Consider the following 144,179-nt stretch of genomic DNA (forward strand, 5'->3'; position numbering starts at 1 on the left):
GCTCGGCTGGGAGCTATCGAGAGTGGTCGATGGAGACTAATAGTGATAAATAAATCAATAACGGCTCTTTATGGCCAATAATAAGCAATAAATGATGAACTTTAAGTAGAACACAATAAATATGAGCAATAAATGAAGTAATGAGATTGAAAGAATATGTTAGAGAGGAGAGAGAATGTTCTTGTGTCTTTAGTAACGAGCAACATATGTTTACAACATGACAAGGATTCCCTTTATATATGAGAGGAAATCTCAACATAGTACAAGTGCATTTATTACAAAAATATGGAGACGGGATAGCTAGTTAATGCCACGATACGGGCTTAGACTAGCCTGACAGACTTTGTCGGCTCTAGCTTCATGCCTTGGGAATTCCCCACTTTCTTTCTGTAACCGTCGGTCTGTACCGTTCCGAGGTTGAGCGTTGATGGCCCTCGAGGGATGAACTCGATCGTGATTTTGAGCTTTCAAAATATCATAACGATGGAAAATTGGACCCTCCGATTTTACTGTATACAATGATTATGTGCAAAAACGAGTCGAGCCCCATACAAATGTGGGGATAGAAATATTTATAGTACTGTACAAGTGTAATGATCCCCCTAATTTATCAGGTAACCGTTATTGGTAGTATTTGCCTCAGGCTCATGCCTTGCTGATTACGGTTATATAGGGCATGGTAATCGGGTGCGATCAGCGGTGGAGCCAGAATTTTCGTTAAGGGGTGTTAAATAATATAAAAGTAAATATATCAAAAAATTAAGGGAAATCAATATATAGTATATATACATATAATTTATTTTTTTATTTACCTACACAGTATATTTGACTCGCGAAAAAATACCCATTCCTATAAGGTGGCTCCACCACTGGGTGCGGTTATGGGTAGAAATCGCCTATCTCGAAATTCAGTGTATCTGGAGTTAGCATCGGTCCAGGCACTTGCGGGTTCCCAGGAATTGATTCTGAGATATCTTCTATCGAGAATGAACTCGCGTAATCTCGGAGGTGATATCCCTATTTAGAGACTCCGGACCATATGATCCAAAATGACGAGACAGTCGAATGAGGAGAAACTGCAACGTGTCTTCTGAAATGCTTACTACGTGTCGTAGTTGCTTTCTATCAGTACATGATTAAATTTCAACCAACAATACTTTGTTAATAACATTAAAATATTGTTAATGCTTTTGTAAATTCACATAAATTCTATGCGTTTCTAATATATATAAAAATTCAATTATAGCTTCTTTTTAAATGTTTAATTTACTGTTAAGTAATAATTTTATTTACCCTAAAATCGAATAACAATTGAATTTATACGCGGTTTTAAGGACATGTGATATAACTAGGTACAAATTAAGAAGAATAAATTAATATCAATATTAGCTATGAAGGAATAAATACAAACCACACAAATTAAACAGTCTTGGTCCTGGAGTTTGTCACCCTTGAACCAAATATATTTCAACTGGCTTATGAACAGAATCGCAACATAATGGAATCTAGAAAATAATAGAATATTGCTTTGTATTGCGTGAATATGATCTGGTTTATAAATGATCAGACCCCCTCCCCCTTATATAATAGGGGAATCCTACTCTAGATACAATTCTATATGAGGTAAGAAATCCCATGATTGGCTAATTAATGGGACACTTCTTGATATGTGCTGGGATTCGCACCGTGGTCCTCGCCCGATTGCGGATATTTTGACTTTCCGTTATTTAGCTCGGTAAGCTTCCTTCGATCTCTATCTTGTTCGGTCTCGATCTTGGTCGATCTCGATCTTGATCGATCTCAAGGAAACAATTTCGGTAATCTAACTTTGCATCATGGTTCGATATAACTCGCTGAACCTCGGCCCATCATGTTCTGTTCTCGATTAGTCATTGATCATGTCCAAATGCACGCCTCTAACAAGGTATGACATGGTCGTTTGCAATAATAAACCCAATAAGGAGTCGAGATCGAATCCACAAGAAGCTGAGATGGGGATTAGTAGTATATATTTGGAGTGAGTATGTGAAGTATCTAGATTACACTTCCATAAATAGTGTTTTATTTTTTACTACTAAAAATTACGCTAAAGATTACAACTATAAATGTATAAAACTAGATAAGATTGTTTTTGAATGAATTTCAAAGATATAAAAAGGCCTAGAGATGTGACTATGACCTAGGTGTTTGCTTATTGGGATAAAGATTTTTATGCTCTTTTATTGACTGGGGTGTATTATAACTCACAACACTACGTTGCCCACTCAATACCTCTCGGTCAGAGAGTGGTTTTGCTCAATTTGGTTTTCCTAAAACCAAATGGGTATCTACCAAAAAGGTTGATAAAAGCGGAAGTCAGGTTATTACTATCTCTAGGTTGGACCATTTAATTGAGTTAATCATTCTCTCAATAGACTCAACCTTGTTAGCTAAGTTAACCTAGACTAGGTCTCTCTTTCTAAAGAAGAGACTAAGTCAAATAGGCATAAGTCAATGATTATAACCATTAATTTCACAATTGAAGCATAAATCTAGCTAAATAACAAACACTCATTCATAAACAAGCATAAAATTAATCACCCATAAGGTTTACACACTATGGTTGGGTCACAACCCTACTAAAAATCTAGCTACTCATATTGGGTATAGAAAAAAAATAAAGAAGAAAAGGTAATAAAACTCATATTGAAAGATTAAAATATAAAGCCCAATGTTAAATCACTAAAATAAGCTAATTTTGCCTAAAGAAGCAAGAAGAAACGGCTACAGCGCTTTGAATATTCAAAACTTGACCTAATTTCGTGAAACTATTCTATTTATATAAAGCTAGAATTGTCAGACAAAAATGCCCTTTCAGAGATTCTGCGGCTGCACAATTCATGTGCAGTCCGCACTTTGCTTCGATCTTGATAGGGTTTGAATCTGCGGCCGAACAATTCTGAACCGCGGCTGCATCTCTCATATTCTGCGGTTTGCACATTTCTGGGTGTGGCCGCGTAGGGCTATTCTGCGGACCGCACATTTTTGAGAGCGGCAGCGTAGCTGACTTCTGTGGTCGTACAATAATTGTGCGGTGCACACTTCCTTTTTGCTTGAGATGAGAACTCTTTGAACTTTTGATGTTGTTAGCTTCTGCGACCATACATTTCATGTGCAGACCATACTTTGCACTTGGTCTCTGATAAACTTTCCTTCACAATCTGCGGCCGCAAATGGAAATCTGCGGTTCGCACTTTGAGCTTTTGTGCTGATTTTGTCCTTGAGTTCAGATCACTCCTTCTTGAGTTGGATTTCATCTTTGTGACTCATTTTCCAATACTCCTGCAATTAATCATATTTTATTAGTTTTCAGAAATACAATTAAATGCTTTTGAACTAAAACGAATGCTAAAAGGCGCTAATAAGTAGTCAAAATCCCCACTTTTCAACTTCCTCAAACTTAAGCTTTTGCTTATCCTCAAGCAAATAAGGTAATTTCCACCTCCACAGGTTAAGAATTATTCCAACTAATCTAATATGGATCAATCACACATCAATTGGGACTAACAATTATCCACAACACTTATGAATTATCAACAAGGCAATGGTTTAAACTTTTAAACACAAATAGTTCTAATGTGACACTTGAGCATCAAGAATTGACTTTATTTATCAAGGAAGACCGCTCTTTCATGTAGGTCATTGTGGATCCCAAATTCCTCCTCCTCTACTCGCAGTTAGCATATCTCATTTAAGAATGTTGCACTCAATTCAAAGATTTGTGAAAAGTTCGCTCATCTCTCTCAAAAGAATGTCTCAAGTAAGGCTCTAAGTACCATATGCTTTCCCCTCATGTAAATCACCACTAATATAAGTTCACTCGGCTTGAAATCACGTAGTGATTTTTCGGCATGTAATGAAGGATTTTGGACTAAGGTTGGATATGTTGGAATAGAATGGGTTCATCTTTACTTAAGCACTCCATTTTCTCTTTTCGGCTCATGTTTTGCCGACTCTTTGAGGCATTTTCTTTTTTACTTAGGGGAACTAGAGAGACTTAACATCACTCTTTCTTGGTCATGATATTCATTTTCTCCTTCTTTGCTTTCTCCATGCTTTGCATCGTTGCTTTTCTTTGAATCCCTTCAACTCTTCAACTTATTCACTTTCTTTTGCATTTTTCTTTTTGTTCTTTCTTTATTTTTCTTGCCTTTCCTTTTCTTCATTTCTTTTCTCTTTTTGTGCCTTGATACCTTTTTCAAACTCCTCATCCCTCCCTAAAACTTATGTTTTAGCCAATTGTTTCTCAAGAGAGTTAAGGAAAGCTCGGGTGCCAAGAGAGGGTCACTACAAAATGGGTAAAGGCTTGTAACGTGGTTATCAAATGAGAATGGTTTTAGGATCTAATGGGTTGAGTAAGGATAGCAACATTAATGAGACATGGAAAATTTCAAGCGGGTAAAGGAGAGCCTATAATTACTTCTCAAGCCAAGCAAAACTTAAAATATCGCCTAGAAATACATTCGGGGCAAGTTCTAGACCATTCGCACAGGTACTTAGACTTGCAACAAAACATCTTGCCTTTCACACACCTGGATTGTTAAAGAGGATAGAATCGAGGGCGCACAACAACCATATTCAAGATTGAAAATCACTAATGGTTCGACTAAACCACTCGCTGAATGCTTAAGTCAACACAAGATTCAGAAGGTCACTAACTAGAGCTATTTCTTTCCAAGGACTTGTTTTTAATCATAAGCACATAGTTAAGTGTATTGGTACCAAGTGAAGCATGTTTGAATCTTCTAGTCTGACTCAATTAGGTCTTTTTATTCATTATTACTACTATTCTTGCCTAAACATCAAAAACGGACTCAATCCTTTAAGAAGGTTGTCACGCCATCCATCGATGGGAAGAGTCACTCGGTTCACACAAAAACTACCTTTGGAAAGAACCATGACATTAAGAAATCCAAAGGCTTATTGTTCACTTAAACATAAAAAGAAACTTACTAGATTAAAAAGAAACTATTAAAGTAAACAAGAAGCAATTAAATTAAACATCGACTACTAAGAAACCAAAATAAAGAAGCTACAAAACAGGCTACTGAAAGCATAAATGTATATACAAAATGAGAGAGAGAAAGAGAGAAAAATTATATACATCAATAGAGATAGGGAATAATATGTACATAATGAAAAGAAAAAAGAAAATGTTATCAGTTATTACAAACCAATATCAAATATTAAATCAAATAAACTTCACCCCTCGAATAAGAATAAGCATTGTCCGCAATGCTTAGCAAAATAAGAATAAGGAAGGGAAAGATTTTAAAGAGGACTCCCTATGTGGCCTTGGACATCTTTGTATACATAGTAGCGTCACCACCCTCAGGCTCCTCCAACTGGATCTCATCATCCTATGTTCGGGGAGTAGCTGGGTTGGCGAACATCTGTCACATCGCCTCAACAATGTCGGTAGCTAGGTCTGGCTCCTCAGACTGGCCAATTGGTGCCATTGGTGTTACTGGAGCTGTCTCCATCTGCAAATCAAATGGAAGGTCTCCAGTGGCTGCTATCTTGGTGACCTCTCTCCTAAATCTATCCACTGATTTCTTGGATGCCTAGGATTTCTCATCTTCTTTACCTTCTTCCTAAGCTCCTCAATTACTCCTCCATGTGCCACCAAAGTGTCCAAGATGGTATTCTAGTTCTCCAAAATCTTCTTCAAAGTTACTCCACTGTCGGAAGAATCTAGGGTGCAGAGGTAGATGTCTGTGCTACAATAGCACTGGATAGGTCAGACAACTTTGTCGTAGCTGTCTGCATCCAGTTGTTGAGGCTCGCCAGTGTCTTAGAGACTCGCAGAGCAGAAAGTGGATGAGCAGGAATAGGCACCGGCCTCAAAGTTGAAGTGGAGGGAAGTGATAGTGACGACCCTGAAGATGGAGGTGGAGGCATGCCGACTATACTGATGGAAGGCCAGGCTATAGTGGAATACATGTTTGATGAATCTGCAACTACCACAGAAGGCTCATTAGAATGGCCTACGGTAGTCGTCGACTGACCCTTATTCTTCGGGTTCCTCGGGTCCTTTAGAGAGTACCAAGTGAAGGGCTTCTTTGCCCGAACTTTCGTATCAAAACTCTTTGACTACACCCCCCGTATCCGTAAGATACTCCATAATAGAGTTGGAATATGGGTAGGAGCTGTCACCCTACCAATCAACCAGAGACATGTTGGAAGACATTACGGCACCCACATTGATAGGGTACCCGACCATGATAGAAGCAACTAGAACTGCCCTCGGGATTGGGAGATTTGTTTCATTCTGGCATGGATCTAGTCGACTGCACACAAAGGTCTGCCATCCTTTTGCTTCAAAGTTGAGGGTGTTCCACTGAATAGGAACCCCTGTTGTGATCCATGGTGGTGGTGGTCTTGGAGCCGCAAAAACCTCAGCTAGCTAAGGGCGACCTACATCACCCAGTGCGAACTTCTCTAGAAATTGCACCTACTCTACATCCTCAAACCCTAAATATGCATTCAGGGCGCTCTAATCGAATCTCACTTTTATGTTCTTCACTTTTGTCACCTTGGTCCCCTTCTTGATATGCACCACATTGGCATAAAATTCTCGGACGAAGTGCTCTTTGGCATCCACCACACTTTGAGTGAACCATGTCCACCCTTTTCTCTCCCGCAATTGTCTTGACACATTTAGGTTGTCCTAGACAAGTCTTTCAATACAAACTGACGCTCAAGAGTGAGCGATGTCTGCGGCCACCACTCTTAGAATCTGTTGAATGCAGTCAAGCTCGCAAACCTATCTTCCCAAACTTCTTTCTTCTTCGACCTCTCAAGGCCGACAACTCTGGTATCACCCAATCCACCATCATCTAGAATATCATCATCATCAACTGTAGTAGTTGGTGCATTGGGAACATGTGTAAATGAGGGCTCTGAGTCCAGACTCTCACCTTCCGAACCCTCAGAAGTGCTCTCTGAGGTGGAAGGCTCATCTCGGAGCTGATATCTCCCCTAAAGCTGTCGTGGCTATGATTGAGCATCAGGCTGCTTGCACAGAGTTGCCCTCCGATGCTTCCCTAGATGGGATATATGAGCTAGATTCAGCGGGCTCTGGAGCTCTCACGTCTATCACCTTTTTGGATATCAATCTTTGTAAGGCGAGTGGTAAGGTACTCTTGCCTTGGCCTCGGGAGGGTTCACCCTTCCCTATTGATGTATCACCACATTCCCGAGATCTAACCATTTTTTGCAATAAACAGCAACAAGAGTCAGTTATAGTTCAAGTGCACAATAGCAGACAATTGTAGAACAAAACAGTATGCAGGGTAAGGAAGTGCGGTCCGCACATTTTTGAGTGCAGCCATAGATGGGGTTGTGTGAACTGCACAATTTGAAAGTGTAGACGCACTGATGATTCTACGGTCCGCACAATATTTAGTGTGATCGCACATCAGATGTACGGTCCACATAATTATGGGTGCGGCACAAATTGGAACCTCAGAAATGACAACTCTCTGAAGACAGGCAATTGTTTGATCTGCGGCCACACACACTTTTCTGCGGCCATAGTTGAATTTCTTCGGACCGCACAATTTCAAGTGTGGTCCGCACAATCTAGCTACACCAATTGCCTTAACCTATAGATCTGCGGACTGCACAATTCCTTGTGTGGCCGTACAATTCAAAAATTCATCAGACAGAAAACTTAGGGTTTTGATTTTTGCACACAAATTTGACATGGTAGTAGCAATTAACAATATAAACTAAATACCCATGCCCCATATAGCAAATAGGAGTTTACCCAACACAAATTACAGCCCATATGGTTATGAATTTAACAATTGATCTAACAATAACTAAACAAATTGTAAACTAAATTAAGAAAATTGAAAAATTCTAAAGATGATTTGAACATACCAATGAAGTGTCAAAGATGATGAATTAAGTGTCACATGCATGAATAAGTTGAGTTCACTATTTTTGCTTTTGTTTTAATTTCTCAGAGTGTATAAAGTTTTAACAGAAGAAGGAGACTGACTATTTATAATTAACGATATGGCCAAAAGTTCAAGAGACGAGTGAGGCCGTAGCATTCCTTCTGCAGTCCGCACTCTTTTACCTGTTGTACATTTACCCTTTGATTATCTGCGGTCCGCAAAATTACGTGCGCGACTGTAGATTTTGGTGCGGACCGTACATTTGCTTGTGCCGCCATACTTTGACCATTTTTTTGACATGCAAACTTCAGAGAGTGCAATTTTGATTTCCAGTTGTGTGGTCCGCACAAGAATTGTGCAGCCACAGATCCCTTTTGCCGTGGCATTCCAAATTGTGTGGTCCGCACAATAAATGTGCGGTCCGCATTTTTTCCATACTTAGCCTATTTTTCTGAGCATAGTTCCTACAAAACACACTCATTCCTACAACACACTTCAAAACTAGTTAGCACAAAATAAGACCTATTTAACGAAGAAGAAAAAGAAATATGGGTTGCCTCCAAAGAAGCGCCTGATTTAATGTCGCGGCATGACGCAGATTACCATCACTTGAAATGAATTGCTGCCACGATGATGCCATCATAAATTTTTCCTAAATAATGCTTCACCCGGTGACCATTGTCACGAAACACCTCATCATTTTTATTCTTCAAGTCCAATGCACCGAAGGGTGTCACACTTATAACCTCAAACGGGCCACTCCATTTAGACTTTAACTTTCCCGAAAACATCTGTAACCGAGAATTGAACAACAAAACAAGATCACATTATTTAAACTCCTTGTTCCGAATGTACTTGTCATGGAGGTACTTCATCTTCTTCTTGTATAAGGACGAACTTGTGTATGCATTGTACCGGAATTCATCCAACTCATTCAATTGTGCCACCCTTAAGTTGGCGGCAACATCCCACTCAAGATTCATCTTCTTTAAAGCCCACATGGCTTTGTGCTCAAGTTCCACAGGAAGATGACAAGCTTTTTTAAACACCAACCGGTATGGAGACATCCTGATCGGTGTTTTGTAAACCATCCTATAAGCCCATAAAGCATCACCAAGTTATTTTGACCAATCAGTCTGGTTAGCATTCACTGTTGTGGACAAAATACTCTTTATCTCCCGGTTGGATGCTTCCACTTGATCACTTGCTTGAGGATGATAGGGGGTCGTGACTTAATGAGTGACACCATACTTGGTGAGAAGGTATCGAAGCTTTGTTGCAAAAATGTGATCCCGCATCACTTATAATAGCCTTTGGAGTACCAAATCTTGTAAAAGTATTCTTCTTCAAAAACGCCACCACACTTCTAGCTTCATTGTTGGGTAGAGAAATGGCCTCAACCCTTTTAGACACATAATTAACCGCGACCAAGATGTAGGTGTTTCCACAAGAACTCATAAAAGGACCCATGAAGTCAATACCCCACACATCAAAGATATCAATCTCCAGAATGGTATTGAGAGGCATTTCATTCTTCTTCGAGATTCCACCTGCCCGTTGACATTCATCACATCTTTTCACAAGATCACATGTATCCTTGTAAAGAGTGGGCCAATAGAAACCGCAACTTAACAGTTTGGCTGCCGTTCTTGCTCCACCATGGTGACCACTATATGGCGAAGAACGACAAGCCCCAAGAATTTCAACTTGTTACTCTTTCAGTACACATCTTCTAATCACTCCATCCGTACAAATCCAAAAAAGGTATGGTTATCCTAATAATAGTCTTGACAATCTCGTTTGAGCTTCTTTCTTTTGGTTTGAAGAGAACCCAACTGGAATGATACAACTCACAAGATAATTTGCTAGATCGGCGAACCGAGGCACCTCTTTTATTAAAATAGCCAAGAGTTGCTCATCAGGGAAGGAGTCATTGATTTCAAAGCCATCATGCAGCCTCCTCATCCTTCTCCAAATGAGACAAGTGGCCTGCCACTTGGTTTTCACGGCCTTTTTGATTTTGGATGTCTATATCAAACTCTTGCAACAAAAGTACCCATCTCATCAACCGAGCTTTGGAATATTTCTTGCTCATAAGATAGTGAAGCGCGGAATGATCCATATGGACAATTACTTTTGCACCCATCAAGTACAGGCGGAACTTTTCCATAGCAGACACAATGGCAAATAGCTCTTTCTCCGTAACGGTGTAGTTGACTTAGGCACTATTCATGGTCTTACTTGAATAATAGACCGTATGAAAAATCTTGTTGATGTATTGCCCCAGTACAACCCCTATCGCTACATCACTTGCATAGCACATGAGCTCAAAGGGAATACTCCAATTTGGAGCGGTGATGATGGGAGTAGTAGTCAACTTGAGCTTTAGAAATTCAAAGGCTCTCATGCAATCATCATTGGAATAAAATTTAGCATATTTCTCCAAATGTTTGCCCAATGGATCTACCACTTTAGAGAAATCCTTGATAAAATGCCGGTAAAATCTCGTGTGGCCGAAAAAACTCCGCACACCTTTCATTGAAGTTGGAGGTGGAAGTTTAGAAATCACATCAATCTTTGCCTTGTCAACTTCAATGCCATTCTTTGAGATCTTGTGGTAAAGGACAATACCTTCCTCAACCATGAAATGACATTTCTTCTGATTAAGCACCAAGTTTGCTTCTTCACATCTTGCCAATACTTTATCCAAGTTTTCCAGAGAATCATCAAAAGAATTCCCGACCACCCAAAAGTCATCCATGAAGACTTCAAGGAAATCCTCCACCATGTCCGTGAAGATAGCCATCATACACCTTTGAAAGTCACCGGTGCATTGCACAACCCAAATGGAATCCGTGAGAAAGAGAAAGTACCATAAGGACATGTGAAAGTAGTTTTCTCTTGATCCTCCGGAGCAATAAGAATTTGATTGTAGCTGGAATACCCATCAAGGAAACAATAGAAAGCATGGGCGGCCAATCTATCAAGAATTTGATCTAGGAAGGAAAGTGTAAAATGATCATTCCTTGTAACTTTGTTGAGCTTTCGATAGTCCATATACATACTCCACCCGATCACCGTTCTTGTAGGCATCAACTCATTCTTACCATTGGTGACCACCATCATGCGCCCTTTCTTTGGGACACATTGAACCGGAGAAGTCCACGAACTATCGGAAATGGGGTAAACAACTCCGGGATCCAACCACTTGACAATCTCCTATTTGAAAACCTCTTGCATGGCACCATTGAGTCTCCTTTGATGTTTAATAGATGGTTTGACATCTTCCTCCAAGTTAATTTTGTGCTTGCAAAATGCGAGGCTTATCTCCTGAATGTCCGCCAATGTCCATCCTGTTACATCCCGCATTTTCATATGTTAAAGTTTCATCGTAAGTCAATCGACGTAAGTTCGAAAATGGGATTATTTTGAGATTATAAGCATTATGCTATTTCAAACAAGTGATCAGTAAACTCATAAAGATGAGAGGGGAAGCAACAAAGAAAATGAATTTCGTCCAAGTTTGACATATTTGGATAAAATACGGGCCGAGCGATATTACCCGATATTGATGGACTAGTACCATACAAGGTACCATATGACCATGATAGCAGGATGTATAAAGTATATTAAAAATAAATAGAATTTAAGTAATTTGAGACAATTCTTAATTATGCGGGTAATTGATTAATTATCGGGTAGCAGGATATTATCTAATTAATTAATTGATAAAATTAAAATCTCCACCCTACCCTCCACGTGGCAGCAAGACAGTAAACCAAACAAATGACTCTTAGTCATTGTTGATTAGGTGACAACCTAGTATAATAATTAAAAGATAATTCATTTCTGAAATTTTGAATACAAAAACACTACATCAGACGTTGACAATTCCTATAAGCTTTCAAAAAAAAATTCTTGCAACAATTCCAATAAGCTTTCAACATCAGACATTAACAAATCCAACAAAAATTATTAGCACCTTAGCAACGTAAAATTTTGCGGTACTAAAGGAGTATGATGCAACCTTTTCCAAGAATATCATATGGATTTTTCCCTACTCCAGGTATGTTAAGGTTATCCCTTCTTTCTTTTTGGCATGATCTATGCGACACGAACAAAACGAGCTAATGCACAACTTCCGTAAATGACTCAATTCATATAAATACTAGAGATGCTTATGTTCTTGATTCCCCATGTATCATATTATTCTATCATCAATTCATGGGTCTCAAAATACGTAAGTTGGTAAAGTTTATTTCATGGTATTAATCAGAGGCATAATGGTCTTATGACGTACCGAGAGATTTTATTAACATATTTCATATGCATTTCATGCATATATACATGTACATTGACCATGACCAAATGGCATTATATACGCGTATATATATATATAGGTTATGGTATTATATGTGCACCACCACCTGATCAACTAGTATACGTTGATGATTTTGCCCACAGTGGACGAGATAATATGATGGGATCACTCATAGGCCTGATGATGTTATGAAACATGTACCTAAGAACGACATGACATTCATAGGCATATGCATGACACTATAATTATTTCATGATTTACAGAGTTATCCGGACTTACAGGTTGAGTCATTTACTCTATATTTCTTCCATATCTGTTATGCACTTATTTATGTGTCTTACATACTCGATAGATTATTCGTACTAATATCCCTTTTGTTTGGGGACGCTGTGTTTTATGGCCGCAGGTCTGGATAGATAGGTCAAGAGTCCTCCAAGTAGGCTATCAGCTCAGCGGAAGATGTTGGTGCACTCCATTCGCTCCAGAGTAGCTTGTTTGGTCAGTACGATATAGACGCATATTGTTTGGTATGGCGGGGCCCTGTCCTGGCCTTTATGTTAAGTTGTGTACTCTTAGAGTCTTGTAGACAGATGTCATGTATAAAAATGCTTGCATGGCCTTGCCGCCCTATGTTTTGTGTTTACAAATGATCATGTTGGCCTTATAGGCCTGTATATCACATGTATAAGTTTTTATATCAGGTTGGGTCATCCTATATTGAGTATTCCTCTATGTTTATTCTGGTCAACCTATGAAAGCCCGTTTGGCCCATTTGCCAACGAAAGTACAATAAGAAAGATATGTTATGTTGGTACTCGATTGAGTAAGGTACCAGGTGCCCGTTGCGGCCTATAGGTTTAGGTCGTGACAAAAGTGGTATAAGAGCATTTTTGTCCTAGGGGTCTACAAGCCATGTCTAGTAGAGTCTTGTTTATGGGTATGTCATGCACCACACTTAGAAGCAGAAGGCTGTAAGGCATGTAGGACTTCACTCTTTCTTCTTACTCTAGATCGTGTGGTAGAGCTGAGTTGTAAGAAATCAATTTCCTAAACTCTATCTTATTCGTAATACAACGATGCTTATATTCAGAAAGACAGTTGGTAAGATATATAACTGTGGAAGTATTGAGTCAGAGGAACTCGATTTTGCATCATGCTTATGATGAGTAAATGTGAGGTCTTCAGCAGACCATGCGTGTACTAAAGGTGTAAGGTTCTTGATAAAGATTTTTAAGGCAAGAATACTTATCCACTCTTACAGTAAAAAGGAATAACAAAATCGGAAGGTAGACACAAGTTTCAGCAAGTAAAAGAAGAAAGGTGAAGAAGGGTATGAAGTACCTAGTTAATAAAGATTTCATTATTTACCATTCAGGAAGGGAGATATAAGCATTTTGAGTTACCTTCAGTTGTAACAGAGGTACGTACAAATGGCCACACCGATCTTATTTATATCCTTTGGAAGTTAGCAGAAGTAGCATAAGAGAATGACAGGATAGTAGGATCCGGCTGGGGATAGAGTAACCTAGAATGGTGAATGGATTGTTTGCTTTAGTTGACATTTCCGAAGGATAGTGCAAATATGCTAATAGATCTCCTTGTGAAACACCAAGATTATGCACCCTAAAATACTATAGCTAGATATGAGTACTACAAAGATGGGCACTGGAAGCCTGGAAGGGATAAATATTATCTTAGTATGGCTCCCGTCCCTAGTAGATAGATAATGCTATGCAACCCAAAGAGCCAGTGGATGGAGCAAAGGGGAGCTAAAAGCAAAATAATATCTTGTTGAGGTTTTAGAATAAATTGATAGACAGAAATGTTAGTAAGAAGTAAGAAGAGAGCTAATAAAGTATTAAGAGTAAGATGTGATACATGGATTATAATGGTAGGTCAAAAAGATGACAGTATTACAGAGTCTTTAGTCAAGTGAAGGAAAAGACGAGAGGTGATAGGCCTTAAGACAACAAAAGAGTATAGGCTATACAGTCACATCCTCATTTCGAGAAATACGTTCGCAACTCAAACGTGATTAACAGAAGGAAAAGATAGACCCCGGAGTAATAGAAATCAATATGGATTGGTGAACAAGATAAACTAAACATGAATTAGGGACTAAGTGATTTGATAATGGTTGATATCATAAGAATTTCAGATTGTGTTCCGGCAATAATAGAATAGACAACAGAAGAGTATTCATGAGTAATTCAGAGAAAGTTCATTCAGCAATACGCTTCTCTAAAGCAAGCAATATGAGCAAAGTTAAGCTTAAGGGACTGTATATGCCAATTACACTAAGTGTCACCATCGCCAGTAAGGAATTTTGTTATCCTTGGTACAGAAGGGTTACCGCAAGGCGAGTAAAAGTCATTGATGATGTAAAAGAATGCCAAAGATGAAGAGGAAAAACATTTATAGGCAGGTCATCGTAGCTCCAACTCTTATTACTCCCCTAAAGGGGGAATATGGAATGGTGTGGCATTAAGTCAGAATTAAGTGGATCCAGTAATTATTGAATGATAAATGAAGAATGCGATAAAAATAAGAAAGATGTGAGATTGCACTTATTCAAATCCTATAGATATGCTGCGATTCTAGAACTTTATGCAAACACAACGTCAAGGAAAATAAGTAAGGGTTCCTGCCAGAGATGTTATTGATAAATAAGGAACCAACATGAGAGGTAAGATAAGACAAAGGAAATAACCCAAAAAAGAGTACACTGAATATTGATACGAGAATAGGCCAATGAATGGTTAGTAGTTGATTCAGGAAGAGCCTAGTTATGATTAGAAAAGAGGATACAGACAAATAAATAGATCGTGCAAGATAAACAGAGTGAACCCCAACATGGGGAATTCAGCCTCGCAGCTATGACATTATAATACTTGAGATATATTTATATGGGGGAGTTAAAAAGGTACCGTATGAGTATTACAGAAATAAAAGAGAATGCAACTAGGAAGACAGTAAAAATATCAAGTTCAGAAGCAATCCTACAATCACAAGGGTGTGGCGGTAAGTAACTACGAATAATTATAAGCGAGGAAAGACATCAAAATTTCGTCGGGTAAACAAAGTAATAAGCTCGCAGTATTGCAAGAATCAGGTGGCCCTCCCTAAGTACTACAATGGAAGACTAGTTGAGGAAATAAGGCAGAAGGCTCCAACCTAAGTATAGTAATTTGAAGAAGAAATGGTCATATAAAACATTGTATACACTCCATAAGAAAATGGCACCTACCGTGGCTAATGAACGAGAAGTAAAATCAGCAATGATATTCAAGGTCATATGAGTTGTATGGAATTTCAATATGCGTGGGCACTAAGATAAGCTAAGTATGCACGCAAAAATGGGGCAGAAGGACCAGGAAAAGTAATTGCTTATGTTTGAAAAAAGCTGAGATGGAACAAAAAGAATTATTCGATTAATGATCCAGGGTTAGTTACATTATGAACGCACTTAAGAATTTGGAGTTTTATACATGCAGCATATACAGCCGTAGAAAATTCTTATATACATTAAAAGAAAGAATTAAACCCAAGTCATAGATGAATGATTGAAATGTTAAAGGATTATATCATGAATATTCCTTAGCGCCCTTGAAAGGCTAAACAGAATAACTAATACCATAAACCGCAGATTGGGATATAACTTAAGCCTATATAAAGGCCGATCAGAAGAAGCAGGAAACTAAAGAGTTACATTAACGAAGTAAAACAAGAAGCCGATTATTGGGCCCAGAAGTTATAGGAATCATGATTGAGAACATATCAGAATCACTCTTAATATCAGAGGTGCAAGGGAGATAGTACAACAACCATATTCTATAACGGCTCTACGGTAAAGCTAGATAGGAAAATACCAGCCTCATAAGAATTCAGTATGGAGCTCCCACTAGATTGTATAGGCACCAGAGGTGCAAGTATTATAATAGAGCTTCAAATGGTGGATGTGATTTATACCTATTTGGGAGGGAGGTTATGAAAGAGATAGAAGAATGTGAGGTGATATTTTAAAATAAGTAAGGTAAAGGTGAACAACGTACGAAATACACAAGTGTAGAAGGATGTGAGTGGTCCATACTTTAGGTAAAAGATTAGAAGCATTGGGATTCAGTATCCAGGAATGATAGCAGCGTCGTCAGTGGCATATATTCCAACCTATGGTTTCTATGTACTAAGAGGTCTATGTAAGAGAATAAAGAAGAGCTAGAGATGATGTGGTATCTCGCTTGATGTTCCAGAATAACATAAGGAAATCTATGGTGCAAGAAAGTTGAAGGAAGGCCGCGAGTAGTATAAATGAATATGTATGGGTCACAAGCTAACGTATGGTATAGCGACAAGGTTGTAGGAAGACAGGAGTAAGGATAAGAAAGGGTGAGTGAGAAGGTGACAAGAATGGATAAGCCCTCAGGATTAAGCCCACGAAAATGAGAGAGGGCTGATGGGTTCTATAAATTATATAAAGCTCAGTATAGCCTAAATAAGATCAAAGAGGTCTAAGACTAGTAGCATTTAGAAGAAATGGAATGCTGACCTGGTAATAAAATGAAGGTGTAATTGTGACAGATAAAGGATGCCGTTTGGGCCTTTGTTTGAATAATGATTTGAAAAAAAAGAAGAGAACAGATTTCGCGAACAACACGAGATTAGAATACCCCCTATAAGGTGAATCGCATTAAGATACTATGAAATACGATTATGGAAATCACTTCAGATATTCCTCAATGCAACGTAAGACCTAATGGTAAGGTATTACGTGAGATGTTTCAATTTATCAGTGGTATATTATACATCAATATTAAGGAAAATCAACAATGGATGGACAAAAGCCACTAAGTATGATATAAAATCAGTCGCCATTCTTAAAATGAACAATAATGATGAAGCATTAAAGGACTTAGATTTATACATATGGGATAAGCAATAAGAGTAAGTTGGAATTTGATAGCAGACCTCAGCAACGATAAATCGAAGTAAGAGTTATAGTATAGTATGACCTACCTAGATATAGTAAAATCACGCGGTTAGAACCGATTCTATGAAATAAGACAACAAAATACCGAGAAAAGAACTTTAGTATACCTACAAATGCCCAAAGGGACATTTCATCAAGCTTTGTATATGGTTGCGAAGTGAGGCCTAGAGATTGGCTAAAAGCTAGAGGAAAAAGGGGAGAAGAGTCGCATAGGCGTACTTACAAGGTCAAAGTCGTACAGGCTACATGATAGAAGGTAGTATCAGTTACGAGATTGGAAAGATTCCGACCACAAGTCGTGGTATGAGGAAGAGGACTAAAGGGAGGAATGCCCTAGCCTTTGGACCTATTCACCGAACAGTTGCCTAGATGGCAAGAGGAGCACTAAAGTATTCGTAAGAGCTATGAGTTATGGGAATGATAAGTGCATCAGTCAACATTCGAGGACTAATGTTCCAAAGGGGGGAATGATGTTACATCCCGCATTTTTGTATGTTAAAGTTTCGTCGTAAGTTAATCGACGTAATTTTGGAAATGGGATTATTTTGAGATTATAAGAATTATGCTATTTCAAACAAGTGATGAGTAAATTCGTAAGATGAGAGGGGAAGCAAGTCAAAGAAAATGAATTTTTGTTCAAGTTTGACATATTAGGATAAAATACGGGCCGAGTGCTAATACCCAATATTTATGGACTAGTACCATACAAGGTACCATATGACTATGATAGTAGGATATATAAAGTGTATTAAAAATAAGTAGAATTTTAAGTAATTTGAGACAATTTTTTATTATGCCGGTAATTGGTTAATTACCGGGTAGCAGGATATAACCTAATTAATTAATTGATAAGATTAAAATCCCCACCCCACCCCCACGGGGCAGCAAGCCACTAAATCAAACAAATAACTCTTAGTCATTATTGATTAGGTGGCAACCTAGTATGATAATTAAAAGACACTTCATTTCTAAAATTTTGAATACAAAAACACTACATCAGGCGTTAACAATTCTTATAAGTTTTCAATAAAAATTTCTTGCAACAATTCCTATAAGCTTTCAACAAAAATTTCTTGCAACAATTCCTATAAACATTCAACATCAGACATTAACAATTCCAAATAAAATTATTAACACCTTAGCAACGTAAAATTTTGCGGTTCTAAAGGAGTACGATGCAACCTTTTCCAAGAATATCATACATATTTTTCCCCACTCTAGGTGTTAATAATTGGAGACTCTAGGGATCACTAGAGTCCCCAAGGAAATTGTGATCACTAGAGTCTCCAATATATCATCAACATTCATCACAACACTTGTTTCATCCACAATCACATCGGTCACCAAGTCCACGAAAGAGCACACCTCATTGCTATTGGGTTGCCTCATACACTTACACACATTGAAAGTCACTTTTTCATCACCAACCCGGAAAGTAAGTTCTCCGGCTTCAACATCAACTAGAGCCTTCCTCGTAGCAAAGAAAGGTCTACCAAGAATAATCGGCACCTCATAGTCAACCTCACAATCAAGAACGACAAAATCCGCCGGAAGAATGAATTTATAAACACGAACCAATACATCATCAATCACTCCCAACGGTCTCTTCATGGTACGATCAGCCATTTGTAATCTCATAGATGTGGGTCTTTGTTGCCCAATTCCCAAAATCTTGAAATTTGAATAGGACATCAAATTGATACTTGCCCCAAGATCACAAAGAGCTTTAGCAAACTTGGCACTTCCAATGGTACAAGGGATTGTAAAAGTGCCGGGATCTTCCAATTTAGGAGCCATTGAATGCACAATTGCACTCACTTGATGAGTCATCTTTATAGTTTCACAATTCATCGACCGCTTCTTTCTCACCAAATCCTTCATAAACTTTGGATAACCGGGCATTTGCTCCAAAGCCTCAACCAATGGCACATTAATAGATAGACTCTTCATCATGTCAATGAACTTTTTGAATTGATTCTTGCCATTTTGCTTGGAAAGCCTTTGGGGATATGGAGGAGGAGGCCTAGAGTTGGTGCCTTAGCCTTTTGCACTACCAGTTCTGGTATGTCAACAATGTGCTCCCTAGACGGGTTCACTTCCTCTTGAGCTTCCTCCACATTGTCATCAATATCAATCTGGACTTCATTATTTGCTTGCACCACATTATTCGGGATCTCATCTTCTTGTACCACTTGCTCATCATCAATAAGTTTCCTTTGACTTGAGGTGGGTGTATCCCGACCTTTTCCACTCCTTGTAGTAACGGACATGGCATGTACCGTGTTGTATCTACCCTTTGGGTTCACCATCGTGTAACTTGATAGTGCCCCCTTAGGACAAGTGTTTAGAGCTTGAGAGATTTTCCCTAATTGAACTTCCAAGTTGCGAATTGAAGTGTTGTGTGAGGCTAGTTGGGCATTGGAGTTGGAATTCTTCTCCATCATTTGTTTGAACATATTCTCAATTTGTCCCATTTCATTGTTGGAAGAACTTGGACCATGGGGGAGGCGGGTTGCTCTGTTGTTGATACATTGGGGGCTTTTGAAAGCCTGACCCCTGATTGCCTTGGTTATTGTTCCACCCCCCTTGGTTGTTGCCTCCCTAATATCCTTGGTTGTTGCCACTCCAATTGCCTTGGTTATTTTGACCACTCCAATTTCTTTGATTGTTGTTACTATTCCAATTCCCTTGATTATTACCACCATTCCAATTACCTTGGTTGTTAGAATTCCAATTCCCTTGATTACCTTGAGGCCGCCATTGTTGTTGATTCGGGCCTTGAGAGTTGTTTTTTTGCCCTTGGAAGTGGTTCACATATTGCACTTCCTCCTCTTGTTCATTGTAAGGTTCTTCTTGATCAAACACACTATCTTCTTGCACATAATTCTCCACATGATTTTGCACTTGTGGACCTTTTTTTTCCTTTTATTGTTTACCGTCATACTAACTCCCTCCATTGTATTGAATTTCCTAGAACCTTGCACTTGTTGAAGTTGAGACTTAGCTAATTGATTCACTGTGGTGGTCAACTCGGCGATGACTTGACCATGATCATGTAATTCTTTATGTATGTGAATCACGTTTGGATCACCTTGAGGAACATTTGCTCTACTTTTCCATGCCGATGCAGTATCCGCCATTTCATCTTAAATCTCTCAAGCTTCCGCATACGGAGTTGTTATGAAATATCCACCGGCAAGTTGGTTGACCACGCATTGATTGGTAGTATTGATCCCCCGATAGAAAGTTTGTTGAATCATAGCCTCCGTCATATCATTATTTGGGCACTCTTTCAGTATAGTTCGGTACCTCTCTCATATTTCATTCAACGACTCATTGGGCTCTTGTTTGAATGCTAGAATCTCGTCTCTAAGAGTATCCATATGCCTGGGAGAAAAGAACGTAGAAATATATTTCTCCGCCAATTCATCCCATGTATGGATGGAATGGTTTGGCAATTTGTTTTAACCAATCCAAGGCTTTCCCCCTAGAGAGAAAGGAAATAACCTCAACCTTAAAGTATCCCCGGAGGCGTTTTTATATTTACTCCCCCAACAAGAGTACACAAACCCCTTCAAGTGTTTGTATGCATTTTGACCTGGAGCCCCGTTGAAGAATCTCCGTTGCTCTAGCAATGTGAGCATTACATTCGTGATTTGAAAGTTGCTCACCTTAATGCGGGGCGGGACTATCACACTTTTATACCCTTCATTCGGCAACACCTGGTGTGGATACGCTCTTGGTGGAGGTGGGGGTGGAACTGGGACGTTGTCTTGACACGGTCGGCCTCTTCTATTTGCTTGAGGTTCAAGAGGAACCTCTTTAACTTGGTTGTCCTCAACGTCCACATCCCTCATAGTCATGTTTCTGAGTGGATCATTGTTGAGAGCCATTGTTGCACCTACAATTATTTCACAAAAAAGATTAGTTACACGAAAGGAAAAGAGGATAATTCACACACAAAACCAAATATATAGCTAAATCCAATTTTAGCTCCCTAGCAACAGCGCCAAAAATTGATCACGTCCAAATGCATGCCTCTAAGAAAAGCAAAGAGTCCTAGCCCACACTAAAAGAATCAAAATAGTTAACTAGCGAAAAAAAGAGAGAGCGTTGAGAGAATAAGTGTGGTCATAGCAAGATCTTTCTTATTACAGCACAACCCACAAAAAAAGAATTGTGTATAGAGAGGAAGTCGCAGCTAAGAAATAAAAAAGAACGATGAAGGGGGAGCTAGCTTTAGTAGAAGCAGGGACGGGAGATTCAATTAATCGAAATCTTGAAGGTGAAATTTAACCTCTACCTCAGAGGTAGATTAATAGCTTTGCCTTTCCTCATCCCATTTTTTTTTCTCTTTGATCCCACGCTCTTATCTTCCATTCGTTCTCTGATCGCCTCAGCCACTCTCCTAGTTATCATTTCCATGACTCTCTTTTTCCCATTCATCTCAAACTTCCTCATTGTGGCGAGACTATAATGTTGAATCTTTTTCCAGTAGCTGTTCTTGTAGTTGCAGTAGTAGTTGTAGTATCATCGAACTAATGGACGGACCGCAATGCAAGTACTAGAACTATGAATTTCTATCAATATCGGGATAGACAGAGGTCTAGGATAGTACGCTGTCGGAGTGAGACTGGGGTAGAGAATGAGGTATGACACAGTCGTTTGCAATAATAAAATCCAATAAGGAGTCGGGATCGAATCCATAGAGAGATGGGATGTGAATTAGTAGTATATATTTGGAGTGAGTGTGTGAAGTATCTAGGTTGCACTTCCACAAACAGAGTTTTGGTTTTACTTATAAAATTACGCTAAGGATTACAATTCTAAAGGTATAAAACTAGAGAAGATTGTTTTTGAATGTTTTCAAAGATATAAAAAGGCCTAGGGTTGTGACCATGACCTAGGTGTTTACCTAATGGGATAAATACTTTTATGTTGTTTTATTGATTGGCGTGTATTATAGCTCACAACACTACATTGCCACTCAATACCTCTCGGTCAGAGAGTGGTTTTGCCCAATTTGGCTTTCTCAAGACCAAATGGGTATCTACCAAAACAGTTGATAAGAGCTCAAGTCGGGTTGTTACTATTGTCACACCTCCTTTTTACATACCCGCTAGGGTACAAGGGAGTTTTTCCAATTAAAGGACAATCGAAACGGGATTTATTTATTTATTTCAGAGTCGCCACTTGGGAGATTTAGGGTGTCCCAAGTCACCAACTTTTATCCCGAATCGAGGAAAAGAATGACTCCATATTATAGTCTGCGTACCAGAAATCCGGATAAGGAATTCTGTTAACCCGGGAGAAAGTGTTAGGCATTCCCGGGTTCCGTGGTTCTAGCACGGTCGCACAACTGTTATATTCGGCTTGATTATCTGATTTTACACAAATGTGAACTTATGTGCCAATTTTATCTTTTTACCGCTTTTATCATTTACCGTTATTTTTATCAAGAATTGCAACATCGTGGAAAACATACCTCGAACCACGTCACAATCAATGTACCCGTGGTTAGAGGTACATTTCAACTCTGTTGAGATTGGGGTTTGGGTCACATAAATGTGCACCGAGTTTAGGAAGATAACATTATTAAATACGCGCCTAGTGCAACTAGCGTATTGTTGTTTTGGGAAGGGCCGTGAAATTCGCTAAACGGCCTGTCCCGAATTCTAAGTAATTTAATATATACATTTAGAGGGCCCCGCAGCTTGTGCATTTTTTGTTTGTCGAGGCTCGTCTCATTCATTATTTTTTTAAAAATTTGCAACGTCATGGAAATGCGTCTCAGACCACGTCACAATCAATGTACCCGTGATTAGAGACATATTTCAACTCTGCTGAGATTTGGATTTGGGTCACATAAATGTGCACCCGAGTTAAGGAAAATAAATTATTAAAGGCGCGCCTAAAGCGACTAGCGTCTTATTATTTTGGGTGAGGGCCGTGAAACTTGCTAAAGTCCCGGAATCTAAGTATTTATTATGATATATATCTATGAGGGCCCCACAATTTGTCTCTTTTATTTGGCGAGGCTCGTCTCATTTTTATTTATTTATTTTTCAAAAGAAAAAGGATAAGGCTAAAATAACTACATTTTGGCTACTTTGCGAGGTCATGGGTTGTAAATTGAACTTATTTGATGAAACGAGTATTTTTCCGCGGAATTAAAATTGCCACTATAATTTCAACATTACTACCACATGTATAAACAACTATTAAGACAAACTAAAATAATTAACACCTTTAAGAATGTGTACAAATCCCCTATTATGACAAATATTTGGATAACAACAATCTAAACATGAAGAAGCAAAAATGTCAAATAACTACTTAAAAAACAAAACAAAGGAAGAGACGTTCACGGCCAAATTTCAATACCATACGGAGTTAATTAACAAAAATAGCCATTCGCAAACATCATGTATATATGTCTCGCTCAATTCACGTACTATCCGCATGAACTAGGATGGTATTTCAAAACATCACATATACATATTACTAAAAGCAAATATGAAGGACACGGACAGAGATGACCTACTTGAGATTAACGTCCGATGCGTTGGACCTGCGACGAAACCTCGGACAACAACCTCGACGCGCCGGACCTCGACGAACAACGACGACCTCAATGGAAACTGAAAGCTCGGCCAAAACTGTTAACGCACGAGATGTTGGCTGCTGCTGGATTTTCTCGACGCGGCAGGTTGGTGCGAGAACATGTAACAGAAGGGGTCGTTTGGATGTGAGGAGTAGGTTGTTTGACGGGATGTTAGGTGGTGGCGTTTGGACAAGATGGTGATGGAGTCGATGGGGGAGTTGGTTGCGACAGTAGTGATGGGTTTCACGGAGGAAGAAGGCGATGGGGAAGGTGAGGGAGCTGGGGCGACGGTGGTTTTGGACGATGCAGCAGCAATAGCTGCTGCTTGACGGGTGGTTGGGTCTGTTTGGTAGTGGTTTTGGGATGTGAGGCTGGTGGTCGTATGCGAAGGTGACGGACTAGTGGATTGACAGTAGGGTCGAGGTTGGTGGACTGCTTGGTCGACAGGGCTGGACGTTACGGAGAGGTTCGCGGGTGGCGTGGAGCTGGTAGCGGCAGTAGGTCGACGGGCTGGTGGGTTGTTGCTGTTGGTCATGGTGTTTGGTGTAGGTTCCGGCGTCGGGGGGGGGAGGGCGACTGGTTTGGGTTTTGGAGTCGTAGGGTTTTCTGGTTTTTCGAAAGGAGGAGGAAGATGAACAGTGCTCCTATATTTTCAAAATCTGTCCATTCCAACCCTTGCCTTGTCCGTGCATTTGTAGCCAATGCCAAGAAGATGGACCCCACGTGTGTAGGGGTCCAAGATTTGTGTCCCCCATGCGCGGTGGGGTTCCTCGTGTACGGTGTTCCGTCCGTGTTCCCCACGCTTGTCCTCCTTGTGTGGTGGACTCGGATTATTATGGGCTAGGTCCGAAAATTAGGCCTAAAAACGGGTAGTTTGAACCCGAATATTATTCTTTTGCCCGGACCCGAGAAATAGGAACACGACGTTGCTCAACTGATTATGTAAGCAAAATAGCTACTAAAAATAAGCCTAATATTTAAAACAAAACTATATCCTTTTTTAATATTTTTTCAAGATTAAAATAGCTACAAAATATTAATAAAACTATTTTTTTTTGTAATTTTCGTTTTTATATAAAGTAATATTTTTGTATTTTTTCAAAATTAAAATGACTACAAAACATTAATAGAACTATATTTTTTGGTAATTTTTGAAATTATGTAAAGTACAAAATAAGGTACTATTTTTTGTATTTTTTCAAGTTTATGAGAAATACATAAACTAAAATTTATATATATATTTTTGGTAATTTTCTTTTGCGATGAAAATAAAGTAAAAATAGTTAAAATAACTATAATAGCTATATTAGACCTAAATTAAATATTTACGCTAAAAATGTGAAAATTCCCGGGGAGGGTCAAAAATCACGTGTCTACAACTGCCCTCTTTGACTGGAAACACGAAGAGTTTTCCGACAAAGAACGACTAGACATGTTCTTGACCCGACCATTACTTGGACGGACTACACTAAGGAAAGGAAGGGAATGTGACCGAGCGCTGGTATCTGAGCTGCCTACATATCCTTGGTTATACAGGAATCAGGCCACGTGTAGTTCGGAAATGAGAGATGGTAGATTGTACCGAGGTGAAGAGCCGATCGAGGTGTCGTTCCGTTGAGGTTCCGGTCCGCGGTCCTGTCATTACATTAAAAATGAAAACTGAAAAAGACTAACTAAGCCTATCAGCTACTAGTTACAAGGATTCCTATCTTTAAGTCTTCTGAAACTTGATCTTGAGTCTTGAATGGTGCTTCATACAGACTTCGGATTTGAACCTTGATACTTGCTAGTTGTAGGTGCTAGTTCTTGAGCAGACCACATCTGTTCTCCACTTCCGTGCTTTGGATTCGTTTTTTTCTCTTTTTTTTTTTCTTTTCTTGTTTTTTTTTTTTGTTTTTGTGACCAGCTTTTGTTGACCATCTCAGCCTGTTGACTCGCATTCTTGAGGCGAGCTTCTGCTATTTATAACTTGGTTGAATTCTGGGGATTTTTGTTGTAGCCTTCTGCTTCCCGGTGTTGGGGATTGTTTCCTGCTAGGGATTCCTGTTGTAACCTTCTACCTTCCGGTGGGGTTACTGATTTCCAAAATCTGCAGTATAAGACTAAAAAGTATTCCTCTTGTTATACAGGTGGGCGCCTGAAACATGAAATCTAAAGACTAAAATGTATTCCTCTCGTTATACAGGTGGGCGCCTGACATGAAATGTAAAGACTGAAAAGTATTCCTCTCGTTATACAGGTGGGCGCCTGGCATGAAATGTGAAGACTGAAATGTATGCCTCTGTTCTATGGGCGGGCTCCCAACTTCAACACTTGAAATGAAAAGACTGAAATGTATTCCTCTCGTTATACAGGTGGGCGCCTGGTTTTAAGAAAACTAAACATTGATAATCTTAAGAAAACTAAAAATGACTCTTTTTTTTTCTTTTTCTTTTTTAATTCAAACATTTTTTTTTTCAAATTATCCTAGGAGAAAATTCTTCAGACTAGGATTTTTTTTTTTTAGTATCTTAGGAGAAAGATTCATCAGACTAAGATTTTGATCCTAGGAGAAGGTTCGTCAGACTAGGTCTCTATCTTAGGAGAAAAATTCATCAGACTAAGATTTTGATCCTAGGAGAAGGTTCATCAGACTAGGTCTTGTTTTTTTGGTATCTTCGGAGAAAGATTCATCAGACTAAGATTTTGATTCTAGGAGAAGGTTCGTCAGACTAGGTCTCTATCTTAGGAGAAAAATTCATCAGACTAAGATTTTGATCCTAGGAGAAGGTTCGTCAGACTAGGTCTCTATCTTAGGAGAAAAATTCATCGGACTAAGATTTTGATCCTAGGAGAAGGTTCACCAGACTAGGTCTTGTTTTTTTTGGTATCTTAGGAGAAAGATTCATCACACTAAGATTTTGATCCTAGGAGAAGGTTCGTCAGACTAGGTCTCTATCTTAGGAGAAAAATTCATCAGACTAAGATTTTGATCCTAGGAGAAGGTTCATCAGACTAGGTCTCTATCTTAGGAGAAAAATTCATCAGACTAAGATTTTGATCCTAGGAGAAGGTTCATCAGACTAGGTCTTTTTGTTTTTTGGTTATCTTAGGAGAAAGATTCATCAGACTAAGATTTTGATCCTAGGAGAAGGTTCGTCAGACTAGGTCTCTATCTTAGGAGAAAAATTCATCAGACTAAGATTTTGATCCTAGGAGAAGGTTCGTCAGACTAGGTCTTTTTGTTTTTTGGTTATCTTAGGAGAAAGATTCATCAGACTAAGATTTTGATCCTAGGAGAAGGTTCGTCAGACTAGGTCTCTATCTTAGGAGAAAAATTCGTCAGACTAAGATTTTGATCCTAGGAGAAGGTTCATCAGACTAGGTCTTTTTGTTTTTTGGTTATCTTAGGAGAAAGATTCATCAGACTAAGATTTTGATCCTAGGAGAAGGTTCGTCAGACTAGGTCTCTATCTTAGGAGAAAAATTCATCAGACTAAGATTTTGATCCTAGGAGAAGGTTCATCAGACTAGGTCTTTTTTTTTTGGTTATCTTAGGAGAAAGATTCATCAGACTAAGATTTTGATCCTAGGAGCAGGTTCGTCAGACTAGGTCTCTATCTTGGGAGAAAAATTCATCAGACTAAGATTTTGATCCTAGGAGAAGGTTCATCAGACTAGGTCTTGTTTTGTTTTGGTATCTTAGGAGAAAGATTCATCAGACTAAGATTTGGATCCTAGGAGAAGGTTCATCAGACTAGGTCTCTATCTTAGGAGAAAAATTCGTCAGACTAAGATTTTGATCCTTGGAGAAGGTTCATCATACTAGGTCTTTTTTTTTTTGGGTATCTTAGGAGAAAGATTCATTAGACTAAGATTTTGATCCTAGGAGAAGGTTCATCAGACTAGGTCTCTATCTTAGGAGAAAAATTCATCAGACTAAGATTTTTATCCTAGGAGAAGGTTCGTCAGACTAGGTCTCTATCTTAGGAGAAAAATTCATCAGACTAAGATTTTGATCCCAGGAGAAGGTTCATCAGACTAGGCCTTGTTTTTTTTTGGTATCTTAGGAGAAAGATTCATCAGACTAAGATTTGGATCCTAGGAGAAGGTTCATCGTACTAGGTCTCTATCTTAGGAGAAAAATTCGTCAGACTAAGATTTTGATCCTAGGAGAAGGTTCATCAGACTAGGTCTTTTTTTTTAGGTATCTTAGGAGAAAGATTCATCAGACTAAGATTTTGATCCTAGGAGAAGGTTCATCAGACTAGGTCTCTATCTTAGGAGAAAAATTCATCAGACTAAGATTTTGATCCTAGGAGAAGGTTCGTCAGACTAGGTCTCTATCTTAGGAGAAAAATTCATCAGACTAAGTCTCTATCTTAGGAGAAAAATTCATTAGACTAAGATTTTGATCGTAGGAGAAGGTTCATCAGACTAGGTCTTGTTTTTTTGGTATCTTAGGAGAAAAATTCATCAGACTAAGATTTGGATCCTAGGAGAAGGTTCATCAGACTAGGTCTCTATCTTAGGAGAAAAATTCGTCAGACTAAGATTTTGATCCTAGGAGAAGGTTCATCAGACTAGGTCTTGTTTTTTTTATATATACTTTTTATTCTTTTTGCTTTCTTTTTTTTTTTGTTTTTTGCATAGCTTCTTCCTTCGAAGATTGCGTCCCTTGCGACTGGCCTTCTGCTTTTCTGAGCTCAAGTTTCATCCCTTTGCTGGGGAACAACTTCCTCCATTGAAACTTATTATGTTTGGGGCAACACTGGTTCTAAGACCACTTCCCTTGAGATTGGCGTTATCTTTATTCTTCCCCGAATGGGTACCTGACTTCCAGAAAATTTTCTAAATGAAAGGAAAATTTTCTGCCCCAGTTTGACAGTCTCCCTTATGGCATGCATTTCTGTTATCAATGCCATTTCCTTTACCTGTTTCAAATCAAACAAAATTTGTTAGTTTAAAACGCGGTGGTTGGTTGTGATACTCCTGCTGGGATGGTTTTTCCCTTTTCTTTCCTTGCTCTGCGCTCCACAACTTGTTGGGGATGATATTATTTGCTGGGGATAATCCCTTTCTGCTGGGGATATCCCTCTTCTTTTGTGACATAGCTCGGAAACTGGCATTTCCCCGACCTTTTAGTCTAGTATGAATTTCCCAAATCATGCTCATTGCTCTTCCTTGATTTGCCCACGGGCTTAGGCCTTGAGGTTTATAACCTTTGATTTCGACAAAGGTACCCTCTTAACACTCGTCAATCCTTTTGTCAATTCCCTTTGCTGGGGATATTTTTCTTGACACTGGCCTCGCGCTTGTTCCTTGCTGACTAAACCACTTGGATGTACTAGTCAGATCTCATCTGGCATAATTGGAAAGCTGATGGCATATTTTGAAGTCAATTCTCACTTGTTCTGACCGAACAGACTCTATTGGGGAATTCTTTTTCTATGAAAGGAAAAAGATAAAGGGAACAGAAAAAAGACAAAGGAAAAGATGACTCTTTAACAAAAGAAACTATAAATAAAAACCTATCAAACGCAGATACCGACTCTAATGGTCATGACATGCATATGTGGCCTATCCTCTACCGCCAATCATCTTTTAAGATCTTCAATTGGCACTTCCCCATCTGATTCTCAATCCTATTCGACTTGTAGTGCCCGAAGGGTTTTCACTATCAAGTCTCTCTCATTTTTGGTTTTTCTCTCAGCTTTCATCGCCTTACGGTGCCTGTGAAGGTTTTCACCGATAAGACTCTCTCATTTGTATCACTTTCCAGCTGGGGATTTGGAGTGTCGCCGGTATGACTCTTTCTGCTGGAGATTAGAGTCCTTTCTGCTGTGGAACAGAATGTTAGGTTCGCCGGTAAGTTTCTTCATATGTCTGACTTGGCATCTTTTGAAGACTGATCAAAAGGTATTTCTTTGGACCGTAATGTGGGTTTTGGATAGGGCTAGAAAGAAAAGGTATTAAAGGCTCAAAAATGCATCGATTTTGGGTTATTAATTACAACCTTCGGAACTAGATTTATTTACAACAAACGCAACCTTTGCCCTAGTTTCTTGCTTGGGGATTATTTTAATTGATTGTTTTTCATTTTTCAAAATTATGACCGAGCCGTGAAGCGCCTACGTATCCTCTTTGAGGAATCAGGTCAAACGTAGTTCCCAATTCCTCTTTTTCTTCGGACTTTCTTTTGTTTTTTTTTGTTATCTTTTTTCTTTTCTTTCTTCTCTTTTTTTTCTTTTCTTTTGTTTACTTGCCGCGCTTGCGTTTTCTATTCGTTGCTACTAATTCCGAACGAGGGGTATGAAAGAAAAACAATAAGGCTCAAAAGGGATAACGAAGGATAAAGTGTTTATGTTGAAGAACAAAATGCCTTCGTTATTCCAGTCTTCAAAACATGCCAAGTGCAAACAACACAATTTAAATTTGTAGTCTCTTCTGATGGTGCTGGACTTGACAATTATATTCAACATTTGATTTTTCATTTGTCCTTTCTAAGGCACCGTTGGGCGACACTCTCATTATCATGAACGACCCTCATGCCAATTTGGCGAATCTTGCTTTTAACGGTTTTCTTCATATTTTACTTGCCCCAGTTCCATATGACTCGAGCTCTGAATAATCTCAACCGTCCTTATTTCCTTTAAATGGTCTGATCACCTTTTCGGGGCTTTATGATTAACTTTTAAGTTTAGGCCCAAACTGTGTATGCATGTCATGTCACTAGAATCGGCGTTGAATAAAAATGATAAAAGGACTAAACAAAAGAAAACTGGAAATAATAGAAGACCGGATTTTGCATTAGATTACCGGTGAAATGGTTTGAAAAAACAAAAACAAACCGGAATAAAATCCTAAACAACCTGGACAAAACTTAAACAAACCGCTATGACAAAACGGAAAGATAAGCGGAAAGATATTGACACAAAACAATATCCGAATTACAATCTTAATAATCCGAACAACAGAAATGACAACAAAATAAGCCACCAAATGCCTCTTTCTTGCTAACCAAGGAACGGAGCGTCCTCCCACTTTATCAAAACTGGCATCTTAGCCACTGAGCTTTGCATTAGTATTGTCAAAGCCATTGCCAGCTTCAATATCATCAACCTCCGTCAACAAGTTCCCGATAGGATTTGAGTGCTACTGCTATCAGGCCCAATCCCTGCAGAGTGTGTATCATGAGATGCAAGTGAAGGACTCTGAGTGTCATTGTCCAGCTTACCACAAACCAACCACCTTAACTTTATTAGCGAAACAAACAGGTTAGAATGGACTCAGTCGGTCCTCATTATTAACAACATCTTTTTTCTTTTTCTCTTTTTTTTTTGATGTTTTTTTTCTTTTTTCTTTTTTTTTCTCTTTTTCCATTTTTTTCTTTTCTCCTTTTTCTCTTTTTTTCATTTTTCCTTTTTGATTTTTTTTGTTGTGGTCGAATCTTATGGAGATTGCCTACGTATCATGACCCCGCATGAATCAGACCTTGCGTAGTTCGTGACCCAATAAAAGATAAACAATGCTAAACATTTTTTTTTCAATTTTCATGTTAAAACAAACTGGGTTTCAAAAGTTTGAAGATGACCTACAAGCTGGAAAATCAAACAACCCACATATTCTAATTAAAAGATTTACAAACGGCCAGTTTCTTTCCCCGTTTTGACAAATGCAACCAAACGGTTATTTTTGCAAATGTGGCCCCTTCCAAATTTCACATGAATTTTGAGGCCGGGGAGGTTTATTTTATGACACTTTACACACTTGTCTATTCTTTTACGAAAATAGCCTTTCGACAACTGAAAGATACTCTAAGGCTATTTCGGCAAGAACGGTTTAAGACACTGCCGAAGCTGGCTCGGCTTATTTTGACTAAAAATCCAAGCGGTATTCACCTGACCGCTGACTCTTTTTTTTTTCTTTTTCCAATTACAATAAAAACCTAGTGTTGCAAACACGGCCCTTCAGCGCCTCGGGGACGAAGATTTATAGGGCTGTGTGGGTCAACTAGACCAAAAATCCTAAACATGACCCAAAAGGTGGCTGTTTATGCAAAGTCAGCCTTCCGGCGTCCCTTTCGGGAACATTCGGCTATTTATGACAAAACAACATCACCTGACTTATTTATGACTCTTTTTATCGTTTTTTGAATTTAGAAAAGTCAATATTGCAAACACGACCTTTCCTTTTCTCGGGGACGAGGATTTTTAAGACTGTGTGGGTCAACTGGACCAAACCTTAAAAATGACCCAAAGAGTGGCTATTTATGCAAGGTCAGCCTTCCGGCGTTCCTTTGGGAACGTTCGGCTATTTTTAACAAAACAGCATCACCCGACTTATTTACGACAAAATTAAAATTTTGACATATTTTTATTTATTTATTTGTTTTTGGAAATTTTAGCAAAAGGTGGGGTTGGACCCGATGAGGGTTGCCTACGTATCTCACATTCGGTGAGAATCAAACCCGCGTAGTTCGGGCAAATAAACTATTTTTGAGAAGACCATTTTCCATTTTCTATTTTTTTTATAACAATCAAATAGACTATTATTTTTCATTCATAACAAACGAACAAATTAACGAAAAACATAAAACATTCCTTCCTTTCTTTTCTCTTTTTTTTTTTCAAAATTTTGGCAGAGTTTCGACACTACTTGGACATTGGTTTTTTTTCTAAAAATAAGTAGTTGTATCTCTACACTGTTATTTTCTCCTCTTTTTCACGATTTTCTAATTTGTGGAAAATGATGACAACATACAAAATCTTTTTTTGAATTTTCCATGCTTTTTTTATATATATATATTTTTTTATATATATATTTATTTATTTTTTTATTTTTTATATTTATTATTATTTTTCAAAAATGTGGCATGGGAGGCATAAGGATTTCCAAGACTTCTTGGATTCCGCAAATGTTCCCCATGTGCTTTTTCCCAAAAATTGAAGCGTGGGGGACATAGGGAATTCCAAGACTTCTTGGATTCCACAAATGGTCCCTATGTGCTTTTCCCAAAAATGAAGCATGGGGGACATAGGGGATTCCAAGACTTCTTGGATTCCACAAATGTTCCCCATGTGCTTTTCCCAAAAAATGAAGCGTGGGGGACATGTGGAATACCAAGGCTTCTTGAATTCCACAATGTTCCACATGTGCTTAATTAACATAATAGCATGCTTATCTAAAAAAAATCGTGCAACTTTCTTATTTAATCAACATGATAAGGAGTGCCATTTGTCCTCAACTATCATTGGTCCGCCAAATGACCCATTCACCCTTGAATAAATACAACAGGTAGCACATAGGATGCCAAAAAATGGTCTATTATTTTCAGGTTGCTTGTCCTAGACGGACCCAACCCCTGTGTTGAGTCCCCTATGTCGAATGCAACATGATGCAGATAAGCGTTCCTACTAGGGATCCGGCATGAGGTTTCGTTATACTAGGTTTATAACCTGGGTATATGTTCTAGACTGTGTACCCGAACGGACAACTCGAGTCGAGGAGGGGGCAACTTACCGGGAACCAAAAGGCCATCCGGCTTCGTAACTTATCCGTCCTCTTTCTTATTTCGGGTATTGATACTAACAGAATAGGGAGCCTCGATCAGCGAGCTTCTCCCCGGAGGTAAGAAGAGAAGGGTTTCGGCACAGTTTATATACAGTTCAAATAATATCAAAGCGGTAAAAGCATCATTTAGCACATTAGACTCAAAACATGTAAAAATCAAATAAAGCCAAATATAACAATTTATCTAAGCTCGAATTTCTAACCCTGAACCAGTGGTTCTGGGTCTGTCCCCAGCAGAGTCGCCAGAGCTGTCACACCTCCTTTTTACATACCCTCTAGGGTACAAGGGAGTTTTTCCAATTAAAGGACAATCGAAACGGGATTTATTTATTTATTTCAGAGTCGCCAGTTGGGAGATTTAGGGTGTTCCAAGTCACCAATTTTTATCCCGAATCGAGGAAAAGAATGACTCCATATTACAGTCTGCGTACCAGAAATTCGGATAAAGAATTCTGTTAACCCGGGAGAAGGTGTTAGGCACTCCCGGGTTCCGTGGTTCTAGCACGGTCGCTCAACTGTTATATTCGGCTTGATTATCTGATTTTACACAAATGTGAACTTATGTGCCAATTTTATCTTTTTACCGCTTTTATCATTTACCGTTATTTTTATCAAGAATTGCAACATCGTGGAAAACATACCTCGAACCACGTCACAATCAATGTACCCGTGGTTAGAGCTACATTTCAACTCTGTTGAGATTGGGGTTTGGGTCACATAAATGTGCACCCGAGTTTAGGAAGATAACATTTTTAAATACACGCCTAGAGCAACTAGCGTATTGTTGTTTTGGGAAGGGCCGTGAAATTCGCTAAACGTCCTATCCCGAATTCTAAGTATTTTAATATATACATTTAGAGGGCCCCGCAGCTTGTGCATTTTTTGTTTGTCGAGGCTCGTCTCATTCATTATTTTTTTAAAAATTTGCAACGTCATGGAAATGCGTCTCAGACCACGTCACAATCAATGTACCCGTGATTAGAGACACATTTCAACTCCGCTGAGATTTGGATTTGGGTCACATAAATGTGCACCCGAGTTAAGGAAAATAAATTATTAAAGGCGCGCCTAAAGCGACTAGCGTCTTATTATTTTGGGTGAGGGCCGTGAAACTTGTTAACGGACCGTCCCGGAATCTAAGTATTTATTATGATATATATCTATGAGGGCCCCACAATTTGTCTCTTTTATTTGGCGAGGCTCGTCTCATTTTTATTTATTTATTTTTCAAAAGAAAAAGGATAAGGCTAAAATAACTACATTTTGGCTACTTTGCGAGGTCATGGGTTGTAAATTGAACTTATTTGATGAAACGAGTATTTTTCCGCGGAATTAAAATTGCCACTATAATTTCAACATTACTACCACATGTATAAACAACTATTAAGACAAACTAAAATAATTAACACCTTTCAGAATGTGTACAAATCCCCTATTATGACAAATATTTGGATAACAACAATCTAAACATGAAGAAGCAAAAATGTCAAATAACTACTTAAAAAACAAAACAAAGGAAGAGACGTTCACGGCCAAATTTCAATACCATACGGAGTTAATTAACAAAAATAGCCATTCGCAAACATCATGTATATATGTCTCGCTCAATTCGCGTACTATCCGCATGAACTAGGATGGTATTTCAAAACATCACATATACATATTACTAACAGCAAATATGAAGGACACGGACAGAGATGACCTACTTGAGATTAACGTCCAATGCGTTGGACCTGCGACGAAACCTCGGACAACAACCTCGACGCACCGGACCTCGACGAACAACGACGACCTCAATGGAAACTGAAAGCTCGGCCAAAACTGTCAATGCACGAGATGTTGCCTGCTGCTGGATTTTCTCGACGCGGCAGGTTGGTGCGAGAACATGTAACAGAAGGGGTCATTTGGATGTGAGGAGTAGGTTGTTTGACGGGATGTTAGGTGGTGGCGTTTGTACAAGATGGTGATGGAGTCGATGGGGGAGTTGGTTGCGACAGTAGTGATGGGTTTCACGGAGGAAGAAGGCGATGGGGAAGGTGAGGGAGCTGGGGCGACGGTGGTTTTGGACGATGCAGCAGCAATAGCTGCTGCTTGACGGGTGGTTGGGTCTGTTTGGTAGTGGTTTTGGGATGTGAGGCTGGTGGTCGTATGCGAAGGTGACAGACTAGTGGATTGACAGTAGGGTCGAGGTTGGTGGACTGCTTGGTCGACAGGGCTGGACGTTACGGAGAGGCTCGCGGGTGGCGGGGAGCTGGTGGTTTAGCTGGTAGCGGCAGTAGGTCGACGGGCTGGTGGGTTGTTGCTGTTGGTCATGGTGTTTGGTGTAGGTTCCGGCGTCGGGGGGGGGAGGGCGACTGGTTTGGGTTTTGGAGTCGTAGGGTTTTCTGGTTTTTCGAAAGGAGGAGGAAGATGAACAGTGCTCCTATATTTTCAAAATCTGTCCGTTCCAACCCTTGCCTTGTCCGTGCATTTGTAGCCAATGCCAAGAAGATGGACCCCACGTGTGTAGGGGTCCAAGATTTGTGTCCCCCATGCGCGGTGGGGTTCCCCGTGTACGGTGTTCCGTCCGTGTTCCCCACGCTTGTCCTCCTTGTGTGGTGGACTCGGATTATTATGGGCTAGGTCCGAAAATTAGGCCTAAAAACGGGTAGTTTGAACCCGAATATTATTCTTTTGCCCGGACCCGAGAAATAGGAACACGACGTTGCTCAACTGATTATGTAAGCAAAATAGCTACTAAAAATAAGCCTAATATTTAAAACAAAACTATATCCTTTATCCTTTTTTAATATTTTTTCAAGATTAAAATAGCTACAAAATATTAATAAAACTATTTTTTTTTGTAATTTTCGTTTTTATATAAAGTAATATTTTTGTATTTTTTCAAAATTAAAATGACTACAAAACATTAATAGAACTATATTTTTGGTAATTTTTGAAATTATGTAAAGTACAAAATAAGGTACTATTTTTTGTATTTTTTCAAGTTTATGAGAAATACATAAACTAAAATTTATATATATATTTTTGGTAATTTTCTTTTGCGATGAAAATAAAGTAAAAATAGTTAAAATAACTATAATAGCTATATTAGACCTAAATTAAATATTTACGCAAAAAATGTGAAAATTCCCGGGGAGGGTCAAAAATCACGTGTCTACAACTATCTCTAGGTTGAAACCTCAAACAGGGTTAATCAATCTCTCAATTGACCCAATTCCTTGTTAGCTAAGTTAACCTAGACTAGGCCTCTATTTCTCAAGAAGGGACTAAGTCAAATAGGCATAAATTAATTTTTGCAATCATTAATTTCACAATTGAGGCATAAACCTAGCTAAATAACAAACACACATTCATAAACAAGCATAAAATTAATCACCCATAAGGTTTAGACACTTGGGTTGGGTCACAACCCTAGTAAAAATCTAGCTACTCATAGTGGGTATAGAAGAAAATAAAGAAGAAAAGATATCATATTGAAAGATTAAAATATATAAACCCAATGTTAAATCACTAAAGTAAGCTAAAGTTACCTAAAGAATCAAGAACAAACGGCTACAACACTTTGAATATTCAAAACTTGACCTAATTTCGTGAAAATATTCTATTTGTACAAAGCTGAAATTTTCGGACAAAAATACTCTATCGGAGATTCTACGGCCGCACAATTTCATGTGCGGTCCACACTTTATTTCAGTCTTTACAGGGTTTGAATTTGCGACCACACAATTCTGAACCACGGCCGCATCTCTCATATTCTGCGGTCCGCACATTTCTGGGTGCGGCCGCATATGGCTCTTCTACAGATCGCACATTTCTGAGTGCGGCCACGTAGCTGACTTTTGCGGCCGCACAATAATTGTGCGGTCCGCACAATAATTGTGCGGTCCGCACTTCCTTTTCTGTTGAAATGAGAACTCTCTGAACTTCTGATCTTGCTTAGCTTTTACGGCCACACTTTGCACTTGGTCTCTGATAAACTTTCCTTCATAATATGCGGTCGCAGATGGAAATCTATTATCCGCACTTTGAGCTTTTATGGTGATTTTGTCCTTGAATTCAGATCACTCCTTCTTGAGTTAGATTTCATCATAGTGGCTCATTTTTCAATACTCCTGCCATTAAGCATATTTCATCAGTTTTTGGGAATACAATTAAGCACTTTTGGACTAAAACGAAAGCTAAACGACGCTAATAAGTAGTCAAAATCCCCATTTATCAGTCATACAAAAGGACAAACCCGATTTTTACCGTATACATAACAAAATTCTTTTATTTGAGGAGGCAAGACATTAACATGTGAGTGTACGTGTTCTTTGTTAGATAATGACAATAGATATTTCCTATGGATAATCAATACAATATATTTAAAAAAAATTATACACCGTCAAATAAATGCTATTATGCAAAGTAAACGTAAAATACAATTTCTGGTAGGCAGCCATCATCAATTGTTTGAGTGGTGCTGTCCCCTGGTAGCAGATCCACTTCTTCCATCTTCCATGTGCCAAATCGAATAATTTTTCTTATGGTTACTTAAAAATATAACATCTCTTTCAACAGCATCTCGTTCTTTACCCATTTTATCCTTCTTTGTCCCCTTCAATCTAAAATTTAATTTTTAAATAGTGAATGAGAAAATATTATTTATAACTTTGAGGTTAATTTAAAGATATATAAAAATCAACCACTTTGATTTAGTTAACCGGTCCTGCTTGAATGTAGACTTGTGAGTACTAGACACTATGCCCTCTCGTGCTATGTATAAAAAAATTAGAGTTCTTAGCGAAAAATAGGTCGTTAAAATAGATGAAACATTTTCTTCTACTCTTTAATACTCCCTCTGTTCCAATTTATGTGAATCTATTTTCTTTTTGGTCCGTTCCAAAAAGAATGAACTCTTTCTAAATTTGGTAACAATTTAGCTTAAAGTTACAACTTTACCCTTAATGGGAAGCTTTTATAACCACACAAATACTCTGGGCCCCATTTAAACTTGTTTAGGACTACAAATTCCAAAAGTCTTCATTTTTTACTTAAACTCCATGCCCAGTCAAACAGGTTCACATAAATTGAAACGGACGAAGTAATCATAAAACAATGAATGAATCAATGTTTACGTCTAATTAATTAGCACTTTTAGTTATCTTAAGTTAAAATTATGATTTTCCTTAAGGTGCACCCCCCCCCCCCCCCCAAATTTTGGTCCCGTAAAAATAACTGGAGAAGACAAAATAATGGACCTCCATTCTTCCCAACAAACTAAATTCCTTCTTGTATTTATCCTATTCCTTGCTTTGAAATAACAAGAACAAAGTACACAGTAAGAAGCATAAATAAAGTCTTACCAACTAAATAACACGCATCACTTTTGTCCTTGATTTGTTACTTTAACATTTATTTTGCTCTACATCTTCACTCTTCAGTGTAAACACATCCAAGATTTTGCAGATTCGTTAATATTCTGTTGGGGGTGTGTTTTACCGCTAAAAATGAAAGCAGTTACAAGTTTCTTGTTATCATTATATAGCTGCGTAGTTGAGCTTGAGTACAAAATTTGTACTGATAATGGAAAAGTATCATAAATTATATTAGTGAAATATAGATATACTGTGAGTGTGGCAATGGGATCTGTAAATGAGTTGTATTCAAGGGAAGAGTTTAATGTGGAAAGCAAGTGGTTGATTGATCCAAAGCTTCTTTTAGTTGGTCCAAAGATTGGTGAAGGTGCTCATGCCAAAGTGTATGAGGTAAAGTAAGTTGACTTTCTGTTCAATGATCTGTTTTCTTGCTTTAATTTGGACCTTTCAATGGAAAATGTTTAACATTTCAAATGTTAATGCGGATCCTGGATTTAAAACTTGATTTAGTCCAGCTTAACATATTGTACTTTTCAAAATTGTAGGTTCAAAATGTCGTATTTGTTGAAAAAAATTGGGGTCAGTTGAATCCATTAAGTATAAGCTGCATCCGCCTCTGTTCAAAAGCTAGACGAGTTAGTAAATAAAAGAAAAACTATATTGATATATTATGGATTGTTATACAATGCTTATTCCTCTGGGGACATGATGGATATAAAGATTGGTTTTTCACTGCTTATCGGAGAGGAAAAAAAGGAAAGCTTTGTTTTTACTGATTTGCAGAAACAGTCTGTTAATTCTAAATGTTTTGTGAGCATTGGTGATTGGATTTTAATTCCATAGCGTGATCTCAAACTGGCACATGACTATAGTTCCAATTTTTATTTCTCGTATTCTATTCGGAAATTGTCATCCCGAGGAGGGGTAGTTTCAAGTATCTCGGGTCTATAATTCAGGGTAACGGAGAGATTGATGATGAGGTCTGGGATGGATGAAATGGAGGCTCGCATCCGGTGTTTTGTATGATAAGAAGGTGCCACCAAGACTTAAGAGTAAGTTGTACAGAGTGGTGCTTAGACCTACTATGTTGTATGGGGCTGAGTGTTGGCCAATCAAGAACTCCCATGTTCAGAGGATGAAAATAGTAGAAATGAGGATGCTGAGATAGATGCGTGGCCATACCAGGAAAGATAAGATCATGAACGAAGTTATTCGGGACAAAGTGGGAGTGGCCCCCATGGAGGATAAGATGCGGGAGTTGGGGCTAAGATGGTTCGGGCACATGCATAGGAGGAGTACGGATGCTCCTGTTAGGAGGTCTGAGAGCCTGGCCGCGGCGGGGCTAAGAAGGGGTAGAGGAAGGCCGAAGAAGTATTGGGGAGAGGTGATTAGGCATGATATGGCGCTACTTTAGCTCACTGAGGACATGACCCAGGATAGAAAGGTGTTGGGGTCGAAGATTAGGATAGTTGGCTAGTAGGTAGTTGAGAGTTCCCCGTTCTTTTTTAGTAGTATTAGTAGCTCCCTTGTTTTTTCGTTCGCTCTTTGTATCGTATTTTCCAGTTTGTTAATAGTTGATGCTATTTTTATCTTTTACTTGTTATTTCGTTGTTGTTGTTGTTGTTGTTGTTGTTGTTGTTGTTGTTGTTGTTGTTGTTGTTGTTGTTGTTGTTGTTGTTGTTGTTGTTGTTGTTGTTGTTGTTGTTGTTGTTGTTAATGTAGTTGTCTTTTCCACTTTTCCTTATCGTCCCTTGTCCCCCTATTCTTTCTTTCTTCTTCCTCTTTCTTCTTCGTCTTCTTCCTTTCTCTCTTTTCACCTTTTCTTGAGCCGAGGGTCTATTGGAAATAGCCTCTATACCTCACCAGGCAGGGGTAAGGTCTGCGTACACACTAACCTCCTCATACCCTTCTTGTGGGATTATACTGAGTATGTTGTTATTGTTGTTATTGTATGCTATTTGGAAATTGTCACTATTTTGAGTACTATGGTCTGGCAATGTTTGTTACATCTTGATTTCTAGTTTTTATGCAGTTTGGCTTTCTTTATTTACATGTGTTTGTCTTCAGATACAAAAACCAGAATGTAGCAATAAAGGTGGTCCATAAAGGGGAGACACCGGAGGAGATTGTCAAGAGGGAAGCTCATTTTGGAAGAGAGGTTGCGATGTTATCCAGAGTTCAACACAAGAACTTAGTGAAGGTTGCATTTGATTTCCAAAACTGAAATTTGCAGGCAATTAATTAATTACTCATATATAGCAGTTTTCTCATTTACAGTTCATGGGAGCTTGCATGGAGCCTATCATGGTAATCGTGACTGAACTTCTAGGTGGGACGTTAAGGAAGTACTTGGTGAACACGAGGCCAAGATGCTTGGATATGCGTGTTGCTATTGGATATGCCTTTGATATAGCTCGTGGAATCGAATGTTTGCATTCCCATGGAATCATCCATCGTGACCTAAAACCTGGTAACTTCTTATAGATTTGTAGTCTCCTGTCTTCGGGTTGCACGCCTCTTCCTAACAAAAATTGCTATAGATGTTCCTATTTATGTGAATGAGTGGTGACAATAGGTAACTTACTACAAGGATAGAAAACCGTAGATGACGTTGGCTTACAAAGATGGACTTTTGACAATAATACTAGTAGTTCTGGTAGCTAAATCACATATCAACATTCAGATGATATGCAATTCACAGGCCATAAAAATGTTGCTTTCTGATTTGTATTGCGTTCGCAGAAAACTTGCTTCTGACAGCAGACTACAAAAGTGTGAAACTTGCTGATTTTGGTTTGGCAAGGGAAGAGTCAGTGACAGAGATGATGACAGCTGAAACTGGAACATATCGTTTGATGGCCCCAGAGGTAGATTCTTGAACCACTCTGCTCGTAATTTACAACCGACAAATTATGCTTATTTTTGTTGGCAGCTTTACAGCATGGTCACTTTAAGGCAAGGAGAGAAGAAGCATTATAACCACAAAGTGGATGCCTATAGCTTTGCAATTGTTTTATGGGAGCTCATACATAACAAATTACCCTTCGAGGGCATGTCTAACCTGCAGGCTGCCTATGCTGCTGCTTTTAAGGTATATAATTATCCTCTCTTTTTCTAGTAAGAATGGTAGGATAATCACTTTAGAATTTGCTTTTTCTATGTATTTCAGAATACCAGGCCAAACGCCGATGATCTTCCTCAGGATTTGGCCTTAATAGTGACTTCCTGTTGGAAAGAGGATCCAAATGCTCGTCCCAACTTCACTCAGATAATACAGATGCTTCTTTCGACAATTTCACCACCACAACCTCCCAGGATTTTCACTTCACAAGCTGCTGTCTTGCCACCAGCATCTCCAGGTATGAGAACCTTAATGGCCAAGCGTGATGACTCATGTGAGACCCCTACAACACCCATGGAGAACCCGTCAAGTCGTTTCTTCTTTGTTTTAGCCAATGTTACTGATCCCAATGGTTAACTACTCTCTTCTAGGAAGCTTATAAAATGTTCAGCCGCACTGTGGGGGCATTTGCACGAACGGCCTTCTCTGAGGCAACTATTTAAATTCTATCCCCGTTAGCCCAGTAAGCTAAATTTGTTCAAACTACCTTTTTATGTGAAATTTAGTCCAACTGGGCAAGAATTTAAAGAATGGCCACAAAGGACATATATATGGTGCAAATAGTCCGAGAATTAGTTGTTGTAGTAATTAGTAGACCATGTAATGTTGAACGTGAAGGTGGTTGCAGGGAGGTGCTTGATTAGACTCCATTGATATGATTCTGAGCATCTTGATGCTGGAGGTGGGGTTGCTGCGATGTACGGGTTTGGCAGTAGCTTTGGTTCAAATTATGTATTTATCTTATTATTTTTATTAAATACAACAACAACAACAACAATAACTACCCAGTAAAATCCCACATAGTGGGGTCTGGGGAGGGTAGTGTGTACGAAGACCTTACCCCTACCCTGGTAGGACAGAGAGACTGTTTCCGATGGACCCTCGGCTCAGAATGACAGAAATAGAAAAAAACAAGGAAAACAAGAAAAGAAAAAAGAATTCATTAGTAACTCCAGTAAAAATTATTATAGTAACAGAAGCATAAAAATCAAAAGATGAATGACATGCAATAACAGTAGCCAGAGTCTAGGGAATCTAAGATAAACAACAAGAATAGTGTGGGTTCAACATAAACTGCAAACCATCTAAGATCAACCCCAATCCAACCCCGCCTCGCCCCCGGCATGCAGAAAGGCAAGCTCTACTACCCCTATCCTACAACTCTAATGCTAGTCCTCCAGGCCTTCCTATCAAGGGTAATGTCCTCGGAAATCTGTAGACGAACCATGTCCTGCCTGATCACCTCTCCCCAATACTTCTTAGGTCTCCCTCTACCTCTTCTCGTGCCCACCACGGCCAACCGCTCACACCTCCTCACCGGCGCATTGATGCTTCTCCCCTGCATGTGCCCGAACCATCTGAGCCTTGCTTCCCGCATCTTGTCATCCACAGGGGCGACTCCCACCTTCATCCGAATATCTTCATTCCTGATCTTGTCTATCCTAGTGTGCCCGCACATCCACCTCAGCATCCGCATCTCTGCTACTTTCAACCTCTAGATATGAGAGTTCTTAACTGGCTAACACTCTGCCCCATACAACATTGCCGGTCTAACCACCGCTCTATAAAACTTACCTTTGAGTATCGGTGGCACTTTCTTGTCACACAAGACTCCAGATGCAAGCCTCCATTTCATCCAGCCCGCCCCTATGCGGTGAGTGACGTCCTCTTCGGTCTCTCCATCCCTCTGAATCACCGACCCAAGGTACTTGAAGCTATCTCTCTTGGGGATGACCTGTGACCCAAGCCTCACGTCCCCGCCTACATCCCTCGACTCAGTGCTAAACTTGCACTCCAGGTACTCTGTCTTAGACCTGCTCAATTTGAAACCCTTAGACTCGAGAGTCTGTCTCCAAACCTCCAATCTCTCGTTAACACCTGCCCTCGTCTCGTCAATTAGAACAATGTCATCAGCAAATAGCATACACCATGACACCTCCCCTTGAATATGATGTGTCAAAGCATCCATCACCAAGGCAAATAAGAATGGGCTAAGCGCAGAGCCTTGGTGTAATCCCATAACAACCGTGAAATGCTCCGAGTTGCCTCCCACATTCCTAACCTTAGTCTTAGCTCCATCATACATATCCTTGATCGCTCTTTTATAGGCTACCGGCACGCCCTTCGCCTCAAGACATCTCCAGAGCACCTCCCTAGGAACCTTGTCATACGCTTTCTCCAAGTCAATAAACACCATATGCAGATCCTTCTTCTTATCCCTGTACTGTTCCACCAACCTCCTAATAAGGTGGATAGCTTCCGTAGTAGAGCGGCCCGACATGAATCCAAACTGATGGTTGGATATAGACGTCGTCTTCCTCACCCTCACCTCCACCACCCTCTCCTAGATTTTCATGGTATGACTAAGTAACTTGATACCCCTATAATTGTTACAACACTGGATATCACCTTTGTTCTTGTACAACGGTACCACTGTACTTGACCTCCATTCCTCCGGCATCCTTTTCGTCCTAAAAATTACATTGAACAACCCAGTCATCCATTCCAATCCTGCTCTACCCACATACTTCCAAAACTCAACCGGAATTTCATCTGGCCCGGTCGCTCTACCCCTACTCATCTTACGCAAAGCCCCCATGACCTCGTCAACCCTAATGCGCCTGCAATACCTAAAATCTCGGAGATTCTCCGAATGCCCCAAATCCCCTAGCGCTATATCCCGGTCCCCCTCCTCATTTAGAAGACCATAGAAGTACATCTGCCATCTCTGCTTAATCTGGGGATCTCCCATCAATACTCTACCATCCTCATCTTTGATGCACCTCACTTGATCCAGGTCCCGGGCCTTCCTCTCCCTCGCTTTAGCCAGCCGAAACAACTTCATGTCCCCTCCATTCTCCCCTAATTCCTCATATATACGGCTAAACGCTGCATTCTTAGCCTCCGTGACCGCCAGCTTCGCCTCCTTCCTAGCCACTTTGTACCTCTCTCTATTCGCTCTCCTCTCCTCCTCACTTGAGCTCCCTGCCAACTTCGTGTACGCCACCTTCTTCGCCTCCACTTTACATTGGACTATGTCATTCCACCACCAGTCTCATTAGTGCCTGCCAGAAAAACCCTTCGATACACCTAGCACCTCTCTCGCCGCCTTCCTCACATAGTTCACCGTAGTTGACCACATAGTGTTCGCGTCTCCACTACTCCTCCAAGCTCCCATAGTAGATAACCGCCCCTCCAATTCCTGGGCTTTATCCTTGGTTAAAGCTCCCCATCTAATCCTTGGTCGGCCACGAGCATACCTATTCTTCCTCTTCATCATAATGCCGATGTCCATCACTAAGAGCCTATGCTGAGTCGCGAGGGTCTCTCCCGGGATAACCTTGCAATCCTTGCACAACCCTCTATCACACCTTCTGAGGAGAAGGTAATCGATCTGAGTCTTCGCCGCCGAACTTCAGAAAGTAACTAGATGCTCCTCCCTCTTCGGAAAAGTTGAGTTCGCAATCACCAGCTCGAAAGCCTTAGCGAAGTCTAACAGCGAAGTACCTCCTCCGTTCCTATCCCCATGGCCAAAGCCACCATGCACCTCGCCATAACTGCCAGCAGCTGCCCCGATATGGCCATTAAAATCCCCTCCAATAAATAACCTTTCAGTAGGAGGAATACTACACACAATCTCATCCAGACCCTCCCAAAAGCGCCTCTTAACCTCCTCATCCAAGCCCGCTTGCGGCGCGTAAGCGCTAACTACATTGAGGGTGCACTCACCAATGAACAACTTAATACAGATTAGCCTATCATTCACTCGCCTAACCTCAACCACAGACTCTCTAAGATCCCTATCCACCAAGATACCCACTCCATTCTTACCCCCCACGACTCCAGAGTACCACAACTTATACCCGTCCGCATTCCTCGCATTCGACCCTGCCCACCTAGTCTCCTGGACATAAGCTATATTAACCTTTCTCTTCTGGAGAATCTTTGCCAACTCAATAGACTTACCCGTCAGCGTACCTATGTTCCACGACCAATCCTCAATCTACAGCCTCCTTCTTTCCCCTTACCCTCCTTTCCTCTCGACCCAACCCCTGACCCCCTCCCCACCCCCCTTCTCACCCCCGACACCCCTCGAGGACATGACATTACTCTACCATCCCACACAGCGGCCACTATACCTACGACAGACTTCGGGAGGAACTAACCCGGGCCCAAACTAGAAAATAACCGGTTGCAACTACAAGTATACTAAAATACTAAAAATATGCTTAAAATGGTGCTAACTAGATAACCACAAATTATCTAACACAGAGAAAGAGACAAGAAAATGGGAGGTACCAACTCCCGATCGAAAGAACCTGGGAATATGACTTGATGCACCCGGAGATGCTCCGCTCTACTCGCCCGTATGCCTCGCGCTTGCCTAGGCAGCTGCAGCAATTCCCGCAAATATAACCTAGGTGCTTTAGAACCCGACGTCCAGCCCTTTGTGACTGTCAAATGGCCTGCTCCGCTATGCTTGTCCGTGCACCTCCCACCCGTCACCAAACAGCCGCCAGCAGTGCTACCTGCAATACACATAACAAACCCTGAGGCCAATAAAAAGGTGGAGGATTGTCACCGGAACGGTCGCCGAAAAACAGTGCCTGCCCGAGAACTAGAGGAACGCCGAGGCAAGGTTTGAAGAAAGGGGAAACATAGGGGAGGGTGGTATGGTTGGGCCGGAAAAGCAGAAGATAGCTTGCGCCGGTGGGTCGCCGGCTTAGCTGCTACTAGGGTTAAAAGAAAGGGAAAGGAAGAGAGAGACCCGAGAGAGAGAAAGGAGAAAGAAAGGAGAGAGAAAGGTGAGGAGAGGAGAGGGAAAGAGAGGGTCGAACTTACCTGGTTCACCTGGACGAATCGCCGACGCTGAGATTTGTCGGTGGAAATTTGCCAGTGGAAATGGCAGTGTTACCGTTAGAGAGACAAACATGCGTTAAAGCATTAAGATCTCAAATTAACTTAAATATGTACAAATTATTAATTTAGAACTCATTAACTTAAAAGCATTAAGATCTCAAACCCATAATCCTGGTTCCGTTTCTGCTCATAGTCAACGTCTTTGGTTTTTGGGACTCGTTGGCCCATGTAATTTTCATTGAAGGGAAAACTGGCTGACTGAGTGTTTGCAACACAACTATGTATAGCGCAACCTCTACTTCGATTTGAATCTGGTTTTATTCAATATTCTTATTGACCCAATACCTCGCGAGGTGAAAGCCTATGAATACTGACCATGATCATTGCTTGTGATGCTGTAATAAACCCAATTTTTCAACACAAACATAGACTTGTATATTATAATCAACTAAACTGAATTACACTGGAAACAAAAATACTAATGGAATTAAAGGAACAAGGAAAGCATAGCCAGAAGGGAATGAGAAGCCATATAAACAGAAATAGAAAGGGGGTGAGAAGATAGACTTAGAGAAAGGGGGAGGGAACTTCACAATACAATCACCTATCTTATTTTACTAACCTACTGATTGTTGATACCCAATTTTTCCCTATGTATTTTTATACTCAAAATAATTTCAAAATAGCATATGTATGCATATACAAGCACGCCCAAAGGCTTTGGTATTTTCCCAAATTTTAAAGATTTTTAAAACCAATTTATGGCCTATTTTGCACTATAAAAACCAATAATTATTCCCAAAACTTGTCATTTTGGCGAATAATTTATTTTATTCTCGCATTTACACAAAATATAATTTAAATGATTTTTGCATAATTTTACAAGTCCATTTGGTATTTTTAAACTAAAATTGCATGAAATTGCAATTTTAGCCTATTTCTCGATTTAATAGCATTCGTACTCACAAAATCATTTCTAATATTTTTAAATTAATACTTATGCATTGCTTATTAACTCGGTATTTTTAATTTGATTTTTAAACACTATTTACTATTTTTATAAAATCAAAACGGGGAAAATTGGCTATTTAAATTGCAGTCCTTTTTTATTTCAATTGTAGCCCAAATTTCACCCTCAATTTCAACCCCAATCCAACCCAATTTCGTTAATTACCCGACCCACACCCTATTAATATAACCCGACCGGATCCCCATTTTAAATCGTGGTCGTTGATTATTTAGATTAACGGTCCATGTTAGCCCCTTCCTTAATTAAACCCACAAGACCCCTAACCCTAAATCATTTACACAAATGAGCCGCCCTTGTATCCCCTCGTCTCTCAAAATGCTCTCAACCACCCTCTGAAACCCTATCCCTCTCCGCTGATCTCCGACCTCGTTCTACCGGAAATCATGGCTTCCCAGGCCCTGTGTAACCTATATCTACCCCCACGTACCTCTATACCCCTTTTGCTCGAGGTTTCAGAGTCCGACCTTGAAGATCTTGACTCAAAATCTCTCAGATTCAGTTTCTATGGCCATTCCCGGCTCATCTCCGGCGAGTCCTAGCCCTGTGAGTCCATCTCCGACTCAGGACCAGCCCGTTCCAGGCCTTTCTCATTTTTCTAGGGTTTTCTCTGAAACCCTAAGCCTTCGAGGTTTTCTTTGTTTCTCTCTAAGATCTACTTCAGATCCGTGCTATTTTCTAGGATTTTTAAGAATTTTTCACATCTTTTCGATTTTTTGTTTTCAAAACTGTTCATCTTCTCAAAACTTAGGGTTTCTGTGATTTCTACTTGTTCTACTGTGATTTCTCGCATTATTTGGCTTTGCTGTAATTCCTAAATATTTTCACTATGATTTCTACGTATTTTTCTTTCTTGTAATTCCTCCTAGGGTTTCCGAGTAATTTCTTTACTGTATTTTTCTTTACTTAGGTTTCCATGAATGTTTGTGTTCTCTGGACCTCCTGAGTTTATTTTTTGCCTGATTTTATATGCTTTTGACTCTACACTTGACTTGTCGAAGAAACCCTAGATTTTGGAGAATTTTTTCAAACTACTTTTGTGCGATTGTTTGCTGCCTGCCTGATTTCAAAACCCTAATTCTCCAAACCCATCTCATGTTTCTGATTCTTGCTAAGCTTTGCAAGACCTTTTTATTCCTCGCATATCTATGTTCTTCTATTTTGATCACATGACTATACTGTTTGTTTAATCTTAGCCCTGCATGTTTAAGTCTATACATCTTTTATAGTCAAACATTTTCCTTTCAAAATAACCCTAATTTTGGGGGTTGATTTCCTATGAATCTATTTTGATTCTTTCTTTTTGACTGATTTGGACCTATTCTCTGACTGAATTCAATACTAAGCTCGAATCCCTAATTTCTTGATTTACTATGTGATTAGTGATTATATTCTTGCCTTATTTGCTTAAAACCGTGTATCTTTCAAAACTTTATATGTATTTACCCTTTATTTTACAATTTATTTTTGATTCTTCTTTCCATAAATGAAACTCTGTTTTATTACCTTAAGTCCAATTCCTTAATTAAAGGAAGCCCTTTCCCTAATTGATTATGACTTGATACTAAGTTATTTTCTTGCCTTACTTACTACTTACTTTCAAACTATAAAAACCCCCATCCCTTTTATTTCAAAAAAAGAAAAGGAGGAACAATTGCAAGTTCACACTCACTAAACTCTTTCTTCTCTTCTCTGCTCTTCTCTGCTACTTGTTCTGATTGGGTTTAGCCGGCTGAAAGCCAAGGCTAAGCTATAGGATTCTATCTGCCCTACTTGCTTTACTGTTTGAGTTTGCAACTGGTATGTCCATGATTTAAATACCATCTCCAAACTACGTGTTTATTTACCCTTTTCATATGTCTGTTTATGTTCGACTTTCTTACATTATGCAGTTAAACTTCAGCATGTTACATCCCTACCCCATATTCCCATGTCTTTGATTCTGTTAAGCTTGTATAAGTACTTTCCTGTACATCCCTTTCCCCAAGTCCCCGTGGCTTAACTCTGTTTGTTGGTACAAATATTTTCATATCAATCCCTTTCCCTGAACCCCCTTTGTGTGTGAGTACTGTTTAGACTAGGGTGGCACCCTATTGCCATCCCTAGTTTAGAACCAGGTTGCTTTAAACCTATACTCAAATCAGTCCCATTCCCTTAACCCTGTTATGTGTTGAGCTTGACTCAAGTCTGGTGGTGTCCTAATCACCATACAGGCCTAAGTCTGACTTTCTAAAGTTTGCTCTCTTATTTGCTTGAACCAAGTAAAGGATTAGGGGTGTGCCAGTCCCATCCATGGCTAGGTATGACCACCCTTTGCTTTGGTCTCCTCTAATCCCCTCACTTTTACACTTATTCTTAGTTCTTCAAGTCCTACCCCCCTATGGTAAGCCATGCTTTGGGACCCTAGAGTTCCCTCTGAACTTGGATGCCTAAGGGCTGGTAATTCCACACATTGCACTATTCTACTCAATCTTTAGGGTGTAAGCATTGCCTGGGCTTCCTGAAAGCCCTTGGAACTTTGAAACACTCTAAGAGAAGGCCTTGGAATCTGGAGCCCGGATTTGGTAAGATACATGTGTTGGACATTAAGGTTGCTTTGGGCTTCCTCGGGTCCGTTTTAGTTTTGATGTATTTATTTTTTAGTCTTCCCCTTCCACTTTTGTAATAACTTTGTAATATTAGTAAAAGGGTGTGGGAGGGGTTTATGTTGTTTGCATCAGTCAATGAGTAGAAATCATGCCTATAGGACTTCAATATTGCAAATCATCTAGAAATCATGCCTATAGGACCTTAACGTTGCAAATCACTTAGAAATCATGCCTATAGGGTTTAATATTGCATACCATTCAGAAATCATGCCTATAGGATTTTGTATTGCAAGCATGATAGAAATCATGTCTATAGGAACTGCATATGCGTTAGGCAAACTGTAGGATAATTACGCTCATCTTTTACCAATGCTTTAACAACCCCCTTTAAAATTGAAACGTAGATGTCATGCCTATAGGATTAATTGCAACTCGCTTGATCCGTTTAAGTAACAGCAGTTTGTCAATTGGTTCTTAACGTTATTTAAGTAATGTTTTCAACAAAACTCTTTTGTAAACCATGTGTGCTTTCAAACTCTACAAATCTGCATTCTTTTCCATGAACATTTTTTTTTCTTAAATAGTTCTGCCTAAGCATTTTAATCAGTCCCTGAAACTGCCTTTAAAACAATTCTGCAACCAAATCCTTTTCTCAAAAATATTCCTGCCTTCAAAATTCTTGCATAACTCTTTTGCTTTTTCACTCAAACAGTTTGATGCTTTCGAAATCTGTACTTTCCTTTAAAATTCTTCTGCATCTGATTACCTCTTCTGAAATCAGTATTTTCTAAATCATTCGCCTAAAATACTTTTGATTTCTAACAAACCGGACCCGAGGGGCTCAAAGTAGACTTATTATCCAACTCTATGTGTTAAACTAATCTGTCCACTGTCAGTTTTAATCTTAAGACCAAATCAGTAATTGTAAGACATGCTAAAATAATTGCTATGTGATTTATGGGGTTTGTGTGAGCCTTTTGAGTATTTGTTTTATTTTCCACTTATCTGCTATTTGTTTTGATTGACGCCTAGTATTTTATCCTTTTGAAACTCCATATATGCCTCTACCCCTTTCTTTCCTTTAGGATTAGAAGTCCAAACACCCCGGGACTAATAAGTCGGGACGGGTACTAGCATGCAATAAGCAAAACGAGACTAATCGCGTTTAATACCTTGACGGGGTAGGAAGGGTAGAATATGGAGATGATGACCGATGCGCTAATATCACGTGCGACCCCTCTTCTGAGGAGTGATTGCTGGATATTGCATTGAAGTGATCCATATTATATTTAAACGTAGGACCCCTTTTCTCCTTCTTTAGTTATTGATGTTTTCTTAAATTAACGTTTCTTCAACTAAGCTTTCTCCTTTTAAAATCACTTGTGTCTTTCTTCTTTCAAAAATTTTCAACTTGTTATGTGCAAACTTTGCTTGTTTATTCCTACTCTTCTTAAAGTCATAATTAAGCACGGTCGGGAACCACACTAGTGGATCTTGAGGGGTGCCTAACACCTTCCCCTCGAGATAATCTCAAGCCCTTACCCGAACTCTGGTTTATCTTTCAAAAAAATCTTATCTTCTTTAAAAGTGTCCTAATGCACTATAATCATTAGGTGACGACTTTTCAAATTCCATAACCCGATTCCTCGAAAGGGAATAAGAGTTGTTTTGTCCATAATGTCGTAAACCCGATTTCGCTCTTTAGGAAAAAGGGGGCGTCGACACTGATATTTAAATATTTTCCAACCAGGGTCCCATATATGACTTGCTAAAATTTCCAATATGCCATCTAGGAGGTTCTTGTCATTCATAATAATATCTCTATCCTCAATTAGAACCTGGTCCTCAAGGTTGGAATAAAGCAGTAGTGATATCATAGCGGTGACTATGTCAAGACTTGAACGTGGATCTGGTGTTACATCAACGAGAAATGGGTCTGAAAAACGGCTATCAAACAGATCCTATGAGAGTAATGTTGCAAAGCACAATGTTGGAATATGCAACACCTTTGAGTCAACTATTAGATATAGAGCAGCAGTTGGGATCTCACAGACTGACTCATGAAAAATCATATTGAACTTAGCCCCATCCATTGCAACACATTGTTCCATCATCCATCCAACCAAAACAAGACATAATCTCTTCAAAGCATCCTGGAAAACATGCTCTCTTAGGATAATGGAAACTAAAACAAGCCCAGAAACACTATTTTTAGCAACTGTAGCTCTTTTTCTAGAGACCAATATCTACAAGCATGAAGGTAGAGTCTAGAAAGGTGCCTGGCAGGTATGTGCAGCTGGTAGACATAATTGCCATGCTCGGATAAAATAGAGTAAAGAGAAATTTCAAGGGCAACCAATTTTCTCAACCCCTCCTTAAGTTTGTCAAGCCTTGAATCCATTTCTCCAATCTTTTGCTCTAAACCTGCTTTATCTTCATGCTCTCTGTTTACTATGAAAATGGTAATAGCAATTAAATTTGTTGATAGGACTCTAAAAATACGTGATCTATTTTATGCTAGTTTGTTAAGCAGTTGATGCTAAGTATATGAGATTCAGAGACGAAATAAATTTAGGGAGGGAGCTATAACCAAACCGATAGGCTAGCTACTCAGGGCCTGAGGCTTGTTGATTTCGGGCCTCGAGGTCGATCCCGGGGCTCAATCACGAGCTAGCAAGGGCAGTTGCTATGTGACTAACGATTATAATAAAATCAATGGAGGCTCTTTATGGCCAATGATAAGCAATAAATGAAGAACAAGTATGAAGACAATAAATGGAAGCAATGATATTGAGAGAATGTGTTAGAGATTGAGATAGAGAGTTCTTGTATATTTTCGTGTGGAATAGATGAAGCAACTAGAGTGATCAACCCTTGAAAAGTAATAGGGATCCCCTTTATATAGGAGGGGAATCTCTTCATAGTACAATAAGCATTAATTACAAGGGTACGGAGACGTGACAACTAGATGACACCCTGACTCGGGTCTTAGAGTAGCTCTCTAGGCTTCATCAGTCCTAGCCACATGCCTTGGGACCTACCCGTTTCCGCCGTGGCTGTGGTTGACGTTATCACAAGATCGAATGTCGACGAACCTCGAGGGAGGAGTCTCGATCGTAGCCTTGTATCCTCGGGACTTCGAGACGGTCTTCCGAGGTGCTTTGATAATGAGAAATTAGACCCTCCGATTTCACCGTATACAGATAGTCCTCGCGTTTCTTAGCGAGGAGTGATAAGAAATGATTTTGACACCAAACTTTTTGGACTTCCCGCAATGATGTCACGCTGACGATATCATACTTACGATGTAAGTCTCCACGATAACCGGTACATCTCATAGACTTGTCTTTTCTGTGTCATTCAATGTGTTGCCGATTCTCATTCTTCAAGGCGACCGTATCACCGTCGATCCAGTTTCCAATGGCGCATTGACTGTGCCTGTCGATACGTCTTCCAAAGGCATTAATGGCATTGTAGGCCACAATATTATCCCCTATAAATGGGGCCTTTCAATGCTAACTTTTATTGAAGTGTTTCTCAACATCTTCCCGTTACTTTCTTCTCATTCTCATCATCCTTCTCTTATTGCTACCCTCCATGTTTGGGGTTTCTGACCTTAAGATCTTACGGCGACATTCTTACCAGTCGCTCCATGGCCTCCTGCCTAGACTCCCCTATGCCGAGCAAGGCTATACTGTCTCGTTGTTGTTGTTTTTATTGTTACGGCTATCGATGTTGTCATCGTTGGACCGAGGTGACGAGGTAAAAGGGGTCGACCTGTTTCAACTTAGGAGGACATTCAGACTCTACACCACTGCTCGGGAAAGTGTTCGGATTCTACACCGCTACTCACTCTCCTACCCTGGACTGATGTGGCACTTCATCCCTAGGGTTTTTTCCCAAGGGATAAAATGGCGCAACCGACCATTAAGCTCGCACAGCACGATGTCCCGAAAGGTGGACTCGGAGCGGCCTTGCGAGTAGGGTTGAGGCCCATCGAGTCTTCAACCTTTGGCTTTGGCGGGTTATGTCTTTTTTTTCTGCTTCTTCCGCATCACCTTCCCCTTCTTTGCTTTCCTACTTTCCTCTTCTTCATCTTCGCCCTCGATGATATTGCTCCGTAGGATTGAGCTAGGAACCTAGAGGATGTGGCGGTCGAAGGTATCACCGTCGAGGGTGCATGCTCGAGGAACGGTGCTCAGAAATGAACCTTCGATAGTAGGCTTAGTTCTAGGATTTTACTACATATGTACCTTCTCGCTTCTTTGTTTCTGTGTAAGAACCCCTCATGGGATTTTTGTAATCATAGGGAAGGACCCCTCGCGGGCTTTTGTAACTAAATATTCATGAATACAGAGATATTTCCTCAATTTTTATCTTTGATGCTTGCTATATTCTATTGCGTTTGTGGAGATTCTACGTGCACGACTCTGTCTGTTATTGCTAATACCGAACCCGGGTGCGAGTATTCCTTCTGGCCTTTGGTTGATAAAAATGGCTTCCCATGGGATCTTTTGCCATTCCTTGGGCCAAACCTGGATTGATCCGATAACCTCGGGATGTCTGGACCCTTACTTTGAGTTGAAAAGAAGTAGGGCTTCAAACCCATAAACTGTGACTCAACCTTTAGACCTTTGAGAATAGTCCCCGAGTGAGGGTTGATCCGGGGCATTTGGAGACTTGTCTTGAACTTAATGTATGCAATCTTAAGGAATTGTAGATAGGTCCCGGATGAGGGACTGGCAGGTTTAGGATAATATCTGCAATGCTGTTTAAGGCTTCTTGGAGCCTAACTTCTTTTGGATGGAGACCCTCGAGGTTAGGTACTACCTCGAGATTGGAGAAGGCGTTATTGGCTTTATGGAGCCTAACCTTTTTTTGATGGAGGTCCTTGAGGTCGGGTACCACCTCGGGACTGGAAAGGGCGTTATTGGCTTCTTGAAGCCTAACCTTGTTTTGATGGAGGTCCTCGAGGTCGGATACCACCTCGGGACTGGAGAAGGCGTTATTGGCTTCCTGGAGCCTAACTTTGTTTTGATGGAGGTCCTCGAGGTCGGGTACCACCTCGGGACTGGAGAAGGCGTCATTGGCTTCCTGGAGCCTAACCTTGTTCTGATGGAGGTCCTCGAGGTCGGGTAACACCTTGGGACTGGAGAAGGTGTTATTGGCTTCTTGGAACTTAACCTTGTTCTGGTGGAGGTCCTCATGGTCGGGTACTACCTTGGGACTGGCTAAGGTGGCATCGGTTAGTGAGAAAAGACTGCAGATGGGGGAGAAAGTGATGTTACAGGCATTTTCCCTGGGTGAGGGCATGACAGATCGTACCGATGGGTTCTTGAATGTGTGCATCACATTGGTCCCCCTTGATAGGGTTGTGCTCGACTTCTGCTTAGAGTATCGGGTTACCTTGGCGAAGGTCCATCCATCATTTTGGCGAACGATGTTGATGGTGAGATTTTTTGCGGAGAAGGCGGGGCTTGAATTTTCTCTCAGTCATCTTATTAGGCTATACCGGCCCTTCACCATCGAGGTCTGCTAACCTTGCGATGTCGATCGATCATGCCCTTTGTTGTTGATGACGAGGAAGATAGAGATTGAGGATAGATGAGTCGTTTTATCCGAGTGCGGACCGCTGACATTATCCCCGTGGAGCTTATACCATTCCCTAAGGAATGGAATTATACACGTAAGTGGTGCATTTCACGCTTTCTCAATTTTGCTTATAGCGAGAACTGGTTTCATAACCGTGCCTTCCCTTTTTCTCTGCAGCGGTTTCATAGGCATTGGGTAACATTCCTGATCTACCGGATTGGGTCTGAGAATTGGTGACCCACTCGACTTGTGAGGAGCCCAAGTGGCGAGCTTTGTCCCGGGGCAGATGGAAGCAAAATACCATGGTGAGTTCTGTGCTATTCTTTTGTTTCCCTTCTTTCACATGGAGAAACATATCCCTTTTATGCGTATTAATCTTACTATGGTAGGCATTGGAGAGCCTTTCGAGGCGAGGCCATGCTCCTTCGGAGAGGGGGAAGGGTTGCCAACTTCCGAGCTGAAGAACAGTAACAATGAATGAGAGGTGCTTTCACAGGGCGATAACGCTCAAAGTAAGGCAGAGCGGGACCGGGGCTTCGGAGCGGAAGCATCATCTGAGCCTATCGTGTTCGCGGCTCCCGGTTCTGGAAAGAGGGTTTCTTTGTTGTTGTCACCTTCTTTTTCCGTCGATAGCATTTCGGGAGATACTAAAAACACGGGGTCGCATACACCGAGCAACCGTACTTCGAAGGCTCTTTCAGGGTCGAAGGGACTGGATTGGCAAGTGTGCGTTCGGCCTTCGAGGAAGCCCAGTAGCTTCACTTTGCGGTGAGTTTCGCTACAGGTTTTTCGAGCTTTGCGCCTTCCTTTCCTTATTGAGTTTTATTTTGCCGGCATTCGACAAGCTTAAGTCCGGGCTGCTTCATTGTGAAGCCAGGCTACGGAAAGCTCTAGATGAGGAGAGATCCCTGAGGCTCCTTTGTAATGAAAAAGAAGCCGAGTTGGTTTGCATTATGAGGCGGGCCGGAGCTTGAATTGCGAAAACCACCTGAATGAGCAGGTAGTTTTCTGTCCCGGGTGGGCGTGCATTTCGCCTCCTGACTCCTAGGGCTAATACTTAGTTTATTTCAGTTGTAGAAAAAGATGGAGGCCCTGGAGAACCTTCAAGATGAAGTTGGTCGGGTAGGCGTGAGCGTGATGAATTGAAAGCTCAGGTGGAGGCTCAGGCTTTAGGGGGGAAGGATGCGCTGGCCAAAGTTTCTGCTTTTGAAGCTCAAGTTCGCCTAGCTCGTGACAATGCTTTGGTTCAGACAGAAATGATTGCTAAGCTCGAGTCCGAGCTTTTGAAGGTCAGGGCTGAGATCGTTGATGCCCAGGCAGAAGCCACAATGAGCCGGACTAAGGCTGACCAGGAGATGGCGATCTATTCAAAGGATGCTGCCGATGCTCAAGCCGAGCTAAGAAGGATCCTCGACCACGAAGGGAGGATTGAAGAATATGCTCGTTGCAAGTCTCGAAGAAAGATCCTCGAGGAGATTCGTGATAGGGGTTTCGTCCTCTCGAAAGAATTGGCGCTAGCAAGGGAGAATGAGCGTGATGCTCAGTTGCTTTTGCCCAATATCAAGGAAAGTGAGGATGAGACCGGTAGGCCGTAACCACTTGGGGGGCATAGATTTTGTCATCTGTATGTAGTATTTTCAAAGCATGTTTGTAGCTGGAGGTTGCGTTTCTTGCATGTGTATGAAACAAAACCTTGCGGCTTTACTCCTTTTGTATCTTTTTCTGTCTTGATTTTGACCAGGCGAGCCGGTTTTTGCGTTGGTAGGAATCCTCAGAGTAGTGATGTGGTCCCGGGGCTCATTGGACTGGCCCGGGGGGCTCTTATGCGCTTGGTCGATGCGACCTTTAGTATAAGCTAGCGTTTGAGATCTTATGCTTTTGTTCAACCATTTCGGGTTTAGTCTCCTAGCCGGGTTTCGACTTGAGCTCATTTGACCCCCAAGCTTTTACATTTGCGTAGACTGGCAACAATGGCTCTTACGCCTCGGGCCGAAGTGGCCTTTTAATGTAAGCTAGCGACAATGGCTCTCACACTTTGGGTCGAAGCGACCTTTTAATGTAAGCTGGAGACAATAGCTCTCACGCTTTGCCCTTAGACATATATAGTTAACTATTTTGGGTCCAGTCGCCGAACGGGTTACGACTCGCGCTCATTTTGACCCTCAAGTTTTCAGATTTTAGGCTAGCAACAGTGGCTTTCGATCGATGTGACCTATTATATGTGTGGCCCTAAGGCTCATTAGGCTGCGACTATGGCTCTTACGCACTTGGTCGATGCGACCTTTTATGTAGGCTTTATTTTCCTCTCGTTAAGGACTTTTGAAGTAATTTTTGCCTGGCTCGTCGTCAGTTCGAGAATAACCTCGATTTTGAGCAACTTGCGGTGATGTTCGAGCACCTCGGGAGGTTTGGCTCAGAGGTTGAGTAGCTCAAAGCCTGTGATTTGGAGCTGACATGGTCGAAGCTCTTTTGCCTATGTCGAGGGTAGCCTATTTAACCGGTTCTTTCCAAAGTAGATTCGGAGTAATTTGAAGGCCTGTGTGGGCAGGCGACATTGGCTCTTATGCCTTGTAGCGACGGTAGGGCGTCCCCGAGTCGTATTAGTGTGGTTGGTACAACCGTGTGACCGGAGTCACTTGTGTTTGGATGGAGCCTTTGAGTCCCGAGTGAAGTATTTTCGGCATCTATATCGAGGGTATGCCTTTTTAGGGGTCTTACAAGTTCGATATATAGCCGAAACTTTGGGATCGGGTCTATGCCTTTAGTGAGGTCTTACAAGTTTTACATGCTGTTGAGGTCTTACAATTTTACATGTTGTTGAGGTCTTACAGGTTTTACATGTCATTGAGGTCTTATAGTTTTACATATTGTTGAGGTCTTACAGGTTTTACATGTCGTTGAGGTCCTATAGTTTTGCAAACATTGCATTGCCTCGTCGAGGGCTTACGATTTTGGAGATCCCAAACCTGCGATCTTGCATTTTTCTTGAGATTTTGACGTCAGTCCCTGAGTATTCGGGGTACTTTCGGCATTGGAGATGTTTCGCGATTTTTGCGTTTCCTTATCTGAGGGCTTATGATTTTGGAGTCCCGACCCGGAGGTCGTTTAGGTGTAGAATTGTTGACGCCAGTCCCCGAGTGTTCGAGATATTTTCGGCGGAGGGGTTGTTTTTGCGAAGGTGTTGAGCCTCTTTTGGATTGTAAGATGCTTTGATAAAAAATATCCTTCAATTATATGGTATAAGTGTACACGTTTTCGGCATCGGGGGCCCGACTGTACGGACATGGTTCGTTTGACCGTTTGGCCTGGTACATCATTTTCCTACAAGGACCCGATTCAGTGTCTCTTGGCTTTACTGAGCAGATGACTTTGGGGGGGGGGGAGGGGGATACCCCTCAGTGTTCGAGGTTGATTGTAAAAGAAGCCTTGAACACTTTTTGAGTCTCCTTTAGGTAGCATGCAGATGTTGCCTCGTTAAAAACCTTGCTGGTAAAACCCATTTCGGAATAAAAACTTGGTCGAAGGAAAAGAGTTCAATGGATGCTTTAAAACCTCAAAGTCTTCGAACTGGGTTATCGTTCTGACTGATTCGATCGGGTTCCTGTATAAGGGTTAGTCTGAAATACGAAATGAAAAGGAAGATGGTTATACCTTAGTGTGAGATGCACCGCCGACGTTTTGAGGATCGATATGTTCCAATCACTCGAGATAAGGACATAGTACGATCCTTTATTTCGTTTAATTGGTCTTAATCAGGGGTGTGGCTTGATTACCCTTTGGCTCTTTTGCGAGCAGAGGTATGGGTACCGGTGCCACGTCGTGCACCGCAAACATTTCCCTTGCCGCATGTTGTTCCCCCTAGACGGTTTTAATCACATCCTTTGTCGGGAATTTCATCATTTGGTGCAGAGTGGATGGTTCTGCCCTCATGCAGTGTATCCACGGCCGTCCGAATAAGGCGTTATACCTCATGTCTCCTTCGATGACATGGAATTTGGTGTTTTGGGTCGTCCCGGCCACGATGTCTGGGAGGGTGATTTCTTCTTTTGTTGTTTCACTTGCCATGTTGAATCCATTGAAGACTCGAGTGGCGGGCATAATTTTGTCAAGCAGTCTGAGCTACTCTATCACCCTCAACCTGATAGTGTTGGCCGAACTACCTGGATCCACGAGTACGCGTTTTATTTGAAAAGAATTCACAAGGAAAGAGATTACCAGTGCATTATTGTGATGTTGAGACAAGGTCTCGGTGTCCTCTTCGCTGAATGTCTGGGCGTCCTGGGGAATATATCCTCGTGTTTGCTTTTCTCTGGTGATGGATATTTTTGTCCTTCTCATTACGGGTTCCTAAGGGGCATCGATGCCTCCCAAAATCATGTGGATGACATGTTGTGGCTCGTTTGCTTCGTTCTTCTTGGCCGCCTCTCTTTCCCGGAACTGATTTTTGGCTCGATCGCTAAGGAATTCTTGGAGATGACCTTTGTTAAGTAGTCAAGCTACCTCTTCTCAGAGTTGGTAGCAATCCTCGGTCTTGTGGCCGTGCATGTTGTGAAACTCACACACTAAGTTTTGATTCCTTTATGAAGGGTCCGATTGTACAGGCCTGGGACATCTAGCTTCTCTGATTTTACTGATGGAGAACATGATGTCCGATATATCAATGTAGAAGTTGTATTCTGACAAGTGAGGTGCCCTCGTTGCCCCTGCTTTTCTATCGAATCTGGCTCTGCTGGTGAGTCCTTGAGGATCCTGTCATTTGTCTATCCTTCGATCATTGCGAGGTGGGTTGTGCCTCAGAGCGTTTCTCCTGTCTTCGATGTACGGCTGATATCTTTCTTTGTTTGGTTTTGGCTCCTTTGCCAGGATCCTACTTGGGTATACTGAGCCCGAGGGGGCTCCCAACTAGTCATGATGGGCCCTAATTTTTGACTAGACCGGTTGTGGACGTCTGACCAGGTCACAGCTGCACTTCCCAGTCGTCGGAGACTAGCGGTAGCTCCATCTGTTCCATTTGAAAGCAAGATACAAATTCTCGCAACATCTCGTTCTCCCTTTGCTTAATTTTTAAAACGTTAGATTTCCTCATAGCTACTTTTATGGCACCGGCATGTGCCTTTATGAAGGAGTCTTCTAGCATGACGAATGAGTCTATGGAGTTAGGAGCTAAGTTGTGATACCACATCATGGTCCCCTTCGAAAGTGTTTCGCCAAACTTTTCAGCAATACGGACTCGATCTCGTCGCTCTTTATATCGTTGCCCTTTACTGCGCAAGTGTACGCAGTAACGTGTTCATTGGGGTCTGAGGTCCCATTGTACTTTGGGAGCTCCGACATTCTGAACTTTTTTGGAATGGGTTTCGGGGTCGCTACCTCGGCGAACGACCTTTGTATGAACTTCTTCGAATCCACACCTTCCAGGATCGGGGGAGCACCCGGAATCTGGTCGACCCTGGAGTTGTAGGTCTCAACCTTTTTGTCGTTGGCTTCTATCATTTTCTCCCCTGATTTGATTCTTTTGGTGAGGTCCTCGAGCATTTTTACGATGACAGGGTCGGCTATCGATTCGTTATTGCTCGATCTTTCAAGTACCTGTTCGACTAGGGGAGTTGTCCCTGGTGCTACCATGCTAGGAGTTTTCTGGTGACTTTGCAGCTGAGCAATAGCTAGCTGTCGTGCCTGCAATATTTCAAAAATAACATGAAGGCTAACCTCCGTTCTTCCCTAGTTGGGGTGTTTTTCTGTGCTTCTTTTTGATCCCCTTGGTGCACGCTCCTGTCAGTGTGGGAGTTTATGTCGATGCGCTAGGCATCACGTGAGACCGCGTCCACGGGGACTTGCTCTAGTGCATTCCTAGGGTTTTGCGGTGGCGCAACAACACCTGGAACAACCACACTGTTTTCCCTATGGTCCTCAAGATTGTTGTTTCCTTCTCCGTTTACCGAGTTAGACATTTCGACCTGAAATCGAAGATCTTGGAATAGAAAAAGCGTGAAAGATAACTTGCGTTATGTAGTAAAACCAGCAAAAAAATAATCACTATTATTTTTAGCCCCACGGTGGGCGCCAAACTATTTACCGTGAAATTGGTAATAACAATTAAATTTGTTAATGAGACTCTGATAATATGTGATCTATTTTTATGCTAGTTTGTTAAGCAGTTGATGCTAAGTATATGAGATTTAGAGACGAAATAAAGTTAGGGATGGAGCTATAACCAAACCGATAGGCTAGCTACTCGGGGCCTGAGGCTTGTCGATTCCGGGACTTGAGGTCGATCCCGGGCTCGATCACGAGCTAGCAAAGGCAGTTGCTATGTGACTAACGATTATAATAAAATCAATGGAGGCTCTTTAAGGCCAATGATAAGCAATAAATGAAGAACAAGTATGAAAACAATAAATGAAAGCAATGATATTGAGAGATGTGTTAGAGATTGAGATAGAGAGTTCTTGTATATTTTCGTGTGGAATAGATGAAGCAACTAGAGTGACCAACCCTTGCAAAGTAATAGGGTTCCCCTTTATATAGGAGGGGAATCCCTTCATAGCAACTAGTATTAATTACAAGGGTACGAAGACGTGACAACTAGATGACACCCTGACTCGGGTCACCGTATGCACTCTCTTTCCTCTGTATTGCTTATTTCATAACTACGACCAACAAAATTGCAATTTCCACCAAGTGCATCCCCATTCCTTCCTTTGTATTCAAGTAAAAGTGATTGTTTGATGTTTTATATCACAATTCATATTTAGCACGTATACCATCTCTAGTGCTGTTACAAACAAAATTCTAAACAAGAACCACCAATATCGACTATTTGCCATATGTCGACCCAAAGGCAGACTTGTATGCCAAATTCATAATAAAGCCATAGAACACCTCTAGAAGCACAATCGATTCTCTCAGTTGCTCTAAGAACTCTAGCAAGTTGCTGGAAGTCATTGAGCTCAACCCTTGACTGTTTGTTAGTTGTCAATATAAGTTTATCACTCATAGTCCATGTGCCAATTCTTACAAACCTTGTGTCAGCGTTTTGTAAATTTTGATGGAACAACTTCTTGTTTAGTAAAATTTCACCACATGCTTCTGTTATAATCTTGAGTACGTACTTTACTGAAATATCCTTATCCAAGTATCGCACCATAGTTTCATCATTCAAGGCAAACAAAAACAAAGAAGATTCTGTCTCCAAGGTAATTCCACCGCTCTTTGTCCAAACTTTGTCAAGTTGGATGAAGGGTCTTTTTCCGCATTAGAACAGTGATGAAAAGATAAAGACATTCTTGTAAAATATTGGTATGCAAACACCATTCTTGTCCGGGATCCCACACTGTAGTCATATAATTATAATACGCAAATAAGAAAAACATGCTAGTAGATCCCAATAGTAGTAGTGCTTGCATGTATTTGGTATGAACCCTTAGAGTCAAGATCTTGAAATTTATGGCTAGAACAATAGCAGGTCCACCAAGGTTCACAATGAATAGATTCGCTGCTGGATTGAATGGAAATCGAGTCACATAATCCTTAACTAATAACAATTGACAGGCATTTATCATTATACATAATTGATCGTCAAAAGCAAAATAAAGCTTACTTATCGTGGTCTATAAATTCTCCACATCCGTTGTTAAAGTCAGTATACCACTAGGATCCAAAATATACTTAAATACCTTCCTGGTGGCAGCAAGCTGAAGGCTAATCAGTGAGCCAATTTTGTCCCATCAATGAATTCTTTCAAACACTTGGCCATTGCTGATTTTCGGTCCGACCACTTCGGGATGAGCAACACCATTGTGTACCGGAGTCATGTTGTTGTCCATCTTGATTGAGTTTTCAAGCTGGAATAAAATTAAAATTCTCTCTCTATATGCTAGCACCAAAGAAGTAGTAGAAAAGTCATTTGCACCTTCCAGCATTGATTTAGCTTCATGGTCAAGCTCCTCTGTTGTGTCTACTAAGTCCCTATGCACATTCAAGGATTAAAAATCTGGCTCTTCATGAAAATAATAGTAGCAACAATAACAAATCCAGTACTGTCCCACAAGTGGGGTCTGGGGAGGGTAGTGCGTATGAAAATCTTACCCCTACCTGGTGAAGGTAGAGAGGTTATTTTCGATAGATTCTCGGCTTAAGAAAAGGTAAAAAAGAAGAGAGAGGAGGAAGAAGAAGAAGAAGAAGTAGAAAGAAAAAAGAGGAAGGAGAATAACCAAAAAGAAGGAAAAAAAAGGAGAGAAAAGGAGAAGCCACGAAAAAAAGAAAAAGTAGCATCAAACAATAACAACAGGGAAATAAGGTAAATAAATATCACGACATAAATACCACATTAACCTTCAAGACTAGGTAAGATAGATCACATTATCAATATTAAATCATCGAAACATGATATATAACACTCACATAAACAACGAAAATAGTGATAACATGAGCCAAAACTAGCAATACACAATACAATTCCTCAAAATCAGGTAGTACAGAATCATGAGCTCTGAGTTGTATACATAAGAAAGTCTCAAATACAATATTTTTTGAATGTGAAAATAACAGTATCAACATAAAGGATGGGACTTAAAGGTCTGTAATAGCCATGCAACACTACCTTGAATCCTCGCGAACAACATATACACTCACTCTCGAAGTCCACTGCCTCCCACACCCTGATCTGCACAAAAATATGCAGAAGCATAGTATGAGTACATCACAATCGGTACCCAGAAAGTATTAAGACTAACATAGTAAGGTAGTGACGAGGTTCAAGTCATGTGATGCTCACTAGTCAAAGAACCTCTACAATATATCAATAACGGGCTATGACAGAGTACAATACCATTAATGTCATTAAAGCATGTGATAATAACTCAACGTAAGAAAATCTATTTGTTTTACAAACAATCATCAAATAGAAACAAAGGCATATGATAGCATATTACATACAGCTTAAAAACTTGCTGAAATACACGACAAAGTTTCAAGAATATATGTCATGATCATGAATGCCACCCTGATGCTCCATATTTTATCACAATAACAATATTTACCCTTATGCTCTATATCCGACACAATAATAATATTTACCCTTATGATCCATACCACGATACGATAACAATATCCACCCTTATGCTTCATACCCCGATATAATAACAATATAAATCACAATCACATGGCAAAACCTCACGCCAACACCCAATCAATTTGCCTAACACGTTCACATGTACCATAATCATAATACTGTGATATGCCAAATCATCACCGGAAAGACATACACTCATAATTTGTCAACAAACAACACAAGTACATGATAATAATAAAATGCGGATGTGGGTTCAATTTTTAAAGCATGACTATGGCTAAATCAATTTAGCAGTGATTCTACAAATATCCATCTTGGCCGATCAGGACATTATAATCCTAACACATGTTCTTGAGCATGCAAAAGTAAGCTCGCATAGCCATACAATAATTATACATGTATAATAGGGAGTATATAATTAAATCAAGGCATAGTAAAAGCCTAGAGTCAAATCTGGCCATAAATAACTCATAGCACTCGTGTACGCGCTCATCACCTTGCATACATGTTGCTTTACACATAACACAATTAGGCAAATAAGGTCAAATCCTAAGGGATATTCCCCTACACAAGGTTAGACAAGATACTTACCTCAATAAACCCAAATCAATCCTCTAAAATTGATTTTCTTTAAAAAAATCACCTTCGTTCGACTCAAATCTAGCAAAAAATAACTCGATAACATCAAATAAAATGCTAAATGAACCAATTCCAAATAATCAAGGGGTAGATCCTGACTACCCATAACTCTACGAGTCCAAATATGTGATTAGAATTCAAAACCGAGTCTAAATCGACTCTCAAATCCCAATTTTTATTTTCAAAACATAGAAAAAACCCCCCAAAACAATTCTCTTTCACATTTCATGATTTAGGTATAAAAATCTACGGAAAATCAAGATATAACATTAAAATCAAGTAAAAATCATTTACCCTCTTGCCTTGTGGGAAAATCCTCTTCAAATGTCACTCATCTCCAAGCCTATGGTTGAAAATATAAGAAAATGAGTCTAAGTCCAAAAGGTCCCTTCTAAATAATAAGATGCAGGAGTTGCAATCATGACCAGGAGTTTGCAATTGCGAGCCTCGCAAATGCGAACTGGATCCCTCTGCCTCAGTTATCGCAATTGCAACCAGGAAGCTCGCCAATGCGTCCAAGTGTTGCAAATTTAGACTCCCCTTCGTAATTGTGGATATCACATTACGACATCAGCTTCGCAAATGCGAAGCTAGACTTCACTTCCCAACATTGCAAATGTGATACTCACTCCGCTAATGCAAGAAAACCATCATAATTGTAAGGCTGCAACACTAGCAAAATCTGACCCTTCCCCTAACTAATCCGAAACCAATTCGAAACTCATTTGAGCCCCTCGGGCTCTACATAAAACATCCATATAAGTATATAAACTCCATACAAACTTGCTGGCATGCTCGAATATCAAAATAACATCCACAACAACAAATCAAACACCAAAATGCATCATGTAAGCCTTCAAATTTAAGAGCTTCAATATTCACAATCAAGTGTTACAAACAAACTCGGAAAGAGATCAAAATTTGTACACCAGTTTCATATGACAAAACAAACCTATTTCAAGTTCTGTAACAACAATCTGAACCTGATAGCCTCAATTTCAACTCATGGTCAAACTTATAGAATTTCTAAACTTTCAAATTGCCAACTTTTAGCAAAAGGGACAAATCACCCTAGGAACCTCCAAATCCAAATCTAGACATGCGCTTCAGTCTAAAATCACTGCAAGAACCTATTGGAACCATCCAAACACAAATCTGAGGTTGTTTACATAAAATTCAAACTTTGGCCAACTCTTATAAGTTAATCTTCCAAAAATGGAACCTAGTGTTCCAATTCACTCTAAAGCCTTCTCGAAACCAAGCCAACCTTCCAGACAAGTCACAAAACAACAAACAAACATACATGAAGCATCAAATGGGAAAACATGGCTCAAATACACAAAACGACTAGACTTGTCATTAAATTCTCCCCCTCTTAAACAAATATTCATTATTGAATGAGTTTAGAATCATACCTAGAGTGCCAAATATGTGAGGATATTTTCTCCACATATCATGCTCTGTATCCTAAGTGTCTCATCGACTGGAGGACTTCTCTATTAGACCTTCGTCGATGCAATATATTTTGACCTCAGCTTCCGATCTTGCCTATCCAAAAAGGCCACCAGCTCCTCCTCATAAGCCAGATTCCCATCCAAATGCACCGTGCTGAAATCCAAGACATGTGACTTATCTTTATGATATTTTCGAAGCATGGAAACACTGAACACCGAATGAACTCCTGGAAGATTATGAGGCAAGGAAAATCTCTAAGCAACCTCGACGACTCTCTCCAACACCTCAAAAGGACCAATGAAACTATGGGTCAAATTTCCCTTATTCCCAAACTTCATCACACAATTCATAGATGAAACTCGAAGAAAAACCTTCTCACCCTCCACGAAAGCCACATCACGAACCTTCTAGTCCATATAACTCTTCTGCCTAGATTGAGCCGTGTGAAGTCAACTTCACCTTCTCCAAAGCATCATGGACCAAGTTTGTGCCCAATAGCCTAGCCTCACTAGGATCGAACTAACCAACAGGAGAACGATATCGCCTCCTCATATGGAGCCATCTGGATACTCGACTGGTAGTTGTTGTTGTAGGCAATCTGCCAAAGGTAGAAAGTTTCTACTAGAAACTAGTCCCAGTAACCTCCCAAATAAATAGTGCATGCTCTCAACATATCCTCTAATATCTAAATGGTCCGCTCTGACTGCCAGTCCACCTGAGGGTGAAATGCAGTACTCGACTCAACTCGCACGCCCAACTTATGCTGCACCACTCTCTAAAATTGTGAAGTAAATTGAGTTCCGCAGTTTGATATTATATAAACAAGTATAGCATGCAGGCGAACAATATCGTTGATGTAGATCCTAGCCAACTACTCCGAAGTGTAGGAAGTCATGACTAAAATGGAATCAAACTTTCTCAAGGTCCATGGCAACCCTACCACAAAGTCCATAGTAATGCGCTCCCACTTCCATCCGGTATATCAATCACTGAACTGAACCACCTGGTTTCTATTATTCATGTTTGACTTGTTGATAATTCAAACACCAAGAAATGGCTTTCTTCATCCTCTTCCATCAATAATGTTGCTTAAGTCAAGATACAATCTTCGTGGAACTTAGATGAATGGAATATCATGAACTATGAGCCTCTTCAAGTATCAACTCTCTTAAGCCATTAACATTAGAAACACAAACTCGACCCGAAAGTCGCAACACACCATCATCACCAATAATCATCTCCTTAACATGACCGTGCAGCACCGTGTCCTTAAGTAAAATCAAGTGGGGATCGTTATACTGGCGAGCCTTGATGAGCTAAAACTAGGACGAGTAAGATACAACATAAGAAATGACTCTGCTCGACACCGAAATATCTCAGCTCACAAACATGTTAGCCAATGCCTAAACATCCATAACTAAAGGCCTCTCCCCACTTGGAATGAATGCTACACTCCCCATGCTCTCTTCATTCCTTCTCAAGGCGTCTTCCACCATAGTGGCCTTCCCCAAATGATAGATGTTAATAATATCATAATCCTTCAACAACTCCAACCATCTCTATTGCTTCAAGTTCAAAACTATATGTTTAAACAGATACTAGAGACTCTAATGATCCGTACACACCTCACAAGATATGTCATACAAGTAATGCCTCCAAATCTTGAGCGCATGTACAATAGCTGCTAACTTCAAATCATGCACCAGATAGTTCTTCTCATAGGGTTTCAACTGACGTGAAGCACAAGGAATCACACTAAAACTATAAATCAAGACACACCCGACCAATATGAGAAGCATCACAATAAAATGTATATGATCCTGATCCTAATGAAAAAACCAAAACCAGAGCTATAGTCAAGGAAGTCTTGAGCTTCTGAAAGCTCTTCTTAGACTCGCCTAACTACCTGAATGGAGCACCCTTTTGAGTCAACTTATTCAATAGGGCTCCAATGGATGAAAACCCCTCCACAGTGGCGGCAATAATACCTGGCTAAACCTAGAAAACTTCGGATCTCCCTGGCAGTAGAAGGTCTGGGCCAACTCTGAACTACTTCAATCTTCTTGAATCCACTGTAATCGCCTTACTCGATGTCACGTGGCCTAAGGATTCCAACGAATCCAACCAGAACTCACACTTAGAGAACTTAGCATATAAATTCTTCTCCCTCAGAACCTAGAGCACCGTCCTCAATGCTGCTTGTGCTCCTCCTTACTATAGGAATAAACCAAGATATCATCAATGAACACAATAACAAAGGAGTCGAAATAAGGCTGGAACACACTGTTCATCAAATGCATGAATGCTGCTGGGACATTAGTCAAGCCAAAGGATATCACCAAAAACACATAATGCCCATAACGAGTCCTGAAAACTGTCTTAGGAATATCCGAAGCCCTAATCTTCAACTGTCGGTACCCCAATCTCAAATTCATCTTAGAGAAGACCCTAGCTCCCTGAAGCTGATCAAATATATCCCTGCGTGGTAGTGGATACTTATTTTTGATGGTAACCTTGTTCAATTTCCTGTAGTCAATGAAGATTCTCATAGAACGATCTTTCTTCTTTACAAACAGTACTAGTGTACCCCAAGGTAAAACACTTAGCTTGATGAAACCTTTATCCAACAATTCTTGCAATTGTTCATTCAATTCCTTTAACTCTACTTGAGCCATGCAATATAGTAAAAATGATATGGGCTGAGTGCCCGGTAAATCAATACAAAAATCAATATCCCTATCAGGTGGTATTCCCAGTTGGTCTACAGGGAACACATCTGGAAACTCTCTCACTACGGGGACTGAACAACCATAGGAATATCAATGCTGACATCTTTAACAAATGCTAAGTACACCAAACACCCCTTCTCAGTCATCTATTGAGCCTTCAAAAAGGAAACCACAATACTAGGAATATGACCCAATGAACCTCTATATTCCAACCTCGGCAACCCTGGTATATCCAACCTCATGGCATTAGCATGACAATCAATAATAACATGGTACGGGGATAACCAATCCATACCCAAAATCACATTAAAATCCACCTTATTAACCAACCATAGATCAAACCTAGTCTCATAGCCCCTAATAGAAACCACACAAGAACGATAGACATGATCCACCATAATAGAATCCCCAATGGGTGTAGACATATAAACATGAATAACCAGAGAACCGGGAGACATATTCAAATATGAAGCAAAGTAGGATGACACATACGAATAAATAGAACCCATATAAAATAAAACTGAGACAATACCAGTAATGACTGCATTCGATGTGATTGCCTCGATCCTACCAGGGAAAGCATAACAACGGGTCAGGCCTCCCCCTTTAGGATGACCATTACCTTTCTGTCCCCCACCTTTACCTTCCTGTCCCCGCCATGACCATCCAGAGCAAGAATCATAGCCTGAGTACCTTGTTGAGGTACACCCATCCAAGTCTAGGATAATCTCTCAAAATATGCTTAGTATCACCTCACTCAAAACAACCCCTATGTGAACGAGGCTGCCGAAACTGACTATGCCCCTTGACAATTGGAATATCCACTGTAGGAACCCCGTGCAAAAGGTGCACTGAAGGATGACTGTTTGGTACGAGTGCTTTGAAATCTGTGGCTAGCTGGAGTACTACGTGAAAGCTAAATTGCAAACTACACTAGACGGTTGAAATGACCTCTATCATGTCGAGACTTGGTCGTAGAGTAGAAGCCACTAAATCCTCCAAAACGACGAGGCTTCTTAGACTCCCTATCCTTCTTCTCCATCCTATGGATAGGCTCTAACCTCCTAGCAATCTCCACAACTTGCTGAAATAAAGTCTTAGTCTCTATCTCCCATGCCATCCCAAATATGAGGCTGTAGGTGAGTCCATCAATAAATCTACTAACTTTCTCTCTCTCTCTCAGTGGAAACCAATGGAGTTGCATAGTAGGATAACTTTATAAGCCTCATAGCATACTGGTTCACAGTTATATCCTCCTGGTGCAAATGCTCAAACTTATTCCGCAACTCATTCCTGCGGGTTTGTAGGATAAACTCCACCAAGAAGAGATATAATAACTGGGACCGTGTAAGTGGTGTTACGCTAGTTGGACTACTCGCCTCAATAGTCTTCCACCACATGTGTGCTATCCCGGTCAACTGAAAGGTGGGAAAGTCTACCCTATTCGGCTCCACCTAATCCAAAGTATGCAATATTCTTTGACACTGATCTATGAAAACTCGTGCATCCTTAGAATCTCCTCCACTAAAATGCGGAGGACAAAGTTTCTGAAACCTCTCCAACCTCTTCTGCTTCTATGCAGACACGACTAGCCCTACCTCAGGATGAACTGCAACTACTGGTTGTATCGGTAATCACCCAGTGTCTGGTAAACATGATCTCTCTGCTATAGTAGGTAGGCGACTTGAGTGTGGTCGCCTTCCCAGCTTATGAAGTAGCTGGTGTAATCGAAATCAATCTTGTCTGGGCCAAACTCTCAGACATACCTATGAAGTGAGCTTGAGTTTCCTGATGTCCTGCGTAGTGGTAGGCCCCTAAGGTACATGCTCAACATGTCCGAGATCCTTCTTCTTAACTAGAGCTATTAGTGGCTTCATAGTGATTGCTTTTGCAGGGTCTCTAGCTACAACACATGCCTCGCCTTGGCCTTGGCCTCTCGTGGCTCTAACAAGGGGCCCGGTGCCTGCTTAGCTGAGCCCGCAGACTGTGTCCTCACCATCAGTAAGAGAATAGAAGAGTAAATATTTAAACTTCAGGAATAACAAATTTGCACGATAAAGAATGAAATGAAGTGAAGTTTTTGGTAGCCTCTCGAAGATCAGTACAAAGGCCTCTTTATCGATTTGTAAGACTCTACTAAACTTGCTCATGACTTATAGAACCGATGAATCTATGGCTCTGATACCAACTTGTCACGATCCAAATCCCACCAAAGGGGTCGTGATGGCACCCAACCTTCAATATTAGGTAAGCCAAAAAACATTAATAATATAAAGTCATCCAAACATGATATAATAAGACTGAATTAACATAAAGAGTGGAAATAGTGATAGCATGAGCCAAAATAGTAATACACAATACAACCCCCCAAAACCAGGTAGCACAAAGTCATGAGCTCTAAACCGTATACATAAGGAAGTCTCAAATACAATACTGTCTAAATGTGACAACAATATCAACATAAGGGATGGATTCCAAGGGTCTGTGATGGCCATGCAAGACTTCCGTGAATCCATGTGAACAACATATGTAATCACTCTCAAAGTCTGTTGCCTCCAACACCTGAATCAATAAAAACATTTACAACGATATAGTATGAGTACACCACAATTGGAACCCAGTAAATATCAAGACTAAACTCAGTGAGATAGTGATGATGTTCAAATTATGTGATACTCACTAGCCAAAGAACCTGTACAATATATCAATAACTGGCAACAAGAATGTATGACAAAGTATAAAACCATCAATCTCGTTAAAGCATGTGATGATGACCCAACATAAGAAAATCCATTTTCTTCACAAATAAATCATCAAATAGAAATAGAGACATATAATAGCATGTTAAATATGACTTAAAAAGTTGCTGAAATACACAATGAGGTTTCAAGAATACATGTGCATGATCATAAATTCCACCCTTATGCTCCACATTTCATCACAATAACAATATCCACCCTTATACTCCATACTCTGACATAAGATATGATAACAATTTTCATCACCCTGTCTATTATGTTAGCAAACTTTTGTCAAGAGAAGAAACTCGTTATCCGCATCTCGAAAACCAGCCTTAGCTCTCATAGTTGCCTCTCAAAAGTTTAGTCCTTATTTTCAGTGCCACCCAATAGCCGTTGTGACAACCTTTCCCCTACGGAATGTCCTTCACAAACCTGAGTTGTCAGGTCGGTTGGTTAAATGGGAAGTTAAAATTAGCGAATTTGATATTGAATAAAATCCTAGGATTGTGACTAAATCACAATTTTTGGCCGACTTTGTGGGTGATTTCAGTCTCGGGTTACTGCCTTTGGCTGCAAAAGAAGCGGTGATGGTGTCGGGAACGACATAAGAAATTTGGACCTTGTTTATGGACGGAGCTTCCAGTGTGAAAGGGTCCGGGCTCCAGGTGTTCTTAATCATGCCTTCGAGGGAAACCCTGAGGCAGGCCATAAAACCTGTTCCATTGACTAACATTGAAGCCGAGTATGAGGCTTTGATTATAGGACTTGAACTAGCTCGGGGACTTGTCTATGAGGTCATTGAAATCAAATGTGATTCCCAACTGGTAGTAAACCAAGATATGGAATTTTCGACACAGAGGAGGAACATATACAACAGGTTGTAATTAAAGTTCAAACTTTGCTTATATGATTCAGGGAGTGGTCGATCACATATATCCCGAGAGAAGAGAACGTAGAAGCAGATGTTTTGGCCAATTTGGGGTCATCCACGGAGATAAAAGAATTTGACTCCAGTATTATCATTCAACTTATGCATTCTGTACTAGATGTGGATGGATATTGTGAAGTAAATACAACCAACCTAGTTTGGGGCTGGAATAATAAGTTCATCGATTACCTTCAGAACGTCAAGCTGCCTGAAGGCCCAAAGGCATCCCGGGCACTACATACAAAAGTGGCTTGCTACAGCCTCTTGGGTGTACATCGTTCAAAGGCCGGTTGACCTGATGTTTAGGAGCCTCGGAGGTGGTCTACATCATGAGAGAGGTCCATGAAGGAATTTGCTGGAACCATTCCGGTGCAGATTCGTTGGTGCTAAAGTTGATTAGGGCAGGATACCATTGGCCCCGGAGGGAGCAAGATGTAAAGGCGTTTGTTCATAAATGTGACAAGTGTCAGTGCCACGCACAATTAGTACACCAGCTGGCAGAGCTCTTGCATTCTATTTTGTCCCTATAGTTGTTCATGAAATGGGAGATGGATACAGTGGGGCCATTGCCATCGGGTCACGGAAAGGTAAGATTCCTTTTCAATTTAACTGATTACTTCAGTAAATGTGTTGAAATAGGTCCTTACCAAAAGATCGGTAAGCACAAAATGGTCGACTTCCTATGGGAAAACATAATTTTCCGGTTCAAAATACCGAAGAAGATCACCCGTGACAATAGCCCAGAATTCATAGCTCCAAAGTCAAAAAAATTCTTGAAAACTTCAAAATCAAAAGGATTACTTCCTCACCATATCATCCGAGCGCTAATGGACATGCTGAATCAACCAATAAGGTAATTATTAAAAACCTCAAAAAGAGGTTAGAAGCAGCTAAAGGCAAATGGCCGGAAGAGTTACTGGGCATACTATGGGCGTATCGGATGATGGAAAATTCAAGCATGGGAGAGACACCCTTTTCTCTCGTATACAGCTTAGAAGCTCTGATCCCGGTGGAAGTAGGAGAATCAACCTTTCGGTTCTTTCGAGCAGACAAAGAAGCAAACAGTGAGGCATTGCTGGTAAAGTTGGAACTACTCGATGAACGCATGGACTTGGCACACATGAGGATGGTGGCTCAGAAAGAAAGGATGGAAAGATACTATAACCGGAGGGCTAATCTCCACTACTTTAAAGTAGGAGACTTGGCTTTGAGGAAAGTAACTCTGAACACTCGGGAAATCAATACTAGAAAACTGGGTCCGACATGGGAATGTCCCTACCAGGTTTCAGGTATCACCGGAAAAGGATCATACGAGTTGGAGAATCAAGATTGAGTTAAATTTCCAAGAAACTGGAATGTGACTCACCTCAAAAGATATTACTGTTGATGGATCCTACTTGTACTAAAAGTATGTGCTGCACTCTTTTTCCCTTCGACCAGTTTTTTTCCAAATTGGGTTTTTCTAGTAAAGTTTTTAACGAGGCTGCGATAGAAAACATACTGTGAAAGGAGATTCATCAGCAAAGTTAAGACCTTTAAATGACAAGGCACTGAAACAACAAGCCACTATGGGATGGTTAAATAATCTTGGCTCGATGGCAAAGTTCCAAATGGGAAACGAAGCTTGCCATCGAATCAAAGATTATTCAACCCTTCACAACTGTTATTATTCAAAGGAGCAAGACTTCCAGTGTTCCAATTAACATACTTTGCATTCGAATACTGGTGGAAGGATAGTATGAGAATGCGGAAACATGATATCCATGAAAACTGGGACTGTGAGACCCGAGAACAATAATGTCTCATCAGGACCGAGGACTGCACGACCAGCCTCGTAGAAACAACTTGTACTAATTAGACACATGTATTGGAAATTTTTATAGCAATCGAATCCTTATGTACTTTTAAAGATGGAAGGAATAAAATAAAGTTCTTTTACTTTTATCTTGTTGCTTGTCCAAATGATGTATTAATTTTATCAATTGAAAGTTAATGAAAATCTTTAAATGCTTGTGCCGGAATGAATTGGAGACATTCTCTTCAAGAGCACCGTAAACATAAGAGGGCCCACTCTTATGAAACCCTCATAGTAAAGGGTTGGTACCGGAAGAATTTATGCCAGAAACCCAAAAGCTATCGGAAGAAAATACACCCGAAGCTTTATTTAATTCGACGCAAAAGAAATTCACTTTGCGCAATACTTAAACAAATGGCCTTATACATTTATCAATATGCCAAACGACATAAGTACAAAAGGTAAAAACAAAATAAAAAAGATAAATTCTAAACTTCATCGCCACCGAAACTTGGGGAGAGGCATCTACCCCTCCCTCCTCGATAAAAGTGGGCAGGTCTACCGCTGGTGCAGGACATGGCCCTCATCAACATCCTCTTCAAAGTCCTCCTCGGTCCCCAAATACTCGGGTCGGAACTAAAAGAGTCAATTGCGTCCGTCTGAGCCAAGAGACGTTCTCGAGTAGTTAACTCCAGCGCTCAGGTCTTAGTAGACTCATCATCAATATTAATAACGTCCGCTTTGGCCTCCTTCAAGGTTTTACTCCTCATATGGTACATAGAGTATGTCGTTTCAAAGATGGGGGAATTCTCTTAGTGCTGGAGCTTTGCCTTAAGCCTGTCAACCTCGACCAAAAGGCCATCCCGCTCAGATATCATGGCACCAAGGCTAAGATCGAGATCACGGATTGTAGATATATGAACCTTATTTTAATCCATGATCTTCTTATACCTATCTGTCATCCGAGCCCATTTCTCCTAGGCAGCAGTAGCCTCCTCGGCTTTGGAGTTCAAGGTTTCCTCCAAATTATTTGCTTACTCAATAGAGGGAGACTCGCACTCGATAGCATCAAGAGCAGTGTCTTGCGACTCAGCCCACCTAGTTTTAGTATCTTGAAGTTGTGCCTGTAGCTGAGTGGCTTCTTGACTGTGAGCCATCGCCTTCTTCTCACTTTGATGCATTCGGGCCTCAAGCTTGGCCGCTTCAACAACCTTTGCCTCTAGCACCGGGAGGCATGCAACGAGTTGATTCCTCTTGACCAACAGCTGATCTCGCTCGAACATTATCCTTCTTTATAGAGGATCAATCTCTAAAGGCCTTCAGAAGTAAGAAAGTTGGCTTGCAAAACGTCTATCAAGGTCAGAAACCTGATTATAATAGATGAATAAAAAACAAACAGTAAGAGAACAAGTATGGTATCGCTGTCATGTTGCGCATATCATTATTCAACATACACTCCCCCGAAATAGAATGTTTTTTCTTCTTAAATTCTTTTAAACCTAGTGTCTTCAGGTAGTTGGCAAGCTCCACTGGCCTGGACAGTAGATGACACTCCTTTGAAATCGAAAGAGTGACGCTCCTCCTCCCTCGACGATCTGGAGAAGGGGGTGACTAATTGTGCCCCAAATTCCCGAGGTCAGGGGACTGGGGAGGGGAGACATCCTCTTCTCGAGGGTCTGTGGCCGTAGAGGAGATGCAGTAGTTGCTGGTGATGAAGGCACAACTGGTGTGGAGGGAGAGGAAGCTAATGGTGTTATAGGTTGAGGAGCAACTACGATAAAAAGAGTATTGATTATTGGTTGCTCGTCAACCAAAGGCTGAAGAGGCCCGATATTCGACCTCATAAGACCAGAAGCAACAATTGGGACCGGAAAGAGAGAATCGACATTCTCCATTAAATGCATTTCTCCCTAGAGCACTAGGACCTCTCCCTCGGTTGGGGTTCTAACCTCTCCAAATTGAGCGTTCTGTTGAGCTGATGAAGATCTTTATCTCTGTTGAAGGGGGGCCTCTTAATCATTAGCTTCCCCGTCATCATCAATGACCACATTGCCCATCGTCGGTGTTACACCCCATGTTTTCGTACGTGAAAGTGTGCCATAAATAAATGAATGGAAGCTCGGAAATGAGACACAACATTCTGCATTTTCAAACGTTAAAGTTTCGTCGTAAGTTAATCGACGTAAGTTCGGGAATGAGATTATTTTGAGATTATAAGCATCATACTATTTCAAACAAGTGATGAGTAAATTCGTGAAGGTGAGAGGGGAAGAAAGTCAAAGAAAATAAATTTTCGTCCAAGTTTGGCATGTTGGGTTAAAATATGGCCCGAGCTAAAATACCCAATATTTATGGACTAGTGTCATACAAGGTAGCACATGACCATGATAGTAAGGTGTATAAGGTATGTGAAAAGTAAGTAGTATTTTAAGTAAGTGAAAATAGTTCTTAATTATGTGGATAATTGATTAATTATTAGTAATGAGACATTACCTAATTAATTAATAATTGGTGGTGGATTAATTGAACTCTTGGATAAGATTAGCATGCCAAAACATGGCAGCCAAGCACTTTGTTAAAATATGACTCTTAAAGCGATAAAGAAATGTGGGAATGTTATAGTATTAAGTGTCCTAGTCATTAAATGTGGGGCCCACACCATATTAAGCATAAAAAAACCTCTCTATGCAATATTTGAAAAAGGTAATCTTGAGAAATTCTCAAATCAAACACAAGAATATTCAAGCACAAAGGACATGAAAGATGACATTATGAAACATGTAAAGAGAGCAAAACAAGATGCTTTAAAAATTCTAGAGGATGATTGCAATAAGACAGCTACTATTACTTTATGTGGTAGAAGACTTATCTTTAGTACCTGGTCACAATTGAAGCAGATAAATTACATAAGAAGATTTTTGGGCTACGGTTTTACAAATCACATGATGGAAAACAAGTATCTTCGCGAAGTCTTTCACTTTGTACCTGCAGTAACGAGATATAGTGGCTTAGAACTATATAAATCTGAATATGAAGAGGTAGCTGTTCCGATTTGGTGGCTTATGTCCATTTGATAAGAAACGGATTTTCCCCTACTTCGATCCACCGTTACATATTTTGTCGCAATCAACGTGTATTGAAGAGAGTGTCAAGAGAATCAATTCAGGTATGTTAAGGTTACCCTTGCCTTAATTAATTCCGAACAACCCCCAAACCCTTTCATTTGTTACCATATGCCGCCTCTGAATCCCTCCTCTCCCAAATATTCTCTAAAACACCCTCAAACCCTAGCCATCGCCACCCTAATCCACCCTAATCCATGGCCTTCTAAGGTCATCGGAGACCTATACCAGCCTTCTAGGGCTTCTATGTGTTTGGTTATGTGGTCTCATAACCATACTCTGAAGGGATTTGGCCCAGTCTTTGCTCGATGACCCTTCTCTGGTCATCCCTGACCTTTCTCCGGCAGCCATGACCATTCAAGTCAGACCTTTGACTCTCCTAGTTAGATCGGTAACTTTCAAGGCCTTTCTCGTTGCTTTTGGGTTCTTCTGAAGTCCTAATCTCTAAGACCTTTTCGACTTCTTTCAGATCTACCTTAGATCCATGCTTGCCATGAGTTTTTAAACATTTTCCCTTATTTCTTTTGGCATGATTTATACGTCACCAACGAAACGAGCAAATGCACAATTTCCATAAATGACTCTATTCATATAAATACTAGGGGTGTCTATATTCTTGATTCCCCATATGAGTTATTATTATATCTTCTGTCCATGGGTCTCAGAAAAATATATATGTTGAAAAAATGTTTACTTCATGATATTACTTAAAGGCATAATGGTCTTATGACATTCCGAGATATTTTATTAACATACTTCTCATGCATTGCATTCATTTATGCATGTATATTGACCCATGACCAGATGACGTTATATACGCGTATATATTTATATGGGATATGGGAAAAGGTTATGGCATTATATATGCACCACCACCTGATCAGCTGGTATACGTTGATGATTTTTCCCACAGTGGCCGAGATGATATGATGGGATGCCCTCAGAGGCTTGATGATGTTATGAACACATGTGCCTATGCACGACATGACATTCATACGCATATGCATGACACTATGAGTATTTCATTATTCACAGAGTTATTCAGACTTACATGTCGAGTCTTTTAATCCATGTTTCTCTCATGTCTATTATTTACTGATTTTCATTCCTTACATACTTGGTACATTATTTGTACTGACGTCCCTTTTGTCTGGGGACGCTGCGTTTCATGCTCGCAGGTCCTGATAGACAGGTCGAGAGTCCTCAATGGAGGCTATCAACTCAGCGGAAGATGTTGATGCACTCCATTGCTATGGAGTTGCTTATTTTGTCAGTATGATTAGTACATGTATTGGTTGGTACGACAGGGTCAGTCCCGACCTTTATGATAAGTATGTACTCTTAGAGGCTTGTAGAAAGATGTCATGTGTACGTATACTTGTATGGCCTTGTCGGCTATATTTAGTTTACAAATGATCATGTTGGCCTTATAGGCCCGTATGTCACATGTATAAGTTTTTATATCAGGTTGGGTCGTCCTATATTGAGTCTTCCCTTATGTTTATTCTGGTTAGCCCATGACGGCCCATTTGGCCCACTTGCCAATGCGAGTACGATAAGAAAGAGATGTATGTTGGTACTCGGTTGAGTAAGGTACCAAGTGCCCGTCGGGGCCCATCGGTTTGGGTCATGACAGTCGGCTTAGGCATGGCCTTCTTTATTTTCTTATTTTTATTCCCAACTGAGGAAGAACGCTGCCTTTTTGGTTGCTTGTTCTCTAGATGGGGACCCTGAGAGGAATCACCTGTAGCGAAGGCAGATCCGAGGACACCGCTCCAAGTAAGAGCCTGCTGCAACAACCTCGTAGCCTCCGCAGGATCGGTCAAAACCTCGACTTCGGGGCAAGTAACAGAACCTTGTGGGAGTCCTGAATCAAACAAAAAGGTATGATTGGCAAGTTTACTTATGTATTTGTAGAGACGGAAAGTAGAAAGAATCAATTTACCGTGGTTCTTGGCCTTCCACCCATATTTGGGGGCCAACTCCTGCCACCGACGGGTATCTGGTGTAGCAATGTCCAGAATCTTTTGAACCCATTGGTCCAAGCCTTCAAACCTTGGTGGTATCCACCGAGTAGCTGAAATAACGGAAGAAAAATGATTGGTAATGACATGGAACAACCTTTTGCGGAGAGAGAAGTAGATTATAAACTTATGTGAATGACTCTATAATTCGGGAAAAGATGGAGTTATGGCCGGGATGATATCCCTAGTATCAATGACGATAAACCGCTCCATCCATCTACGATCATTGTCATCATCTATGCTGGTAAGCAAAGCATAATGGCCATGTTTACTAAAATTTATTACTCCCCCACAAAAGATTTTGAGGGAGTAAAGTTTCATCATATGTGCCAGGGTTAGGGTTTTACCTGTTTCCGTGCACAACCGGCGCAGGCAAGCTACCGTTCGCCATACAGAAGGGCCTACTTGTGCCAAGAAGGCCTGGTACCGATGGCATAATTCCAAAATTACGGGTCAAGTCCCCCGCTCAAAGAAAACGAGCCTAAGGTTAAGGGGTACATATAAACATACGTAAAACCCTTATTGGTGAAGGTCACCCGCTCCACCAGGTTAGGGGCAATGATGTTTAGGTCATGTCAGTTGCAATCTTCCTTCATAGTAGAAATATTGGAAGGGCTAATAGAAGAAGGATACCTGCTAACGGCCCAAGTTCGAGGGTTCTCAGAAGGGAACTTCTCTTAGAAGTTGTTAACAGTGCTCAAGTACTTAGGTATGATGGTGCTTACCGTAGGGGGATCAACATCAACATCAACCTCTTTTATCTTTGCTTCTCTTCAGACCTCCGACGAAGAGATTACCAGAGTTGTTAAAAGATTTAGTGAAAGAAGCCACAATAGTAAGAAAATGATAGAGTCTTTTTTGAAGAATATCAAAGAGATGAAAACAGAAAGAAGTTAAGTGCAAATAAGAGCTTATGAAATTTTTTAGAAGTGAAAGAGGTAAAATGAGGCGTATAATTAAAGATATAAACAGCTAAAATCGTAGTCATGATTACCTCAAGAACATGCAAAAATATTGCTGAATCGTGGGGCAACAAATATTCGGGGTATTAAATGTGAGGAGACGTTCATCTAATCAAGCGTTAGAGAATGTTCAGAGGGGTTCAGAAAATTTTCCGCCAAGAAAGAAGTCTTTACCAACTTTTCAATGACACAAAGATGTGCCACCAAAAAACAGGGGGACTATTTGTATAGGGTAAAACTGGTTTATATTACATGATCGAATGATTGTGTAACACGTGGAACCGGAGGCAGACGGAAGATGAATCGAGTAGGAACCGAGACCGGAGACAATAACTGTAGTTGGTGTCGGATAGATCCCGAAGGGATCATAATCAACTGGAGCAAAACGAATGTTTGTCACCAGATGAAATTGAATGAAGAATATTCCCTAATATCAAATAGGCAGCCGTTGCAAAGAATTTTGGCATTCATGGCATGCCGTTACATCTTTATCAATGGCCCCCTTTATTGTCATTTAAGAGAGGTTTGATCCTAGGATCTTGTTTCCTAGATATAGCTATATTACTGACTTCAACAACCATGGTAGGGAACACAATCTCTGGCAAAACTTATGCTATACTCCATTCTCAAGCTAAATAATACAACTTTTTTTTCACGCCTATATTGTTCTTATTTTTGTCCTCGGAATCATCGCTCCCAGAGCCAGACCTGCCAGTTCCTTTGATTTTAAACGCTAAGTCTTATTTCTAGTCTAATTAATTTATCATTTTGAATAAAATCGATCAGTTTTCTTGTCTATAAACTACGTAACAAATTCAACTGTATTGTTTTACGGGTAAACAATCTCCTCCATAGTCATTCCACAAATACACACAAGTTTAGACATTTAGTTTGTGAAACAAAACTCTATTTCCTAGTGAAATAGAGGGGGACTTGCGGCAGTTTCTTGGAGGTGATCTTCATCGAATTTTTCTATGCATAAAGGGTACATAAAATTCTCGCTTTATTTTGTGTCCATCACTGGAATTATATCTTTAATTTCCATTAGTAATATTCAAAGTGCATGTAAGCTAAGTGCTTATATCACGGATATCTGATCGTATCTTCGCATTCGCAGGTAGCTCACAGAAACTGCAATTAAATGCATGAACGAATTTATACACAAACATAAAGCTCCAAGGTCGTTGCTTGCAACACTGTGGTGCCTGTAAGTTCTTTGGAGTACCATATCCAACTTACGGGGATAGCTCAGTTGGGAGAGCGTCAGACTAAAGATCTGAAGGTCACATGTTCATTTCACGCACTGCATTGTTTTCATTTTTTAGGTTTTCTTTTTCTAAATGTTTTTAGGTCCGAACATTCCAACTTTCCAAATATCTTAAATCTACATATTTCGGTAATTCTTGTCTTTTAACTCTTCCGCTCAGGGGCGAAGCTATTTTGGTTGAAGGGTGGTCAACTGATCACCCTTTGCTCGAAAAATTATACTACATATAAAGTAAAATATTACTTGTTATTGATTAAAAACAAACTTTGAACACCCTTGCATAGCCCACTGGCAAAGGGTGTTCAAAATTTGAACACCCTTATTGAATTTCCTGGCTTCGCCACTGCTTCCGCTGTTTACTATGATGTTCCGACTACTTTTTAATAGTAGGGACGGAACCAAGTTAAAATTTCTAAATAAAATTTCCATCAAGTTAAATTTCTAAATGCAAATAAAATTATTGCACATGACCTTTTCATCAAAAGGCCCCAATGAGTGTAAATAAAAATGCATTTATTCTAGAGGTTGTTTGGAGTATATAAGTGAGAACACGAGATTCTCGGATGAGGTTTTTATATTGATGCTATTTACGTATTTGTTCTGGATATATGTTTCTAAGAATGGGTTTTTAATCACTGCGAATAGAAGCCCCTATAGCTCAGTTGTAGAGCGCGACTCTTGTAAACTGGAGGTCTGTAGTTCGATCCTGCATGGAGGCAAATTAAAAAAGACTAGTTTTCTGAGTGTGGTTAATTTTTGGCATATGGAACTTTAAACTCACGAAAAGTTTCTTTCTACTTGGCTCTCTACTAAAGACAAGATGAATAGAATCAATGATAACAACAACAAAGCATTAAGAAAACTAAAACCAAAGAATGCAATCAAATATTATATAGTAACATCCACCCAAGAACAAAAAGATACCATGCTAATACTGTCGATCAGAGAAAACAAACAAAAACGCTAATTGTCCACCCTAATTCTCAATCTTCACATCCTTATATCAAGGATCATATCCTCGGTAAGCTCTAACGGTGTCATGTCCAGCCTGATCACCTCTCCCCTATACTTCTTTTTCCTACCTCTACACTCCTTATATCCACCAAGATCAACCTCTCACACCTCTTAACTGGGGCATATGTGTTTCTGCTCTTCACATGCCTGGACCATCTCATCCTCGCCTCCCCCATCTTATCCTCCACGTGGGAACTCCAATATTTTCTTGAATAACTTCAATTCTAATCTTAAGTAACCTAATATAACCGCACATTCATCTCAACATGTACATCTTCATTTCAGCTATTTTGGTTAATTTTTTACATATGGAACTTTAAACTCACGAAAAGTTTCTTTCTACTTGGCTCTCTACTAAAGACAAGATGAAAAGAATTAGTGATAATAACACAAAGTATTAAGAAAACTAAAGTCAAAGAATGCAATCACACATTAGATAGTACCATCCACCCAAGAACAAAAAGATACCATGCTAATACTACCGATCTGAGAAAACAAACAGAAACGCTAACCGTCCACCCTAATTCTCAATCTTCACATCCTTCTATCAAGGATCATATCTTCGGTAAGCTCTAACGGTGTCATGTCCAGCCTGATCACCTCTCCCCTATATTTCTTTTGCCTACCTCTACACCCTTCATACCCACCAAGGTCAACCTCTCACACCTCTTAACTGGGGCATCTATGTTTCTGCTATTCACAAAAAGATACCATGCTAATACTACCGATCAGAGAAAACAAACAGAAACGCTAACCGTCCACCCTAATTCTTAATCTTCACATACTTCTATCAAGGATCATATCCTCGGTAAGCTCTAACGGTGTCATGTCCAGCCTGACCACCTCTTTCCTATACTTCTTTTGTCTGCCTCTATACCCTTCGTACCCACCAAGGTCAACCTCTCACACCTCTTAAATGGGGCATCTGTGTTTCTGCTCTTCACATGCCTGGACTATCTCATCCTCGCCTCCCCCATCTTATCCTCCACGTGGGCACTCCAATCTTTTCTCGAATAACTTCATTTCTAATTTTAAGTAACATGATATAACCGCACATTCATCTCAACATGTACATCCTCATTTCAGCTACTTTGGTTAATTATTTGCATATGGAACTTTAAACTCACGAAAAGTTTCTTTCTACTTGGCTCTCTACTAAAGACAAGATGAAAAGAATCAGTGATAACAAGATCAAAGTATTAAGAAAACTAAAGCCAAAGAATGCAATCAAACATTAGATTGTACCATCCACCCAAGAACAAAGAGATACCATGCTAATACTACCGATCAGAGAAAACAAACAGAAATGCTAATTGTCCACCCTAATTCTCAATCTTCACATCCTTCTATCAAGGATCATATCCTCGGTAAGCTCTAACGGTGTCATGTCCAGCCTGATCACATTTCCCCTATACTTTTTTTGCCTACCTCTACACCCTTCATACCCACCAAGGTCAACCTCTCACACCTCTTAACTGGGGTATCTGTGTTTCTGCTCTTCACATGCCTGGACCATCTCATCCTCGCCTCCCCCATCTTATCTTCCACGTGGGCGCTCCAATCTTTTTTCGAATAACTTCATTTCTAATCTTAAGTAACCTGATATAAGCGCACATTCATCTCAACATGTACATCCTTATTTCAGCTACTTTTATCTTCTGAACATGAGAGTTTTTGACTGGCCAACACTTCGCGTATACGACTGCCCTGCTCTATTTGTATAAACTCTTTAAAACACTAGCTTTTTGTCTTTGACCATCGTTTTATCTTTTGAGTACTAATTAGAGTAGGTAAGTACAAGTTTTATATAATAAATAATTTAGTACTTCCTCCGTTCCAATTTATGTGAACCTGTTTGATTGAGCATGAAGTTTAAGAAAAAATGAAGTCTTTTTCGAATTTGTGGTCCTAAACAATTCAGAAAGGGGCTCAGAGTATTTGTGTGGTTATAAAAGCTTTTCATTAAGGTTAGAATTGTAAATTTAGGCTAATTGTTACCAAATTTAGAAAGAAGTCATTCTTTTTGGAACGGACCAAAAAAGAAATATGTTCACATAAACTGGAACAGAGGGAGTATTCATTAACAAACATATTCAAATTTAACACTGTAGCACCTTGTGATTAACCCCAAAAACCAGGAGTATAATACACAAACCTCAAGTTTGGAGGATATATTTTACAACCAACCACGTTTAAGTGCTTCCTTTTATGACATACTATGATAAATAAATTGTCCGTATAAATATTTTACACTATCAGTATAGTTTCCATGAAATAACACATTTACGACTTTTTACCAAGAAACCAATTAAATGCTTAGCATAGATTTTTTCCTATAATTACCTTATAAGTAAATTAATGTGTAAACTCAATGGTTCTCCTTAATAAGCTCCCATTAATAAGTTTATTGTTCAACGCTTCCCTTTTTCCTTTTCTTTCTCTTTACCTGTCAACATGAATGGTTTATCGTTCACATCCCTACATTCTCCATCATGTTCGCTGTCTGTCCATTTCTTCATAACCTATAAAAGCAACCTTTGCACCTCTGGAATTCCGAAGTTGTGCAGTGTTTCTCTTATCACCTAGAGAAAATACTGCAATTCTCAAAGAATAATCAACCTAGATCTCTTTCAAAATCAAAACATTTCATAAATATCTAAAAAAAAAAAAGAAGAAATGGCACGTCAATTGATTGTTCTTGCTCTTTTCTTTGTTGCTTTAGCAGGATTGGTCTCTGCTGCCACGTCACCAGCAAGCTCACCATCATCATCACCATCATCATCCCCATCTTCATCCCCATCATCATCCCCTGCGGCTGCACCTAAGAAAAGTGGAAATGCACCCACACAATCACCCAAGTCATCATCCCCTGCATCTTCACCTAAGGCCAGTTCACCATCATCCTCTACTTCTGAATCTCCAGATTCCTCCAGCTCAGCAGAATCACCTGAGGACGAGGATTATGTCTCATCTCCCCCTTCTCCTTCTACTGACTCTACCACCGCTGACTCAGCTCCCACACCAAGTGCCACATCAGCTGATCAGACACCCACGTCAGCCAGCAGTGCCGCCACCTTGAAGGTTTCCTCAGTCTTCGCTGTTGCAGCTGTTGCTGGATTCTTCTTCTAAGATGTTAAGGGCATACTTCATTTAGTCATCTGAGGGTTCTAATTGGTTGAGTTATTCTTTTGTAATACATTTTCAACAAAATTTCTACAGTCATCAGATGCCTCATATAGATGATGATTTCTGTTTTAATAATTACATACGTGCCATTCGTTCTTCTCTTGAAATTACAAGAATTTTTATTTTTTATGTTTTTGTACATGCGTACTGTTACGTGGCGCCTCCCTGATTTTCTTTGGAAGGGCAATGTAAGGCTAAGTAATCGATGTCAGTGCGGTTGCTGTCCGCCAATGAGGTCCCCTCCGCACGCTAGACTAGATTGTTAGTGCCGTGCGGAAAAACTAATGTCACGAGCAATTGCGGAAGCTGAGAGAGAATTGAGTTTTGAATGATGATGATGATTTTATTGATGAATAAAATGCTGATTACAAAAGATGCGGTGTCGAGGGGGAGAGACACCAGTACAGAAAATTGATTGCTTGAAAATGTTTGATTGCTTGATCCCCACTAATAATACTTAAAAAAAATAAACAAAGTTACATGACTAGTCCTAATAAAGCTGTAGAAGCACACTGAATGAAAATGATGTAAACTAGCCTATAATTACAATGAAAAGGACTTAGGTTATTACAATGTAGAACCAAGTCCGATGGCAGCAACTTTGTCTTGCGGGTCAGGGTCTGCGCGCGCGGTGCTGTGGGCGCGCGCGACACTTGCTGTGTTGGCCTGAGGCTAGGCGCTGGTGCTTGGCATCAAGGTCTGTGCGCGAGACGTTGCTGGAATGGGCCTGCAGCTGGGCGCTGGCGAGGCATCAGGATCTGCGCGCGCGGCATTGTCAGGGCGCGTGGCGCTGTTGTCATTGGCCAGCCACTGGGCGCTGGCGAGAGGCATCGGTGGGACGACAGAGGCGCATTCGCGCTTGTCACTTGGCGCAGCCAAGACCACGGGGCCGACCATGGTGCTAGGCATTGTGAGGCTTGCTAGGCCGCCATGGGGCGCGACCAAGGGGTCATGGGGCGTGTCTGGAAAGCAGCCCATGACATTCTCCCCCACCTGAATTGGCGCCGTCCTCGGAGCCTTATGATTATGATGATGATGATGATGATTCTAGTGGTTGTTGGATGGGAGGTCTGCGCCCCTTTGTCCTTTGAGCTTGATGTTGTAGCGATGCAATGATTTCATGCGGCTGACATGGAAGACTGGATGGATCTTCCACCAGGATAGAGTTTTCACCTGGTTTGTGGACTTCCCAATGCGTTTTTCAATGGGCAGGGGTCCGATGTATTTTTGTTGCAGGCGAGGGTCATGGGTCCTCTCTGCAAACAAGTATTGTTTTGGGATGCATAGCATTACTTTGTCCCCTGTTTGATGTTGGTCAAAGCAAAGATTTTGTTCGGTGAATCTTTTTGCCCGCTCTTGGGCTTTGACGAGATAGCTCCGCACTATCCCCATGTTGCGCTCCCATTCGCTCGAGAAGTTGGAAGCTCGAGGAGATTTCGGCATGGCTGATGCATTCACCATTTGCGGGAGAAGCGGTTGCTGTCCAGTAACAATTTCAAAAGGACTTTTGTTTGTATGATGGCTCTTTTGAGAACTGAAACACAGTTGAGCAACATCCAAAAGCTTCACCCAATGCTTCTGTGATCCGGTTGCAAAGTTGCGAAGATATTCCTCCAGCATGTCATCGAACCAGTCTGTCTCGCCATCCGATGGTGGATGGATGTCTGAGTTGTGACTCAATGTTGACCAAAGCACCTGAAGAGATGGGTCCAAAAGTTGCTAGTGAAGCGTGAGTCGCGCCTACTAACAATGTCTTTGGGCAGGCCCCAATGATTGACAATGTGCGAGAAGAAGAGCCGAGCTGTATCTTCTGCTGAGATGTTCTGCGGGGCTGCTATAAAGGTTGCATAGTTTGAAAACTGATCTATGACAACCAAGATGGATGCAAGATTACCGACTTGGGGTAATCCCGTGATGAATCTGAGGGAAACACTTTTCCATGGTCTCTGAGTGACATGTAATAGCTACAAGGGTCCCGTCTGTGATGAGTGATCCGACTTGTCCTTGTGGTATGGCTGACAAGTCTTCACACGCTGAGGAGCGTTACCAGTCTTTTGAGGTCGATGACATGATGGCTGATTGTTGCTGTGAAGGGTAGCCGGAACCAGGGGTTAATGTCTGTTGACTACCTTCTCAAACTTCATGGCCGAGATGTTTTCAGCGGCCATCTTTATGGGAAAGCATGGTATGGTGCAGGGCTTGGCCCCGTTTCCCCCCAACATTAGGAGCATGTTGGCATATGACACTGGTATGGTGTTGGTCTGCCTCATGAACTCCAAACCCACTATCATGTCGAAGTCATCTATGATTGCGATGCGCAGGTCGATGCTTCCTTTGTATGGGCCAAGTTTCACTGGGACATCTGTAGCTGTTCCACCCAATACCTGGGGTGGCGAGTTGATGGCCTTGATGCGACCTTTGCTCTTTTGCACAACAAGGCCCAGGCGCTCTACTTGAGTTGAAGCCAAGTAGTTGTGGATAGCACCCGTGTCTATCAATGCGTGAAGGGGCTTGCCGTTCACTTTTAGTTCGACGAACATTAGGGTCCTCGCTTGTTTAGAAGGCCTCTCTTCCATCTTTTCCATCCCTTTCTTGGTGATTGGGACTGATATTTTCTTAGGAGGACATGCACTGGTCCCCGCTAAAGCATGTGGGATAGAGCCAACAATTGCATTGAAGGCGCCTACCTGGTCTGATTCTGTTGTGTCTGATGCATATGACTCGTCCTCGACAGTCTGATGAGCATTGATCTTTATGTTTGGGCATTTATTGTTCCAATGTGCCCTGCCACAATGACGGAATTCTGAGGGAGGCTTTCTCCCCTAATTGTTGTTGATGGATGCAACACTGTTGCTGTTGGAGGGAGGAGTCTTAGTTTTGGATGTACTCCGATCTCCCCCACTTTTGCTTGGGCCACCATTGCTGGGATGGTTCCCGTTGAATACCCCTCGAACAGACGGCTGGGGCCTGTCGTTATGAGTTCCCAAATGATAATCGCCAAGACATTCTGCAGCTTGAATGGCCTTAGGCAGGGTGTCTACCCGTTGTCTCTATAGTTCCATACGGGTATGAGGTTTCAAACCTTCTATGAATGCAAAGAGTTTGTCTTTGTCCCCCATGTCGCGTATGTTTAGCATGAGTGCAGAGAATTCGCGCATGTACTCCCGCACTGATCTAGTGTGGAGGAGCTCCCGTAGCTTTCTCCTTGCGTTGTATTCCACATTTTTGGGGAAGAACTGCAGGCGTAGGGCTGCCTTCAATTCATCCCATGTCTGGAGAGTATCTTCACCGGCCTTGATGGCTTCGTATTTGACCCGCCACCAAAGTTTGGCATCGCCCTGAAGATACATGGCAGCAGTTGCTACCTTTTTGGATTCTTCCAAATGGCCCACATCATCGAAGTATTGTTCGATGTCGAAGATGAAGTTTTCCACTTCTTTAGCATCCCGGGATCCGTCGTATGGCTTTGGCTCCAGTATCTTAAGCTTTTGTGGAATGGGGGTGAGGTTTGCTGCACCCCTGATGTGGTTGTCGCCTCCTCGAAGTAGGCTCTGTAGGGCAGCATTGACAACATTGAGCTTGCCTGTCAAGTCGTCTATGGTTTGCTGCATGACAGTTAGTCTGTCTGCCTCTTGTTGCTGATGGGCTAAATCGTTGGCACGCTCCTGTTGGAGGTCCTCAAATTTGCCATGAATATTGGCAGTTTCAATGGCTGCCGTTTGTCGGTCATCCACAGAGTCACGACTGATGTTTGCAATGTCGTTTTCCGCCTGCCGCATTCGACAGTCCAGGTCGTCCAACCTTTGCACTAGGTTGTTGTTTTGATCAGGCACCGTATCCACGATGGGTCGTAATCGGTCAACCGTCTCTTCTAGGGATGCTAGGCGCTCCCCATGATTCACCATGGTCAGAAATGGTGATGATGGCAAATGTGTTCCCTCGTCCGATGTCGAGTCTTCGTTTGTACTGTTACGCGGCGCCTTCATGATGTTCTTTGGAAGGGCAACGTAAGGCTAAGCAACCGATGTCAGTGCGGTTGCTGTCCGCCAATGAGGTCCCCTCCGCACGCTAGACTAGATTGTCAGTGCCATGCGGGAAAACCAATGTCACGAACAATTGTGGAAGCTGAGAGAGAATTGAGTTTTGAATGATGATGATGATTTTATTGATGAATGAAATGCTGATTACAAAAGATGCGGTGTCGAGGGGGAGATACACCAGTACAGAAAATTGATTGCTTGAAAATGTTTGATGGCTTGATCCCCTTAATAATACTTAAAAAAATAAACCAAAGTTACATGACTAGTCCTAATAAAGCTGTAGAAGCACACTGAATGAAAATGATGTAAACTAGCCTATAATTACAATGTAAATGACTTAGGTTATTACAACGTAGAACCAAGTCCGATGGCAGCAACTTTGTCTTGCGGGTCAGGGTCTGCGCGTGCGGTGCTGTGGGCGCGCGCGACACTTGTTGTGTTGGCCTGAGGCTGGGCGCTGGTGCTTGGCATCAGGGTCTGTGCGCGAGGCGCTGCTGGAATGGGCCTGCAGCTAGGCGCTGGTGAGGCATCAGGATCTGCGCGCGCGACATTTTCAGGGCACGCGGCGTTGTTCTCATTGGCCAGCCACTGGGCGCTGGCGAGAGGCATCGGTGGGGCGACAGAGGTGCAATCGCGCTTGTCACTTGGCGCAGCCAAGACCACGGGGCCGACCATGGCGTTAGGCATTGTGAGGTTTGCTAGGCCGCCATAGGGCGCGTCCAAGGGGTCATGGGGCGTGTCTGGAAAGCATCCCATGACAGTACCCATGCATGTTGAAACTTCTGGCCCGATATTTTTCTTAGTAAAAAAACCAAATGTTCAACTGGGCAGTTTCAAGAAAAGAATGTGGTCATTCATGGTTCTGAACAGCACCATACTTTTCTTGAATGGTTTGGTGTCTTTACAGAGCAATTTCAGCTTCAGATCTGTATACTTCTTTGGGTTAAAACCCCAAGTATCTAGGTTATATTACAAGCTTAATTAATTCCTGGCTTTGCTTGCATGCAGCGCTCTGCAAATTAAATAACTTGATCAAATATCAACACTTGAATCCGAGATAGCAAGCGCAAATGTCCCTTTTTTTATGGTCTCCAAAAGAGGCCCTAGCTAATGATCATTTTGTTCTTTTTACGCTGAAATGAAGATGAAGATATGGGTTCTCAATTATACGTCATAATAACAACTGCGAAATATCTAATGGAATAAAAATGTTCATGCAGTTCCCTTCCGTTTTGTAAACTTTTTTGGGAATAGTCATTTATTACTTAAAGATTATATTAAAATATCAATGCTCTTAGGTGTAGATGTTCTTGGAGGAAAAAAGGGACCAAATTAGTTATTGTGGTATTTCGCGGTAAATACTAGTTTAGGAGACTTATGGATTTCTCCTTCGCAGAAGAGGACATGCAGCAACCACAACTTAGGTCACCGGTCATTTGGAATCCTCATAAATGTATAGGGTAAAATATGCTATGTTAAGTAATTGCATAAGAGGGTGATACGTAGAACCGAAGACAAAGGATCGCAAAGACCGAAGACAATTGTTCCATTTATTGTCGGAAAAAATGATGCTCATAAAGATACAATAAATGCATGCCATCCGATAACATTTAACAGAGAATATTTTACAGCATTCAATACACTGTCTGTTACAAAGAATTTGACATTCATGCTCACCGTTACACATTCTTCAATGACCATCATAATTGACATTAAAGAAGGGCATGATCCTAAGACCTTGTTCGATCCCTAGGTGCAACTATAAATAGTGAGCCTTGTTATCGTTGTAAATGGCACAAATTTTCTAGCAAACTTATGCTATAATCTATTAAGAGCTTTATATAATTTTACCTTCTTATTTTTTTATTTCGTTACTGTCGTGCCTGGAAGCCTTGCTCCCTGATGATAGGCTATAATTACGTATTTTAATCACTTATTACACTCTAATTTACTGCACTTTAATTGAGTTTGAACTTTAACTGCTAGTGTTTTGCACTAATTGAGTGTTTTATGCCTTGTAGGAGTAATTTTGAGATATATAGATGTTAAGGAATGAATTTAAGTGATTTGGAGCTTCGAAGTTTAAGAAAAAGCAAAAGAAATTAAGCTGAGATCGTGTTCGGGGATCAACGAATGATAATTAAGAGCGAACGAAGAATCGAGTAGGTATACTGCGTACTGTCTAGTAAATTGCACATAACATTTTGCTTAAAACTCTATTTGGGCTCCACAATATATGGTTGGAAAGATAACTCAAATAGATACAACTTTCATGTTTTACGTTTTTCCAAATTCCAAAATAGGGTGAAAAGTGCGCGTCACTAGCGCGACCGCGCTCAGGCCGTGCTCGTCAGGCAGAATCAAAGTGGATATGTGCGGTCCAAGCGCGGCCGCGCATGTCCTGTCCATAAAATGTGTCTTTTTTCGCGTAGGAGAAGGTGTAATTGTTTGGGCCCAACCTTACTTGGTATATATACATGGAAAAATAATATTTTGAGGACCTTTGACATATTTTTGACATAATTTAGACCTAAGATGACAGATTTGAGACACAGATTCGACCTAAAGAGGAAGAGAGACAATAGGAGCAAGGGGGGAATTCTTCTACGAGCTTTTCCTTTCTCTTCCTATTTTTCATTGTTGGTTATGACTTTTAGTATTGTAGTTTTACATACTATTATGAAGAGCTAATTTGTTATCTAGGGTTTTGATGAAACCTTTTGTAGGATAAATTCTTGTTATGTTTTTATATAATTGAGCCATAGTATTTTCTCTATTTGTTCAACTATATTATTCTTGTGGTTGATTGAAGGACCCTCAATTAGCTGTACCTATTTAGTATGTATTACTCAGGAGAGAGTGCATATTTAGGTAGTTGTTGAACAACATCACTCCCGACGTATGTGAGGAATCAATAACCAAGGGTTTAAAGGTGGGATTAGGGATAACGAAACCTTGGGTGCGATCTAAGTGAGCTGTAATTAAAGCCAGCTAGCGTAACTCGGGAGAGTATGTCTAGTAAATTGTTGTAATTACTCGGGAGAGAATTACAACACGCAGAACGCTCATGATCAGTAGAGAATACCTAGGCGAAATTATAGAAGATATAGCCGGAAGGATTCCGACAATTGGGGAAATTATAACTCTAGACCTCCTTAATCTTTTCTCCAACCTGTAGTATCTTTAGTGTTAATTTATTATTTTAATTTGTTAGTTAGTTAGGTAAACACAAGAATCTTGATATCTATAAGTTAGGAATTGTTCAAGCTTGTATTCTTGGTGATAGTAAACAACTGTAGCTAAGCTTTAGTTCTCTGTGGGATTCGACTTCGAACTTGTAAACCGAATTATATGTGCAACGACCGCTTTGTCCTTTTTATAAGGCATAGTTGGGCGTGATCAAATTTTGGCGCCGTTGCTGGGGAACTAACAGTGTAGTTGTAGTTGTACATATTTCTTGGTTGCAAGTTTGAACTGTTATTTTTATTTTCGTGTATTTGATTATTTATTTATTTTTAATTTTTTTAATTTTTGATTTGAGAGACAGTCATCTTGGAATTATGAGAGTTTTGATGTTGGTAATTCTACTTTTGATCCTCGTAATGCACATTATGGCGGAAACCACGCAGGTCAAAATTATCAAAATATTCCCGAGAGCGAGTTATATACACCAACTCAATCTTATGTGTGGGATGTGTGTGATATGTGTGGTGGTCAAGATGGTCACTTTCATGGTTGTGCTTATATTTCTTATCTTCCCCCAACCCCTTACTTTGATAATTTTTCATTTTCTTGTGAAGTTAATAGGAACAAAGAGCCCAAGTATGAGGACCTGAAAGAGATCAAGGATATGCTAAAGTGCCTTATGGAACAATATGATGAGATACAACTGCGGGTATAAAGGCAATGGGCAACTATTCACAACTTGGAGGCTCAAGCGAATAAATTAATTGAACCTTGTAAAGCGCAACAAGTTGACATTGTGGATAGTAGCAAATATGAGTATGAATTAGCTGCAGAAATTGCCATTATACTGGAGGATTTAAAAAAATATGAGGATGAGCTAGAGGAGAAGGCCAGAGTAGAACACCAACAATCAATCAAACTAGATTTTGAGGATGCCGATATTGTAGAAGAGATACTAGAGTCAACCAAGGATATTGAGGATACATATTTAGTTGACTCTAGTGTAATTAGTGTTAAAGGATGTTGACAATCCCAATGTTTGTGTAGTTGAGCGCATTGGTTCACACTCCAAGCATTTTTCCACATTGTGTATGGATGATGATATGGAAATAGAGTCGTCCGAGCCACTTGAGGAGTCAAGGAATGAGGAACAAGGTGCCTACATTCTGAAATTCTTCTTGCTAGAAAGTTGGGAATACACATCTCATCTATAGGCCAAGAAGTGCAGCATACTACATTGTTTTATTGGGCTAGTAAGATTCGTTCCACCACCCCAGGAGCATGATCATAGAGCAGAATCAAAACTTAGGGTCCAATTCATAAGTTCAAAGTGGAGGCAAAAAAATGGTTCATGTTGTGTCGTGACGTTAAATCAAGTGCTTGTTGGGAGGCAACCCAGCTTTACTACTTTCTTTTAATTTTTTTATTAATTTTTTAGTTTTATTATTTTTGTAGTGTCTATTTCTAGTTTTTTTAGGAGCATGAAAAGCAAAGCTATTGGAAAGATACAACAGCAAAGCAGATGGTTGGAACTAAGTGTGAGGTACCCCCACGAAGGACCAAGCCTAGGGGAAGTCTAATTACCTCATGAGCTGCTAGTGCTTCGGCCTTTGGCCTACTAGAGAGTTTCTTTTACCCTCTTATTAGTTATGGTGTGATTGGGGACAATGCACAATTTTAAGTGTGAGGTGAGGAGATTGTATGGATTTCTATGCTACTTTAACTGTGTTAGTTTAATTGAATAATATTTCTTTAAAAAAGAAATTAGACTTTTCCCGATGATGGATATCCTAGAGAATTTTCTTGAGGTATTTAAGTCTAAAGAAAAAAAGATTTTCTTTGTAGGTAGTGTAGTAATTCCCTCTTTGTTTTTCTTTGTGCCGCGGTTCTTTTCCAAGAGTTTTATTTGAACCGGGTGTAGTTAGTCTTTTTTTAGGAATAGGAGCCAATGTGTTGTGTTTTGAAATGAAGCAATATCTTTTGACTTTGTCATACCCTGAGAATAGTGAGTACTTTGGTTGTGACACTTAGGCTCAGTTTTTGACTCTTGTATAAGTACCTTAAATTGTATGATTTTAACTTTGCTTAACTGCTTTGACTAGAGTGTCTTGATGATCCAATCTTGAGTGAGTCATGTGCCATGTTCGTGTGAGGTTTGTTGTATTTCGTGCATTGCATTTGATGTCTAGAACTTGCCCCGTTTGTTTGCAAAGTGAAATAGTAGTTTTGTTCAGCTTTGGAAGTGATATAGGCGTCTTTGTTGAGCCATATATATATTTTACCCACCTAATTATTATGTATCGTAGTTAGTCCCTTTGAACCTATAATACTGTTTCTTTGGCAACCACATTACAAGCCTTAGCCAATTGTTTAAATTAACCATCTATTTGAACCTTTTCACCTCTCATGAGCACTTGAATTATTATGAATTTTGTAAAAGTTAAAGTGTGGGGTGGTTGGTTTGGCTTTTGAGTGGAGCTAATGAAATAAGGAGAAAGGTGCATTGTTTTGAAAAAGTAAGAGCCACTTGAATTGGAAAAGAAAAAGAAAAGAAAGAATAAAAAATAGTTGTATTGTTGCGAAAAATATTTCTTGATAAGTGATGATTCTTGATGTAATTGTGCTTAAAGAAGTATGTGGTAATATACATTGATGTGAAGGTGGAATTTTGGTTTGACATGAGTGTGGGGTTTTCAATGTTAAAGTATATGTATCAAAGTGCTTAGGGAGGTGTAGTCACTCTTATATCTAAATGTATCCTACCCATCCCGTAGCCTACATTACAACCAAATAAAGTCCTACTTGATCCTAGACCGAATGAGCTCAATTTGTAGAGTAGTACACTATGGGAAGCCTATGGTGCATCTTTTGTGGCATATGAATGTTAATTCTGAGAGTGAGTGAATTCTTTTTATCTTGAGTTCCTAATTGTTCTTAAATTGTATTGTATGTTGAACTACTCTCTTTTGTTGTATGAGGGCACTTGATTCATGAAGGAAAGGTAATGTCAGTGACCTTTATGTTAGAGTAAGTGGGTGAGTTGTGAATAATGCGTGGTACGTGTGAGTCAAATCATGAGGTTAAGCTGTTACGCTTTTCTGCTTAGTCTATTTTAAATATTCTTGGTGTGATGAGTTAGAAGAATTATTTAAAAAAAGGTCGTGTCTATATAAAGTGTAGTTTGATTGCTCGAGGACGAGCAATGGCTTAAGTGTGGGGTATTGATGATAGGCTATAACTATGTATTTTAGTCCCTTATTACACTCTAATTTACTACATTTTAATTGAATCTGAGCTTTAACTGCTACTGTTTTGCACAACTGTGTTTTATGCCTTGTAGGAGTGATTCCGAGCTATATAGATGTTAAGGAATGAATTCAAGTAATTTGGATCATCTAAGTCTGAGTAAAAGCCCGAGGAATTAAGTCGGGATCGTGTTCGGAGATCAATGGATGATAATTAAGAGCGAACGAAGAATCAAGTAGGCATATTGCGCACTGCCTAGTAAAATGCACATAACCTTTTGCTCATAACTCCATTTGGGCTCCACAATATATGGTTAGAAAGCTAACTCAAAGGGATACAACTTTCATGTTTTATGGTTTTCCAAATTCCAATCAGAACAGGGTGAATATTACGCGTCAATAGCATGGCCGTGCTCAAGCCGTGATCGTTAGGAAGAATCAAAGTGGATATACGCGGTCTAAGCGCGGTCCAAGCGCGGCCGCGCATGTCCTTTCAGGAAAATGTGTCCTTTTTCATGTAGGAAAAGGTGTAATTATTTGGGCCCAACCCTACTTGGTATATATACATGGAAAACGGTATTTTGAGGACATTTGACATACTTTTGACATAATTTAGACATAAGGTTGGACAGATTTGAGACACATATTCGACCGAAGGAGGCAGAGACACAATAGGAGCAAGGCGGGGAATTCTTCTACGAGTTTTTCCTTCCTCTTTCTATTTTCATTGTTGGTTATGACTTTACTATTGTAGTTTTACATACTATTATGAATAGCTAATTTGTTATCTAGGGTTTTGATGGAACCTTTTGTAGGATAAATTCTTGTTATGTTTTTATATAATTGAGCCATAGTATTTTCTCTATTTGTTCAACTATATTATTCTTGTGGTTGATTGATGACCCTCAATTAACTGTGCTTATTTAGTATGTATTACTGGGGAGAGAGTGCATATTTAGGTAGTTGTTGAACAACATCACCCCCGACATATGTGAGAAATCAATAACCAAGGGTTTAAATGTGGGATTAGGGATAACGAAACCTTAGGAGCGATCTAAATGAGTTGAAATTAAAGTCAGCTAGCATAACTTGGGAGAATATATCTAGTAAATTGTCGTAATTACTCAGAAGAAAATTACTATCACGACCCTAAATCGAAAACGGTCATCATGGCGCCTATCGTGAAACAAGGCCAGCCGACACAAACTCCCAAACCATTTTTAATAGTTATAATAATTCAATTTAAAGCATTAACAGATGATAAATCCCAAAATAACTGTAATAGAACAAACGCGAAAATAAACACAGCCCGACATCGGTGTGTCATCAGTCATGAGCATCTAACATAAGTCTAAGAGTATGGAAAAAGGACTACACAGTCTCTTACAGAATCCAGTACAAGGAAAAATAAAGATAAGAGGGAGAAACACTGGGCTGCAAACGCCGAGCAGCTACCTAGTGATCTCCGAACCGCCTGCTGGAAGCAATCAACACTCGCTAGCGGGACCCAAAGCACCTGAATTCTACACATAGGGTGCAGGAAGTAATGTGAGCACGCCAACTCAGTGAGTAATAAAAGTAAAAGCATCATAGAGATAAGAAAACACGTAAAACATAGCAAAATGCTATAAAGAGGCAATAAAAAATCAATACAATGTGATAGAATAGAGAAAACTGGTAAAAACACCTCAGTTCAGTAAAAACCTCTTTAAGACATCTTTTAACAGTTAAATAAGTGAATGAAAAGCAGTGAGAAAAGATAAACACATAAAATCAGCCCCTCGGGCATAATATCAACAAAAATTAACCCCTCGGGCAATAACATGGAACAACATCAGCCCCTCGGGCTATATCACATATCACACTAGGTACCTGCGCCCACTGGGGTGTATAGACTTCGGGAGGGGCCCCTTACGGCCCAAGCGCAATATCAAGCCATCTCGTGGCATAATCAATAGGCTTTTGGCCTTATATCAAGCCATATTGTGGCATAATCAATAGGCTTTTGGCCTTATATCAAGCCACCTTGTGGCATAACAACTCAGGCCCTCAGCCTCATAATCTTAATCAGTACAACACTGCTACGGCGTGCAGCCCGATCCCATAATAATCCTCACAACACAGGCCATCGGCCCTACTCACACAGGCCACTCGGGCACAGTAAAATATGATGCTCAGCCCAAAATATCATTTAAGATTTTAAAAACAGAGTAAACGTGGCTGAGTTATGAAAATAGTAGAATATAGCATGACTGAGTACATATATAAAACAAAAACAGTGAGGAAATAGCAGTAAAAAATCCCCTAAGGGTCTAAACAGTTGGCACGAGGCCCAAATATGGCATTCAGCTCAAAATATGATGATAACAAGCAGTATTCAATCAAATAAGCGGTAAAACAGTCATACGCAATAGACTAAGTCACGATCCCCAATGGTGCACGACCCCATGCTCGTCATCTAGCGTGTGCGTCACCTCGAAATAGCACAACGATGTGTAATCCAGGGTTTCATACGCTCAGGACAACATTTACAATCAATACTCACCTCTATCTGGTCCAAACTCTAGCCCGTGATGCCTTTTCCTCTCAAATCGGCCTGCGAATGCTCCAAATCTAACCAAAATCAGTACATAACCATCAAAATATGCTAAGGGAACAAAGCTCACTAGAAATAAATCAAATTACACCACAATTTCCGAAATTAACCAAACCTGGCCCCTGGCCCACGTCTCGGAATTCGATAAAAATTATACAATGCACTCCTTATCCTCCCACGAGTTCATCCATATCAAAAGTATCAAAAAACAACCGCAAATGACCCCTCAAACCCTTACTCAAAGGTCTCCAATCTCAAGCCCTAATTCCCAATCTTTTTAACCCTTAATTCCCATTAATTCCAAGTCAAATCAGTAAAATAACACCATAGAAACGAGTTTAGGGTCCAAAAACATTACCTCTATGAAATCTCCTTGAAATACCTCTTCAAATAGCTCCCTCAAGCTCAAACCCGCATGAAAATGGTGAAGAATAACCCAAAAATTGCGAAGGAAATCTTTTATACCTTCTGATCCAGGATTTTCGCACCTGCGGTCCCATTATTGGTTTTGCGGTCCCACTTTTGCGGTCTTGACCACCGCACCTGCGGTTTTCACTTAAAGTCCAAGTCCCACATCTGCGATCACATCCTCGCACCTGTGCTACCGCAGGTGCGCTTCCTTAGATGCTTATGTTGTTCTAGCTCCCCATGGTCCATTCCGCTTCTGCTACTTGCTTTCGCATATGCGGGGGTCGCACATGCGGCCTCCCAACCGCAGACACAGTTATGACAGCAGCCTAAAACTTTAGCTGCAAACTCCCAACTCCTAACTTCCCGACAACCATCTGAACCCCGAGGCTCTTGGGACCTCAACCAAAAGCACAAAAAATTCATACACCACCATCCAAACTTATACCAATCTTCAAAATACCTTGAACAACATCGAATCAATCAAATCACATCAAATTCAAGCTTGAGGTTCCAAAAATCTTCCAAATTCCGCTTTTGATAAAAACGTCTATCAAACCACGTCAGAATGACCTAAAATTATGCACACACATCCCTAATGACACCACAGACCTACTGCAACTCCCGAAATTCCATTTTGACCCCTATATCAAAATCTCACCTATCAACCGAAAAACACCAGAATTACAATTTCACCAATTCAAGCCTAAATCTACTCTGTACCTCCAAACCATATTCCAATCACACTCCTAAGTCCCAAATCATCTCCCGAAGCTATCCGAACCACAGAAATTCACATCCGAGCCCTTTTTCACATATGCCAACATCCGATTGACTTTTCTAACTAAAGCTTACTCGAAAGAGACTAAGTGTCTCAAACCTCACCAAAAACTTTTCGAACCCGAGCCAACCAACTCGATAATACATAATAAAACTAAACAATACGATAAGAAGTAGAAATGGGGAAAACATAGCGATAAAACATGAAACGACTGGCCGGGTCGTTACATCCTCCCCCTCTTAAACAAATGTTCATCCTCGAACGGGTCAAGGAACATACCTGAAGCCTCAAATAGGTGTGGATATCTGCTCCGCATCTCCCACTTGGTCTCCCAAGTAGCCTTATCCACGGGCTGACCTCTCCACTGCACATTCATTGAAGCTATATCCTTTGATCTCAACTTCTGAACCTGACGCTCCAAAATAGCCACTGGCTCCGTATCATAAGTCAAATCACCATCTAACTGAACCGTGTTGAAATTCAAAATATGAGACGGATCCCCAATATACTTTTGGAGCATAAAAACATGAAATACCGGATGCACACTCGACAAGTTGGGTGGCAAAACAAGCTCATAAGCCACCTCCCCAATCCTCCGAAGTACCTCAAACGACCCAATGAATCGAGGACTCAATTTACCTTTCTTCCCAAGTCTCATAACACCCTTCATGGGTGAAACCTTCAATAGAACCTTCTCACCAACCATGTAAGACACATCCCAAACCTTCCTGTCAGCATGACTCTTTTGTCTCGACTGCGTTGTACGAAGCCTCTCCTGAATCACCTTCACCTTGTCTAAAACATCCTACACTAAGTCTGTACCCAATAGCCTAGCCTCACCCGGCTCAAACTAGCCAACTGGAGATCTACACCGCCTCCCAAACAAATCCTCATATGGAGCCATCTGAATATTCGACTGGTAGATGTTGTAATAAGCAAACTCTACGAGTGGTAGAAACTAATCCTATGACCCTTCGAAATCAATGATAGAAGCGTGCAACATGTCCTCCAATATCTGAATAGTGCACTCAGACTGCTCGTCCGTTTGAGGGTGAAAAGTTATGCTCAACTGAACCTTGAGTACCCAACTCTCGCTACACTGACCTACAAAACTGTGAAGTAAACTGAGTGCCCCTATCTGAAATGATGGAGACTAGGACACCATGCAGACGAATAATCTCTCAGAAATAGATCTCTACCAACCGCTATGAAGAATAGGTAGTACACATAGGAATGAAGTGCACGGACTTGGTCAGCCGATCCACAATCAACCAAATAGCATCGAACTTCTTCAAAGTCCGTGGGAGTCCAACTACAAAGTCCATGGTGATCCGCTCCCACTTCCACTCTGGAATATCCATCTGCTAAAGTAAGCCACCCGATCTCTAATGCTCATATTTCACATATTGATAATTGAGACACCGAGCTACAAATCCTACAATGTCCTTATTCATTCTCCTCCACCAATAATGTTTTCTCAGATCCTGGTAGATCTTCACGGCACCCAGATGAATAGAATACCACGAGCTATAGGCCTCCTCCAGAATCAACTCCCGAAGCCCATCTACATTAGGCACACATATCCGGCCCTACATCCTCAACACCTCATCACCAATAGTCACATATATGGTATCATCATGCTGAACTCTATCCTTAAGGACAAGCAAATGAGGATCATCATACTGGCGCTCTCTGATGCGATCATATAAGAAAGACCGAGAAATCACACAAACCAACACCCAACTGGGCTCCGAAATATCCAACCTCACGAACCAATTGACCAAGGCCTGAACATCAACTACAAGAGGTCTCTCCCCAACTGAAATATATTCCAAACTCCCCATACTCACCGTCTTCCTACCCAAGGTATTGACCACTGCATTGGTTTTCCCTGGATGGTACAAAATGGTAATATCATAATCCTTTAGACACTCCAACCATCTTCGCTGCCTCAAATTGAGATCCTTCTGCTTGAACAAGTTTTGGAGGCTACGATGATCGGTAAACACCACACAAGACACACCATACAAGTAATGCCTCCAAATCTTCAATGTGTAAATAATGGCAGCCAACTCCAAATCATGAACATGGTAGTTCTTCTCATGGGGCTTCAACTGACGAGAAACATAAGCAATGACTCTACCCTCCTGCATCAATACACAGCTAATACCAACTCTTGAAGCCTCACAATACACAATATATGAACCTGAAGCGGATGGCAAAACTAACACTGGAGCTGTGGTCAAGGCAATCTTGAGCTTCTGAAAGTTCTCCTCACATTCATCCGACCACATGAAAGGAGCGCCCTTTTAAGTCAACTTGGTCAAGGGCGATGCGATAGATGAGAATCCCTAAACAAACCAGCGATAATAACCCGCCAAACTAAGAAAGCTGCAAATCTCTGTGGCTGAGGACGGTCTGGGCCAACTCTGAACAGCCTCTATCTTCTTTGGATCAACCTGAATACCCTCATTGGAAACCACGTGCCCCAAGAAGGCCACTGGACTGAGCCAAAACTCACACTTGGAGAACTTTGCATAAGGCTTCTCCTCCCTCAACCTCTGCAACACAACTCTCAAATGCTCTGCGTACTCCTCCTGACTATGCGAATACACCAGAATATCATCAATGAAGACTATGACAAACGAGTCAAGATAAGGCTGAAACACACTGTTCATCAAATGCATGAACGCTACTGGGGCATTGGTCAACCCAAAAGACATCACCAAGAACTCATAATGACCATATCGGGTCCTGAAAGCTGTCTTAAGAATATATGAGTTCTTGATCTTCAACTGGTGATAACATAAGCGGAGATCAATCTTGGAGAACGCCCTTTCTCCCTGAAGCTAGTCAAACAAATCATCGATATGAGGCAAAGGGTACTTGTTCTTGATTGTTACTTTGTTCAACTGCCTGTAATCAATGCACATCCTCATCGAGCCATCCTTCTTCTTCACAAATAGAACAGGTGCATCCCAAGGCGACACACTACGCCAAATAAACCCCTTATCAAGGAGTTCCTGAAGTTGCTCTTTCAACTCCGCTGGTGCCATACGATATGGTGGAATAGAAATAGGGTGAGTGCCTGGTACCAGATCAATACCAAAATCAATATCCCTATCCGGTGGCATGCCAGGCAGGTCTGCAGGAAACATATCGGGAAACTCCCTCACAATAGGAACAGAATCAATACTAGGAGTCTCTGCACCGACATCCCTCACAAAGGCTAGATATGAAAGACAACCCTACCCAACCATACACTGGGCCTTCAAGAATGAAATTACCCTACTGGTAACATAATCAGTCGAACCTCGCCACTCAATCTGTGGCACAGCTGGCATAGCCAATGTCATTGTCTTAATATGACAGTCCAAAATAGCACGACACGGAGATAGCCAATACATGCCAATATAACATCAAATTCTACCATACAAAGCAATAACAGATCCACTCGGGTCTCCAAACCCCCAATAGTCACCACACATGACCTGTACATACGGTCTACAACAACAGTATCACCCACCGGAGTAGATACACGAACAAATAAAACAAAAGACTCACGAGGCATATCCAAATAATAAGCAAAGTATGATGACACATAAGAATAAGTGGAACCGGATCAAATAATACAGAGGCATCTTTGTGGCAGACTGAGACAATACCTGTGATCATGACGTCTAAAGTAATAGCATCGGGTCTAGCTGGAAGTGCATAGAAACGGGCCTTACCACCACCTGATCGGCCTCCTTCTAGGGAAACCCCTGGCTAACTGACCCCCACCCCTAGCTGGTTGAGCAGGTAGTGGTAAAGTAACAGGCACTGAAGCCGATGGCTGACCTCTCAGCTGAAATGAACCCCTAAGACGACGAGGACACTGCCTCCACATATGACCCAACTCTCCACACTCATAGCAACTCCCTGGTGCTGGAGTTGGGGACTGAAGGGAACCTTTAGCACCGGAATGACTAGTATATGCACCTGGCATAGAAGAGCCCTAAACTGACGGAGCACGAATGAACTCTAGGCTAGAAGGGCACTTAGTGATGACTGGCCCTGATGAGAACTATGAGAACCATGACCCGATAATGACCCACGATAACTCGGTCGAGCTGACTGGGCATGCCTGAATGGACGACCTCTGCCGTGCTGAAATTGACCCCTCGAAGGAGCACCACCATAACTACCAGATCCCTGAGGCCTCTTCGCCTCCCTCTCATCCCGCTCTTGGCTACGAACTGACTCAATCTCACGAGCAATGTCAACCACCTCCTCAAAAGTAGCACCAGACACCCTCTCCCTGGTCATAAGAATCTGAAGCTGATATGTGAGGCCATCAATGAACCTCCTAATCATATCTCTCTCTTTGTAGGAACCAACCAAATAGCATGACGAGCTAACTTCGATAACCTCATCTCATATTGCGTTATAGTCATCTCTCCCTAACACAACCACTCGAACTGCCTACAAAGCTCCTCTCTACAAGACTATGGCACATATTTCCCCAAAAAGAGAACGGAGAACTGCTGCCAAGTAAGGGATGCTGCACCAACCGGTCTACGCCTCTCATAAGCCTCCCACCAAGTGAAGGTAGCTCCAAAAAACTAAAAAGTAGTGAAAGAGACCACGTTGGTCTCCAGAATACCCGTTATACGAAGAATCCTATGACACTTATCCAAGAAACTCTGGGCTTCCTCGCCCTCTACACCACAGAAAGTCGGAGGCTGAAGTCTACCAAACCTCTCCAACCTACACTACTCGTTCTCTGGCATAGCAGGAGCTACATAGTCCTGAGTAGCTGCAACCGGCTGGGCTGGATGTTCCCCTGGTGTCTGAAGTCCATGCACGACCTGCTCAGGTGTGCGAGCGGCGGGAGTCTGAATGCCTCCCCCGGCCTGAGAAGTAGCTCAGGCTGTAGTAACTGAGACCGCCTGAGCTATGCTAGTGCATACTGATAGAATCTGAGCCAGGGCCTCCTAAAGACCCAGAATCACAATGGGTACAGCTAGTGCCTGAGCTGGTGTTGCTGGAGCGTCCACAACTAGGACCTGATCCTGAATTGGGGTGGCTGGTATTTCTGCAGGTGCTGCCCTATCTGCTGTGTGGGCTACACCTCTGCCCCTACCGCGACCTCGACCGCATCCTTGGCCTCTAGTGGCCACAGTTGGTGGTACTGGTGGTCGTTCGTCCTGACCTATAGCGCGTGTCCTCGGCATTTGTGAGAGAATAGAATAACAGAAGTTTAGTACTCGGATCAACAGATTCGCACGACATGAATTTCAAGAATATGAAGTTTTTTCTAAAGGTTCTGCAGCCTCCCGAAGATAAATACAGACGTCTCCGTACCGATCCGTGAGACTCTACTAAACCTGCTCATGACTCGTGAGACCTATGTAACCTAGGCTCTAATACCAACTTGTCACGACCCTAAATCGGACCCAGTCATGATGGCGCCTATCTTGAAACAAGGCTAGCCGACACAAACTCCCAATCCATTTTTAATAGTTATAATAATTCAATTTAAAGCATTAACCGATGATAAATCCAAAAGTAAGAGTAATAGAACAAATGCGGAAATAAACACAGCCCGACATCGGGATGTCACCAATAATGAGCATCTAACATAAGTCTAAGAGTATGGAAAAAGGACTACACAATCTATTACAGAATACAGTACGAGGAAAAATAAAGATAGGAGGGAGAAACACTGGGCTATGAACACCGATCAGCTACCTAGTGAACTCCAAATAGCCCGCTGGAAGCAATCAACCCTCGCTAGCGGGACCCAAAGCTCCTGAATCTGCACAAGGTACAGGTAGTAATGTGAGTACGCCAACTTAGTGAGTAATAAAAGTAAAAGCAGTTGAGAGATAAGAAACACGTAAAACACAGCTCAAATGCTACAAAGAGGCAATATATAATCAATACAATGTGATAGAACAACGAAAACTAGTAAAAACACCTCAATTCAGTAAAAACCTCTTTAAGACATCTTTTAATAGTTAAACAAGTGAATGAAAATCAGCGAGAAAAGATAAACACATAAAATCAGCCCCTCGGGCACAATATTAACAGAAATCAGCCCCTCGGGCAATAACATGGAACAACATCAGCCCCTCGGGCTATATCACATATTACACAGGGTACCCGCGCTCACTAGGGGTGTACAGACTCCGGGAGGGGCCCCTTACAGTCCAAGCGCAATATCAAGCCATCTCGTGGCATAATCAATAGGCCGAGACTCTCGGCCTTATATCAAGCCACCTCGTAGCATAAAAACTCAGGCCCTCGGCCTCATAATCATAATCAGTACAACACTTTTGCGACATGCAGCCCGATCCTATAATAATCCTCACAACACAAGCCCTCGGCCTTACTCAGTCAGAAATCTTTAAAAGCCACCCGAGCATAGTAAAATATCATGTTCAACCCAAAATATCATTTAAGATTTTAAAACAGAGGAAACATGGCTAAGTTATGAAAACAATAGAATATAGCATGACTGAGTACAGATATAAAATCAAAACAGTGAGGAAATAGCATTAAAAATGCCCTAAGGGTCCAAACAGTTGGCACGAGGCCCAAATATGGCATTCAGTCCAAAACATGATGATAGCAAGTAGTTTTCAATCAAATACGCGGTAAAACAGTCTTACGGAACGGACTAAGTCATGATCCCCAATGGTGCACGACCCCACGCTTGTCATCTAGCGTGTGCATCACCTCGAAATAGCACAACGATGTGTAATCCGGGGTTTCATGCCCTCAGGACAACATTTACAATTATTACTCACCTCTATCTGGTCCAAACTCTAGCCCGCGATGCCATTGCCTCTCAAATTGGCCTCCGGATGCTCCAAATCTAACTAAAATCAGTACATAACCATCAAAATATGCTAAGGGAACAAAGCACACTCGAAAGAAATCAAATTACAACACAATTCCCGAAATTAACCAAACCTGACCCCCTAGCCCACATTTTGAAATTCGATAAAAATTACATCAATACACTCCTTATCCTCCCACGAGTTCATACATATCAAAAGTATCAAAAACCAACCACAAATGATCCCTCAAACCCTTACTCAAAGGTCTCCAATCTCTAGCCCTAATTCCCAATTTTTTTAACCCTTAATTCCCATTAATTCCAAGTCAAATCAGTGAAATAACACCATAGAAACGAGTTTAGGGTCCAAAAACATTACCTCTATGAAATTCCCTTGAAATCCCTCTTCAAATAGCTCCCTCAAGCTCAAACTCGCATGAAAAGGGTGAAGAATAACTCAAAAATCGCGAAGGAAATCTTTTATACCTTCTGACCCATGCTTTTCGCACCTGCGGTCGCATTACCGCTTCTACAGTCCCGCTTCTGCGGTCTTGACCACGGCACCTGCAGTTTTCACTTAACGTCCAAGTCCCGCTTCTACGATCATATCCTCGCACTTGCACTACCGCAGGTGCGCTACCTTAGCCGCTTCTGCGGTTCCAGCTCCCTATGGTCCATTCTACTTCTGCGACTTGCTTCCACATCTATGGGGGTCGCACCTGCGGCCTCCCAACCGTAGATGCACTTATGACAGCAACCTAAAACTTTAGCTGCAAACTCCCAACTCTTAAATTCTCGACAACCATCCGAAATCACCCCCGAGGCCCCTAGGACCTCAACCAAAAGCACAAACAATTCATACATCACCATCCAAACTTATACCAATCTTCAAAACACCTCAAAAAACATTGAATCAACCAAATCACATCTAATTCAAGCGTAAGGTTCCAAAAATCTTCCAAATTCCATTTTTGATCAAAAAGTTTGATTCTATCAAACCACGTCCGAATGACCTGAAATTTTGCACACACATCCCAAATGACACCACAGACCTACTGTAACTCCCGGAATTCCATTTTGACCCCTATATCAAAATCTCACCTATCAACTAGAAAACGCCAGAATTTCAATTTCGCCAATTCAAGCCTAAATCTACTCCGGACCTCCAAAATACATTCCGATTACACTCCTAAGTCCCAAACATCTCCTGAAGATATCCGAACCATCGAAATTCACATCCGAGCCCTTTTTCACATAAGGCAACATTCGGTTGACTTTTCCAACTAAAGCTTACTCGAAAGAGACTAAGTGTCTCAAACCTCACCAAAACCTTTCCGAACCAACCAACCCGATAATACATAATACAGCTGAACAATGTGATAAGAAATAGAAATGGAGAAAACGGAGCGGTAACACATGAAATGACCGGCCGGGTCGTTACAATTACAACACGCATAGCACTCATGATCGCTAGAGAATATTTGGCGAAAATATAGAAGACATAGCGGGAAGGATTCCAAAAATTGGGGAAATCATAACTCTAGACCTCCTTAATCTTTTCTCCAACTTGTAGTATCTTTAGTGTTAATTTATTATTTTAATTTGTAAGTTAGTTAGTTAAATACAAAAATCTTAATATCTATAAATTAAGAATTGTTCAAGCTTGTATTCTTGGTGATAGTGAACAACTGTAGCTAAGCCTTAGTTCTCTGTTGGATTCGACTCCAAACTTGTAAACTGGATTATATTTGCAACGACCGCTTTGTCCTTTTTATAAGGCATAGTTGGGCATGGTCACTTCCAGAACTACTGCTTCTGGTATTTCATCTTCATCTCAACGCTAAGTATTGCATATTTCTTCAATTCTTTTATTATTTCAAGATCGAATTAATTCACTTGTCCAGAAATCACATATCAATTAAACTTTATCGTTTTATGGATAAATAGTTTGGCACCTATCGTGGGGCTTAGATTGTACCGTTTTATCGTATATTAAGTTGATCCTTGCCTCTTTTACTAACGTGTTTTGATTATCTGTTTTTAGTAAAAATCACAGAAAATAACAAATCATGGTATTAACAACACACACAATATTGAGACCCAAGAAGACCAACATCGATCGGGTCTGTGGCCAAGACTCCACCGTGGTCGGCTGGGGCACCTCGTTTCCGGGTGCTACGTTGTCGTTTTCGCCATGGTGGTCGGATTCATTGTCAATATGTAAGGGTGTTGATTGAGAGTTCGACATTTTGAGCTTTAACGTGAAATTAAAGACACTTCAAATAATAAGTGTAAAGTAGTGTGTGTTATGGAGATTTGTATCAAACTGCCACTATTATCCCTAGCCCCACGGTGCTCACCAAACTGCTTACCCTCAAAATTGGATAACAATTGAATTTATAAATGATTTTAAGGAAATGCGGATTAACTTGACACAAAGTGATAAATTAAGTTGCAATTGGAATAAACAATGACAAAGTAAATTCAAACTACTCGAATGGGATAATTTCAGTCTTGAGAGGTCAGCCACCCTCGATATGCCATTCGATCCATATCAAGATACAATAGAATAAGCGCTTAAAGAGAAAAAAAAAATAGTGTATTGCTTTTGAATGCGTGTTACAATGTCTTAAACGAATTATTAGATCCTCTTTATATATTGGGAAAGTCCTACTTTTGGTACAATTCTATAAAAGGTAAAAAATCTCTTGATTTGCTGATTGTTGGTTCCTTATTGATATATGCCGAGATTCCCGCTGTAATATCCGATTGGCCACGGATATTTCGGTCTTCTCTTGGTTATGCTAACAATGTTTCTTCGAGCTCGTTCGAGGTTATGGCCGATTCCGGGATCACGGACTAAATGTTCTCGAAGACAGGCATTCTAACCCCAGGTTCTAGTCCAGTGGGACTTGGGGTCGATCTTTAGTCCTTCATGTTCCGAGCCTGATCTACCATGTCGTAGACGAGCCTGATTTCGACCGTATACAACTAACTTTTCTTTTTCTTTTTGAGTAAGTTGTACGTAGCCCTTTGTTTTCAATTGTTTATATCAAATGTCTGTAACAATACATCTTATCCTTCTGATGATGTTTTCGCAGACTTTAATATGTAAATACTAACATATTGTTTCATTCTTGTACTCTACTTCTTGAAGGTGTTATGTTTATGGGGTTTTTCCTCCATAATACTGGAAAAGCTCGAGACGGGTGAGGATTTATGGGAATTATTTTTAGTACTGTAAAGCCTTGTTTAGGTAAAAGAGTGTCGATTTTGAAATATTTGGAAGCTGAAATCAAATTTAGATATGGATGACATCAGGGGCGGCTCAAGCACATACGGGGTCTATGGCCATAATTTAATATGAGGCCTAAATTTTTAAAAGAAAGTTGTAAGATATGTTTTTATTTGAAGTCTATTCTTCTAACTTTTTGAAATACAAAGTTGTTAATAATTTTTTTTATAATCGATTTTCTCTAATAGTTTATGTTCAATTGATAATATAACCAACTCATTTAATCTTTCTTGAAATATTGTCAATCTTAAATAAGATTTTACAGAGCAATAGAATTATAGAACTACATTGAAAACTTAAATATTGTTTAACACTTGAACTAATGAAATCTTTGAGAAAAAAGGTGAGTAATGAAATCTTGGAGAAAGAAAATGAGTAAGAATATGAAAGAGAAAGACAGAAAATATGTAGGATTTCATGAAATATGAAGAGAAAAGAAAGATTGACTTGGACAAATTAAGAAAGAGAGAACAAAAATTTTAATGAAGGAGTAAAAAAAACTGAAACATTGCGAAAACTATCATCTACAAATTTTTAAGTCAGTCAAATTATTACCTTATTTATATATCTTAAAATTTTCTTTCTTTTTATATTAAAAATTCTACTTTTTGTATTAAAAATACTAAATATTATTTTTTGAATACTTATAAACTTATTATTTTTAAAAAATAGGACTCTAAATTTGAAGGCCTAAGACACAAGCCTTACCCCTCATGACTGGCCCCGGATGACATATTGTGGTTCCATGATTTAGAGAGAGAACGAAGGGGGTGGGATGGAAAGGGGAAAGGATGGTGGGTAAAATAAGTGAGGGGGTGGCTTATTAGGACACTTTTCACCCTTTAGTTATTTCAGGAAAAGGAAATGGCTAAAAAGGAGCCGTTAGTGGAAAAAGGTATTGGCAGGCCACTTCTTTGACGACCGGAGGGCGTGGATTAGGCATTTCACATACCACAAGGGCAATTTTGAGCCTTGTGCCATTTAAATTACTCAGAGCAATATGAGCACAGAGCACAACTAATTTTTTGTTTGATTCTATTCATTAATGGTCTATTAGTCAACTGTACTTAGACTCCGTTCGAATTGGGTTAAAAAATGATATTTCAGTAGAAATAGCTATTAAGCAAAAAAGTTTTTTGTTTTTGGCTTATTTTAAGCAGTTTTTAACTTATATTAAGCAGTTTTTTGACTTGTCAAACACTAAAAAAAGTAAAAAAAGTTTAAAAACTGATTTGACCAACTTAAAAGCCAATCCAAACACCCTCTTAGAACCCGTTTGGTTTGGTTTGGTTTAAAGAAGTAGCTTTTAAGTACTTTTAAGTGGTGGAGCTTGTTTTATAAATAAGCAGTTAAATATTTGAATAAAAGTATTGAAGCTAAAAAAAATTGTTGAAGTGTTTGGTTAACAAGTATTGGTTGTATGTTAAAATGACTGAAATATCCTTAAAGCTATTAACACTATAAAAAGATGATTAATATAATATTTTCTTCTAAATTAATGCATATACAAATAATTTACAATTTATTTCACTTTCAATTTAAATTGATTGCCTTAATACAAATTATTTATTTAAATAGGAGCAATAATTAAATATTTGACCAAAAAAGTTTTTTTTCCTCTATAAGCTTCAAATTTTAGGTCAAGATGTAATCTCACTGAAAATTTTGATTTAGAATATAGTTTCGCCAATTAAAAAAAGAATGATTCAAATAGAAAAAAAATTTAAAAATATTATGGAACCAAATAAGAAGCTAAAAGAACAATATTTACAAAGTATTAGAATGTACTCCCTTTGTTCCAATTCATGTGAACCTGTTTGAGAGAACACAGAGTTTAAAAATAATAAAGACTTTTGGAATTTGTGGTCCTAAACAAGTCAAAAGTGGCCAAATTATTTTTGTGGTTATAAAAATTTCTCATTAATGTAGAATTATAAGTTTAAGCTAAATTATTTCTAAATTTAGAAATGGGTCATTCTTTTTGGAACAGACCAAAAAAAAAATAGGTTCACATAAACTGGAACGGAAGTAGTATCAACCATTAATTTACAAAGTTACTGTTGACTTTACGTTTAGAACTTAAAGAAATTGACAAAATTTTGGGGAATGGCAGCAGAAAGCTTGACAACGACGATTAGATGACACATGATTTAATTAGTAAGGGAAGGGTAATTTTGTGGTTTAGAAAAAGTGAAAGGCATAATAGGATAAATTACTTTGTCAAAGATACGGAGCTTGTAAGCCAAAAGGCAATAAGTTGGGTAACCCCAACTTATTGGCTCTAAAGAACTTTTATGATATATTGTGAGCACGTGATTTTTGCCTCACATGAATTATTCCTACAGAATTCCCAAAAATTAGTTTTTTCCTTTTAATTATTTGTTATTTTAGGAGTTATTGTAGAATTTTCTGATTATTTACATTTTTGTGTGCATGTTTAATTCTATTTAATTCATAAAAAATACAAAAATATATTGCATTTGTATTTAGGATTTAATTTTACATTTTTAGATTAATTAGTAAATTAGTTTGTTTTACAAAAATGGAAAAAATCACAAAAATAACTCAGTTTTTGCATTTTAAATTTTTAGCTTCGAATTTTGTAGTTTTCGTTTAATTTGGTATTTAATTAGTTATTGTAAATAATTTTTTTAGTAATTAACCTAATTTGGTAGTATAATTTGGGTTAGGAATTAATTTAGATTTTTATTTTTGAAATGAAAATAAAAGGAATGAAAATAAAAGGAAGTCTGATTTTGGGCCAATTTAATTCAAATTCCCCCAAGCCCAATTGATTTAATACCATTACCCATTCAAAACCGACCTAGATCCGTTCCCCAACTTGGTCCAAACCCCCATCAGTAACCAAACGACGACGTTTTGGGTTCCCCAATCCAAGTCGTTGATCTCGTTTGATCAGACGACCATGAACTAACCATAATTTCCTATATAACTGTCCTGAAGCCCCCTACCCCCCTCTAACTCATCTCTCTCACTTAATTTCCCTCTTTAGAGACATCCCATAATCCTAGCGCCGCCCTAGCGTCCTCCCAAATCAACACCATGAAACCCCCATGACTCCCTCAAACAAAATCCGGCACTCTTTTCCCTCGAATCTTTCCAGAACTCGTCGAATCTTGATTTGAAGTGTCGAGCCCTAAAATCCCAAAATCCCCCAAATCGAGATTTCAGTGAAAGACTGGGGTCTAGTTGGATTTTATTCGTGTGTTCTTGGCAAGAACATACGATTAATGTCAAACTCGGCTAAAATATGAAGATGTTTAAGATTTTCTCAAATTCCGTTGTCCAACCGTTTCTTTTTAGGTATTTTTTTTCCTTCTTCTGTTGCTTCTCTTTTCTTCATTTTTCATTTTTTATTTTATTTTTTCTCCTCTCATCTTCTTCCACTTTTTTCTTTTCTGTTTTAGTTTTCTATTTCTTCAAGTCATTTTGAGATGCATGTTAGTTTTTAGGGCTATTTTGATTAGCACGATTTTGTTTTGTGTTAGATTTTCGTTCAAATATAGTTCTGTCTCCATTTTTCTCTTTAGGCCCAAGATTTCATGAGTCCTTAGGACTCTGTGAATGAACATTTGTGGGTTTTGAGCCTTCAATTTTGAATTGAGGCTCTGTTAGAGCAGAAGCCCAAAGAAAGGGATTCAATATGGGTTTTGCAAGCCCAGGTTTGGGCTGGACCTCGGGTCAATATTGACCCGTTTGGTTCATTGAAGTAATTTTCAGGGCTTTAAGGGTTAGTTTAGGAATTATAGGCTAGAGGAATCTTGTATAACAGACTTAGGAAGCTGCCTAGAAGGTGGGTTTGGGACTAACTTGAAAATCTGATTTTTAAATTAAGGGTACAGTAGCAAAAATGAAAATTGCAAAAGGATTAGAGAGCAAAATTAGGCTCATTTCTGCTGCCCTAAGACTTGCCTATAAAGGCATTGTAGCTTCATTCTCAAGTCAGATTTTGGGAGATTAGAAAATACTGAAAAAAGTGAAAACGGCTAGGCTTTGAAACTCTGAAAGAACACTGAAATTCCCTGCAATCTTTGATCAAAATTGGTTTAAATCTTCTCTGAAAACTTCCTAGTCAATTAGGGTGCCCGAAGATCCATAGATTGGGTTCATCTTGGTTCCTCACTTGGTTTGAAGAAGCTGATTCTGTTTGGTGCTGCTAGTTTTAAGTTGTTTCTATTTGCTGCTGTTAACTCCTTATTTTCTATTGTGTTCCAGGTATTTTTCCCAAACCATGGACAACAAGTTGATTTTGAGCATGTATTTCGAGTGGAAAACTGATTAAATACAAGTTGTATTTGAATTTATTTCTTCTGTTTCTTCTACTCCTTCAACATTTTGTAGTAAATCTTGAACTATGCATGTTGTTTAAGCTTTTCTCATGTTATTTATATGTTATGAAGATGAATCTATGTTGTTAAGAGTTTAGTATGATTGTTGGATTTAAGTGGATGGTGTGTTAATTTTGTGGACTCTTTTGCTGTGAGTAATGAGAAAGGATTTAACTGAGGTATGTTTTAATGGAGCTGCAGTTCTGTTCATATGTGTGGATGGTAGAGAATTGGTGTAGTAGAAATCTCCGCAGAATTGAACACATTTCATATTTGTTTTATCCTGTCGAAATCAGTGTTTATTGTGGGAACTGATTTGAATTTGTTAAGTTTAATATGTATAGGTTGGAAAACCAGAAATTTGCATTCTGCTATTTGGAAGCCATGTAGTACCTTACTTCGTGAAATCATTAATTGAATGTTTTTTAGCTAATAGTTAGTCATTTTGGATAAGGAAAATGGTATGGGCTATTACCTTAAGGGTCGAGCCATGTACAGAATTTGCTCTTGGTTATTTGTAAGCATGTTTAAGTTTAATTCAGATTTGTTCACTTAACAGGATCATGAGGTTTGATATGTTATTATGTGTTGAAAAGAAGTTCAATTAGATTTGAAATCCTGCATAATTGTCTTTTGAATTTGCTGAAGATTGATGTGAGCATGATTGCCAAATAGTTATGTATTGTTGAAAGCCATGGTGGGCTCACATTGACATCCTTGATGTTCTAATGCTTTTTGTGTGTCCTGGAGACTCGATCTCGAGTCCCACACTGTTTAATCTTTAGTTCTCACAAGGATTTGGGTCATGTTTTGGGCCATAGACTTTGAGGCCACCTAAAAAGGAACTGCAGGCCTCATCATGTTGGGCCTGCCTTCTTTAAATCCCCTTTTAATTGATGAATATGGCACGAGCCATTTATTAAACAAACAGTTCTGACTTTTTCTTTAACGCAAAGAGTTATGTTTAAGTTAGTATGAACATTAGATTAAAAAAGGGTAAAAATCTCAACTCTTTAGTGTTTAATTATTTAGATTCCGTTAGTTAGTTGGGGTGTGCCATAGTAAATAACACCAATAGTCTATGGCCCTCATAATTTTAAAAATAAGAATTTTTAGATAACTAGATTTGAGGCATGCCATATTAAGTAAGATATAGTTTATGGCCCTCAAGAGCTTAGTTTGATTTTCCTTTAAAAATCGGAAACGAGGTGTGCTATGCCAAATAAATCCCAAACGCATGACCCTCATTTAATTAATTTTAATCCTTTAGAAATCGAGGTGTGCCATTTAGTCGAATTTTCCATGGCCCTCGCAAACTTGAAAGTGCGTAGTTGCTTTAGGCGCGTAATTTAAATTAATTTCCTTAAACTCGGGTGTGCATTTAATGTGACCCAAATCCAAATCTCAACAACCTTAAATAAAATATGTCACGGACCACCGGTGCATTTCACGTGGCGTGGTTCAAGGCGTCTTTCGATTAACGTTGAATCTTCTTAAAAATAATATAAAAGCGGTTTAATAAGTTAAAATTGTACCATAGGCTAAAACATGTAATAAATCGGATAATAGGACTATTTTAATAGTTTAAGAGACCGTGCTAGAACCATGGAATCCAGGAATGCCTAACACCTTCTCCCGGGTTAATATAATTCCTTATCTAGAATTTCTGGTTCGCAGACTTCAAAAGGAAAGTCGAAATTTCCTCGATTTGGGATTTAAAATAAACCGGTGACTTGGGAAACCAATTAAAATATTCCAAGTGGCTACTCTAAAGAAATTAAATAATTAATCCCATTTCGAATAATGTCACTTAAATTGGAAAAACTCCCTTGTACTATCCTCAGGTGTGTAAAAAGAAGGTGTGACAGCTCTGCGACTCTGCTGGGGATCCAAACCCAGAACTTCGGTTCAGGGTTCAAGAATTCGAGCTTAGAATAACTGTTATAATTGGCTTGTTTTATTTGATTTTTTACATGTTGAGTCTAATGTACTAAATGCCGCTTTTACTGCTTTGATATTGTTTGGATTGTATATAAATTGTTACGAAACCTTTTTCTCCCTGAGTCTTCTAAATCATCTGGGAAGTGTGCACTTCGTGTGACTTCTTTTCTGCTAGAGTCATATCCCAATTTTAGAACGAGGTTCTGACAAGTTGCAAAGCCGATGAAGCTTCTGTATTCCCGGTACGCTGCTCTCCCCTGCTCGAGCTGTCCGCTCGGGTAAGCCAGGTCTAGAACAATACACCCAGGTTCTTAACCTTAGAATAACATAGCATCGTGTCAGATCCCTAGTAGGTACGTTTGTTTGCATCACGTTCATTTGACTTTGAAGACTCAACACAGGGGTTGGGTCTATCTAAGACAGGTGTACCCGAAATGAAAAGATTATCCTGATGCATCCTACTTGCTACTTGTGCATTTATTTGCTTCGGATTTTCATGTTGACCGGCTTATGAATAATAGGAGAAAAGTTGGGAAAAAGAAAAGTCAATGTGAGGGCTAAGAGAGATAATTGTCTGTTTTTGAAAAAACCAATGTCCAAAAAATATACTGAAACTCTGCTAAAATTTTGAAAAAAATAAGAAAATCTTGTTTTTTAAAATAGTTGGTTTTGTTATTTTGTCAAATCTGCCCGAACTACGCCAGTTTAATTTTCACCAGATGTGGGATACCTAGGCAACCCCCATCGGGTCCAACTTTATTTTTGCAAAAATAACCCAAAAAGAAAAAAACATTATGGTTTTGTCATAAATAAATAAGGTGATGTCATTCTTGCCTAAAATAGCCAAATGTCCCCAAAAGGGCGCCGGAAGGCTGTTTTTGCAAGAACAACCACCTATGATCTCTTTTTTAAATTTTTTGGCCAGTTAGCAAACACAGCCTTAAAATCTTCTTCCCCAAAGTGCTGAAAGGCCGTATTTGCAAAGCCGGATTTTTATTTTTAAAACAAAAATTGTGAAAAAATATTGATAACTTTTCTTTAGTCAAAAGGAATCGTGATATTTTTAATTGAATCATCCTAATAAATGTGCAGGATGAGCACAAATGAAAATGAACCCTTTGCAGTTCTTAAGGAAATTCCATTACAACTCCATATGTAGTGGAACGACATAGGAAAGGTTAGGAGAGGGACTATGGTAAAAGTTTTAGGGGTCTCACTGGACTTCTGGAAATCAAACCGAGATTGGATGTGATTGAAGCCTTGATACCTTTCTGGGATCCGACTTGCAATGTGTTTTGCTTTTCTAATTTTGAGCTCACACCCACGCTAGAGGAAATTACGGGTTACGTCGGCCTTAGCGGAAACCTTAGAAGTCGGTACCCGGTGTCACTGAGAACATTATCTCCTCACAAGTTTCTGGATATGTTGAGTATTAGCCGGGATATTCAGGATGGGAATTTATCTGAAGGGTTTTGCACTTTCCAATTCTTGTACCAACGCTATGGCAATCCCCAAGGTTTTGAAGCACCGAATACTGGTTTGACCCATGTAGGAAACAAAGATAAATGGGAGGCACGACGAGGTTTGGTTTTTATAGTAGCATTCTTGGGTGTTATAATCTGTCCGCGAAAAGATGACAACATAGAATTGGGCCTCGTGGGAATGGTTAATGTCGCGATCAAGAAAGCTAATGGAACCCTGGTTCCAATGATCTTGTCTAAGATTTACCGAGCATTGGCCATCTGCTGAGAAGGGGGAAAATTCTTCCAAGGCTGTAACCTACTACTACAACTGTGGATACAGGAACATCTTTGACATCGCGTCGGGTATATGAACTACGACATGATTGGTTTGGATTGCAACGAAGAATTTGAAAGCCGAGTGGTGGGTGTTGAATTTCCAGAGGGTACCGAGGCTTGGTTTGCACACTTGAGTTCTTTAACTTGGGATAAAATTGAGTGGACTTTCGGATGGCTCCCTGTCACCGAAGTCGTATATATGTCAGCTGAAGTGTGATACCTTCTCCTAATGGGTATCTGGAGCATTCAGCCATATGCTCCTCACAGGGTTTTGCGCCAACTGGGCAGGTTTCAAACTGTCCCCCATGACGAAGATCTGAGGGGACAAGTCGTCGAATTGGGCCCAAAGGCTGTGTTCCCAAAAGGAAGAGTTCGCCAAGTTTGGAATGAGTGCAGATTGCTCGAACCTAAGACTATGGTGCGGGATCTAGCTAAGGGTGAGGTAGACCCCAATTACATGATTTGGTTCGGTAAAAGGTTTCAAATCCCTCGAGAGCCCGAGAGACCTGCTAAGAGACCTCATGTCCAACAATTCACTAACGACTCGCGGGAGCAGTGGGACTGGTTGGCAAAAGAAGAAAGCTATAGGGCCAAGATAAGTAAATTAGAGGGACAAATCAGGGACCTCAAATTTGGAAATAGTATCCAAGCTGCCGCAGATGAAGGGGAAAAGAAGAAGCTAACTCAGGAAAATGAAGCTCTCAAAGCTCAGATCTAGAAAATGAGAATAGCTGCTAGAAACCCAGAAAGAAGCCGATCAGATGAAAGGCTTATAGGTGGTCTGAGAAAGAAAGTACTCGAGTGTCAAGATGACCTAGAAAAATCTAAGGCCGATCTAGTAAGAGTCCGAGCACAATTGGCAAAGAATGCAGAAGGGCGGGTAGAGTTTGTGCGACAAATGAAAAGAAAATATAAGGGGATAGTTACCGATCTGAAGAGAAAGCTAACTACCCTTGAAAATGAGGCGGCCAAACAGGCTAGGAACTTTAAAGCCGACAGGGAACATTTTTATGCTTTGATGGACTAGATGGAGGAAGATATGCAACAGTTGCAGAATCAAAACCATCATGACACCCAAGTGTTGGAAGCTCGAAATCAACAAATCGGGCGTTTGCTTCAGGAAAAGGGTATTATCCGAGAGAGGGTTAGAGCCTTTGCCGACTACATCGTCATGAAATGCCACGCATGTGAGGATATGTCTCAAACCACTTTCTTCGCTGCAGTAATGACATTTGTCCTCCAAATAATGAGTGATTTGGAGCGGATTCAAGGGGATCTCACACATAGGCCCGTGGCAAGACAGAATGATGTCCCACGGGCCCCAGGAGTCGAAGCACTTATGTACTCATGATTTTTGTTTATCGAGTCTGTATTTCAGTTTTTAGTTTAAAAAGTTGTTTTGAGTCTATTTGTAGTTTTAAAATTCCAAGAAATGAGTAGGTTGAAGTCATTTGTAATAGAAAAGTTTAGTAGTTTTATCAATGAAAATTGAAAATTCCCAAAAATTGTTTCTTTATTTTTGCATTTATTTTTATTGAACTATGTAATGATCTGATTCACACGGTATCATGATACGTAGGCAATCCTCGTCGGATCCGGTCTTGATTTTTGTAAATAACTCAAATAAGAGAGGGAGTGAAAGGAAAAAATTGAAATAAAAACCAAGAAAAAGAGAACCGAAAGAAAAACCAAAAAGAAAGAAAAAGAGAGCCAAAGAAAAACCAAAAGAAAAACGGAAAAAGAGCAAGGAAAGAGAAGAAATAAAAGAGTGGAAAATGAGAATGAGAGGAGAAGCACAAAAGCCAAAGTGGAAAGAAAAGAAAGTTGAGGAAAATAAGCAAAAGTCGGGATGAAACATGCAATTGTTGCGAAACATGTAGAAACACATTTAACTGTATAGGTGCATCACACCCCCAACATGCGATTACCTATTTATTAACTGCTCCAAACTGACTAGTTTGTTGTCTACTATTAAGTCCAGGTTCTATAGTAAGGTGGTTGGTTTTGTGGTCGTCTGGCTTCACATCCATACTGCACGAGGTCAAAAGGAAGTGTTGAAATGTCTTCGGAAAGTCATCTGCCAACAGTTCCTATTCCGGAGGATATTCCGATCTCGACCATCCCAACTTCTGAGTCAGTAGCTACCGAGGAAAATAGGTTTCTGCGTCTCTGCATGATGGAAATGTGGGACACCTGGGCCAAAGGAAGAGAACCACCAAGTGCGATCCCTGGATTCCCCGAGCTTTTTTCTAGGGCAAGTGGGACCTCCAACATCCCCATAAGTTATCCAAATACCCCACTGGGATATCCTACCATTTCCGCCCACTTTGCGGGAACACCTTCTGAGGCTCGCCCCCAGGTGTTAAGTTCAGGTGTAACTTCAAACATATTCACTGCGCCACCTTGTTCAGCTACAATACAACCTACTCTACCCAGGCCTAGCTTTGATCCATCCTCTTTCACCTTTCAAGCACCATCTTTCCCAATGGAACCAACCCAGTTTACTACCAATACTTACCCTCAACCGCCTCCGTATGAGTTTACTGCATGGCAGGAGAAAATCGCAAAAACCCCTGAACAAGAGGAGATTACCAGAAAGATGAGAAGCATGGAGCAAAGTCTCACAAATATACAGGGTCTGAGTGGGAAAAGAGCGTATCTTATGCTGACCTGTGCATGTTCCCTCACGTACATTTACCCTTGGGTTTCAAAACCCCGAAGTTTGAAAAATATGACGGGAGTGGGGATCCCATAGCCCATCTCAAAAGGTACTGCAACAAACTGCGGGGAGTGGGCAGAAAAGAAGAGCTACTCATGGCTTACTTTGGAGAGAGTTTAGTCAGTATTGCTTCTGAATGGTATATGGATCAAGATATATCTCGTTGGCCTATCTGGGACGACCTGGCTCGGGACTTTGTCAGGAAGTTTCAATATAACATTGACATTTTCCCTGATAAGAATTCATTGTCAAATCTAAAGAAGAAGTCCTCGGAGAGCTTCCAAGAGTATGCTGTCAAATGGCGTGAGCAAGCGGCCAGGGTCAAGCCTCCTATGGACGAAATAGAGATGGTCAGTGTATTACTTCAAGACCAAGAGGCTGATTATTATCAAAACATGATGTCTGCAATGGGTAAGCCATTTGCCGAAGCCATCAAAATCGGTGAAATGGTTGAAAATAGGTTGAACACCGAGCGAATCTTGGGTCAGTCTGCTATAAGGGCTACCTTCCAAGCAATCCAAGGTGGGCATGGAGGAGTAGCAAACCTAAAGAAGAAGGAAGAAGCAACAATGGAAACTTCAAGTGCAAGAAAACCCCGTCCACCTAGACCTCATTTCTCTGAAAGAATCCCACAACATTACTATCCGCACCAAGATGTGGCTTATGCTATGGTTCCACAGCCATATGCAGTGATGAATGCCCAACCCTACGTTAGGCCACAACAACAATTTAATCAAAACCGAGCTCCATTTCCTAGAAATCAACCTCCTCACCAAGCTCAGTATAATCCCCGACCTCCACAGAACAACTTCCGTGCCCGGGAACTACCCAAGATACCAAACTTCACACCTATCGGTGAGTCTTATTCCAACCTTTTCCCCAAAATTGTTCAGATGGGTTTGTTGCAGCCTATACCCCAAACCAGGCAGAACCCAGCGTCACCCGCTTACAGAGCTAGTACTCGATGTGCCTACCATTCAGGGGCAGAAGGGCATGATACAGATGACTGTTGGACCCTGAAAAGGGCTATGGAAAATCTGATAGAACAAAAGAGAATAGTGCTGAAGGAAAACGACGTTCCTAATGTAACCAACAATCCATTACCGGCTCACAACAACAGGCCGATTATTGGAATGATCTGTGAAGATAGAGAGTTTGACCCAACTCTAAAAGACATCATTGACATAACTGATGTGGAAAAGAAGCCAAAAGCTGTCGCGAAACAAGACAAGGGGGAGAAGAAGAGCAAACCTACCCCTCAGAATACAGAAAAGAAAATGGGAATTGAGACCGTGGCAACGCCCTCAAAAGATAATGTTCTCTATGTTCCCCGAGGCCACAAGAGAGAACAGATGTCATTGAGCCCTCCTAGACAGTTTGAGCTAAACAAGGGAGCAAAAATGTATGTGCCTAAAGGGACCTACGTGGTGCGGGGGCCAATAATTCCACCAAAGCTAAATGAGCCCGTGGTTATTGGCCACGCACCGTAAAGTCCCATGATAGATCCCACTGCCATTCCATGGAACTACAATAAAGCGGTAGTAACTTACAAAGGTAAAGAGATCTTGGGAGAAGCTAAGGAAAATAACTCGGCTGAAATGTACCTCAATCTGGAGGAAGTGAATAATGCCACAAAGAAACGTTTCCCACCCAAGAAGCCAGTGAGTGCCGAAGAAGCAGAAGAGTTTTTCCGGAAAATAAAAATGGCAGACTATGAGATAATTGACCAACTTTGGAAGTCTCCTGCCCAAGTCTCTTTGTTGTATTTGCTATTGAATTCAACTGAACATCAAAAAGTGTTGATCAAAACTCTCATCAAAGCATACGTACCCATTGAAACCACTGTAGAATAGTTAGAGAGGATGGAGGAAAGGTTTTTTGCAGTCAATCAAATCTCTTTTAGCAAGAATGATTTGCCCCTGGAAGGGGCCGCCCACAACAAAGCCCTTCACCTGACAGTTAAATGCGAATGGTATTATGTGAAAAGGGTCATGCTAGATGGTGGTTATGGGGTAGATATTTGCCCTCTCTCAACTCTGCAACGTATGGAAATCGGTACTGAGAGAATCAGGCCCAACAACGTCTGTTTGCGTGCCTTTGACGACATTAAGAGAGATACAATAGGCGAGATTGATTTAATTCTGACTATCGGCACAATAGGCGAGATTGATTTCTCTCAAATGAATCCATTATGGTTGCCAAGGAGATGATCAGGCATGGTTACAAACCCAGGAAGGGGCTCGGGACTTCATTGCAAGGAATTGCTGAACCTATCACCCTGGCTGCTAGTGAGAAGTTCTTTGGGGTAGGTTTCTAACCCACGTTAGTTGATGGAAAATGGGCAGATGAAAGAAAGAACAATGGTTGGGTCTTGCCTCAGCCGATTCTGCATCTTTATAGAACATTTGTCAAGCCTAAATACAATGAGGAAGAGGAAGATGAGGCCTTCACGACCGAAGAAATTGAAGAAATCTGTAGGGCTTGTGAGCACGTGATTTTTGCCCTATATGAGAATCACTCCCAAAAAATTCAAAATAAAACAATTTTCCTTTGTGTGCAATTTTTGTATTTTTGTGGTATTTTTGTATAATTGTTTGTATTTTTGTCTGTGCATGTTTATTTGTTTTAAATTAATAAAAATATAAAATATGTCGCATTTTCATTTAGTATTTATTTAAATTTGTTTTACAAAATTAGAAAATCATAAAAAATAATGTATGTTGCATTTTTAGCATTTAACGTCTAAATTGTGCGATTTTATAGTTAATTGCTATTTAAATGTGCGATAATTATTTTTAGAGTTAATTAGTTTTTTTTAAAGATAATTTAGTTTGTAATTTAATTTAGAATTTTAGTTTTATTAAGTGGGACGTAAAAGAAAAGAGAGCAAAAATACAAAGAAAAAATCGGATTGGGCCACTTCTTCAAATTTCAACCCAGGCCCAAACAAATGCCCAACATTCCCCATGACCCGGTCCATTTTAAACCGGGTCGACCCAGTCCATAACCCAACACCCCTATTATCTTACATTTCATAAAACAACACAAAACAAAACAAAAAAAACCCTAAAAGCTAACCATCCGCCCCCCCACCTTCTCTTCTTCTTCTCAATAAATCCCAAACACCCCATCCATGGCTGCCCGTCCTCACGCCTTCACCACGCACACACATACACACCCCCTCCAGCCCTTCCCCCTCACCCCGTCACACACACACACACACGCACCAACAACTCCATAGCTGCCCTCCTCTATCGAGCTTCGTCATCGTCGAGTTTGAGCTCATCCATGGCTTCCCCTACTGCATCGTCTGCTCCTTCTTGCTGCGTTCCAGCTGCTTCTGCTTCTTGCTGCGTTCCAGATGCTTCTGCTTCTTGCTGCGTCGAGCTTCTTCTGCTTCTTGCTGCGTCGAGCTGCTTCAGCTGTCATTGCTGCGCCGTTACTGCTGCTGCTGCCGTTCCAGCTGCTTCTGCTTCTTGCTACGTTCTTCTTCATCTTTCACCTCGACTGATGTTTGTTGCTTCGTCGTCTTCAAGTCCGTTTATGTCCAAGTTTCGTTGGTTTCGTTTAGAGTTCGTTCGATGTTCGTCGTTGGTCATTTACGGTTAGTTGTTCTAAGTTTTATTTCGTCCATAATTTGTTTGATATTTTCAGATTTTGAATTAGCATAAGTTTGCTTTATTTTTCTTATTTATTTTTAGATAAAAATTGTTAGTTTAATTATATTGTTGTTAGATTTAAGTGGAAGATTCAATTTAATTATTTTTAAGGTTTGTTTTATTAATTTTAAGAGGATTTAGTTTTAATATAGAAAGGTGTTAGTTTAAATCGTTTAAATCCGTTATTTGTTGTTAATATAGATTTAATTCGTATTCATTTTTTGAAGTTCGTTTTTAATTCAGTGATTTAATGTGAAGTTATGTTTTGGTTTTAATTTTTGGATCATGTATCTTTGTTATAATTTTTGTTGGATTTAATTAAGAAAGATTAATTGATTATTTGAAGATTAATGATTTGAATATGTTTATTTGTTTTGTTTAAGTTTAATTCGAAGTTTGAATAAAGTTTTTTTGTTATTGTTGTTGAATCTTTTCATTTATGTTCATACTTTGTTTGGTTGATCTTGAATCCGAAATTTGTATAGTTTGATTTTCTTGTTTGTTGTTTATCATTTATGATTATTTCTTCAGCTTGCTTCATGATCTTGTTTAGTTTTAATATAGAAATTGTTGGTTGTAATGTTGTTAGATTTAATTTTAAGTTCAAATGATTATTGAATTTAGAAATCTGAATATACATGTTTGTTGGTGTTGAATCTGAAAGTAGGTTTGTTTGTTGTTAAAGATGTTGTTCAATCAAGATAATTTTAGTTGTTTCTTTGTTGTTCATCATTTAGTTTGAATTTGTTGTTGAACATTGTTAGAAATTGGTCATATTTGCTATATTTTGGTTGAGTTTGATTAATTGATTGGTTATAACTGATGGGGGTAGTTTGGTAAATTGCAGTACATTCAGGGGTAAATTGGTAATTGCAATAAGGTCGGAGGGGTAGTTTGGGAATTGAACATTTTGAATAATTCTTTATGTTAAGCATGGGGGACAAAATGTAATGGGGTATGGGTGATATAATTGTTTAATATAAATGGGGGACAAGACATAATGTAGTGGAGGGGAATATGGTAATTGTTTATGTTAGGCATGAGGGACAAAATGTAATGAGTTGGGTTGATATATTTGTTTAATTTAGTGGGATTAAAATGGGGATGAGTGGGAAGATAATGGGTTTGGTAGGAGAAAATGGTTGTTTTATTAATTAATTAAAGGGTTTGGGGATGTGATATATATATGAGGCTTGATCAAATTTTAGGGGGGACAGAAAAAAAAGGAGAGATATAGAGAGAGAGAAAAAAAGAGCTGAATATTTAAGAGAGAAAGAAATTCCGAAAAAATATTAAAACTTTCAAGAAAAAAAAATACAAATAAAAAAGGAGCTGGAAATTCGAAGAGAGAGTAGTACACACTTGATAAATATTCTGATATACGGGTTTAGAAAAGAAGGGTTAAACATTAATTAGCCTTTCAAATCTGAAAATTCCCTTGGTTTCTATCCGTTGATTGTTGTTGGTGTTTCTGGATTTTATTTTGATTTTCAAATCTGTCACTGGGATTTCTGTTGACTGGATTGCTGGTTATTATTGTCGTTGTTGTGTTACGTACTACGTGGCTGACTTTCTTCTTCTCATATTGACAATACCAGGTACACAACTGTAATTTTGGCCTTTTGTAAGCTGAAAATGAAGAATGGAAGTTTAAATTTTTAATTTTTTTTATTAATTGCATTTAGATTATTTCATGTATTATTATTCTGTAAATCGCCGTTGTTTTGCATAATTAGGCATATTGTAGTGATGTATTAAATAATGCTTTGTTTTAACCTGATTATTAGGTAGTATATATTTAAGCCTGTTCATTACTGATTAAACTGTCAAATAATTAAAATAGAAGAAAATAACATAAAAATGGCTTTATTAAATCAGTTTGGCAAAATTGATTAAGTTCTTTATTCATAAGGGTTTTAGTATCGCCAACGTTAAGTTAATCGGAATCATGTAGCTAAATTCAGTTAAAACATGAATTAATTTTGCGAATCAAGTATTATGACATGATTTGAATTAAAACAAGGTTAGTTAAGGTTAAATTATTTAATTTTTAGAAATACGGTTTAGTAATCAAGATTATTTCTAATTTTCAGTATTTGTAAATAATTAATTTCAATAGCTCAAGACATCTAACAATATGATTTTTAATCCGACTATGGGATAATTAGTTTCTTTTTTTTTTAAAAAAAAAAAAATTATTTGACAATTCCATGTTGTATTTATAATTAAAATTTTTATTACTTTCCGTTGATATTTGTTTTTCTCTTCTATTTAATATATTATTTTTAAGAATGTAGAGATTGATTTTATATTTATAGACAAACTTAGTAATAATAAAAATGTAATCATTAAAGGATATTCTTAAAATAAGGAAGAATTTCGCTAAAAATAAATAGATGTAAACAATACAAAAATTTGCAGGATTCTCCAATCTCATTTATTTATTTAATTATTTTAAAAAAAATACTTAGAATTTGGGATGGACTGTTTAGTGAATTTCACTTCCTTCCCCAAAGATAATAACGCGCTAGACTCTTTAGGCGCGATTTAATTAATTTTACCTTCTTAAACTCGGATGCGCATTTCATGCGACCCAAATCTAAATCCTAAAACATTGAATAAAAATGTGTTCCGGATTGCGGGTGCATTTCATGTGACGTAATCCAAAGACATGTTTTAAACAATGTTCACATTTTTTTTTAAAAAAAATATATAATAATAAAAGCGGTAAAGAGTTAAAACTTGCACATAAGTTCATATTTGTATAAAAATCAGATAATCAAGCCGAATATGACAGTTGAGCGACCGTGCTAGAACCACGGAATTCGGGAATGCCTAACACCTTCTCCCGGGTTAACAGAATTCCTTATCCGGATTTCTGGTACGCAGACTGTAATATGGAGTCATTCTTTTCCTCGATTCGGGATTAAAATTGGTGACTTGGGACACCCTAAATCTCCCAAGTGGCGACTCTGAAATAAATAAACAAATCCCGTTTCGATGGGGATGAAGAAATTAGATACCCAGAACCACTGGTTCAGAGTTAGAAATTCGAGCTTATATAAATTGTTATATTTGATTTTATCTGATTTTGTTACATATTTTGGTTCAATGTGCTAATTGATTGCCTTTTACCGCTTTAATATTATGTGAACTGTATATAAACTGTGCCGAAACCCATCTCCTCTCTGAGTCTTCTGAATCATGAAGAAGGGTGCACTTCGTGTGACTTCTTTTCTGTATAGTGTCTAAATTCCCAATTTAGAACGAGGTTGGATAAGTTGCAAAGCCGGTGAAGCTTCTTGTATTCCCGGTACGCTGCCTCCCCCTCGGCTCGAGCTGTCCGCTCGGGTAAGCCAGGTCTAGAACAAACACCCAGGTTCTGAACCTAGAATAACTTAGCCTCATGCCGGATCCCTAATAGGAACGCTTATTTGCATCATGTGCATTTTGACTTAGGGGACTCAACACAGGGGTTGGGTCCGTCTAGGGATAGCAACCTGAAATAAAGACCGTCCTAAGGCATCTTATTTGTTTTATGTGCATTTATTTGCTCAATCTTGCATGTTGACCGGCTTCTGAATCTCGAAAAAAAAATAAGAGTTAAAAATTCAAAAAATATTTCTTTAAGACGTCTTACTTTTCAAAAAAAAAAAAAATCTCTTCGTCCTCAAAGGCCGTATTTGAAAGCCGGGTTATTTGGAATATAGATAGTTTTCGAGTCAAATAAAAGTTTTTCCTTCTTTAATTACTATAATAAATGTGCAGGATGAGCACAAGTCAAAATGAACCGTTCTCAGTCTGTAGCGAGGTCCCTTTGCAACTCCACATGTGGTGGAATGATATGGAAAATGATAGTAAAAAGATAGTGGAAAGAGTTTTGGGAGGTTTTGTCGATCAGCTGAATATCAAGCCAAGGACAGATATCATTGAGGCTCTAATACCGTTCTGGGACCCGACAGGCTCTAATACCATTCTGGGACCCGACCCGCACACTTTCACCTACATTAGAGGAAGTCGCCGGATATACGGGGTTGAATGGGAAATTAAGAGGGCAGTATTTACTTTCACCAAGACCAGTATCTCCGCACGCGTTCTTGGATTTGCTAAGCATTAGTCGGAAGGTGCAGAATGATGATTTGTCGAAGGGATGTTGTACTCTCCAATTCTTGTATCAACGGTACGGAATTCCTCAGGGTTTGGAAGAACCAAACCTCGGATTAATTCACACCGGGAACAGAATCAAGTGGGAAGCAAGACGTACTTTGGCATTTATCACAGCATTTCTGGGAGTTGTGGTCTGTCCCCGCAAAGATAAAAAATAGAGATAGGCCTTGTAGGGATGGCCGATGTTGCAATCAAAAGAACCGATAGTACTGTGGTTCCTTTGATTTTGTCCGAAATCTACCGAGCTTTAACTATATGCCGAGAAGGAGGCAAGTTCTTTCAGGGATGCAATTTGTTACTCTAGCTGTGGATGCAAGAACACCTCCATCATCGAGTGGGATACATAAACCACGGGTTGACTGAGAGAAACTGCATTAGCGGCTTTGAGAAACGAATGACAGGCGTCATATTTCCCGAAGGCGTCGAAGCATGGATTACACAATTGAGGTCAATAACAGCTGACCAATTTGAATGGGCATTTGGGTGGCTAAATGATACTGAGGTAATATACATGGCGACCGAGGAATGTCATGTTCTTTTGATGGGACTTCGCAGCATCCAGCCATATGCTCCTCATCGGGTATTGCGCCAGCTAGGAAGATTTCAGGTAATTCCCACTGATGAGGATCTAAGCAAGCACGCCATTGAGTTGAGTCCAGGAGTCGTGTTCCCCGAAGGAAAAATTAGAAAGCTGTGGCACGAATGTAGATTCCTTGAGCCCAAGACTATGGTTCGAGAGCTGACTAAGGGTGAGGTAGACCCAAAGTACGATGTTTGGTTCGGGAAAAGGTTCCAGATTCGTCAGAGACCTGCTAAAAGAGCTCACGTCCAACAATTTGCGGACGATTCGCAGGAACAGTGGGGCTGGTTAGTGAGAGATGAAGGCTACCGGGCTTAAATCGGGAAGCTGAAGCGACAAATTGAAAGGCTTATGTTTGAAAACAACGTTCAAGTAGCCTCGGAGCAGGGTGAAAAGAACAAATTAGCCAAAGAAAACCAGGCACTGAAAGCCCGAATTCGCCAAGTCGGTAAGAGTGATAGCGACCGACAGAAACGTCGCTCTGATGAAAGGTTAATAGCAGAATTGAGAAATCAAGTCAGCAAAAGCCGAGAAGACTTGGAGAGATCCAAGGCTTGTATAACAAGAATGCGGGTCAGGTGGGCCAAAGTTACAACAGCACGGACAGAGCACCTATGGCAAGTAAAAAGGGACTACGAAATGAGTGTTGCGACATTGAGAGAGATAAACTCCATTCTCAATAATCAGGTCCTCAAACAAGCCCGGGATGCTAGAACAGATAGGGAACGCTGCTATGAGTCAATAGCCCGAATGGAAGAACAAATGGAGAGGTTCCAAGATCAGCTCATTGACAATACTCAAATATTGGGACTAAAGAATCAACGGATAGAACAGTTGTGCATAGAGAGGGATAGAATCAGGGGTAGGATCAATGAGATAGGGCGCTACATCACCACAAAGTGCCTAACATGTGAAGAGATGCCCCGTGATATCCTTTTTTCCTTAGTCATGGATTATGTCCACCGGATCATGGAGGAACTAAAAAGCTTGCAAAGAAGCCTGGCACCAAAGCCCGCGGAAAGGCCGAACGATGCCTCGCGGGCACCAAAATCCAAAGCTTTAATGTATCCTTAGTTCCATCTTGCACTTGTTTGTTTTTCAGAGTCTGTTGTCTACCCTTATGTTCTCTTCAAACATTCTTATAAAGAAATGTATGGAGTCTGTATTTTTGTTTGTTTTTGATGGCTTGTAATAGCATATTTGAATAATAAAAGTTATAATTGAGTCTTTATTTTTATGACACGAACTACGCTTGGTCTGATTCGTGCGGGGTCACCATACGTAGGCAATCTCTATAGGATTCGACCGTAATTATGAAAAAATAAAAAAAATAAAAAAAAATAAATATATCTGTCAGAACAAAATAAGCCGGGATGATGCATGATATCTGTCAGAACAAAATAAGCCGGGATGATGCATGCGGTCAGAGCAAAAGCATGTTAGAAATGATTAACTGCCTAAGAGCATTGCATCCCCCCAACGTGCAATTACAATATCTGTTAAGACTCTAACACTGACAAGTTTGTTGTTTTTCCAATCAATACCAGTTAGTTGTTAGAGCGTACTGGCACCATACCACTATCAAACAAGATCGAAAGGTTCTATACCAGAAAGCATGACTGGATCAGACAACAGTGTTGAGTCGAAAAAAACGGCAAATCAGATGCTGAAGGAAGCCATGAAAAAAATGGAAAAGATGAGGCTGGAAATGAATGAAATGCAGATAGCCTTAGCTACAGCCCAAAAAGGGCAAGAACTACCTGTTACTCCTACTCTCCAACCAGGACACACGTCAGAATATCCCTCTCCCGGTCATTCAACAAGTTTCCCAAGCCATCACTATTATCAGGGAAGAGAGGCTTATGATCCCCAAGCTCCACCACCCAATCAAAACCCTCCTCCACCAAATGTTCCCGTCTTTGTGGCACCTCCTCCAGCCCCATTGCATAGATCATCCAGTGAGCCACTGTTTTAGGCTCACGACACACAATATTACCACCTGAACTCACATTCAAAGCACCCGAGACACATACCTATAATCCCCACTTTGAGGTCCCGACGGAGATTGAAAAGCCGGATAAAAGCCCAGAGTAGGACGAGGTGATGCGGAAATTTAAAAGCCTGGAGCAGTCCTTCAGGAATATACACGGGTTAGGCAACCAGGTCAGCGTGGCCTACAAGGATCTATGCCCTTTCTCTGACGTTCAATTACCAGCAGGGTTCAAAATGCCCAAGTTCGATTTATACGAAGGGCATGGCGATTCTATGGCACATCTACGGGGTTTTTGTAGCAAAATGAGGGGAGAAGGGGGAAAAGATGAGCTGCTGATAGCTTACTTTGGCCAGAGTTTGAGCGGGTCGGCACTGGAGTTGTATACAAGACAAGATCTGAGCAGGTGGTGCACCTAGGATGACTTGGCACAAGTTTTCGCAGGACACTTCCAATACAACCTTGAGATAGTCCCAGACCGTCTCACATTGCTAAAGCTTGAGAAGAAACCCGGGGAGAGCTTTAGGGAATTTGGGTTCCGATGGAGAGAGCAGGCAGCCAGAGTTGATCCTCCAATGAGAGAAGGAGAAATGGTAGATTACTTTCTACAAACTCTAGAGCCGGCTTACTTCGGTCACTTGGTGACGTCAGTTGGCAAATCCTTCAATGAAGTGGTGAAGATGGGGAGTATGATAGAAGAGGGACTTAAGTCCAATAAGATCCTGAGTTATTCAGCAATTAAGGCAACAACTCAGGCCATTCAGAGAGACATGGGAGGTGCGCTCGGAAAGAAAAGGAGAGAGGAGGTCACAACAGTAGAGGCAGGCAATTGGTCCAGATCTAAAGGCCCTTCCCCTTATTACCAACCCAAACCCCATCATCTAAACTACCCATACAATCCATACAACCCTCTACAACCCTACTACCCACCACAAGAACAGCATTTTTCCATACATCACGCCCAAACTTACACCCAGCCTCCGGCTCGTCCGCAATGGCGTGTACTGGCTCCCCAACATACATATCTACCTCCAGAAATCACCTATCCACCACCGAGGGCCTACAGGAATCCTTCAGGGCCAAACTTCCGCGGAAATCAGGCTTTCAGAAACGAAAGAATGCAGAAGCCAAGAACATTCACTCCGTTGGGAGAAACCTATACTACTCTGTTTCACAAGTTGAAGCAGATAGGCCTACTAAATCTTGTTGAAACCAAATTGCCAAATCCCCTTTCTAGAAATCTGGACCATTCAGTGAGCTGCGAATATTGTTCGGGTGCTCCCGGGCACGATACTGAGAAATGTTGGAAGCTAAAGACTGCTATACAAGATCTTATTGACACAAATAGGATCGAGGTTCAGGCACTAGGGGCCCCCAACATCAATGAAAATCCGTTACCGGTGCACCGTGAAGCCCACATGATCGAATTAGTGCACGAGGAAGGGAAACCAAAAACACCCTCACAAACAGTAATGATGATTCGCGCCAGTACTAATGAAAAGTCAACCAGTGGAAAGGAAGTTGTACAGTCAGGAAAGGTATATGACAAGCCCTTTGTGATAGCAGGGAAAGGGCCATCTATTACTGCGAAGAGGCCAGAGTCAGTCAAAGCAATATTGCAGGGAGTAGCAAACAAACCAAGGTTGGTAGTAAAAGGGGTCCATGTGGGACCAGTTGTTATCAAGCCGGTCATACAGTTGCCGATAACAAGTGAGAAGGCTGTGCCGTGGAGCTACAGTCAAGTGACGGTGACGCATAAGGGGAAGGAGGTTGTGGAAGACATATGCGAAGCACAAGGGTTAACTCGATCGGGAAGGTGTTTTGCTCCCGCAGAGTTGAGAAGAGTCAATCCTGAAACAATAAAGAAACCTGTAACAGAGGAAGAGGTAGAGGAATTTTCGAAGAAGATGAAGGCGCAGGATTACTCAATTATAGAGCAATTGAGAAAGACCCCAGCACAGATTTCGCTGCTATCCTTGTTAATCCATTCAAGCGATCACTGTCAGGCCTTAATGAAGATTCTCAACGAGGCCTATGTCCCGGACAAACTCTCAGTAAACCATTTGGAGAAGGTAGCGCACAAGATCTTTGAAGTAAACTGAGTGACATTCTCTGATGATGAGTTACCGGTAGAGGGTACTGAGCACAACAAAGCACTTTATTTGACGGTAAAATGCAAAGAATCGGTGGTCACTCGAGCATTAATTGATAATGGGTCAAGTGCCAATATCTGTCCTTTGGCCACTCTCAACAAGCTAAAGGTTGCTGATGAAAGGATCCGCCAGAACAGTGTCTGTGTCCGAGGTTTTGATGGAGGCGGCATTAACACAGTAGGTGATATCGTAATGTAACTAACCATTGGGCCAGTTTAGTTTACCATGGAATTCCAAGTAATAGATGTGGCAGTGTCGTACAATCTTTTGTTGGGTCGACCATGGATCCATGCAGCTAAGGCAGTACCTTCTACACTGCATCAAGTGGTCAAATTTGAATGGGATAGACAAGAGATTGTGATACACGGGGATGATGGCACACACGCCATTAGTGATGCTATTGTGCCCTTCATAGAAACCGACGATGATAAGGGCCCGTGGGGTTTATCAGGTTTTTGATGCAGTCTCGGTAGACAAAATTCTTGAGGGCGAGGGCCTTCCACTTCCCAGAATCACAGCTGCAGCCTTCATGATAGCAGCATAAATGTTGAATAATGGGTTTGTACCAGGGAAAGGTCTGGGGTTGATTTGCAGGGAATGATTCAGCCAGTTTCTTTGCCCAAGAACCTGGAAACTTTTGGGTTAGGATTCAAGCCTATCGCAGCGGATGTGAAGAGAGCCCGCAAATTGAAGAAAAGAGTTTGGGTCCTTCCTAAACCAGTCCCACGTCTGTCCAAATCTTTCGTCAAAGCAGGATGCAGAAAGTTGCCAGCCCCGGAAGTTCTTGGGCCTCTGCTGGGGCCAAACGGAGATTTGAATGAAAGCTTCGGAAGAGTGTTTTCCGACGTCAACATGATAGAAGCTGGAGAGGGTTCCAGTAAGGCAGACATACAGTTTGTGGGTCCTAAGGTCAAGGTCAACAATTGGACGGCTACTCCTCTCCCTACTTGGAAGGAGTCTTGGTAGTTGATTCTGATTTTCCTTTTCTGTTTTTTGGATTATTCCAGGGTTGTAATCCAGATTTCTTATTTATTATATCAAATACAGTGTGAAACCTTGATTCAATAAAACGAAAAGTTTCTTCTTTATTATTTTCTATTATTTTAATTTTGTTTCTTTCATTTCTTTTTCTGAACAGTTCTTTTCATACTGGTTCTAATGACATGACATGCACAACGGATCTTCAACCTAGTCTAAAAGATCAATCTGATTCCGAATTAACCATGCAAGAGGTCGATTATGATAATGAATCGGAATACGATGAGGATGAAGCATTCGAGGAGATAAACAGGGAGTTGAGCCAGTTTGAAGAAAAATACAAACCCAACTTAAATGACACAGAAGCCATCAACTTAGGGAATGCCGGCGATATTAGAGAAACTAAAATAAGCATCCACATTGCACCAAATATCAGGGAGGAATTGATCAAAACACTTATTGAATTCAAAGATATTTTTGCATGGTCATATGATGACATGCCAGGGTTAAGCATAGATTTAGTGGTTCATAAATTTCCCACTGACCCGGCATGCCCTCCCGTCAAGCAAAAATTGAGGAAGTTCAAAACGGATATGAGTATGAAGATTAAAGAAGAAGTAACCAAGCAGCTGCAAGCAAAGGTTATTCGTGTCACTCGATATCCTGATTGGTTGGCTAATGTGGTGCCGGTACCAAAGAAAGATGGAAAGATCAGGGTGTGTGTCGATTACCGCAATCTGAATAAGGCAAGCCCTAAAGACAACTTTCCTTTTCCCAACATCCATATCTTGATCGACAATTGTGCCGGACGGGAGATCGGATCTTTTGTGGATTGCTATGCTGGGTATCATCAGATTCTGATGGATGAAGAAGATGCGGAAAAGACAGCCTTCATTACGCCGTGGGGAACTTATTGCTACCGGGTAATGCCATTTGGTTTGAAGAATGCTGGGGCAACGTACATGAGAGCAATGACCACTGTGTTTCATGACATGATCCACAAAGAAATCGAAGTGTACGTAGACGATGTAATCATAAAGTCCAAGCATCAGGAAGACCACGTAGCAGACCTAAGGAAGTTCTTTCAAAGACTTCGGAGGTATGATATTAAGCTCAACCCGGCCAAATGCGCATTTGGTGTTCCATCTGGGAAGCTTTTGGGATTCATTGTCAGTCAGCGAGATATTGAACTGGATCCATCAAAAATCAAATCTATCCAAGAGTTGCCACCACCAAAGAACAAAACAGAAGTAATGAGTCTGTTGGGAAGATTGAATTACATCAGCAGATTTATTGCTCAACTCACAGCAACCTGTGAACCCATTTTTCGGCTGTTAAAGAAGGATGTTGCGATAGGATGGACGGCAGAATGTCAGGAGGCATTCGACCAGATCAAAGAATATTTATCAAATCCACCTGTATTGGTTCCCCCTGAGCCGGGAAGACCGTTAATTCTTTATCTAATGGTCTTGGAGAATTCTTTTGGTTGCGTGTTGGGGCAACACGACATTACAGGAAGAAAAGAGCAAGCCATCTATTATCTCAGCAAGAAGTTTACAGTATACGAGGTTAAGTACACTCAACTCGAGAAGACATGTTGCGCCCTAACCTGGGTGGCCCAGAAGTTGAAACATTATTTATCCTCATATACTACTTATCTCATTTCCCGTTTGGATCCGTTAAAGTATATTTTCCAGAAGCCTATGCCCACAGGAAGGTTAGCAAAATGGAAAATACTACTCACAGAGTTTGACATCGTCTACGTGACGAGGACAGCCATGAAGGCCCAAGCATTGGCAGATCACTTGGCTGAGAATCCGGTTGATGAAGAATATGAGCCGTTGAGGACGTATTTTCCTGACGAAGAAGTAATGAATATAGATGAGTTGAACTTACCTGAGGAACCAGATTGGAAGCTTTTCTTTGATGGAGCCGCAAATGTGAAGGGAGTTGGAATAGGAGCAGTGCTTATTTCTGAAATAGGACACCATTACCCTGTTACAGCTCAACTGCATTTCTACTGTACCAACAACATGGCTGAGTATGAAGCATGCATTTTGGGTTTGTGATTAGCGGCAAACATGGATGTCCAGGGCGTCTTGGTCTTGGGGGACTCGGACCTCCTGGTGCATCAAATTCAGGGTGAATGGGAAACACGGGATTTGAAACTCATACCATATTGACAATGTTTGCACGATCTGAGCAAGCGATTTCGATCAGTGGAGTTCAGACACATCCCAAGAGTTCACAATGAGGTTGCCGATGCATTGGCCACTTTATCATCAATGTTGCATCACCCAGACAAAATTCATGTTGACCCGTTACACATCCAGGTTCGTGATCAGCATGCCTATTGCAACATGATAGAGGAAGAAGAGGATGGTGAGCCATGATTTTTTGATGTCAAAGAGTACCTCAGGATGGGGATATACCCAGAGCAGGCCACCGGAGATCAAAAAAGAGCCATTCGGCGATTATCAAATAGTTTCTTCCTCAGTGGAGGAGTGTTGTACAAAAGAACCCCAGATTTGGGATTGCTGAGATGTATAGACGCCAGTCAAGCCACGACGGTTATGATAGAGGTACATGCTGGATTTTGTGGGCCCCATATGAGAGGATATGTATTGGCGAAGAAGATTCTTCGAGCAGAGTATTATTGGCTCACTATGGAGCATGATTGTATCAGTTTCGTACGAAAATGCCATCAGTGTCAGATACACGGAGATCTGATTCATTCTCCACAAACGGAATTGCACATAATGTCAGCACCATGGTCATTTGTGGCATGGGGCATGAATGTCATTGGGCCTATTGAGCCGGCAGCTTCGAACGGTCACAGGTTCATTCTGGTGGCCATCGACTATTTTACTAAGTGGGTTGAAGCCAAAACTTTCAAGTTAGTAACCACGAAGGCAGTAGTGGATTTTGTCCATTCTCATATCATTTGTAGATTTGGGATCCCGAAAGTGATAATCACGGACAATGGTGCGAATCTTAACAGCAATTTGATGAGAGAAGTATGTGAACAGTTTATGATTACACACCGTAATTCCACACCTTATCGTCCCAAGGCAAATGGAGCTGTTGAAGCGGCCAACAAGAACATCAAGAAGATACTGAGAAAGATGGTAGAAGGACCCAGGCAATGGCATGAAAAATTACCATTTGCATTGTTGGGTTATCGCACTACCGTCCGGACCTCAGTAGGTGCAACCCCTTATTTGTTGGTATATGGAACTAAAGCAGTAATACCGGCGGAAGTGGAAATTCCATCCCTTCGGATTGTCGCCGAGGCTGAGATTGATGATGATGAGTGGGTCAAAACCCGTTTGGAACAGTTGAGCTTGATTGATGAAAAGAGATTGGCAGCTGTATGTCATGGCCAGTTATATCAAAGGAGAATGGCAAGAGCCTACAACAAGAGGGTGCGCCCCAGAAAATTTGAAGTGGGGCAACAAGTGTTGAAATGAATCCTGCCACACCAAGCAGAAGCAAAGGGCAAGTTCGCCCCGAATTGGCAAGGACCATTCATTGTAACCAGAGTGTTATCCAATGGCGCTTTATGTTTAACAGATATCGAAGGGAAATGCGTCGACATGGCTATCAATTCCGACGCAGTTAAAAGATATTATGTATGATCTCTTTTGATTGTAATTGTTATTTGTTTGTGGTTGGCATTTATCGAAAAATGAAATGACGGAGGCAATTCTTTCTTATATCCAAACACCTTAACCTTTGCTTACCCTTTTGAGCCTTATTTATTCTTTCATATCCCTCTTTTGGAGTCAGTAATTAAAATAAAAGATAAAAAGAAGGAAAAACAATAATAAAGACAAAAGAAAATCACAAGAAAAGCAAAGGAAGTGGGAACTACGTTTGACCTGATTCCTCAAAGAAGGATACGTAGGCGCCTCGCGGCTCGGTCATAGTGTAACAAAAATAATAAGAATGCCCAAGCAAGAAAAACTGGGGCAGAAGTTGTGTTTATAATTTTGGGAAAGAAAGTTTGATTCCAAGAGTTGTAATGTTTTACCCGTCAAAATTATTTTGAGCTTTTTGATAGCCTTTTCTTTTAACCCCACACGAAAATCCCTATTGATGTCCAAAAAAGACCTCCCGATCAGTATCCGAGAAGTGCCAAGTTCATGCAGATGGAAGTTAGGAACAACCCTCTGATCCCCAGCAGAGAAGAGGATCATAAACTAGAAATGAATTGATAGCCGAAAGAATCGCCCAACAAAGAGCGTCGTATCGACACGCTCCAATCCCCAGCTGAAAAATAAAACAAAATGAGAGAGTATTATTGGTGAAAACCTTCACAGGCACCATGGGGTGACGGGAGTTGAGAGAAATGAGAGAGTCTTATTAGTGAAAACCCCTCGAAGGGCACTATGAGGCGACAAGGCGAGGTTGGCGGAAAAGGTCCACCTTTGGAAAAAGTTGAGTATTCATTTATCCCCAGCGAGATGAGCCCATCCGAAAGATTGATTGATACAAATAGACTGGGTTGATCGATCCGGAATGTACGACATGATCGTTGGGATTGGTTATATCTTTCAGATAAGTTCTTTTCTTTTCTTTTTCCCCAGCGGTTGTTCAGAAAGACTTCTTCTCTATATGTAAAGTTGTCAATCTTTCATTTCTTAGTTTAAAGATTTTATTTCCCCAGTAGTTTATTTTGAAAAGGATTATCAAAGTTTACTACCAATTGCCAAAATGATGCAAGGCAAAATACGAAAAGGATAAACCAAAGATAAGGCGACAAAGCAAAAAGTAGTTTGTCGCAAAGACCAAATGATGAATGGGTCTAGATCCTAAGAGACCCAAATTTCCAAGGGAAATTACGGATCGAGTTCCAAGATGATCCTCAACAGATTTGCAAGATACAGGAACAACTCCGGCAGATTACCAAGCTCCGCAATGGTCAGACGACACGGAGTGGGGAAGGAAGAGAAATGACAACCATCCCCAGCAGGAATATCAGCCCTAGCAATCAATATTCTCCCCAGCAAGTTTTATAGCAATGCAAGGAAAGGAAAAGGGAAAACCATCCTCAGCAGAAGTGGCACGACCACTCGCCCCCAATTTAAACTAATGAATTTTTCTTTGATTTGAAATAGGGAAAAGAAATGTTATTGACCGCAGGAAGATAGGGTCATAGAGAAGATTATCAAACTGGGGCAGAAAATTTCCTCTCATTACGAAAATTTTCTTAAAAATAGATAGTCATTGGGGAAAGAAAGAAGATAACACAAGTGTTGAAGGAAGAAAAATCCCCCAGCAGTATACGAGAAAGGAATAACAAGTTTTACGAGAAAAGCAAGAAGTGAGATAATCAGTATCATCCCCACCATTATTAAAATGAGGAAGATAATTCCCCAGCAGTATTATTCCAGGCAGGTTTCAGGGAACCAAAGGCACCAGCTTTAAAGGAAATAGTCATTGAGGAAGGAACATGACATATTGGTGAAATAAAATAACGGTGTTTATCCCCAGCAATTTTCAGAGGAATAAAACACCAATTTTGAAGGAAGCAGTTGAAGAAGTTAGGAGCCCGCCTGGAGAATAGAGGTGATAGAATTTAAAAAAGTTGAAGAAGTCAGGAGCCCGCCTGGAGAATAGAGGTGATAGAATTTAAAAAGTTGTTGAAGTCAGGAGCCCTCCTGGAGAACGGAGGTTGATATATTTTAAGATGAAGAAGTCAGGAGCTCGCCTGGAGAATGGAGGTGATAAAATTTTGAGAAGTTATTGAAGTCAGGAGCCCGCCTGGAGAATGAAGGTGATAAAATGTAAGAAATTATTGAAATCAGGAGCCCGCCTGGAGAATAGAGGTGATAAAATTAACAGTCGTTGAAGTCAGGAGCCCGCCTGTAGAACGGAGGTTGTTATATTTTAAGTTATTGAAGTCAGGAGCCCGCCTGGAGAATGGAAGCGGATTTATTTTTCAAAATTAGAAAAGTCAGGAGCCCGCCTGGAGAATAGAGGTGATAAAATTTAAACAATCGTTGAAGTCAGGAGCCCGCCTGTAGAATGGAGGTTGTTATATTTTAAGTCAGGAGCCCGCCTGGAGAATAGAGGTTGATTTATTTTTCAAAGTTAGAGAAATCGGGAGCCCGCCTGGAGAATGGAGATGTCAAAATTTAAGAAATTATTGAAATCAGGAGCCCGCCTGGAGAATGGAGGCTGATTTATTTTTCGAAGTTGAAGAAGTCAGGAGCCCGCCTGGAGAATGGAGGCCGAATTATTTTGAAGAAGTTGCTGAAGTCAGAAGCCCGCCTGGAGAATGGAGGCTGAAAATTTAAGAAGTGTTGAAGTCAGGAGCACGCCTGGAGAATGGAGGCTGAAAATTTAAGAAGTATTGAAGTCAGGAGCCCGCCTGGAGAATGGAGGCTGGATTATTTTGGGAAGTTGAAGAAATGAGGAACCCACCTGGAGAATAGAGATGTTAGAATTTTGAGGAAGATGTTGAAATCAGGAGCCCGCCTGCAGAACAGAGGAATACATGTCAAGATCAAGCAGAAGGCAGTAATGAGGAGGGTTACAACAAAAATCCTCAGCATAACAAGCTTTATCATAGGAAGCAGTTGTTCCCAGCAGATAGAACGGAATAAAGCTTATGCTCGAAAGGCAAAAGGCCAGTGTCGTCCCCAGCAGTGTTCGAAAGAAAGGCACCAGAGAAAACACAAGCCGACAAGAGTGAGGCAACCAGAGCAAAGGGAAGACAGATAAGATTTTTGTAATTCCTAGCTTAGTCTAGCTTCTTGATTTTTCTTTTAAGCATGGTGTAATAAGGAGGTAAGCAAACAGTAAAAGTAGCATGCAACAGCAGTAACATTGCAGTCTCATGGTAGTCCCAGCTACCAAAACTTCCCGAACTACATTTACACGATTCCTGTTCAGCCCAGGATATGTAGGAAACCTTTGAAGCAGAGGTTCGGTCAGATCTTTCAAAAAGTGCTTCACATGGAGTAATCGAACGGGCAAAAATCGCTCGTATCCGCTCACTTTATCTTTGCACGAAAACCCTTCGGGTTTTCAGACAAAGAGGGGCAGCTGTGAGCACGTGATTTTTGCCCTATATGAGAATCACTCCCAAAAATTTCAAAATAAAACAATTTTCCTTTGTGTGCAATTTTTGTATTTTTGTGGTATTTTTGTATAATTGTTTGTATTTTTGTCTGTGCATGTTTATTTGTTTTAAATTAATAAAAATATAAAATATGTCGCATTTTCATTTAGTATTTATTTAAATTTGTTTTACAAAATGAGAAAATCATAAAATATAATGTACGTTACATTTTTAGCATTTAACGTCTAAATTGTGCGATTTTATCGTTAATTGCTATTTAAATATGCGATAATTATTTTTAGAGTTAATTAGTTTTTTTTAAGATAATTTAATTTGTAATTTAATTTAGAATTTTAGTTTTATTAATTGGGACGTAAAAGAAAAGAGAGCAAAAATACAAAGAAAAAATCGGATTGGGCCACTTCTTCAAATTTCAACCCAGGCCCAAACAAATGCCCAACCTTCCCCATGACCCAGTATATTTTAAACCGGGTCGACCCATTACATAACCCAACACCCCTATTATCTTACATTTCATAAAACAACACAAAACTAAACAAAAAAAAAAAGAAGAAAAACCCTAAAAACTAACCATCCGCCCCCCAACCCTCTCTTCTTCTTCTCCAAAATCCCAAACACCCCATCCATGGCTTCCCTTCCTCACGCCTCCATCCCCTCACCCAACGACCACCCCCTCCAGCCCTTCCCCCTCACCCCGTCACACTAACACACACACGCACCAACAACTCCATAGCTGCCCTCCTCCATCGAGCTTCGTCATCGTCGAGTTTGAGCTCATCCATGGCTTCCCCTACTGCATCGTCTGCTCCTTCTTGCTGCGTTCCAGCTGGTTCTGCTTCTTGCTACGTTCCAGCTGCTTCTGCTTCTTGCTGCGTCGAGCTTCTTCTGCTTCTTGCTGCGTCGAGCTGCTTCAGCTGTCGTTGCTGCGCCGCTACTGCTGCTGCTACCGTTCCAGCTGCTTCTGCTTCTCGCTGCGTTCTTCTTCATCTTTCACCTCGACTGATGCTTGTTGCTTCGTCGTCTTCAAGTCCGTTTATGTCCAAGTTTCGTTGGTTTCGTTTAGAGTTCGTTCGATGTTCGTTTTTGGTTATTTACGGTTAGTTGTTCTAAGTTTTATTTCGTCCATAATTTGTTTGATATTTTCAGATTTTGAATTAGCATAAGTTTTCTTTATTTTTCTTATTTATTTTTAGATAAAAATTGTTAGTTTAATTATATTGTTGTTAGATTTAAGTGGAAGATTCAATTTAATTATTTTTCAGTTTGTTTTATTAATTTTAAGAGGATTTAGTTTTAATATAGAAAGGTGTTAGTTTAAATCGTTTAAATCCGTTGTTTGTTGTTAATATAGATTTAATTCGTATTAATTTTTTGAAGTTCGTTTTTAATTCAGTGATTTAATGTGAAGTTATGTTTTGGTTTTAATTTTTGGATCATGTATCTTTGTTATAATTTTTGTTGGATTTAATTAAGAAAGATTAATT

The 144,179-nt window shown here is 40.4% G+C and overlaps 2 protein-coding genes and 1 long non-coding RNA gene across 4 annotated transcripts; all 3 read left to right on the forward strand.

Annotated features, from left to right (window-relative positions):
- Positions 1 to 38,653: 38,653 nt before the first annotated feature.
- Positions 38,654 to 42,666, forward strand: LOC107823515 (serine/threonine-protein kinase STY13). Of its 2 annotated transcripts, none has more exons than XM_016650171.2 (6): positions 38,654 to 39,165; positions 40,838 to 40,970; positions 41,048 to 41,240; positions 41,513 to 41,637; positions 41,703 to 41,861; positions 41,940 to 42,666. In XM_016650171.2, the coding sequence occupies exons 1-6, from the start codon at positions 39,035 to 39,037 to the stop codon at positions 42,246 to 42,248; spliced, it is 1,050 nt and encodes a 349-aa protein (XP_016505657.1). In that variant the 5' UTR covers positions 38,654 to 39,034; the 3' UTR covers positions 42,249 to 42,666. The 2 variants fall into 2 exon arrangements, with proteins under 2 accessions (XP_016505657.1, XP_016505658.1); XM_016650172.2 differs by having other exon boundaries at positions 38,655 to 39,160.
- A 9,798-nt stretch (positions 42,667 to 52,464) lies between these two features.
- LOC142176407 (uncharacterized) lies at positions 52,465 to 85,458 on the forward strand. The gene is made up of 3 exons (XR_012704981.1): positions 52,465 to 56,052; positions 56,136 to 56,263; positions 82,544 to 85,458. It is a non-coding gene; the product is annotated as an uncharacterized LOC142176407 (long non-coding RNA).
- A 787-nt stretch (positions 85,459 to 86,245) lies between these two features.
- Positions 86,246 to 87,022, forward strand: LOC107813865 (uncharacterized). The gene has a single exon (XM_016639178.2). It carries the CDS (start codon positions 86,384 to 86,386, stop codon positions 86,834 to 86,836), a length of 453 nt encoding a protein of 150 aa, XP_016494664.1. The 5' UTR covers positions 86,246 to 86,383; the 3' UTR covers positions 86,837 to 87,022.
- Positions 87,023 to 144,179: the final 57,157 nt, after the last annotated feature.

This window comes from Nicotiana tabacum, chromosome 22, assembly GCF_000715075.1.
Source record: "Nicotiana tabacum cultivar K326 chromosome 22, ASM71507v2, whole genome shotgun sequence".
NCBI classification, from domain to species: domain Eukaryota; kingdom Viridiplantae; phylum Streptophyta; class Magnoliopsida; order Solanales; family Solanaceae; genus Nicotiana; species Nicotiana tabacum.

Bases quoted from the DNA above. Each gene is read 5' to 3' on its own strand.
- LOC107823515 (XM_016650171.2), top strand. From the start codon at position 39,035: ATGGGATCTGTAAATGAGTTGTATTCAAGGGAAGAGTTTAATGTGGAA. The intron at 40,971-41,047 runs GTTGCATTTGAT...TCTCATTTACAG, and splicing joins AACACAAGAACTTAGTGAAG to TTCATGGGAGCTTGCATGGA. The intron at 41,241-41,512 runs GTAACTTCTTAT...TTGCGTTCGCAG, and splicing joins CCATCGTGACCTAAAACCTG to AAAACTTGCTTCTGACAGCA.
- LOC107813865 (XM_016639178.2), top strand. From the start codon at position 86,384: ATGGCACGTCAATTGATTGTTCTTGCTCTTTTCTTTGTTGCTTTAGCA.